The sequence below is a fragment of the Toxorhynchites rutilus genome, chromosome 1 (assembly GCF_029784135.1).
Source record: "Toxorhynchites rutilus septentrionalis strain SRP chromosome 1, ASM2978413v1, whole genome shotgun sequence".
Taxonomy (NCBI): Eukaryota; Metazoa; Arthropoda; class Insecta; order Diptera; family Culicidae; genus Toxorhynchites; species Toxorhynchites rutilus.
Genome location: NC_073744.1, coordinates 152787780 through 152931958, shown reverse-complemented (window position 1 = coordinate 152931958; position 144179 = coordinate 152787780). Strand labels below are relative to the sequence as shown.

Here is a 144179-nt window from a genome sequence, read left to right as displayed (position 1 = left end):
ATAGTGGTAGTAATCCGTGCTGCTTCAATAGTGGTAGTAAGCGCTCCTGTAGGCACTCCTTAAGGTAAACCTGCCCGTTTACCGTGCCGGTCATCACGAAGGGGGCGCTCCGCTTTCCGCAAGAGCAGATCGCTTGCCACACATTGTACTTTTTGGTAAACTTGGATAGTTTCTGCTTGCGAATCTCCTCCGGAACGCTGAATTTGTCCTCTGCGGAGAAGAACAACAGGCCCGGCAGCTGACGAAAGTCCGCTTTGACGTAGGTTTCGTCGTCCATTACCAGGCAATGCGGCTTCGTCAGCATTTCGGTGTACAGCTTCCGGGCTCGCGTCTTCCCCACCATGTTTTGCCTTTCGTCGCGGTTAGTAGCCTTCTGAACCTTGTATGTGCGCAGGCCCTCCCGCTGCTTGGTCCGCTGGACGAATGAACTTGACAAATTCAGCTTATTGGCGACATCCCGGACCGAACTTCTTGGATCACGTCTAAACTGCTTAACTACGCGCTTGTGATCTTTTTCACTGACAGAGCATCCATTTTTGCCGTTCTTCACCTTCCGGTCGATGGTTAGGTTCTCGAAGTATCGTTTTAGTACTCTGCTGACCGTGGATTGGATGATTCCCAGCATCTTACCGATGTCCCGATGTGACAACTCCGGATTTTCGAAATGAGTGCACAGGATTAATTCACGACGCTCTTTTTCGTTCGACGACATTTTTCCAAATTTAAGAAAAATTGACAGTGAAGCATGGCCAACATGATCTATACACTCTTATCTGATTATAAGCGAAAGCTGAAGATATAATTCCTAAAAATTAAATTTCTACAGCGATTTTTCCGTGATGCAATTTGATGTGACACACCCTTTAGTACTGCTGAAAAATTATGGAAAATGGAAAATTATCGACCCATTTCGATCTTGGGCTGATTGGCCAAGGTGCTAGAACGACTTTTGCACGACAATATGTATTCAGCAGTTCGGTCAATGATCTCGGATTCTCAACATGGATTCATGAAAAAGCGCTGGACTACCTCTAACTTGATGACCTTCACCAGCACAGTTGTTCGCAGCACTGAGAAGCGTCAGCAAGTAGACGCCGTGTACATAGACTTTTCGAATGCTTTCGATAAAGTACCTCACAATCTTGCCATTACAAAACTGAATCGCCTTGGTCTGCCTCCGTGGATTGTTCACTGGCTGAACTCGTACTTATCGTGTAGGAAGGCCTTCGTTAAGGTTCATGATGCCAAATCTGAGATCTTCGAAATACCATCAGGTGTTCCGCAAGGCAGTCACTTGTCTTCGTCTTCGTTTTATTCATCAACGACGTTTGTGACCACTTAAGCTCCTGTAAGTTGCTATACGCTGATGATCTTAAGTTATACCGTACGATCAACAGTATACACGAACTGCGACGAATAATCAAATAATCCTCCGGTTCTGCTTAGAACTTAGAATTTCTCTTTTGAATAAACTGATAATCATGTCACTTCAGTCGACAAAGAGATATTGAGGCTCAAAAGCTTGTGCCTCCAACCTAGCGCTCTCGTTTTCGAATTCCCTTCCCGAAATATTCATTCATCCATTAAGTCAGAATTGATTCAGATTCAACTTCAAACAAATTATCACTAAACCAACTATAGTCCTACGTCATCCTTGATGTTATATCACAGATATAACCCATTGTCTGTTTTTTCTTCGAAGATTCATTGAAATATACCAAAACAATAGACCACAATTTTTCCAAAACAAACCAAAACAATGCACTATTTTTTCTCTGTCTGGTGCTGTCGAACAGTGCTGCTAGAGATTATCTGTCAATGTGTTCATGAGAAATTATACTTCGTACCTTCATAAACATTTGGGTGGTTTGAAAGTAAAGTTGAACCACTGCCCTCAGAACAGTTTCGTGTAAAACGAGTAGGGTATATGTAAGTTTAAGAGTATTGAAGGATTTGAGAGCCACAGTTAAATTTCAATGTTTACAAATCCGATTACAGCATTGGAGATTCGAATGTTATTAAGAGTTTTATCTAGCATAATAATCAAAGCACCATCATCGGTTAATTGTCACAAGCGGAAAATCATACCTCTTCGAGATTAAAGAGATTAAATCTGACATTCGAAGCGAAGAGCTTCTTCGAGGTCCGAACGCTTATCTGCTGTTAAGTTGTGAGCAATTACACAACGTAACGAGGTTTCCGGCGATTTAATCTAACCGTAGTGGCCATTCGGTTAACTGAGACTGATTTACATTCAAATTTGAGATACGGATCGCATCAAAAATCACCGACATGACAAATCTTTAATCTCGTATCACAGATGTAAGATTCCGTCAACATAATCCCCAGAAAGGGTAAGAAACCATTTGTACCAGTCTTTGCTCTGATAGGCGGCCAAATTTCAGTCAGACCTTGGCAGTGGAGTGAGCAAAATTTGCGTGATTAATAAAATTACATATTAATGATGTGTTTGCTTTAACTTGGGATAACGTTCTGCCTGCTGCTGCTGCCGCTGCTAACCCAGTTTGACTACATCACAAACAAACCGCTCCCCACTATCTCCCCCCGTTGGAGAACGGATGTCAACGGTTTGACGTTTTCTTTATTAGGGCTGCTTACAACCCTTCCCCATTGTGTATCCCTGTAATATGTTGGTGCGAATTTCATCGCTCTCATTTCGCAAAGCAAAATCTCTTAAGCAGTCAGTGTTCGGTGCGGCAAGACGGTATGTTCCCTGAAAACACGCATTAAGTTTGTGTTTTATGAATGTATCATTCCCCTGCTCGGCAAACGATAGCGAAGCAAAAAGATAAACATTTCCAATGCTAATATCCGAACAACAGAAACGTCGCTCGGAGTGTTAAGTTTTACGGGGAAATTTTGGCTGAATTAATTACGTAAGGGTCTCGTATTTCGCAACGATTTTAAATATCGACGAATGGTAGTGTAGTTTCGAAATTTTTGCCAAAATACCACTATGAGGTCTCACGTGCATCATCAATCAAAACCCAGTATGGAATTTGTGTTATGCGGGCAAACGAACAAAACGTTGAGATTCTTGATGACGTCCCTTGCTGGCCTTGAAAAATTCTCCATCGTCTTGTACCCTTGAGTCTTCTTGTGCCTTTTTAAGGAAACCCAAAGGATATTGCGGGATGCGGCGAGCAGAGACACAAAAAGTCTAAACATATTTATGACGCTTCGCATATTTATGTTAATTTTAGCTTTGTGCAAACTTTTGCTACCACCCCTTATCTTGCTCGAATAAACTCTTGCTCTCTCGCACATACATGAACACACACATGTGCGTCAAGAAAGAAAGAAAGAAAGAAAGGATGATACCGAAGCGTGGAGTTTGAATTTTACGGTTTCTTCCGAGAGCTGTTTTTAATTAGAAATTATTATGCAAACAGTAATAAATGTTAATTAATATCAATAAAATTAACACAGCAGGGTATGCTGCAGCATATGGGTTTGCTTTGAGAATTTAGCGGAATCGACGGAGAAAGTCGTCTTTCTTTACGGTGACGAAGTGGATTATGATTATTTGTCAGAGGCAGTTCTTCGGATTGTAGAGTGAGCCGCCCGAGCGAACTTTAAGGAAGCATTTGATGTAAGTATTCAGAACCTTACCCAACGTCCACCAATTATCCGTCATGAAAGATTAAGAAAGTCCACATATTATCATCAGTAAATTTTAAAAACTGTTTGGGTCATCGAAACGCTGCCAAAAAGGATGCGTCGCAATTTTCAATACAAGATGTCACATTCATAGTAGATTTAACCTGTGGTTGTAAGCCCTATTGTTTCTTAATGTTTGGTATCATATATTTGTTTCGAAAAACATCTTCCAAATTTACAATTCAACAATTGAATATTATTTCTGGCGAATGACACATGTCATTGGCTTCTGTATTTACTATCAGTTAATTATTCACGAAGGTTTGAAGAATATATGTGGCATACAATGTTCAGCATGTATTCATTCTAACACCTTTCATGTTTGCTTCAATTACTTCTTGTGACTAAATAAGATCATGAGCTACCGTCGGGCCGTTGTTCATAATTCATAGAGTGCGCACGTATACAAATTAGTCCGATATCATCGACATCCAGCCGGTCCATATATTCCGGCGATTAGCATCCTTAAAACCTTGTCCTGTTGTTGCCGGCCGTCTGCGCTTATTATTGTTACCATTATCATACCCATCTCGGGCTGCAAATATAGTCTAATGAACGGTCCGACAATGGGTTGTGCCGATTAGAGCTGTGGTGGCTGCTGATATCCCCTCCTTCTCCCAAACGAGGACGGCATATCACTGTTTGATTTATTCCAATGGAAATCTTTCCCTGGAATAGCAGAAAACACAAAGTCCACACTACCCATGACAATCCTCTTCTGGAAGTATGCCGAAGATTCCAGCCCACCCCCCGAGCTACCTCTTCCTAACAAGGCTTAAGTTAAATGGCTTGAAAATTTCCGCACATATGCTTTGGGTGTAGAACTTTCTTGTGGCTACTACTGCTTCTCGATTGTTTGGCTAACCAACGCAAAGCTCTTTGGTCGACCCTTTGGCCAAGTAGGATGCCGTTGGAAAACTGGAGAGTGGAAAACGCGGGGGGGATCCCCTCGTGCCAGCTTACAACACACTTTCTCCGTTAACAAACTTTCCCCCAGAGAAAACACTCCGATGAAGCTTGTTTGTAGGAGCCTCCTTCCGTGTGGGCTATTGAAATTTATTATCCTAAAATTTGAGGGGCATCTTGCGGTAGTCTGAGCTATTTTCTTGTCTATCTTATGAGATGCAAGAAAACATTCTAAGGAGAGACAGAGAGAATTTTTGGGTGGAATATTACCTTTTACGCGGTAATTTATGGGTTGAGAAAAGATTTTTGGTTTCTGGTGAACCTGTATAGTTTTGATTGCATGCCCATGTCTATTGTGAATTACAGGTGATCAAAACTTTTCACTCTCGGATCTATCACCTAAAGTTTTCGTAAATATATATATAATAATACTCAAAGATCCTAGGCACAGAAATTAATATCTATATTATTTCCTTTTCAATTTTTGACAACGCTCGACCACATGTCGCGGTATTGGTTGGGAATAATTTGGAAAATAGTCATCCATCCTACAACCCAGACATGGTCTATTCTGAAAACCGCACGATCGATTGCAGCAATGATGAGCTGAACTTCCCAACGCTTCAGAGATTGTGTGATGAACATAGCCCGAAATCTTCAACGATGAAAAATGAATATCGACACTCCTCTCGGTCGCTTCGCTTCGATTAGCACTACTTCTTCATTCGTCAACATGCATTGAATTGACTAGAAATAAATTGACGAGTGTGTAAGAGCGAGGATGACTGATAAACTGATGAAGGCAGTTTGCAAAATAATAGCTTAAAAACGAAAAAAAACAGCATCTCTGATGTCGAAATATGTTATGTGAAAAATCCTCAGCTTTCCATAATAAATATACAAAATATAGCTCTATCTTTATCCGAGAAAACGATAAAAAGCTTACTCAATCAATAATTACAAAAACGAAAATCAAAATTCTTCGCAAAAGCAATATTTTTCAAAGAACACTAACTCATAAGTTTCAATTTGATATGTCGATCATATGAATAGGTCCAGTAGTTCAAAAGTTATGAATTTTTGTAGTGGAAAAAATGAAGAAAAATTGTTTTTTTTAACCATCGATTAACTTTGAAAAATCATAACTCAAAAACGAAAAAAGTAGCATATGTGATATCGAGATATGTTATGTAAAAAATCCCCAGCTTTCAAGAAAACATTTTAAAAAATATAGCGACCTCTAGTCCAAAGCAATGGAAACAGTAGAACAGTAGTCGATAATTACGAAAATAAAATCCATTTTTTTTTGCAAGTGCAATATTTTTTAATGAGACATTGGTTTCAACTGGATATGTTGGTCATCTAGATAGGTTCAGTGGTTCAAAAGTTATGAATTTTTGAAAAAAGGCATTTTTGGGAAAAAGTGGAAAAAATTGATTTTTCGGCCCCCCCTCAAAATGGAAATGTGCACCCTAATGAAAAAATAAAAAAAAAACGGGTCTAATGTTTTGTGATAGAGAACAAAATGACCACTTTTGACAAAAATCTGAGAACCACTACATCCGTTTGGCATGGAATGGCTGATATACAGAATGTAGCGCTGCAAATTGTTATTGAGTTTCTTAATTTCAATCTCATTATCAAAGAATTTATGTTATTAATTATTATTAAAAACTGATATTTGCTATTCTATACAAAATTCAAAGAAAAATCCACAGAAAATCTATGGATATTAAAAAGTCGAGTCACAAATTTACTCGAAAAATAATCTGTTATTTCTGCATACATGGCTGTTGGTGGATTGTGGTATACAGTCAATAGCGGTACTCTCTCGAATTGACGATTATTTTTTTTTATCGATCCACATATACTTCATCTACCATTCCACCCTGTTATGTGTCACACTGATATTCATTAATCATTTTCAGTTAGACAGTTGACCTTCCTGCCAGAAGCTTATTTTCTTTTTTTTTCGTTACAACCGTTTGACGGTTATGAGTACATATAACAAACGGCCCTTTTCAGAGCTACTATTTGGAGTACCAAAAGAGTTAATAATAACAGATTTCTGAACAACGAAAAGAATTACATTCAAAAAACAACTGCTCTGAACAATCACAGTCCTACGTCAAGCATCCGTCCGTGCCTAGGCTCATACCCTTCTACTTTTATTTTGCTACTGTCAGTCCCGGTGATCAACGCTCTTCTAACAAAAAACAGGAAGTGGGTTATATCTGTGGTATAACCGCAAGGGTGACGTAGGACTATCATTGATTTAGTGATCATTTGTTTGAAATTGCATCTGAATCGATTCTCAATAAATGGATGAATGATGAATTGCAAGATTGGTGAAAGTTGTTCTTGTAAATCTGTGAGCGAAGAGTATATGTATGAAATTATCATATATATTTAGAAAACTTCAATTGAACTCTTTCAAAGTTGTGAAGTGGTCATGACAAGAACCGGTTTGGTGTTATGTGGACCTGAAATGAGTGATTGCCGGAAGGTTTAATTGGCGAGCCCATGTGCGGATCTGAGAAGAAACAATTGGTAACAATAATGTCACTACAAGATCTATGTAAAATGTGTGTGTGTGTGGCGACTGTCCCGTTCGAAACATACTGAATGCGTTTCAGGTCAGGTCAGGTAATGAATCACTCGATCCCTCGCCGTCCAGCTCGTCCAGCAACGATGTTGTCCAGTCGGTGTCCTCACGAAAAATGAATGCGTTTCAGGTCAGGTCAGGTTTTGTGTTTTAGATACTTTAAACATTTTCGGTTCATTCGTCTCTAGCCTTGAGAAAGGCCCTTGGAAAACTTTACTTTTACTGCAATGCGTTTCACCACCAGAATATCGCTTAAGTATGCTTTTCGTCCGTGATTGCATTGAGAGAAGGTGTGGTTTACGATGGCAGTTTGGAAGACAAACTAGAGGCGAATGAACTCTCTGAGCTTGAAACTTTCAGCGACTGAGCAATAATCGATTGAAAATTATATGATGCGAAACATTTTCTGTTATACGCGCATTCAATATTGGATATGAAAATTTTCTATTGATGGGGAAGAATAATCTTCAGAAGCTTTTCCGCTAATTGTACTTAATTGAAAAATCACAAAAACAAATGTATTTGGTCGCAGTTTTATTGGGTTGGGGAAAAAGAAATGTCGTATCTCCGATCGAAATTTGACGCTTTATTTAACATACTTAAAATTATCCAATTTAAGTCAAATATGCGCCGTTTTGTTCGCAAACTTGTTGCCATTTAGAAGGCAACTTCATTATCCCCCCCCCCCTTATAAAACCCTTATTTGCAAAAAACTCAGACAGTCAGTTTTCGCAAGCCTCTTTTGAGGCCAACTTAGTATCACCAAGAGCGTTTTGCATAGAACGGAAGAGATGATAATCACTTGGAGCCAGGTCCGGACTATACGGTGGGTACAATAGGACATCCCATCCGAGCTTCCGTAGCTTCTGGCGGGTCATCAAAGATGTATGAGGCCGAGCGTTGTCCTGGTGGAAAACAACACCATTCCTATTGATCATTTCTGGCCGCTTCTGGTCAATCGCCTGCTTCAAACGGTCAAGCTGCTCACAGTAGAGAACCGAGTTGAGGGTCTGGCCATTGTTGAGCAGCTCATAGTGGATGATTCCCTTCCAATCCCAGCAAAACCTTCCTGACCATCAATCCGGGCTTGGCGATGGTTTGGGCCGGCTCACCGCGTCTCGACCACGACTTTTTTCGCCACTTTTCATCACCAGTCACCATCTTCTTCAAATATGGGTCTAGATCGTTCCGTTTCAGCAGTGCATCGCGGGCGTTGATTCGGTCTAAAAGATTTTTTTGCGTCAACTCGTGTGGCACCCATACATCCAGCTTTTTTTGGAATCCAATCTTCTGCAAATGGTTCCAAATGGTTTTATGGTCTATACCCACTTCCTGGCCAATCGAGCGTGTGCTCACATGCCGGTCTACTTGGATGATTTCAACGATTGTTTGTTTGTTATTTTGTTGAAACGTTGTTTGAAACGATTTTATAGTTTTCCACGACGATTGGCCTACCAGCACGGGATGTATCTTCGACAGCCACTACACCAGAATGAAATCGATCAAACCAACGCTGTGCTGTGCTAATCGTTACAGTATCGGGTCCATAAACTGTACGATTTTTTTCGGCCGCCTTCGTTGCGGTTTTACCTCGCTGGTAGTAAAAACGTAAACTATGGCGAATTTCTTGCTTGGTGGACTCCATCTTTGACGCGCTATAACTTGAGACTGAAAAGGACAATCACAACACTGTCGAAACGACACTTGTAGCACAGATTGTCGTCTTTAAATAGTCGTATAGTATGACCCGATGCGATTTGTTCAACACAAGATATGTTTAAGTGTTGCCATATATTGACAATATACGACATTTCTTTTTCCCTAACCCAATATATGGATAGAAAACATTAAAATAAACTCTTTCGCTTTAATTTTTCAATTCCCAGGGTAGTTGACAGAATATTTTTCAGCAACGAATACATCTTTCCGTATTCTTCTCGGGACTGGATAACAACCAAACGAAAAGAGTTGCGCGCGTGTATGTGTGTGTGTGGCGGCTGCTCCGATGCCACAAGCGAAACAAATTTTCGATGCTGGCACTGTCTTGGTCGTCTTTTCAGTGGGATCACTCGCCTCCTGAAGGATTCCCCTCTGGCATAAGGTGCGCAAACAGGCTCTTGGCGACACCATTCATTAATCGCTGTTCAAATATAACTGAGTGGATTTTCGAGCGGCGCTCGCTTATATACCGATTGGTGGTTTCAATAGCCTGTTTTGAAAGCAATTTTAAGCCTATTGAAACAAGTTTTTGGAGTAACAAGTATATAACGCGTAGACATTTTATCTTTCGAATGAAGTGTTTATCATACCATTTCGTTCAGTTGTTTAGGAGCTATTAACGCACAAAATCTCGGTCTTCGGTGTAACACTTTCGTTTTCGAAACAATAATTTTACACCCCGGTATAGAAATGAAAGATGTAGTCCTACGCCAAAATCCCAACACGAAAAGGTCTACCTACCAACAAATTATTTAAAAAACTTCGAAACATTTTAAATAATACCCGAAGGAATAAACGACAAATCGAATTTAAATTATTCCATAGTTCTTCGTCAACGATGCGGTCCTGTACTTAACACAACCCTTTGCATTTTTTTTTTCAAATTTTTGTTCTCAAATCCGAGGATGATGCTCGATGAGAAGATGCACCGCGTCGATTTTCATACCGGCAGGTGGAGAATGTTTTGGTATTATTGAACCACACGAACGCATTGTTGACAATATGTGTTGCAAATGTAGGAGATGTGCGGGTAAGACGAACAGTGCGGGTATGATGGACAGGTGATTGATTTGTATAGTGGCATTATGAATTTCAAATTTATATTAATGGGAACCCCTTCTACATGCTATTCTATAATATTTAAACCATCCTATGACAATGAATTCTTATCAAAAGTGCAATAGGGAAACAAAAACCGGAAATCAAACATGATTCCGCGTGTAGATGAGATTTTTGCGGCTTCGATATTAGGCATTTTGAGTGCTTTAATTGTTAAATTGAATTCACTGAAGGTTATATCTCAGTTTGTGAATTAACAGAGAAACGATATTAAGTATGTACGGAAAAGTACATCCATTTGCGAGAGGAAAATTTAAATTATTGAAATAATTATACTCTAGGGGTTGAAATGGACAGTCACATCCATAACCACATCCAATGTATGATGGAAAGTGAACGAAATAATATTCAACTCTTTTTTATATTGCTTTCCTGTTTGTTCTATTTCAGTTACTGAACACACAAACACTGAGAGTGAGCGAAATTATTCCTCTCACGAGTGATAAACTTCTACGCTTCCTACATCATTAACCTGTCCATATTCCCCCCACTACAGGTACATTATACCGGCATCGATAAAAATGTTCTACTTTTCGACTTGTTTTAATTTCAGTAAAAAACATGGAAAAACACATTTTTATAAAACATTTGGCCAATTATTTCGAAAACCAGTATATCTGTAAGAAATTGCTTTTAAGTTTTAGAACATGAGTTTCCAAAGATACAATTGAAGTTCTTCTTAACATGTCCGTCCTACCCCCACTTCCCCTAGATAATGTAGAGGAAAGCTGGGTATGAATGGAAACGTTATCGAAAGCTTCAGTCAGGTAAAAAACTAGTGGAATTTGACAGCGAAAAAGGGATCAAAAGTGGATTGCACCGGTATATAGGTCGCAAGTTTGAAAATAACAATAATAAATTAGGGTTTTCCCTGAAAATACACGTTATCGCTTTAATCACAATCAATCAAATTTTTTTAACAAAATAGACACACTTGAATTTGTTCCATTTCTAATTTATTTAGACTTTATCTGCTTCAGCATGTTTAGTTTTTTGTTAATTTAATATAGTTAGGAACTGAATCAGGATACAAACTCAATGTCTGCTATTGGAATTACTTTTCTATTCTTGCATCACTAATTTTCTAACTAGTGTACACTGCATAAAATAGTATCCCAGAGTGAATTAAAGTTCCGTTTCTATTTTTGTTTATTTTGGCATATCAACAGATCCCCAAAGTGCACACAAATTAATTCAATTCATTAAACTCATTTGGACAAACACCAATCAAACTATTTGCCTCATTTAACATTTGACAACAATCTAGAACACCATCAATAGTGCAACAAACTGACATAGCCACACTTCTAGGCCTGCACCTATGCCATCAACGATAAGCGGCGGAATTAGCTCTCACGCCAAATGTTTATGTTTCGCTATCACATCAATTAGTCAAACAATGTTCACCCGGAGGTGCCGTCCACTACTCCGCTCACAATTATCACCGTTTTATACAGTGTTCCAAATTTAAATATTAATCCATTACGGTCACGACACCAGCGGATGGCACGAGCAGAAACGATCAATGTTTCGGCAGCTGACATTTTTGGATGGTTTGTAGAATTGAATTCTTTTACACGGCGCACATGGGAAATTCTAAAAGTTTGAAATGTTTATAGCAATTTTTCTCTTCTTAAATGTTAGATCTAACACAATGGATTCAAATACATCCGTAAGCAACACTAATCAATTTATGAACTCGCCACACGATGCCGGCAAGCGTGCCAATTAATATAATTGATGTTTTTATTCACGGCCTTTGCATCGACGTGTATTCGTGGCGGGAAATCATGTTTGTTATTCGATTAACCCCAATTTGCTGCAACATCGAATGTGAATGCGATGTTTCACACACCCACCCGCACACACAAACACCCATCCGAATTTATTTGGAAAAAGGTACCGTGTTTCCTTGTTGGTCCTTTCTCCCTCACCTATTGTTTCCGCCTAATATAGCAGGTCATTTATGAAACACGATCGAGCCGACTGTCCACCCACCTGTCATCCCAAGCTCAAACCGCAGTCATAAAACAGCAGTTTATATTAGGATAAATTTTAATTAAAATTGACACATCTGTGAATTGTTCCCCAGTACCCGGATCACACGTCTATCCCGGGCACCGACGGAAGTGACAATAATTTATTGACAGGACTGTATCGGTCGCATTCCACGCTCGCCATCCTCGGAGAGCCGCTCCTGAATAGTTGTTTTGACCGTGCATCAGGTTTTGTTTTTAACATGGAACGTTTCTTTTGATTGATGGATGTGGATTGTTGTGGAGCTTTTATAGTTGATTTTTTATTTATTTTAATTGAGTTATAAGTCAGTGGCTCAAATTCTCAGTAGTAATAGGTGACTCTGGCAGGTGTACAATGTGCAATTTCATAGATGTTTACTATTCCACTACATCAGTTATTCAAATTTGAAATTCTATGTTCATTCTCGAACACTCCATTCCATTCCATAATGTTAACGCATGAATGCCTGGCTCGAAAACATGAGACTTTCTTCAAACTTTTCATTGCATGAAACGAGTCAAGTGTGCCTTTGGCTTAGGGAATTGAGTGTTCTCACGAGTGGAAATAGTTTTTTTCAATCAAGAATGATTTTTGAAAAGTGAGTATTCATTTGAACATAAACTTAGATGAAAGAAATTGTAGCGCGAACACGCTTTGATTGTATAGAGAAACTGACACGGGTCATGACCTGACCCTACCCAATTTTTAAACCTTTTTTGAAGCTTTGTAATATTATGTTGAAGGTGCGTGAATTTTGATGAAAACACAGCGAGAACCCATTCGACATTCAAAAATGTGTTCAGAATAAAAATATTGAAAAATATACCACATGTACACAAATAACCGATTTTAATCTTATATATTAAAAGTGCATATCGTATATTTTTCATTATTAAATTCTTTCACGCAGTCTTTCAGTGAGGATGCCGAACAAATCATGTTTTTTATGAAATAGCTAGCTGATTCGGCGTGCTTCGAACTACTTTAAATTCAACAAAATTTTGCAAATCCCGGATGAACTAAACGAACTGTCGTGTTTGAGAAGAAAAAATATGTTTGTGATATTTAGTTAGTTTTGATTAATTTTTTGTCTTTTAAACCCAATAACCAATAAATTTATAGTTTACATAATTATTTTGACGTAGAACTACGTCTTTCACTAAGGGTGCCAAATCAGAAAACAGGTCACGTTTTTATGAAATAAAGTTAACGTTAATAACTATTTTTGCCACGAACGGATTTTGGCGATTTACATACCAAACGAATCGGAAATTCCCTAAAATTTGTTTGATATGCTATACATTACAATCCCAAAGTCTGTATATGGTTTCAATTGATGAAAATTGGAAGCATTCTCATTTCCCCATACATTTGTTCTGTCCATTTGTGTGCTTTCCCGAACAGAGCTGTCAATAACGAGCAACTTATAGACGAGCAACGAAGGGGAAATCGAAAGATGTAAAGTCTCCGTGAACAGAGGAAAAGAAGAAGAACGAAGGGTAATATTTACCTAGAGTATAAACAGTGGGTTTCGCTGAGGAAAACTTTCATTCTTCGTGGGGAAATCGACTGAACAACATCGTTGCTGGGCGAGCTGAACGGCGAGGGATCGAATGCTTTTCTCAAGGCAATGGGGATGGAGGAGTAATATTGTGGATAAAGTAAAGTTTTCCAAGGGCCTTTTTGAAGGTTAGAGACGAATAAACTGAAGAAGTTTGAAGTCTCAAGGAAGGAAGGAAGGCAAACTTTCAGTATCGTTCTGTATTCAAAGCAATGAATATCGCTTGTTCTTCCTTGTTTTGCGTCATCACATGTCTTCGTTTCGGATTGAGCTGTGGACGCGACCAAATTACTCACTCACTGATGTCTCTGGCATTGCAATGATTGCATCAAACTGACGTCATTGCATTAAGGTTCTGAGCTACACAATTGTGTGGGGAATCATCAAGCTAGGCTATCGTCAGCTCACCTAGAAAATAAATGTTCTGGAATTTTAACAGTGACTTGGTTTCGCATCACGGTAGGAAAACTCTCTCCACAAAGAATGACAGCTAAGCTTATCTAGACTGGCAATATTAACAGAAAGGGCTTCTGAGGAGAAGAGCACAGAACGGAGATATGTATGTGTATATTTAGTTGCTTCAAGTCATCGATATATGGATATATGGACGTACGCATACAACGTGCGTGCTTCATAACCCGTACGTACAAAGAGTGCATCTTTGCTACGCTGAAACCCTATTTGTATCTGCTCCCGTGTGCATTGGACCTGTAACGAAGCAACAATCGCCTAATTTTTATGCTATGATTGACTACTGTTTTGTGTTGCAAATTATGCAGTCGTAATGATAAATATAAACAAGGAGGGGAGATAGCGGGAAGGAAATATTTACGCTTGGGTATTAGTAATGAATCTCTGCTAAGGCAAATATTCCGCCTTTTTCCAAGCAGTTAACATTGTTTGTTTTCTGTCATCAATGCATTGAACTGACGCTATGGTGAAGCAGGTGTGAAGGTTGTGCACCAAATAATTATTTGGGGGATACCAAGTGTACGTAAATGCTTTATGTAGGAGATGAGACGAGAACAATTAAGAAAATGTTTAAATAATAAAATATAAATGTGTAAACAACATAATATGTATAAAAAAATAAAATAATAAATCGACTATAAAATTCGTATGTTTCATCTGCCCTATATATCTGTGGTCTATGGTATAGATTTGACGCTATGTGCAAGCAAATTTTTGGACTAACCATAATCGCAAGCAAGTCGTGGGAACGATCCTTCACAAACATGGAGAGGTAAATAATATAAGAGCGAAACGAGAAAACTCTGCAAATTATCTCTGTTCGGACCAGCGTTGCCAAATGACTTTTACAATGATCATGATGCAAGAGAAGTGAAAATTAGAAAAGTCAGAAACATTGGCACCATTGGTCTGAAAGAAAATCAGACAATGCTAGTTCGACGGAACTTCAATCTCCCGAGTAAAGTGCAAAAGTACGGTCGCAAGTTGTCGGTTGTCGGACGAATGGTAAGATGGCAAAAAGGGGACACGACACTTTATATCTTTCATTTTTCCGTCTGGAGCAATGCCGATTGTTTCCCGACACGTGAACATGCGACATAAAGCTGACGTGAAGCATGAATTTTCGTGATCAATGCTACCAATTTGCAATGACTGTCCTTGGGCTTAATTGGTCAGCACCAAACAAGCGTCCCACAGAGAACGCACGTGGTAACACACAGATGCATCGATAAAAATGAAACGTCTCGAGATTGACCGTTTATGAGAGAACGTTTCACGAGTTCTCGGTTAAACCCGTCACCGAAGCTAGGAGATTACTGCATCAGAACGGAGCCAATGCGCACGAGAGCATTGGCAAATGGCAACTAGAAGTAGCAAAGGTATGCTATTCATACCTACAGTATATCGTGTGACATCCATTACCGAGGAATCACCCAACGCGCTCTGACAAGCCGAATCACTCTTTCGTTACGGTTGGTATGCCAATGAGGCGATGCTGAATGTGGGTTCCGTGTATGTGTATGTTCATCAAGTATATGCATACAAGGTGGGATATTACTGTGAGACATAATATACGTTATCGACAAGTTATTATTACAGCTTATGGTGCCACGCATCCCCCCTATTCCAAAAATATAGAAGAAGTGCAAAGTAAAACGTAAAATAACGAAATGATCATTTGGCTAACCTTTCATCGTTTTCAAATAGAATATTTCTCAAAAATTCTATTGCTATACCTATCGTTCGGTAATTCACTTTGAAAAAGAATGAGGTCATCCTGATCCGCTATTGTTAAGATCCGTCGTGAGCCGTTTTACCTGCTGTATGTAAAAAAAGCTGCCGCTAAAATCTTTCACGAACGATTTGGCTTGCTATCTGTTTTCAAAAGCGCGACTGACCTGAAACCAATCATCCCGATTCGCTATCGACAAAATTGCGCGCACTTATTCCGAGCCGCTGTCGATCGAATCCTGCGCAGTCATTTCGAGTCGCTTTCGACAGAATCCTACGCGGTCATCCCGAGCTGTTACCGACGAAATTTTACGCGGTCATTCCGAGCCGCTATCGACAAAATCTTTCGCGGTCATCTCGATTCGCTATCGACAAAATTCTACGCGGTTATCCCGAGCCGCTATAAACAAAACCATGCATGGTCGATTCGATCCGGTGTTGATTTACAAAAATGCAGTCACCTACGTCACCATTCCGGCCCGCTGCCGAATAAGAACAACAAATATATCCTATGAAGATCTGCTGATGGCAGTATGTTGTGGATAAATTTAATATGTTTTAATAAAATATTCCAAACACCTTTGGGGGTGTATAAGCTTATTTATGAGGTTCAACTAACAAAATATCAAATTCTGTTCTCCATACGGTCGTCCCGAGCCGCACTTGTTCTGCCCGGTCCGCATATAATTTTACTTCCATTTTTACACAGCACGGTCGTCTCGAGCCGTACTTTTTCTGCGCGGTCGTCCGTCGTGGAGTTATTTTTGCGACTGGAACGCGAAACTAAACCACACAGGGCTTTCCAGCAGAAGAATCATTTTCCTTGTAAGCCGGCGATGATGGCCGAGCTTGATTTTTCCCTACTGCTTTGCCTTGGCTCGGCACGATGTGTTGATTGCAATGCCAAATGCACAGCGAGTGAAGTATTCGCTCGCGTCGACAGCTCGAGGAGAAACCAAAATGACACAACACGAGAAGAATAAGCAGACACTTCATTGTTGTTCGACGCTCCTCAGCAGACAGTGTCCGCTTTCAACAAGATACAAGAGTTTAGAGCCCCTCTAATTCAATACCATACCATATTCATCCGGACAAACTCCTGTCACCAGTCTTCAGAAAACATGCGCTCGAGTTCAATTTTCATCAGCGCGCGCACAAAGAAAACTCGTGTACTCTCTTGATACGAAGCGCACCGAACTTAGAAACAAGTGAACCCAAAATCAGCACGGCGCTAAATGCAGATACCAAACATCCCTTCTCACTTGTGTGGTGCAAGCCTCATTCTATACACACGCACATATAACATTCTAGCGCCCGTTTTGTCTTCGCTCGTTCTAAGCTAAGCATAAAAACAACAGCGCGTCCCCATACGCACCGCCTCAAAAGAGAAAGCAAAGCAGACAAACAAGATTCGAGCGCGGTTTAAAATTGGGTATATACACCGGTGTAAGGATACGGTGCAGAAAGGATGTTCGAACATTAAAGCGAACGGTGTGCGTTGATTCGTCCGGGCGCAGGTGTGCGCAAGGAGTGAGAGTTCAACTGGGTGCAAAACAAAAAGTTGCACATCAGCACCGCGTTGCTTTCCGAAGACTGCCTGGCACTGATCCATGGGTAGATTTTTCCGGTCCAAACCGAATGGTAAAGCCTTGAAGGAAATTCAGATCGTGACAGATCTGACAAGATACACTTCCGAAACCGAAGTTTGTAAGATTCGAACGAACAAACTGCGAGTTGTCGTGTCTAACCGGAAACAAGCAAATAAGGTTGTTGATGATCAGCATTTCATCTTGGAATATCGCGTCTACATCCCGTCCATGACGTAGAAATTGGGGAAGGGTGATAACTGAAGCTGGATAACGTGCGAAACGATAAAAAGTAAAGGAGTTGTCAAGTTCAAGAAGCTCCGCTCGATGGAAGTCGGGGCACTTATTGGTTCTGTAATTACCGTGACCACGTTAATCACGTTGGTTATGTTAAATGTTCCGTTAACGTTATGCAGAGATTGAGCTTGGATAGACTTGCTCTCCGTGATTTACCAGAAGTAGCGAAATTGCACAAAGAACACATTGAATGTCGCTTGGGAGTCATTCACATTGTGCAAGTTTCGATTATTCGAGCATTATATAATCAATAGCGACGCCGTCCACGTTCTCGCGGTCACCAGGGAAAGGGAAGGAATGTTAGTATGATATTCGCTGCCAGAAGGGTCGCATCTATAGCGTCCTTTGCGATTATCATGGAAGGAAAATGTTAGTGAGAATGGGTCAGGATTCACTGCGGTGAGTGATGTGATAGGGATTCATCCTTTTCTTTCTTTGTAAAATAATTATGGAAAACAGCTATTACAACCATCCTCCTTAGGGGGTTTGGGCCCTTGGATTGATTATGTAAGTGAGATAAGCGGTGTAAAATGATCGTCCTAGTAGCCTGCTCACCAATTGCATACACCGCACAAAATGTGAGTTTAATTTGTAATATTACTTTAAATCGTTATTTCCATTGCAACCTTCTCATACGTACTTTGGCGGGTCTTCCCGCGCTGCCGAATGAGAATTACTTTCGGCGAGAAAAAAACAGTATAAATACCCTACAAATAACGGAATAAAGAGAGACTGCAAAAATCTATGCTGTAGTTTATTTGCAAAAGTTTTTTAATGATATGCTACTGCTTTCTACCCCACTGCACTGTACTGGAGGAAAACTATTTTATTTGCTATTTTCATCCTACCAGCAGTAGTTTTTCTTGGTTCAGTTAACATTTACCGAAAGTAAGAATTTATAGAGAGCTAAGTGGGGAAGGCGCGACGGCATTAAAAATGGAGGGAAAAAGAAACGCAACTCATGGCGAGATCAGCAACCGATGGTGGGAAGCTCCCGCGGCAGAACAGGAACCCGGTTAGGCGACGGTACAACTTTCCGCGCTGGAACCGGCCCGAGGATTCTGTGTGGGGCGAAGAAACGAAAGCCAAAAGCTGGCGGACGATTTGATGTGAGAGTATACTATGAAATGAGAAAAAAAAGCCAAAAGGCAAAAAGGAAAACTTTAGCTACAACTTCCTGCTAGTCCCGAGCGTGGTAACTCTCGGCCAATTAACGGAAGTGGATTTGAGCGCGACTTTTGACGAGTTTGCTGGCAGTTGCTGCCAATTATTTCGGTTCGGTTCGTTTAAAATTAGTTCCATGCCAGGGTGAAACTACACCCGGTGCTGCGTCAGATTTGTGCTCGGATTAGATGACACACGCTTGAGGAGGCTTTTGCACAAAAAAATAAATAAAAATAAAATAAAATCATTGCAAGTGATGATGAGCATAGGAAATCTGATAATTGCTCGAAGACACAGTTTGAAGTGTTCGCGTACTGTATTTAGCCAGAAAATAGATCTGATAGAACAGTGCTCGATTAAATAGCATCACACACTTCTTGGAGCTTCATCCGAAGTGTTGTTGAGTTTACTATATACTCCATTCTTCACTGCAGTCTCACGTCCAGAGTACAAAACTCTACGTCATTCTTATCCGAAGAACAAAGCAATACCCCGGACAATAGACCAACCACACCCCCCCCCCATCGAAGCACTTTTTTTTTAATCTCGGAATCATCATTTTAAAGCGATCAACCGCCCGAGCGATTGCTGCGCTCGTTCACATAATTTCCTTTGGTCCTTGACAGGAGTAATTTTTCTTCCCCATTGTATTCTGGTCGAAGGACGACGTCGGCTGCTGACGTTGTGGAATCGGGATCTGGAATCTCGGACCCGCTCCCTATTCCCCATGTATACACACACACTTAACCACGAACGAGCGGACCAATGAATGAAGCAGCTTTCAAATGTCAGTGAAATGCAGCAACAGTTTCAATAGCAACCAGAAGGAGAAAAGAAAAGAAAAACTCTATTCAGAGGACTCTCCGGAACTGTGGAAGCTGTCGTTTGGAATGGTTCTTTCGACCAAGATTATTATAAGTGCATTAACGTCGTGTGCAAAGCCGGATCGAATAGAAACAGGATAAAGCACGCTCTGTGTTCTATATTTACGAAATTTGTGTTTATGAAGCCCTAAATTTACTTACCGCAGCGTAAGCAGATTGAATGTATAGATTTTTTCTACTTATTGTCTACATTTGTTGCCTGTTGAGTGTGGTTTCGTCGTGAGGATTTTTTCGAGCTTTCTCGACATGTCTATAGATGAGGGTAACACGGGGTGATTTGGTCATATGGGGTAATTTGGACCACCCCTTTGTCTCAAAAATTACGGTTCAACTTGGATTGTTTATAATGCCATTTCCTTCTATTGTTGAATCTTATGTACCTAAAGTAAAACAACTTTGGTAAAACTTCACAAGTAGAGGGAACCGGTAGCATAAACACAGCAAGCACTTTGATCTTAAAAAAATGTGAGTTTTCCGATAGTGGTTTTAAGGTTTTTCCCGCTAATTTAACAAACTTTTCGTGTATTGTGCAGTAAAGTTCTGTTCGCCTACAGAAGAGGAACAATTTGATTTAGCGAAACTGTAAGTTTGATATCAATAAATGAAATTAATTGCATTTTAATTTTTGCATGTTGTGTGGGGTGACATGGACACGTTTCTGTGGGGTGAATTGGTCCTACAGGTTTGAGACTTTTCTTTGGTTTAATTGATTCCAGATACCGATGAATTACAAGAAGAGGATGGACAGACAACGTTGGAAGAAGGAGGAGCTTGAAAGAGCAACGCAGGCCATTGAGAACGGATTTTGTTTAGCCAAGCATCAAAAGTGTTTGAAAATGCTCGACCAACAGTGAAAAGATTCATGCAGAATTCGAGATGGTCTCAATCCAACTTTTCTGGTCTGGTATCTGGCCAAGACACCTGGTATCGATCCCAGATTGATTGTAACGTGATTGTAACTTTATTCCAATATACTTTATATAGACATAAGTATGTTTTTTTCGATGAAACACACACTGGACCAAATCACCCCACAGACGGTCCAAATCACCCCGCATAAAATTTTAATGTCCAAAAATCATCTCTTTTATTTTATGATATATTTGGTGGATTGAATCTTTTCATAATGATTAAACATTATTTATTGAGAGAAACCAAGTGTAACTCAGTATACAATGTGTCATTTTTTATTTAGACCGTATTGGTTTGGAAATACAGTGCGAGAAATTCCTATAAGCGCACATGTATATTTTGACTGTAAGATTAACTAGATATATATTTCCAATATATTTTCATGGGATTTAAATGACCTTCGAACATCAAGTTTATCTTGCCAAGAAAAGTCCCAATCCTATTCTCAACAGCTATTCAGAATGAGAAAAACGTGTATTCAAGGAAGAAATTCTTATAAGCGCACATCAGACTTTATTCTCAAAGAACGATTCATACATGAAAATGACAGCATTCAATATTTGGTTGGTTTACCATTTTTCAGAATAGTTTCATAGACACGGTTTGGCATTGACTCAATCAGATTATCCAACATTTCATGTGGAATTTTATTCCACTCGTCCCTTACACATCTCTCCAACTCACGAACTGTTGCAAATTGCCGTCCACCACTGTAGACTCGCCTTGCCAGGATTCCCCAGAGATTCTCGATGGGATTGAGATCCGGGCTACGAGCTGGCCAGTCCATAACCTGAATGTTTCTTTCGGAAAACCATGACAATGATTTCTTGCTTACGTGAATGGCAGCATTATCCTGCTGGAAGATGAAGTTGTCGTCCATAATGTCTTCTGTAAATGGCTCCAAAACACTGTCCAGTAGCTCTACATAGTTGTCGGAGTTCATCCTTGTCGAAATAGTGGCGATAGGAGTCTTCCCTTTTCTTGAAAACGCAGCCCACACCATGAGACTTCCACCACCAAAATTCCTGCTCAACTTCACTTCGGGATTTTTTCGTAGATCATGCCAATAATACGCGCAGCAGTCGGTACCATCAAGATTGAACTTTTTCTCGTCGGAAAAGATCACTTCATCCCACTCTGCCTTCCAATCCATGTGCTGTTTAGCGAAATCCAATCTTGCTTTAATGTGCCTTGGGGTGAGGTTTGCATTCTTTGCCTTCTTCGTGTAAACCAGATGTCCAGATCCTCGCAAAATTTGGGAAACACGTCGTTTGGATATGGGAAGGTCCAGTTCTTGCTTTATTTCCGAAGTATTAAATTTTTCAGTCTCCCCAAGCTGAATGATGCGGTTCCGATAGCGGTTTGAAATTTTGCAGTTACCTTTATTATTCCTTCTGATGCCATATTTTGGGCCCTTCTTGAAAAAAATCCGGACAACTGTTTCTCCTCTATCGATCCTCTTTGCTATCTCCCGGTTGCTTAAACCAATGTCCTTCAATTCGGTTATTAATCTCCGCTCAGTTTCGTCCAAGAACTTTCCTTTCGGCATCGTGCTTCAAATTCAATTGCGCTACTTCACTGCTTAGCTGATTGTGGTTAACTCGTTCTCACGTTACAACCTTACCAGGATGTGTTGAAAAATGGCCAAGATGTTTACACATTGGTGGGAAAATATTTAAAATGCCAGTTGCGCTTATGAGAATTTCGCATCATCATTTTAAAAATGTTTTAGTAAAAAATATGTTTGCACCAATGATGACTTAAACAACAAAGTTAGTACACATTTAGTCATTAAGAAATCACTACGTAAAACAGGAATGGTTTTATCTACTGTATATCAAGAAATTTCAGAAAACCCAGGTGCGCTTATAGGATTTTCCCCCACTGTATTAGGCGATTTGCTTAGGTGGTCCAAATTCCCCCCTTTTCCCCTAATCTGAAGCGTCTTCGGCTGGCATTTATCTAGAGACATTGGTAAGATGAAAGTATCTGTTAAAGTTAAGCGAATATTTCGGACAAAAGTTTTCGAAACAAATTCAAATATTATCTCAATTGTGATTACTATCGGATCGTCGCGAAACTGGAGAGCTTTTCCATCGAAGAGGAACCCGTCGACTTAAAAGGTGGGCATATCGACTTTAACACAATATATTACGGGCATTTTATCCTAGCAAGTTGAAAAAATCCACTGGTTCAACCTTCGCAAATCCTCTGCCTCCCGGAAGGCTTCCGGAGATAATTTTGCCGAAGTTTAGCGGGAGATTGGAGGACTCACGTGTTTTTCGCGATTCGTTTGAATCGGCGGTAGGTTCTCGCGACGAGATCAACGCGGCCGAGAAGATGCACTATTTGAAGTGTCTAGTGCAGTGAAAAGCATCCTCGATCCTATAAGAATCAGCGAGCAGAGATACAAGGACGCTAGACGAACGTTGCGTCTGCAGTTCGAGAACAAACGACAGTTGAACATAAAGGACGAACACGAAATTATTGCGACACATTCAACAGGGCATAACTTTTTTACCATTGGGTAAAAATCAACCAAATTTTGCACACTTTCTCATTGATGTGTATTGTCTACATGCTGTCAAACTCGAAGTCGTGTTTTTCAATTTAACGAAAATGGAGTTGAACCAACGCGAGTCGAGAGAACAAATTCTTTCCAAACACCTGGAATTTCCTGACCTGTCGCACCGGCAGTTGGGAAAAAGGTTGAACATTCACCATTCAACCGTCTCTAGAGTGTTGAAGCGGTTCCAGGAGTGGTTGACGTTGGACCACGGCAAAGGAGCTGGAAGAAAACAGGGACCGGAAAACAAAAAGACGGAGGGAAAGGTGAAGCGGATGATTAAAGCAAATCGCAACGTCTCAAGCCGTGATTTGGCTAAAAAGATCGGCATGTCGCAGAGCTACGTCCAGAATGCAAAGAAGAGAGCTGGACTACATACATACAAGGTACAGAACTTCCCAAACCGCGATGAGCGGCAACAATCGACGGCTAAAACTCGGGAACGGAAGCTCTACGAGAAGATGCTGACAAAATATGGCTGCTGTGTCATGGACGACGAAACGTATATAAACGCCGATTTTAAGCAAATTCCGGGGTTGGAGTTTTTCACCGGCAAAAACAAGTTCGATGTGAACGACAAATTTAAGAAGAAGAAAATGTCGGAGTTCGCCTCCAAATATCTCGTTTGGCAGGCCATCTGCTCTTTGCGGACTGAGGAGTGAGCCTTTCGTGACAAAGGGCACAGTAAATGGCGAGATCTACAAATCTGAATGCCTCGAGAAGCGCCTTTTGCCGTTCTTGCAGTAGCACGACGAAGCTCCGCTATTTTGGCCAGATTTGGCATCATGCCACTATTCTAAAAGTGTCCTGGAGTGGTATGAGGCCAATTCTGTCCATTTTGTTCCAAAGGACATGAACCCGTCAAGCTGTCCGAAGCTGCGCCCGGTGGAGCAGTACTGGGCAATAATGAAGCGGGAACTTCGGAAGAGCAAGAAGACAGTCAAAGACGAGAAGGACATATTAAGAAAATGGAAAAAAAACTGTGAAACTGGTACCGGATGACACTGTAAAGACTTTGATGGAGGGCATCAAGCGAAAATGCGTTCAACTTTACACTCAAGGCTCCATCGATTAATATTTCTTTTGATTTTTGAAGTAAATATATGTATAAAACTACCCTAAAATTTTGGTTTGATTCTAAACATTATAAGAAAATTGGCATGACATTTTCGGTGTCGCAATAATTTCGTGTTCGCACCTTAAGCCACATCAGAGCTCTTTTTCAACACCCCAGCAATATGCAAACAGTCTGGATTTGGTGGACCGTTTTGAACAATAATTTCCTGGCTTGGGAGAACCAACCAATAGTTGGAGTTCTCTTTTGGTTTACCTGTTGCCCGCCTTGATCTGGATACGCTACGAGAATGGGAGAATCACTGCGCTAAACTCGACGCCGATAATATCGTCACTGTTCTGGGAGGTACTGCCTACGATGTCGACCATACCAACGAGGAGTCAACAGCAATACCTTCGTAAATTTCACGCTCACGCACGCTTCAGAATCACGCTCGAGTGTTGCAAGCCATCTCTCCCATCGTCTCCCAGTCTGATTTACGCTTCAAGCCACCTCGCCCTCAGCCCCCACCTTTCAAGCTCGCTTCGTTTCCAGTAGCCGCATAATTCGAACCTCCAGTTCAGCAGCAGCCAACATCATCCAGTGCGCCAAGTGCGGTCATGCGCACTACCTGTATCAGTGTCCCGAGTTCCGAAAGATGAACATCGCCCAACGATCGGAGCTCGTGCGGCAAAAAACAGGCATGCACTCGAATTCTAACTACGTAGGGCTCACCTTAATATAATGGATCACCCCTCGGGATGTCAAGAAAGAGAATGGGAGGGGAAGGCTAAAAATAGAGTGTGAAAACAGTAATCAGAGGAAACGGATGGAAGACTGGACAAGTATAATCGGAGGTCAATCCACTACAATTGCCGACGAGGATAAATTGTAGTGGAATTCAACCGAGAGGTTGGAGTGAATCCGAGAGAAATCTAACGAGGAGGTTAAAGTGAATCCAGCAGAGGGCTTGCAGTGAATTCAACCAGGAGATTAGAGTAGAATGAAGTAAGTAAATTTAACAAGGTGGTGGAAGGAGGTTCATATCCGAAAGTTGGTAAATACAATCGGATGGTTGGTTAATACAACCGAGAGTTAAAAAGAAGCAAGTAAAAACACAATAGAGAGTTTTTTGACGTAGGACTACGTCTAACCGGAAGATATAGGGGGTGAAATGGAAATCTAGGCACTGAACAAGTAGGAAAAAATGCAAGATTTGGAACGCTTATAACTCGAGCATTTCACAATAGATCGCAAGGGTTTTTGCATCAATTGATAGGAAATATATCTACGCATCTATCATAACGAATAACATTTCATTTTTCTTGAGATAAATAATTGAATAATTGTGAAATATCAAGCATTGTCCAAATGCACTATGTGCCCATTTTTGATTGGTCCATTTTGTGCTCCTCAAATCGTACCGACCAAAACGGTCAACCAGAGCAGCAGCGAAATACAATGAAGCACGTTTGGAAAGGCAAAAGAAAAAATATGAACGAAACATTGGTCGCAGTCTCACACATGCGTAATTCTCGAGCCAGCCAGTCAGCTTAAAAATCCCCGCTCCGCTGCCGTAGCGATCATTCTTTGTGTGGACACCGACTGGACAACATCGTTGCTGGACGAGCTGGATGGCTAGGGATCGAGTGCCTTTCTCAAGGCAATGGGGGCGGAGGTGTAATGAAGGAGTTAGAGTAGAGTTTTAAGGGCCTTTCTCAAGGCTAGAGACGAATGAACTAAAAAGTTTAAAGTCTCTATAATACAAAACCACCACCACCACCACCGTAACGATCATTCTCATCTGAACCGTCCACACATCGTTTCGCATGACATCACATCAACAAACCAACACAAGCAGCCATGGTTGGATATGGCAAAGGAGGAAAAGTGAAGGGAAAGGCAAAATCCCGCCCGAACCGTGTTAGTCTGGAGTTCCACGCAAGGGTAGCTAGGCCGAGCGCGTTAGTACCAGTGAATCAGTCCACCTAGCCGGCGTTATATAGTTTCGGCCGCCGAAGTGGAAAAGCTGCTCGCGACGATAAGAAAACCCGCATTCAGAACAGACCACATTCGGTTCGGTGGACATCAAGACAACACAACAGGCAGTTGCAGCGGGTGGCGAGTGGCAAACGCAATCGCAAAACGGCATCAGGTAGCAGAAGAAAAAAGTTTGTTCTTTATACAATCTGCTTTGGTGGCAAAACCAGAACAAGGCGGCATCGAGGGCGTTCGAAATGGTTTTTTTCAAAACCACGAGTACTAAGTTTTCTAAATTGGAACCATTCCAAAAAACACGGCGCTTATCAGGGCCATTAAACCTTTCAAAAAAGAGTTTACGAAATACAGTTTAATGCTTTCTAAAACAATATCCAAAATAATAATAAAACACAAATTGATTTTTTCATAATTTGTTTGCCAGGATATGATGAGTATGTGAATTTGACAGTTGTTCTGAGCTTATTGATGGTTGGGGACTTTCCCGATTATTCAATTTTCACCAATTCTTAAATTGCTTCTAGATTGAAAGTACAGTAATTTATATTTAGCTCGACATTGAGCTAATTGGATGGATCTGTAATGCGACATTTTTGTAAACATAGAGTTCGGGGTCCAAATTATGACCCCACATTGAAAGTCGACACTGTACCACTGTCATCGGAAATGTTCAATTACAGGTTTCAATTGCCTCAAATACGACACTGAGTGTTTCTCCGGCACGTCGCATAAAATGTAATTTACTGAACAACATGTCACAAGCTGGATGGGAAGAAATTTTCCAACTGTGAAAGCTGTGTGGCAAACGCAAAAGCTAAACAGGAAGGTTTAACCGAACAAGATGGGAATATCGAGTGATTAAACAGTAAACTAATCCATTTTTCAGGTAGATAGGTAGGTATTCACGTAGGAGAAGAAAATAAAACAATATATTTAAAATATATATTTAACAAAAGCTGTCCCCTTTGTATAGTCCTACGTCACTCCGGTTATGTCCCCGACATAACCCACCCGTCTTTTTTTAATATTTTTTTCTTAAAGAACAATGAACTATCTGTATTGTGATGCTAAAACATGTTTTGTACCTTTGATCAATCCCGAGATATAGCGGGTTTTGTGATTCTGGATTCTAAATGAATCAAGCTTTAATAAACAGTACGAAGGGGAACATCATGAGAAAGGCTGGCTTCGCTTTCTAATTGAATTTATTCATCAATTTTACTGACACAGCAACACAATAATGTATTATAGGCTACGTTTGTGAGTCCTTTATTAAGCTTCGATATAACGTACAATTCGATATAACGTACAATTTTGAAAGTGAAATGTACGTTATATCGAAGTTACCCTGTAGTAATTTTCAACTCATTTGGCTGGTTCGTCACTTTTACTTCCGGTTTTTTGGAAGAATGTCGGGAGTGAGAATTGAACTCGTGACCTTTAGCGTGAGAGGCATGGATGTTACCACTACGCCAGATCGCCTCCTACAACTAAGTGGTAGTTTATAGAGGACTCAATTGCACCATGGATTCAACAGGTATGAGACGTGAAAGGTAAGTAAGGTAAGTATGTTTTACATATTTTTTATTTCTTTTCAGGTGTTACTATTCGATGCGGCCGAGCAGGAATCGATGGTGTTCTTGGACCGAGGAAAGGAAGAAAAGGAGGCTGGTTCGATTGTACTCACGCACGATGCCCGTCAACGGAATCAACCTCATCGGTTCCAGAGACGGTGAGCGGGGGTCAAGCTCATCCAGTCCTCTCCGTACTTTCCCCTCAAAAACGTCCGGTTGACGTGTGGAGCAACGATCACAATGGGGCTCGTTGACCACTGGCACTTCCTAGAGCTGTGCGTTCTCCGTCGGACCAAGGCGAGGAGGGTTGAACGTCGCACGACAGTTGCGGTTCCCAGGAACGCGTCGTTTACCACCCTTATTTACTCTCGCACGGAACTCTTGAAAGACAAACTACTTCCAAAGTATCTATTCCGTTTTTAATATACACTGCGTTATCTATGACGGTCCGGTAGCTAAGAAGGATTCGATCTCCTTCTACTTTCCTTTACGACTTCCCTTTTCTCGTTCCAATGCTCCTTTTCCTTTCATCTCTCTTCTCATAGTTCTTCTAACTTTCCTTTTCCTCTTTTTTTCTCATTCTCTGGGCCGGAAATTCGCTGACCAGTTGACGAGATTTAGTACAGCTTTTGGTAGTTTTACAGATGTTTTTTTTTAAAAGCATGCTACATCTTACAGGTAGGTATGGATAATAAAAGGGTAATTATTTGTATATTTTTATTAAACTTACAGATTCAATTCTCATTCCATTCAAACAATTCTTGACTTTGTTTTGTTTGTTTCGGTTTCGCTAGCGAACCGTAACAGCTTCCACGACACGCGATAAACATACAGTGAGATCAATATACTCTAAACTTCTTCTACCCAAATTTTCAAGAGAAAATACCTAATGGGTAACTTTTTACAGCATTTTTTTTTCGTGATGCAATTTTATGTGGAAACCCTTTAGAAAATAAGATACACTAATATAAATTACTTGCCAGTTTTTACACATCACACACACCGCGCGATTCCAAGGACTAACAGGGAAACACGCATTGTTTACAATACACAAACCAACACAAAACACCGGGCAAATAAAAACACAACAGAAACAAAACAGTAGTCAAACAGAATCAAAATAGAACGGAATTAATTGGAAAAAAGATTTCGGAAATTGTTTGGAGGTGTTTCGCGTTTATTGAAAAGTGATTGAAGATGGTGCCGCAATCGATTTATTAGTACTGTGACAAGCAGTACTTGGCCACTGTTTATTACTGATTAGGGGGTCAAATCGGAAAAAAGTAACATGCTTATGAAGAAAAAAACTTCAACATTAATAACTCTTCTTGTCATGAACAGATTTTGCGAATTTGCATACCGTTTGGTTTAAAAATTTCTCCAACATTTGTTTCTGATGTTATACAGTGATAGACATTCGTTTAGCCGCACTTGAAAAAAAACTTGAAACGCTTACAAAACAACTAGGAATGTTTTTTTTTTATCGGGATACTTATTTGCTGAAGTGATAGTATATTAAAGTCACTTTTATTGAAAGGACGTGCGTCACAATCACACACACACACAAGGCGGCATCGGTGGATATAAACATCCAAACGTCGTTTTTCCCGTGACATACGTTTAGCCGCAGGACATAAAAATCGAGTTTTCGCATAATCACCAAGCCTTTATCTGTGTTTTTTGAAAAAAATACTTAGGAATGTTCAATTTAAAGTCTGCTTCATTTAATATTGGAACAAATTCTTTTGCTCATTGTGGCGCTCCTAGTGGACGGATTTGGAAACTTTTTTCACCCACGTGTCGGGAAATTCATTACCTTTCACCATGTATTTATGTCATAACACCAAACGATAGCATTTTGTAAACAACCGCCATGGAAGCCGAACGGAGAGATAAAATTGTGCACAGTTTTCTTGAAAATCCATTGTTGTTGGCATCTAAGCTAGCTAAACAGCTTAAAATGCCCAGAAATACCGTATGGCGTGTTATCAAGCAGTACAAGGAAACATTGACGACGGCTCGGAAGCCGCATTCGAAGCGTCGGAGTGGAACTGTCGACCGGAAACTGCGTGGGAAAGTCATCAAGGCCGTCAAGAGGAATCCCAATCTTTCAGACCGCGATTTGGCCAATAAGTTCCAGGCCGCTCACAGTACGGTGCGACGAATTCGTCTCCGGGAAGGAATAAGGTCATTCCGAGCCAGCAAACAGCCAAATCGGACGCTGAAGCAGAACAATGTGGCCAGAATCCGTGCTCGAAAGCTGTACGACCAAATGCTGACCAAGTTCGACGGATGTATTCTGATGGACGATGAGACCTACGTGAAGGCGGACTTTGGGCAAATCCCAGGTCAAAAATTTTATTTGGCGACGGCTCGGGGGGATGTACCTGCAAAATTTAAGTTCGTGTTTGCGGATAAATTCGCCCGCAAGTACATGATTTGGCAGGGGATATGCAGTTGTGGACAGAAAACCAAAGTCTTTCTCACTGACAAGACAATGACATCAGAAGTTTACAAAAAAGAGTGCCTACAGAAACGGATTCTGCCGTTTATTCGTGCCCACGACCGTCCAGTAATGTTTTGGCCGGACCTCGCAAGCTGCCATTACAGCAAAACGGTTATGGAATGGTACGCAACGAACGGGGTCAGCGTAATACCGAAGGACCTCAACCCCCCAAACTGCCCCCAGTTCCGGCCGATAGAGAAATACTGGGCAATCACGAAGCGGAGGCTTAAGGCAACTTAAGGGAAAACTTGTTAGGAACATGACTCAAATGAAGAACTGGTGGAATCAAATAGCCAAAACGGTGGACGAAAAGGGTGTGCGCCGCCTAATGTGCCGTATTACGGGAAAAGTACGAGATTTTCTTCGAAACAGCAATGAATAATCTTTTTAATTTTTTTTTATGAAAGAGTAAAGAAAATGCTACATTTGTATGAAAAACAAATTATGAATTCGTTAATAAATGACTGAACTACACGCAATTGTTTGTGTTCCAATATTAAATGAAGCAGACTTTACAAGATAAATATTAGATGTGCAACGTAAGTAGTTGGTCAGATTAGTGATTTACGTAGAATTTAAAGGAATGGCGAAAGGTAAAGGAAAGAGGGGCGGAAAATAATAAAGATATTCAGTGAACAAAAGTTTTCTAATCGCTCGATCGTAACAAAAATTGGTCTATCTGAGAAAGTGGTACGGAATTTCTTTAAATAATGCCAGAAATATGGGATATAATGACCACCAAATGGCAACACCAAAGTTACTTTGCATCTTAAAGGTCGAATAAGACACGAAGCAACCAGGAAACGATGTCCTGCTCATATATTTAGACAGAATCGGTTGTTCCAGTAACGAAGAGATTGCGCGCATCTTGAATTAGACACCAAACATCATGTAGAAGAAACCTCAAGGGAAGTCGAAACTGACCGCCACCCATGAGCAGAACCATCTCATTTTCGCCCGGCAATACATGGAATGGAAACTAGAATGGAGAAATGTTGTATTTTCCGGCGAAAAAAGTTCAATTTGGATGGTCCGGACTGTTACAGTTGCTATTGGTACAATTTTAGTCAACGGCATGTCGTGAGAAATCGTCAAAGAAATTTCCTCCGACTTGCACTGTGATCACGCGTATTCTAGAGCTTGCCACTCAGAATGCGTTCAAGGCGTGTTATTTGGCATAGAAATCTCAACTAAGTACTAATAAAAATGACGCAAGTAATACTACGTTGAGACGGCGAAGTTCCTCTAGGAACGTTAGTGCCATTGAAGAAGAAGATGTCGTGAGATCGAAGCGAAACTTTGGGGGCGGAAGTTTGACAGTGTGGGGATCCGTTTCCTATTACAGCAAGCTTCTCATTTGTTTCATTTTCACCCGAATGAACTCCGAAAAGTATCTTCAATTACTGGAGGACGTTTTGATTGGCCATATTGAGAATAACGCTACCGAGGATGTCGTTTTTTCAGCAGGATTATTCATAGATCCACGTTTCCAAGTAATCGAAGGCATGGTTTACGGAGAAAGACATTCCGCTTCTTGAATGACCTGCTGGCAGTCGATTGCAATCCCATAATGAACCTATGGAGAATCTTGGCCGAGATGGTCTATGCAAACGGATGACAATTTGACAAAATTTTCAGTCTCAAGGCAGTAATTCAGGAATGTTGGGCTATAATCAATATGGCAACACTTTAAAAGCTGTCTGACTCGATGCCAAATCAAAGTGATCCGAAATGGAGGTGGACATACTAAATATTAGCTACCGATTGGACTCGAAATTTGCTGCACAAATTTTCTTTTATTGAAATTTTAGGATGCGGTTAAACGAATGTCCACCCTGATTCTACATATTTCAATTACTTAGAAAACAAAAAGTGAATTTATACTTTTTTTTAGAATGAATTCGATGAAAATAAACACTAACCGTCTTTTATGAGCAAAACTGTACAAAGAATTGACTTATTTTCAAAAATATTGTGGAAAAATAGGGTGCGGCTAAACGAATGTCTACCACTGTATATCAGGAGTGGCCAAACTTTTGGGTATTACGGGCAACTAATTGTCCGACTGCTAGGCTGCGGCCTAATAACATTGACTGTATCAAAAAGTCTTTAGAAAATGAATGTAGTACTAGACTATAAAACAAAGTTTTAACTCACCTGTACTTCACAGACAGTGGGTGTCTGTGTAATTTTTCTATTGCCTACTTTTAGTCGTTCTGGTATTTATTTGAAGAAAAAAAAAAAGATTTAACCCTTTGCGGTCGTCTGTCTGCTCTCAGCCACCATAGCAAGGAATCATACTAAATACTTTATTCAATGATGTAATTGTTTACATTTTTTTTAAAGAAATTTTAATGCCTAGTGAACTTTTTCACGAATGTATAAGAAGTTTCTATAAATAATAGGTAACGGTACTCGGTATGAGAAACACTCCAGAAAATATTGTTTTCTTCTACATCATTCAGTTTCAATGGAGATTTTATTCAAACTTCCTAAAACAGAGTTATTGATTCTTGGCCTGTGAGACCGTATGGAGGGTTAATAAAAGAAAAAAAAACATAAATCATACTAACAAATATTCAATGTTAAATTGCTCTATAAAAAAAATATTATCGGTTACTAAATAATTGATAAGAAATACTTTATTTTCTGTAGAGAGTTATCAATCAATATAAGGAAACTGTCATTTAAGAACATACAAAACATTTTTTTCCATGAAAATACACCCAGCATGATTATTATATTCTTCAATTAAATAGAGGTTTAAGAATTATCTATCGGAAACATTGGCCCCTATTATGTAAATTTAATCGAACGGTCAGTTCGGTTCCTATAACTATCACACCCATCAAATTTTCGTATTTCGTAAATCGATAGAATATTATCGAATCGAGTTTTTTCTCGAACGTCATGTGATGCGAATTGCATATTTTGAAACGCTGCTGAAATCTTTCCCAAAGAAAAATATCAGGAATACAACAGGCAAACCGAACAGCTCGAAAAATTATGCCAACAGCTTTCACCCGACTGTACCTATAACAGCGAAATAGAGCTAACGAGCAAAATTCTGTATAACTAGAATTACATAATAGGGACAATATTTAATTTTACATTTAATTTTCTTATTTCTCATTCATCGATATTGTTCTATTCATGATTATATTTGTAAGAAAAAATCTGTACAATTGATTCACATTACTTATTATAGTTTTAAAACAAAAATAACAATACACTGAATTCTTTTTTTACGTGATAGATGCGTGCGCGCAAGAAAAAATCGCGTAATTTCGAGCAAATCGCGTAAAAAAAGTCGCGTAAAATAAAATTACGTAAAAAAAAATCGCGTAAAAAAAGAATCCAGTGTACTTCATTGAAACATTCGCAAACAAACACAGTACTTCATTAAAGCATTCGCAGTCTTCAAAGGCGAAGTTTTCTCCAAAAATTTAGTTTTAATCGATTTTCGAAACCTTATGTTGTTTGTATCCAGTATTTTCAATTGGTTATTTAAAAACTTATATATCGTATTAAATGCTTGGGGAAAACATTGTTGAAATTGTTTCTAGTGACAATATTTTGCTTTATTACAAGTTAAAGTTGAACGAACTTGATGTATTAAAATGAAATAACTAACAACCTGAAACAAAATATTGAAACGAAAGCTTTGATGAAGAGCTATCTACTCTTACAACTAATATGTTTTATTAGATAACATAAACACCTTTTAAAATGATCACGGCAAAAGGTGGAGCGATATTTATCCATTGCGTTTGGAGGTGCCACTCTCCTAGACCAGCTGTCGGACGACCGGTAAACCGCGGACTACCGTTTGGTCGTCTCTGCTATACATGATTGTTTATCAGTCCCTAAATAGTGGAAAAAGTGTAAATAACCTCATTTTACCATACAATTGGATGTGCTTCCCTGTGCTTATTGCGTCGATCCACGAACAATGAGTTCTATGATCTTATGGCCAGATCTATATCGACACCTGGAAGCAGTAGAGAATGACGTCGTACCACGATGCGAGTATCAAGATCAATCCGCGCTTATAGCTATTGAATGTATACAAATGCAGTCAGTAGATATGGAATTTCCGAAATGACTGAGAGTATGTATCGCATCTTCGCCTTGTACGTGACAAAGAAACAACTATCCAGCCCAAGATGCACAATTATATGCTATATGATACCACAACAGCCAAACCTAGAACAACAACCATTGCCCTATCCAAACCGGCTTGCATCGGAGTCCCAGTTCGATACCCTCGTGCTCGATACCGCCGTCATCTGTAAACCAACTTCACAATTGGTGACACAGAATCTGGTCGAGCAGGTTACCATCCAGAGTCCGTCAATTGGCCGTCGTTCAAAAAATGACCCCTTTTCGGCAGCGCGCTCACTTTGTCCATCCAATCCAGTCCGTAATTGAGCGTCCCGTCGCGTGTTCGGATTTGCCGCCCGCAGATAGCGATAGCGTGGATTTTAAGAGTTCTTCTCATCTTTGGAAGTTGGAAAACAAAAAAAAACAACATCAGTATTATTAATGGTTCCATTTGGCGGAAAGCGCGAAAAAAGTGAGTGTTTTTTTGTTGTTGTGGCAAATTTATAAACTTTAAAACAGTTAAGCGACTCAAGCGAATCCATGATTTAACCGGCTGAAAAATTGGTGTCACGCGCAAAGAGTGTCCGACTAAGAAGAAGATAGTAGAAACAGGTGAGAGTTGGGTCAAAACAAATGGAGAAAATCGGTGTGGACACCGGGAATCGGTGGTTAAAACAAAGAAATTACTGTTGATGTGAACGAAAAAAAATGGGATGCTTGAGTATGTGGGCTGTTTGAAAACAATTTATTCCTTTCCAAATTCTTTTTTGTGCCAATCAAATTACATACTTTCATGTAAAAAAAAATCATAAGAAAAGGTCAGGATATCAGGATATATCAGAATATATATTAGGATGGGGTTTGGGAGAAAACACTAATACATAATCTTAAGATAGTCATAAGCAGTGTTGATACATTCAAATATGTACCAGAGGGGTTAAAAATCTTTCTCATCGGTACTTTTTATTCCAAAAATCTGTACCATTGAAAATATCCGTTGTAGAGAAAAGTCTATTTTCTTACCATGAAAACAATACCCATTTATTTACTACAAATACTACATTTGTATTTGCAAGTCATTCGGGTGTTTGTTGATGCTTATACATAGTTTTTCTGAATCTAAATTGCATACCATCATTTATAAAAATTTTCGTGTTGCTGTCACGATGTTTAATTAAATGTTTTGATCTCAAAGAAGTAAGAACATTTCCCACGAGGGAAAAATCTGTACCAATCTGTACTTTTTGACGAAAATCTGTACTCTGTACCGTACAGAATCTGTACCAAAAATAACGAAAAAATCTGTACCTTTCCATAATTCTGTACGTGTGGTAATACCGGTCATAGGCATAAGCGGATGTAAACAGAGCTGCCAACCTTCCAGTTTTTCCTTGATACTGTTAGTTTTGTTTTAAAAACATGCCAGCAAAACAACCAAAGGCAAGAAATCTCCAGCTTTTTCAAATTTCTACAATTTTATCCAGGTTTTTTATTTTTTCGACACATGATGTGTTCAACGCCCCTAAATTATACTCTCTTGTCTCCATACTTGTCTACACTAGAATTTGTTTGCCATAGTATGGCTTTGTGTGTAATCTATGCATATAAACCCATTCCTGAGGGAATCGAACAACTGTAGAAGGGTATTTACTTCTATCTTTGCTATATAGCAGGATTATATAATTCGTTAAGAAACAGTAAGTTTGCCGCGATTCTAATGGTTGAAACCCTAGAAAATATTACAATCGTCAGCCACTCGATGAATTTCAATGGAAAGTGTTGTCAAACGTATATAGGAACGTTATGAACCGCCCCGTATTTATTTCGGGTTTTCAAGTGTATAAAAACAGCGTAAGTTCCATGACGAATTATTTATTTACTTTCTTGTCTTATGTTCCTAGCATGGTGAATCGGATGATTTATTTCAAAGTGAAAGTCCGAAACTGTTTACATTGCATTCGAGTATTTCAAGATTTTTAAAGACCCTTTTGAATAACTTTTTTCAAGGCAGACTATATGAAAAATATAACCAATCTGAACAACGTACAGTTGTATCAGGAATGTTATGTCAGTTTGGACAATGTTTATGTAGGTGCCGCGACTGAAATGTTGATCATTGAATATTTGTCCATGTGTAAAATTCCAAACAACGCCGTAGCTTGATTGAAGACCGATTCGATAATTTTTTACATTGCACTCTGCAAACAAATTCTAAAACTTTGATCATCAACATGACGATCATTGATCCAACTAATGTCATAGAATGGAAGCACATGACAATTGTTCCCCCTCCACGAAGTCTTCCGGATGTTTGCGATCGAAATTATATTAAGGATATCGATAATGCATTTAGGGAGATCCAAAACCTGAATTTTACTGATATCGATAGAATTGGAATATTCTTAGGCCTAAACAGCTACTGTGTTATACATAAAAAAAAAAACAAATGTTTATCGATGGATAGGAATCTTAAGCCTAAATAATATACAACAATAGTTATCTTAACATAAAAATGTATACGACTAAATTCGGCTCTGTGAACTACGTCTTTCATTAAGGGTGTCAAATCAGAAAACAGGTCACGTTTTTATGAAATAAAGCACTGTCCATTTGAGTGCTTTCCCGAACAGAGCTATCAATAACGAGCAACTTATCGACGACCAACGGAGGGAAAATCGTAGGATTTGAAGTCTCCGTGAACAAAAGAAAAGTAGAAGAATGAAGGGGAATACTTGCCTAGAGTATAAACAGTGGATCTCGCTGAGGCAAACTTTTATTCGGCATCGGACTGTTGAGTAATCCAGTTCACTTTGCTTTCGCTGCGCTTCGATCTAATATTGGACCCCACCAGTGGTAATCCAACTTGGAAATCGTCGTTTGATTTTTTTGTTCGTTTTTCGCGTTATTCGTATCGTGTGTTCTTCTTTCCGCGTCATAAATTGGACGCTTCGCGTAGTGTGCGATGAGCAAGAAGAAGAGGAAGGCAGGCTCGAGCCCTGCAAAAAACGAACGCATTGCCAGGGGCAATAAAATTTCGAGGTAAGCGTCATCTAATGATGCACGCGATGTTGGTGCAGTGAAAAGCGCTCGCACTGAGCCGAGCCTTCGCGAGTGTGACACCGCATCGAATAACAGCGAAGAATGCGATTTCGGCGCGTCGGTCGAAAATGTAAACGCCATTACCCAGGCAGCAACTAAAATCAAGCTGCCCCCGCTGATTGTGAAGGTGATGACTCTTGACAAACTCATCAGCGAATTCGCATCGATGGGTGTTACAGCAGAGTACAAGCTGTGTGGCATAATTCAGTCTTTTCCAAGCAGTTAACATTGTTTATTTTCCGTCTTCATAAGGGCTTCGTTGGTGCCTTTGAGAATGCATCAATGCATTAAACTGACGTTATGGCGAAGCAGACGTTAAGGTTGTGCACCAAAAAATTATTTGGGAATACCAAGCATCTAGAATGTCTTACTGGAATGTTATAAGTTATTTGGGTTCGCGTGCCAGTCGCAAAACTGCCTTCAACTAGGATTGTATTTGCGCTAATATTGATCATAAGCATTGCTACTGTTTTCGAGGTTGTTATTAACAAAAAGAGTTTATTTCTCTTGTTTAGTCACCAAGAAAGTAAATGTTTTGGAATTTTGTATGTGATTAGGTTTTGCTTGCCAGTAGCAAAACTTCCTCCACTAAGGGTGACAGCTGCGCTTCTCTCGAGCATGAGAAAGTAATGCAACTCTTTTTGAGGCCAGTAATATTAACAGAAGCGTTTCTTTTGAGAATGGCGCAAAATGATGAGAAATGTTTATATTGCTAGTAGTTTCAAGCCACCAATGTATGGCTCTGTATGCATGCTACGGCAAGCGCTTGTTTGGCGCTTGGTTTACGCTTAGTTTGTACGAACGATATTTAGAGGTGCGATTTCTTTGAGGCAATACTAAATAACATGTAGCATGATATTTGATACTTGCAAGTGTCGTCATCGTGTTGTTTACATGCGGTGCCAAAGATATATTGATGTAGTTATGAGATATGGAATAATGGTGCTGGTGCAACATGTATATAATCGACTGTAGCCGAGTCTATGTCAATTTCGAAAAAGGCCACCGGAATAGCCTTCGAGGTAAATTTTCAATGCATTGACATGAAATAAATTGCGGCATACGATTGTTTTGCGAGGGCAAGAATGAATCATCAATCAATTATCGTCAACTGATTCTACAATGAAAAAATCATTTCAGAGATTATTCTATTAAGCAGTTGTTTCTAAAATTTCACAGCATTATAGAATAATATCCGAAGGTATAAACAAGCGACTTATATAAAATAACAGCGTAGTTCTACGTCAACAATGCGGTCGTATCTTGGACACAACCTCCTATAATTTTTTTATGTTCAAATTACCTGCATAATTTTCGGAACATATCATAACCCATGTTCATTTCTGAATGATCTCTAGGCCTTAAAGAGGAATACGGAAAGGAAAGAAGATGGCATGTCAATTGTGCCTACACTAACAGATTTCATTTTGCTTCGTATTTTAGTTATTTTTTCATGTTGTTTTGAATTAATCTTATTTATCACCAGGAGATTCGACAGAACTCATAATCTGATTTGTCGGATTTTTTTCTTCTTCTTTCGGGTAAACATTCCATTCGGGTAAATGTTACATTTTGGTAAATTTTGCATTCGGGTATTTGTTACATTCGGGTAAATGTTACGTTCAGGTATTTGTTGCATTCGGGTAAATGTCCAATCGGGTATGTGTTGCACTCGGATGAATGTTATTCGGGTATGTGTCACATTCGGATAGATGTGTTACATTCGGGTAAACGTGTTTCGGGTGAATGGGACACAACCGGATCCCATTCCTTGAGAACGACAGTGACGGCATTGACCTTGTTTTGATTGTTTGCCAAACCAGGAATTTTCTCGGGAGTCTCGACCTGTTTTATTTTAAGCCATGATGTAAACAAGTGAATTGATCGTAGTTCCAAATACTTAGTGTAAGAACACACTAGGCTGGTCTCCCGTGCGTATTTTGCTATGACAAACCGCCACTGGGGCTCGATAATGTTATGTGAATGAGGTAAAACACACCAAGCGGGTTGGCTGTTGCACAGTTCCAAATTCGCTGCGGTGGCTGGATGGAGACGATGAGCCGCCACGATTTTATGAGAATATTAGTGCATATTCGCGTTGCTCAGTAATTAATGCGCTTAGAAATGTATTATCAAATGAGACAACACCCAAACCACTCTGGGATCTGCAGAATCTCGAATATCACCAAAAAGCAAAAAAATGCAGAATTTTAGACGTTTGTGATCAACTTCTCTCTACCTCTCGCTCAGGCAAACATTCCCTCTTCCGTTTCCAACCGTTCTGTTTTCAGTTCCCCTCTAATCGACTTACTGTCCAAACAGTTGTACCTTGTGCCATAGATTCTGTCTTGAATCCATCTATAATAATATAATGATGAAAAACCGTAGAATGTATATTACATCAATCTCCCGCTGCGACTTGTCATTGCTAAAACCGCGGGAACCGTCTGGTGTGTTTCCACGCTTACTGTGGTTTTATACACTTTCATCGTAATTCAATTGAAATCTGAACGTTTTTACTAATAAAATAAAAAAGGCATTTTTTGTTTGTATGGATTCTTTTTACATAGGACAATGTCTTTGACTTCTATATAGGGAGGTAACTCTACGAAAAATGTAACGATTCATTAAGAGTTTTCAAACGCATATTACTCCAATTTTTTTTTTGCGACATATGTTGTGTTGTGATACTATTAGACAGGAAATTTATCCAGCAATTTTTTGCTTGAAACAGAAAAAAAATATATTTAAAAGAAACTAAACAATTTGACGATTGAAATGGGTATGTTCTTTCGATTGCACTAACCACTCGCTTTCCTCCCTGACGCAACGAGTAATTTTTATTTGCCTACATTCGGGCGTTAGTTCACAATGTTATTAGATGCGTATTATGAGTTATTCTCCATTTGCCGGTAAGAGGCATTGATCAGTTGATGTATTGTATGCGACGAACTTCGTCCCGCCCAAAATTTTTTTGATTTGAATACTTTCAAACATACACGTTTTCTTACTAAGTGAACGTTCGTGAGTTCAATCACTGAATTCTTCATTGATTGATTACCCTTTGACCCTTTACAATTTCCTTTTACTATAAATTGTCTAGTACTTCTACAAAAATTCGTCCTTATAATATAAAATTATTTTCAGACACAATTCTCGTTCAAGATTCTTCAAGTATTTGAAAATAACATGTTTCTCCATTGCATGGAATACATGTTCATACAGAGAATATCACAAAATAAAGACAGCTCAAATCGGACCATTCCTTTCTCGGGTTTAGGGCACACTAACACATTTGGCCTTCCATTTTTGTTTATATAGATAGAAGATATAGGAATGCGTTATTCCGTCTGAAAATCCTTTTCCTCTTTCGAACAAAAATCAATTTCGTTAGCGCCAACATCAATTGGACTAACAACGCTTAGCTAATTGTAGAACATACGGGGAATTCAATTTTCCGAATTTTCCGATTTTTCTCTCCGTTATATTGATCTACAGGAAGAGACAAATACAAAAAAATAAAGAAGGCTAAAATCGGACCATCCCTTCTTCGGGTTTTCCGTTTACCAACAGATTTTGCCTTACATTTTTATTTATATAGATATTTTTGTAGTCACAGATTTCTTTTGACTTAGGCTTATATTTATGCAGATCTTAACTATTTAGACTAGTGTTTAATAATGATAAATTAAGACTCCTTGTCTTCTTCTGCATAATTCAATAAACAGAAGAAAGGGTAGTAATGGCTTTAATGGTATTTTTGTTTACATTTTTGAACAGAATGTGGTTCCAGCTTCTACCACGTTATCTCATCTGACCCGTTTGAAGGATACAAGTATCATATACAAGTTCATATGTGTCAAGAGGGAAAAAATACAAATTTTGAACAATAAAAAACTCAATTCAAAACCAATTACTACACTCAAGCACAGTCCTATGTCAAGATCCCGTCCGTGCCTCTAGGCCTAGACCCATCAACTTTTCATGTTCAACATAATTCTCGTGTTCAGCATCAAAGAACAAAACCAGACGAGAATAACACTGTCAGTTTTAACGCAATTATATGAATTTAGCTGCGTAACTGGTGCTGCGCAGAGGAAGAATCTGAATTGATTGGCTTTGGTGTTTGAAGCAGGAGAAGGAAAACCCATATTCGTATGGATACGCATAGAATATGGTCTTAACATCCCGATTGAAATAATATTATCATCCCATGTTCTAGATACAAAAAACTGGTCAGAAAACTTTTTAGTGGTTCTCGAAGCAAACAAATTTTCTCTTCTATCCCAACCCACTAAATTACCATCCAATTTCAAGCTTTGCTATCTGCATCGAATCAACTTTTCGAAAGGTTACTGGCACTTCACGTTTCGTACGTACGTACGTATGTAAACACGAACAAAGATTTTCCAATCCAGCTTTTGCTTCCTCATGCTTACCTTGAAGTTGCGTCGAATTTAATTATATTTCATGTTTATTGGGCTCGTGGCATCTCGAAGCGACACAAACATGCGCGCGAAGTGTTCCGTTTTATCGCAGCAATCGATCAGTTTTCTATCGGTTTGAATGGGACACACTTAAGTGCATCTTAAGGTCCCCGGTTTGCTCGAACTGATGTTTACTTACTTTTTTCGTGTCCGAAAACGACGGCCAGCCGATCAGCCTCCGGCTTAAGTGTCCAAAACGAAGGGCTTCTCTTAATCAGTTTGGGAGGAAAAAGAGTGAACGAAAAAGATGCTTCATTGGTTAAAAGGCCAAGATAACAAAAACGAAGAAAGTGATATTTGTGTCGACGCTGTGTCATGAGATCTCGCCATTTCTCTTGCCAAAAATTAGACACTGTCCCATGGCTTAGTAGAACCTTGCAAGCGTGGTCATAACCAGATTTAAGCTGAATGATTTGTGTCATCAAACGGTCTCAGTCCCATACATCAAAGTGAGAGTATGACACACTGTTGCGGGAAAGGCGGGGATCGCGCGTGTTTGTTTGCGATCTCCTTCTTGAACTTGCGCGAGGTCGGCTTGTGGCAGTTGCAGTTCAACGCGCACCGTGAAACGTCCAAGTTCAAGGTGAATTCCATTGATCTGAAGAGACGGGACGGCATTATCGGTAGTTCTGATGCGACAAGTGCGATGAAACTTGAAATGAAAACAAAAAAAGAGAAAAAAGCAATAGCATTCGATCGATTTACTATCGATATGATAAATCAGCACTTTCGGTCGTCTATACGGAAGCATAGTGTGGAAATCGTTGATCGCAACTAGTTTTCGGCGAGTATTTATCGGTTGTGATGAGTAATTTTTTATGATTACCAGGTACGGTCTCAAGTGTGATAATTGAGCAAACGGTTATGGAAAGGAGAGTTTACTTATTTTTGGGTGCTTAGAACGTCGTGGTCCGTTGGCGTGTCAAGTTCTTTGAATGTTGCGATGGTTTTCTCGGAGTGTCGCAATCGATTGAATAAATCTGGAAAGTAGTGACCCATTTCCGACCCATGAAAATCGCGCGCGCGAGAAATTTGTTTGAATACATATTCGACAGCTGTTCGAACGAAGTGATAATACATTCAGCACAATACCGGCTCGTGAAGGTGTGTCATTTGAATGAAAGATGAAAGTGATAGTCTGGTGAGAAATGCATATATTATCGTAGAAACGTCCCCTTCTTACGGTGATGTTTGAAATGAAATGGAAAACGCGTGGTGTTGACTTTCGTTGTGAAGCTGGGAAGATAGGAAGCCGCGACCAGTGGGCTATTACCATATTGGAATAATAAATATTGAAAGAAAGGGCAGTCAAACAGAAGCGGTTGCATTTGAGGAATCGATTCGTTTTGTTACGGGTTCAGTGTTTATTAATTTATTCGTTCCGGTTTCATAATATGGTTTCCGTGGGGATTCCGACCATTATACCATTTAGTTTATAGTGTTTTGAATTAATTTGTGATTTGATTTCAAGTTCGCTTGGAAACAAATAATTTTATTCATTTTGTACGGTTTGACATTTTGCTGCGAATTTCACTCATTGGTGAATAATTTAACTATGTGATTCAATTAGATTTTTCGGAAAGTGTTTTAGTGGTTTATTTTATTGTTTCTCTTATCCCCAAACCGAGCTATTTGAAATTGTTATTTATAAAGAAAGTTATAATAATTGTGTTCCTAGTTCTGTTCATACTATTTTTAACTGTTTATGTGTCTTGTATGTGAACAAGGTTCGTTTGTAGTCAAATGATTGCTTGGTTATTAATCATTAGAACGTTATAAACAATGTTATCTAGATTGTGATATGAAGGGACACGAGAAAGGACTTTACACACACACACACACACAAAAATGTAGGTATCAACATTTATGTTTCCAATGTTCAACGAAATGATTGAATTATTTTAACGTCGTATCTGATTTGTTGTTGCTATTATCAAGAGCTAGGACCCATAAAACATTGGGCCGAAACTTAATGAAATGACACACATGTCATTTCTCCACGAAATTCCTTCTATCGGATTCCTAATTATGATTTGCTTTATTTATTACATTATTTTTTCATCTATTCTAGTTTTTTGAGTATTTTTGAATGGAGTGTAATCTATTACATTTTTTCAACTGATTTTTCAATTTTTCATTATATTCATCCAAAATTTCTACAACTCAGGCTCATTTTCAACATTTTTACAAAACGACGTGGCTTCGGTGAATTGCCGGGATTTCCCTTTTTTGCAGAGGTTTTATTCGTTTTCTTCCAAAACGTATCAAGCGTAGTGACAGGATGCACGTTTAGCCCGAAACAGAGTTGAACCGTTGTGAATTATTCTGAAGGAACTTCTTTGTTTATATTAATTCGAAGTGCGCAAATTGCATTAATTGCAGTACTGCAACTCATCTTGATAATCACCTAAAATGTGATTCGTTTCATGGAAAATAGGTTCCGAGTGCTCCTATTTTCTTCCGACATTCGATAGAACGATGTTTTCATGCTTTTGGCAATACATCATCATATTACCATATCAACATTTCAATAACATAACAATATAACAACATAACAACATAACAACATAACAACATAACAACATAACAACATAACAACATAACAACATAACAACATAACAACATAACAACATAACAACATAACAACATAACAACATAACAACATAACAACATAACAACATAACAACATAACAACATAACAACATAACAACATAACAACATAACAACATAACAACATAACAACATAACAACATAACAACATAACAACATAACAACATAACAACATAACAACATAACAACATAACAACATAACAACATAACAACATAACAACATAACAACATAACAACATAACAACATAACAACATAACAACATAACAACATAACAACATAACAACATAACAACATAACAACATAACAACATAACAACATAACAACATAACAACATAACAACATAACATAACAACATAACAACATAACAACATAACAACATAACAACATTTTTTGACGTAGGACTACGTCTAACCGGAAGATATAGGGGGTGAAATGGAAATCTAGGCACTGAACAAGTAGGAAAAAATGCAAGATTTGGAACGCTTATAACTCGAGCATTTCTCAATAGATCGCAAAGGTTTTTGCATCAATTGATAGGAAATATATCTACGCATCTATCATAACGAATAATATTTCATTTTTCTTGAGATAAATAATTGAATAATTGTGAAATATCAAGCATTGTCAAAATGCACTATGTGCCCATTTTTGATTGGTCCATTATGTGCTCCTCAAATCGTACCGACCAAAACGGGCAACCAGAGCAGCAGCGAAATAGAATGAAGCACGATTGGAAAGGAAAAAGAAAAAAAATGAACGAAACATTGGTCGCAGTCTCACACATGCGTAATTCTCGAGCCAGCCAGTCAGCTTAAAAATCCCCGCTCCGCTGCCGTAACGATCATTCTCATTCAAACCGTACACCACATCGGTTCGCATCACAACACATCAACAAACCAACCCAAGCAGCCATGTCTGGACATGGTAAAGGAGGAAAAGTGAAGGGAAAGGCAAAATCCCGCTCGAACCGTGTTGATCTAGAGTTCCCCGCAAGTGTAGCTAGGCCGAGCGCGTTAGTACCAGTGCACCAGTCCACCTAGCCGGCGTTATATAGTTTCGGCAGCCGAAGTGATCGAGTTAGCTGGTAAAGCTGCTCGCGACGATAAGAAAACCCGCATTCGGAACAGAACACATTCGGTTCGATGGACATCAAGACAACAGGCAGTTGCAGCGAGTGGCGAGTGGCAAACGCAATCGCAAAACGGCATCAGGTAGCAGAAGAAAATAGTTTGTTCTTTATACAAACTGCTTTGGTGGCAAATCTAGAACAAGGCGGCATCGAGGGCGTTCGGAATGGTTTTTTTCAAAACCACGAGTATTAAGTTTTCTAAATTGGAACCATTCCAATAAAACAAGGCGCTATTTAGGGCCATTCAACCTTCCAAAAAAGAGTTTAGGAAATACAGTTCAATGCTTTCTAAAACATATCCAAAATAATAATAAAACACAAATTGATTTTTTCATAATTTGTTTGCCAGGATATGATGAGTATGTGAATTTGGCAGTTGTTCTGAGCTTATTGATTTTCACCAATTCTTAAATTGCTTCTAGATTGAAAGTACAGTAATTTACACTTATCTCGACATTTAGCTAATTGGACGGATCTGTAATGCGACATATTTAGTTGGACATTTTTGTAAACATAGAGTTCGGGGTCCAAATTATGACCCCACATTGAAAGTTGACACTGTATCACTGTCATCGCAAATGTTCAATTACAGGTTAAAATTACCTCCAATCCGATACTGAGTGGTGGTAATGCGACGTGCCATTGAATGTAATTTACTGTAAAATATGTCACAAACTGGATGGGAAGAAATTTTCCAACTGTGAAAGCTGTGGCGAGTGGCAAATGCAATCGCTAAAGAAAAAGGTTTAGCCGAACAAGATGGGGATATCGAGTGATAACAAAACAATAAACTCTTTAGATTGAAGATAATTTTGTGATCCTGAAAAGGACCCTTTTTAGCCTGCATGTGAATCCAACGAGCGAACAAATCGTAATGAATGTATTTTTTTGCCATCGCTCCCTTTTAACGCTCATTCGTTCGTCTCGTTGGACTCGCCCCTCTGGCTGAGTCTGCCGATTTGTCTCTATCCTGTGAGTGTGTACCGCTAGAGTATAAAACACGCGGACCCCAAAAAAATATCTTATTTTCTTTCAAACCGTAAACCCGTGTGGTTGTACGTCATCGGCATCGTGGACGTAACAAAGGAGGACAAGTTAAGGGAAAGGCAAAGTCTCACTCGGACCGTGCAGGTCTCCAGTTCCCTGTTGGTCGCATTCACTGATTGCTCCGCAAGGGTAACTAGGGCGAACGGATTGGTGCCGGAGCACCAGTATACCTAACAGCGATTACAGAGTTTCGGCCGTCGGAGTGCTCGAGTTGGCTTGCAAAGCTGCTCACGCGAATCAGAAAACCCGCATCAAGAACAGAGCAGCTTAGTTTCAGTGAGTGGCAAAGTGTTTCTCCGGCACGTCGCATTAAATGTAATTTACTGAACAACATGTCACAAGCTGGATGGGAAGAAATTTTCCAACTGTGAAAGCTGTGGCGAGTGGCAAACGCAATAGCTAAACAGGAAGGTTTAACCGAACAAGATGGGAATATCGAGTGATAACAAAAACACAACACCAAAGGTTCTTTTCAGAACCATCAACATATTCATAAAGAGTAAACAGTAAACTAATCCATTTTTCAGGTAGATAGGTAGGTATTCACGTAGGCGAAGAAAATAAAACAATATATTTAAAATATATATTTAACAAAAGCTGTCCCCTTTGTATAGTCCTACGTCACTCCGGTTATGTCCCCGACATTACCCACCCATCTTTTTTTTTTTATTAGGCTCATTAGCATTTTAACTGTAACAGAGCCGGATTTTAATCGTGTACATGTACATATGTTTATATTTCTATAAATTGTAAATTTCACAGTAGTTAGTAGTAGCCATTTAGGCGTTAAGTTTTCTGTTTCATTACATTATGGTAAATTACACAGTAGTAGCCATTTAGGCGTAAGGGTATTCTTTCTGTTCTTCCATTGTTCAGCAGACCGGACAGCAGAGACAGTTGATATTGATCATTGTTGGGTTATTTATAGAACAGCAGTCCGATGTGTCTTGCAGTGTCTTGTAGTGTTTGAAAAACGAATTAGTTTATTTTGATTATATTTTGAAATGAAAAGGAAAATCGAAAAAAATGTTTTCGATGCCAAATGACTTAAAAATACTATGTTTCAGAAAGTCGATTTTCGGCCAAAATTGTTTTTTCGGCGTTTTACATGGTCGGTGCTTTAAATTCGATGATGATTTTTTTCCATACATCCCTTGCCACCCTGATGTACACTCAACCAAAAAATTAGTGGAACAGAGTGCGGAGTTAATTTTTTTAGCAGAGCTTGTGGGCATGTTCGGACTTATTTGTGTAATCATGATGATGTTTTGAATTATATTGGTCCTAACCTTTCTCTTTCTCGAATCATATACATCAAATATCATCAGCGTCAACCAACGAAAGATACATTTACATAGTAAATTAACTCTCGAATCAGAACTAATCTATATCTATACAAATAAAAATAATTTGGTGCCCTCACGTCAGGTTCATATGCTAAACAAATTATGAAAACCATTCGGAAAGTTGGTAAATTGGAAAGTCATTTTATAGCAAGTTTTGTATATCTACATAAATAAGAATGATTTGGTGATCGTTCGGCAACAAAGCAACGGATTCAACAGTCAGTATCAGGATTGATGTATCTTAGTCAGCATCAGGTTATATGTCAAAAAAGAAATCATATACCGCGAATATTGATCGCGTACATCAGAATCAGAAGAAAGTGATAGATTAACTTCTCCAATCCTGAATCGATGAAAACGTTTTCATTCACTTAATCCGATGAGAGGAATCTCTGTAGTCCAAGGGCTGTACACTCACCTTACTAAGTGCACGATGGTGAGTTCAAAGTTCAGGACCTTCAATTGACAATTTTTGTGTTTAATCATACGATAAAATATTTAGTTTCGCATAGAATAAAATACAACCCGGTTGACATTCTGTTCAAAAACATGTATTTGTAGAAAATGTGCATCATTTTCTCAACATTTGAACGAGATAAAAAAAACAATCAAACAATCCGAAACCTTGATTGTCACTCGAAAGATAGACTGAAATTTTTTTATGTAGTTTCTACTAATTGAACTTAAAATTACCTATAGCAATCGGCCCTTTTCAGGGCTACTATTTGGAGTTTCAAGAGGGTTAAATTAACAGATTTCATTTAAAATTTCCAAAAAATATACTGTCCTGAATAGTCACAGTCTTACGTCCGTGCCCCAGGCTCAGACCCTTCTACTCTTTTTATAATTAAGACTAACAATTTAATAATGACTAAATCCAACATTAGATTGATTGGACAGCATTAGGATTTAGGACTAGGTTGGAGCAACTATCCAATTTATTGTAATCAATTTCTTTTTTATCACATTTGTTTATTTATTTAGGCTCATCAGCATTTTAGCTATAACAGAGATGGATTTTACTCGTATACATGTTATACGTTTTATCGTATCTATACATTATACATTACACCGTAGCCATTTAGGCGTAAGAGCATTCCTTCTGTTCTTCCATTGTTCAGTTAGACCATCGAACCGCGGAGACAGTTGATATGATCATTGTAATGTTATTAATAGCACAGAAACCCGATGTTTCTTGCAGAGCAGAGCAATTGTATGGATGAATCGATCTCAATTCAACCGTGGATCGATCTCCATCGCTGATCATTGTGGCGTGGACGTAGTTATTCCATAACAATACAATACAATACAATACAATTGAGAGCTCTGAGTTTTGAACTCATGATCGATCGATTAGTAAGCGAACGCGCAACCAATGTGGCTACGAAGAACCCCATTGTGATCAATGGTAATCTTTTTTATTCGTTCTACCCTATAAAGCACTACGCTATGTATTGTTTTATCTTTTGTTTTCTGTCGAACACCGACTGGATCGATAGCATGTTTATCATCTAAATGAACAATAGAAACAATTTAACGTTTCTATGATGGACTAAATAAGCACTAGTAATACTTACTGAAAGCAGCAGCTGTATCATTGTTTCGCCGTTTTGGTATTAGTATATTAGTGTATTTCTAGTGAATTAACACGTTTGCACATAGATCCTTCCTATTTTAACATGTACCAATCGGCCATGATTGTTTTAGCATTACACTTAGTACAGATATATTTCAGTTTGAAAGAAAAATTATAATTGAAAAAACTTTGATCGATCGGCTAAAAAAACGGCTGAACGTATCAACATGAAACGTCCACATGTGTTTTGGAGATACACTAGCCTAAAAATTCTCCTGTTAAAATTAGAACTTACTACAATATTTGCAAAACAACTGATGATTTTTTTAAAACACTAGATAAACTTTGTTTTTAGCACTTTGTTTAAATCAATGCGCCATATTGAAATGATTTTTTTTCCGTCAAAGCAATAAATTAAGTTTGTACACAATCTATTGGAGTTTTCTAAACTGCCTTTCGATTCACGGTGCAATCACTATTTATTGAATTATTCATCATCAAAGACGAAGAGGTTAGGTAAGTTGGGTTTACTTTTGAATTGGTTGGTAAAATACTGTGTTAGAGTACTTAAACTAAAAAAAACAGAAATAAATCGTTTTTTTTATTGACGTGGGACTACGTCTAACCGGAGATGAAACCTAAACACAGAACAAGCAGGAAAAAATGAAAGATTCCGAATGCTTATAACTCGAACATTTCTTAATAGATCGGAAAGATGTTTGCATCAATTAATAGGAAATATATCTACGCGTCTATCACAATAGATAAAATGTTATTTTCCATGAGATGAACAGTTGAATAACTGCAAAATGTCAAGCGTTATCTAAACGCCCTAACTGCCAAGTTTTGATTGGGCCGATTTACGGTTTCCCCAACACAGATTTCAAACTCAATGTACTTGTATCAATAACAATTCCACAGTCCGCTAGCAACTAGTTGCCGGTGGTGGCCATCATCATTAGCAACGAGATATTTCCGCCGAATGAAAAGTGGAGGAAGGGAGTGAGAAGGTCCCACGTCTATCCGGTTATGTCCACGACATTACCCACCCGTCTTTTTTTTCGATATTGTTGTCAACTAAACTAACGTGTGCACAAAATATAAAACATTCTAATACTTGAAAGATTGAGCTTCAAAATGATGTAGGGTAACTCGGGGTGATTTGGACCACGCTCCACTTGGCTTTTTTATAATGTCATTTTTTTTTACTGGTGAACCGTATGCATCTAATGTCAACAAAATTTGGTCAAATTTGACAGGTTGGGAGAAACAGTAACATGAACAAAGCAGGCATTTGATTGTAAGAAAATGTGAATTTTTAGATCGTGGTTTCAAGTTTTTTTCCGCTGATTAAACAAACTTTTCGTGTAATGTGCTGAAAAGTTCTGTTCGCCTTCAGAAGAGGAACAATTTGATGCAGCAAAACTGGAGGTTTGATAACAATAAATGAAATTTATTGCATTTTAATTTTTGCATGTTGTGTGGGGTTGGTTACATGTACACGTTTCTGTGGGGTGAATTGGTCCTACAGGTTTGAAGCTTTTCTTTGGTCCAATTGATTTCAGATGTCGCGGAATACAAAAAAAAGTTGGACAGCCAACGTTGGAAGAAGAAGGAGCTTTGAAAGAGCAACACAGGCCATCAAGGACGTATTTTCTTTGACCAAGCATTGAAAGTGTTTGAAAATGTTCGAAAAACGGTGAAAAGATTCAAGCAGAATTCGAAATGATCTCAATGCAATTTTTCTGGTCTGGAATCTGGCCAAAACACCTGGTACCGATCTCAGAACACTGTTACTGATATTATCCTGTATTACTTTACATGAACATAAGTATGTTTTTTTCGATGAAACACATCCTGGACCACATCACCCCGCATCAAATTTTAATGTCCAAAAATCATCTTTTTTTATTTTATGATAAATATAGTGAATTGAAGCTTCATATAATGATTAAACGTTATTGATTGAGAGAAAACAAGTGTAGCCAAGTGTACAATGTGGATTTTTTTTTATTCAGACCGTATTGGTTTGGAAATATTAGGCGATTTGCTTAGGGGGTCCAAATTCCCCCCATTTCCCCTATATATCATCTGTATGTGTTGATTTTTCACCAAGTTACAGTATGTAAAAAATCACTTGAATTTTCGACTTCGACTGAATCAATTCTTAATGAATGAATGGATATTTTCAAAGTTTGATGTTCTTCTTGCAGGTGTGTGAGTAGATGACCATAAGTATTGAATTATAATTGATACAGGGAAATACATAAAATAAAACGATTTTGAACTGGTTGGTAGTCCCAAAAGAATCTAAGTGTTGGCGTAGCTTTGTATAAACAATCGTAGATGGTTGATACATGATTCATTCTTGGTCTCGTGAGTTCAGTATATGAGATTCCTTCCTCGCCAATCAACTCAAAGCTTTTCTTAACGTTGGATTAGCCACTTAACCCTTTTCAGCGCAACCCTTTCCACAGCTAACGCTTTATAATGAACTCTGTCGCAATCCAGCGGTCCACAAGAATATCAAGAATGAGAATCGATTCCATATTCTAGAAATACCCAGCGCAAAATATACCTACACTTATTCGAATAGACGATCGATTGAACCATTCGTGAACATTTAATATTGGCTATCTTGCAAACATCAAACAAGACGGTTTCTTCGATATTGTGAAATATTCTCTACCCCAACCCGTGATGATACATTTCGTATTGTACGCATCATCTATCCTCAGTGGCACAGTTCGCAGTCTTGATAGGATAGTCGCTTTATCAAAAATTATTGTCGATGCGTCATTTTGACGGACTACGTCTTCCATTTCTATACCGGGGTGTAAAATCAAAGTTTCGAAAACGAAAGCGTTACGCCGGAGACCGAGATTTTGAGTGTTAATAGCTCCTAAACAACTGAACGAAATGGTATGATAAACATTTCATTCGAAAGATAAAATGTCTACGCGTTCTATACTTGTTACTTTCTGATCCAAAAACTTGTTTCAATAGTCTTAAATTTGCTTTCAAAATAGGCTATTGAAATCACCAATCGGTATATAAATGAGCGCCGCTCGGAAATCCACTCAGTTCTAATTGAACAGCGATTGGAGCATGTTGTCGCTGTTGTGGTGAAGCTCTTCATTTATCATGAAAGCGCGGATGAACAGTGTCACCAAGAGCCTGTTTGTGCACCTTAGGCCAGAAAGGAATCCATCAGGAGGAGAGTGATGCTACAAACGGTTCCCCGGGAAGATCTCGAAGCAGCCGCTACACACACACATACACGCACGGAATTCTTTCCGTTTGGATCGAGAAAGATCCGGAAAATAATCTGCCAGTTCCTCTAGGAATTTAAAAATACATTCATGTGAAAGAGTTCCTCTGGGAATTTAAAATTACATTCATATGAAAGAGTTTATTTTAATGTTTTCTATCCATGTAACACTGTGACCAAATACATTAGGTTTTGTGATTTTTCAATCAATCGCAATCAACAGGATAGCTTCTGAAGATTATTCTTCCCCATCAGTAGGATATTTCCGTATCCAATATTGGATGCATAAAACCTTGTGCCTCCAACGTAACGCTCTCGTTTTCGAAGTTCTCCAAATATTCATTCATTCATAATGAATTCAGATTCAACTTCATACAAATCAACGATAGTCCTACGTCACCCTTGCGGTTATACCATAGATATAACCCACTTCCTGTTTTTTTTTCTACAGGTTCTTTTCCGACCGGTAGCAAAATAGAAACGGGATTGGTCAGAGAGAGCAATGTTTCAGCGAGCACCAGTTTATATACAGATTTGTGTGATTTCAATTGCCTATTTTCAAGGCAATTGTAAATCTATTAAAACAAGTTTTCGAGTTCTTCGTTAAAGGCTCCGCTCAGTCCGGCGACAGGGAAGAAACGGGATAAAAGCTTAGTTGAGCTAGCAAGACCATCATTCAGTTAGTTCGTAATCACAACTAAATGAATTTCAGAGCAGGCACAGAGCCTGTTTTCAAAACAATTTATGCCATTAAAGCAGGTTTTCGGGTAAATAAATAACAAGCATATAACATTTTATCTTTCGAATAAAGTGGTTTTCATACCACTCTATTTAGCAGGCAAAGAGATATTAACGTTCAAAACCTTGCACATCAGCGTAAGGCTCTCGTTTTCGAAACTTTGAACCTACACCCCAAGACGTAGCCCTACGTCAAAATCGTTCGGTATCTACAACCGAGATGCAAAATGTGAGGTGGGAAGATTCTTAAATCTATGAGTTCACATATTTTGCTTATGTTTGTTACTTTTCTTATAATAGTCCACTACATAGGAATAGTATTGATATTTAAAGTGAAAATAATCAGATGAAATGAACGAACTAGTTTTTTTCTTCAATCAATGGTAGCGTTCAAAATCATAAGGGCTCAACTGACATTTTAGCAGAAACTGAAATTTCAGTATTAATGAGGTGTTCTAAACTTAATTTTAACTCAATTTTACTTCTCGATACGTCAACCAAAAACGTAAATGAACGAAGTCAGAGTTTCAGAATCGTTTGTTCATTTCATTTCATACATTTGACAGTGCGTGGGAAAAAGGTTGCAAGTTTTTTTTAGTGTAAAATGCACTTGAAAAATAAATTTGATTGACTCCATATGACCTAGATTAAGACGAAAAGATTTCCGCTTGCGTCCTCGTTTAAGACGAATGAAGTGTTCAGCATTGCGAAAAAAGTAATTAAACTTCCATGAAGTTAAAATCCAAACATAGTGGACATTAGAGTTCTAATTCTGATATAGAAAGATGAAACATTTTAGTTCGTGACATGTTCTGTTTATTTTTTAAATGATGAATGTAATGCAAAAAATATTTTTTGGAAATATGTAATTTTTTTTCTTTATATCCTCTTTCAACGTTATTCGTTGACACATTCAATTTTGTACCATTTGAGCAACTGACTGTTATGCCTGGTATGTGAACTTCCTATTCTCGTGGCTACTAATACAATCAAAGTTTAAAACAACCAAAACTCGTGAATCTTCCCACCGTCTATTCTTCATCTCGATCTCCAACAACAATTAGTTACGCTACAATATACTTCGAAAAACGGAGTTTGTAGTGGTATGTGGACGCAGTAAAAGGATATATTCCTTATGGTGTTAATTTTATCACTCTACACCATACTCATGCACTTCGATCGGTCATGCATAGTGCTATTTCCAGCCGGGTGCTATGATTGATGCTAGGATCGTTAGCAAATTCTCAAGCAGAACTGTCAGTGGGATACCCAATTCATATGAAAACAAAGGGAAAATGTCAGTGGGATACTCGATATGTTGGCTCCTGTCAGTTCAATAGGGGTTCTCTAAAGACGTCACCCGGCTGGCTATTTCACTACTCTGCTGGGCGCCCTATGATATGCAATTGCACAGCGAGACAGCGTGGGGTTCTTGTATGACGATGATTGGAACAGTACAGCTTTCGATATGACGATAATTGGTACATAGATGTGAAATTGTACCAGTTATGGAAATACAAAAATACATGTTGTGTTCGATAAAATCATGTAAAATCACAACATGTGGAATCACAACATAAAGAAATTTGTATTTCATGCGTCTACATTGTTTGCGTCGAAACGGTTGCTTTTCTGTATGAAAATCTTATTATTTTAATTACATTACATTCTTAGCAAAATGCTTAGAGGCAAGCGTTAATGGGACACACTATTTTCAAACTATATGTTTCAATAAAAAAGAAATATTTCTATCATGGAACTAATGATATAAAATCATATTAGGGATATTAAAAATAAGACATATTTTCTAAAATAATAAAAAACTCACTCATATAACCATAATTGTTTTTTTATCCCATCTGTTTATTTTTATTTTCATTATTAGGCTCATCTAGCAATTCAGCTGTAACAGAACCAAATTTATCGTGTGCATTTTTCTCATGTAGTATATTACACAGTAGCCATTTAGGCGTAAGAGTATTCCTATTCTATCGATACACAACACATGCTGCATCCTTCTTTCGGTTCTCTTCATCTGAGACATCCAATGGCCACTCAGTTTTACGAATCTGATTAGTAGCTAATGCTTCTGAATCGGTTTTAACCAACAAAAATCACACAAAAATGATGTAGAGAATATCATTGGAAACAACTCCGATAGAAGATGATTCTTAATACTTTTAAACCATGTTACAATTTGTCAAACTTGCTCAATAGGATGATGTCATTAGCATGTTGAGCCCCGGTCGAACTGAGACTTCCCGTCTGGCCCAGGTCGGTTCCTGCGTGAGCTTTTCTAAAATCATTTTATAACTTGGTTATGATACGTTATGGATATAACATTTTTTGTTACCAATAATATCAACCGATACGAATCAGTAATCAATCTATCTATAGTAAACTATCTGTTTTCTCATTTATATTTCAGAAACCAATTTAATTGCAGTGGCACAAAAGAATCAGCCAATCTCGAATAACTGGATACAAATATAAGAAAATTCCAACATCCATCCCACTTGTCCAAGATAAACATACCAACGATACCAAGTGGAAACAACACTTCTCGAAAGTACAAATAAAAACTGGGGAAAAACCATGTCCCGAACTCTTGGTAGTGAATCCAGAGCAAATCTCCGACACCGGTAAGTGTTCAAAATCTCGTTATTCAAATGTTTTCTCTCGTCAAGCTTCCCCCATACCAAACACCGTTCCCTTGGGGCGATTGTGAGTGGTCAGGACTCTCACATAAATCATGCTTGTGCCACCACCTCCCCACTGGGAGAACTACTACTACTCCTTCTTCTTTCCCCCCACAGAGGGACTACCGATGCTTTTGTTAGTAAACTGGCTACACCTAATCTGTGAGAGTGTTTTTTTCGTTCTTATTTCATTTTATGTTTTTTTTTGCTTCTTTCGCCCAGGAATTGCACATTTTTCATCTGCGCCAGAATCACACATGTTTCCCGTCGTCCGACGCTGTCCACGGTGGCGATGGCCCTGCTGGTTTGGGCCATGGCGCTGCTGATGTCCGAGGCGGGGAATGCAAATGCAACGCCCGCCGACGGTGGCTTGACACGGGTTAGCATAGCGGTAAGTTACGTTAAGAAGGTTTCCATGGTTGAAGCTTCTTGGGTTATTTGCGTGTGATCGATTTTCATGGCAGAGCATGACAGTACATAATGACAATAATTGGATATGTTCTCGAAATATTCTCGGTAAGGGTTTCCGTCGGCTACAACCCCTCCCGTTGCGTTCCAAGTATCTTTTCTTGGAGATTTTACTCCCAAATCAGATATCAGGAGCCTTTGGCTCGAATACCAGTCGCAGGTGCAACAAAGTGAAAAGAACATCAAGCGTGTTGCAGTTTACCATTGTAATGCCATTCCAGGCTTCTTCACCTCGTCCCGGAGATAGTTACTGATGTTCTGTGTCATTCCAGCGCTCCGTGAAGACAGGCAAATTGAGTTTTGATGTCAAAGATGCACACACATTCCGTGTGTGTGTTTGCAGTATGGCGTCGTGTAGAAGAAGGTGCACAGTTAAAGGATGCATACAATCACAGCTGCAACAGCTTGTTTGCTGAATTTTGGAATGAAATTCTTTTGTTCGGAAGTTTACGTTCCAGTGGTACAATACATTGTGAGGTGGAAATTGAAGAATCGCCATTCTTGAGATACACTTTCTAGTGTTGAGTTGGATTTTGTTTTCAACGGAACAGATGACGGGCAGGAATATTCATTCAGTGTTATGGAACGTGCCTGTAATTTGATATTGTTTTACGAGGACAGCATATATGGATCTCAATGTTGGTCTTTAATGTCAATCATCGTTAATCTTCAAATTGCTAATATTATTTAAGAAAGCAACAAACAGCGTCTAATTTGCTCCCCACAAAGTGTGAAACATTGTAATGACGGCCGGTAGCTGTTTTCCACCTAATCCAAACTTCCCCCCCTCTGAATCCTCCGAGGACTGTCATTGTCGCCTCCATCACCCCATCGGTTATAAATCAGATTATAAAAGATTGTCTTATTATGTGAAATATATTGCAATTTATTTTCATTCGTGGGATGTGGAACGCTGTCATCTTCTTGGCACGCCACCAGCTCTAGGGTAAGATTGTTGACTATGGGTGATTGAAAATTTCGAAGTATTCGAATTATTGCTGATCGAGGTTATTACCAAGATACTGGAATGATAGTCATTATAGTGGCTACAATTTTACTAACTCTGTAATCCCTCAGTCTATTAGGGTGCACTATTGAGTCCTCGCTCTTTTTGATGAATGTGAAACTTGTGGGAAAATGGTTACAAACGAATAATTGAGAATATTTCCCATAAAATGGTTCCCAATCGTTCTCTTGGGTAGCTTGGGTAGACTGCACACTTCGTAGTTGCTCTCCATGGTTGACTTGAAGCAACGAAATTGCACAAAGAACACATTGAATGACGCTTGGGAGTAACAAACCGCTCACATTGTACAAGTTTCGGTGATCTGAGCATTAAATAGTCAATAATGACGCCGGCCACCTCCTTACAGTCACCACGGGGAGGGAAGGAACGTTAGTTAGTATGATATGCGCGGCCAGTAGGGTCGTCTCTATAGCGTGGCTCCCTTGCGATTAGCATGGAAGGGATAGTTTTCAACCGTGGGAAACCTGATGAGGAAATCGATATTAAGGTGCCAATGTGAATATGTGCAAATGTGCAAACGCATGAGAGAAAATCTACCTTGAAATTTCAAAAAATTACCCCATACAAAATGTTAAGCACCTCGGAGAAACACCCTATGCACCCTATTCAGCTTAATGTCTTGAAATAGCATGAAATGACGAGATCTACAGTCAGCTCGAATTTTTTTTTTTCACAAAAATCGACACTCTGGAACGACCGGTAATTTTTGATCCTAAATTTTCGAGATCACAGTAAATCTCGACGTTCCGAGCAATTATAAGACATAAAAATGAAAATTTTGCATCAAAATTTTGTTTCGAAAATACCATTTTCATGAAAGAATGAAAGAATAAAGGAATAAAAGAATAAAAGAATAAAAGAATAAAAGAATAAAAGAATAAAAGAATAAAAGAATAAAAGAATAAAAGAATAAAAGAATAAAAGAATAAAAGAATAAAAGAATAAAAGAATAAAAGAATAAAAGAATAAAAGAATAAAAGAATAAAAGAATAAAAGAATAAAAGAATAAAAGAATAAAATAATAAAAGAATAAAAGAATAAAAGAATAAAAGAATAAAAGAATAAAAGAATAAAAGAATAAAAGAATAAAAGAATAAAAGAATAAAAGAATAAAAGAATAAAAGAATAAAAGAATAAAAGAATAAAAGAATAAAAGAATAAAAGAATAAAAGAATAAAAGAATAAAAGAATAAAAGAATAAAAGAATAAAAGAATAAAAGAATAAAAGAATAAAAGAATAAAAGAATAAAAGAATAAAAGAATAAAAGAATAAAAGAATAAAAGAATAAAAGAATAAAAGAATAAAAGAATAAAAGAATAAAAGAATAAAAGAATAAAAGAATAAAAGAATAAAAGAATAAAAGAATAAAAGAATAAAAGAATAAAAGAATAAAAGAATAAAAGAATAAAAGAATAAAAGAATAAAAGAATAAAAGAATAAAAGAATAAAAGAATAAAAGAATAAAAGAATAAAAGAGAATAAAAGAATAAAAGAATAAAAGAATAAAAGAATAAAAGAATAAAAGAATAAAAGAATAAAAGAATAAAAGAATAAAAGAATAAAAGAATAAAAGAATAAAAGAATAAAAGAATAAAAGAATAAAAGAATAAAAGAATAAAAGAATAAAAGAATAAAAGAATAAAAGAATAAAAGAATAAAAGAATAAAAGAATAAAAGAATAAAAGAATAAAAGAATAAAAGAATAAAAGAATAAAAGAATAAAAGAATAAAAGAATAAAAGAATAAAAGAATAAAAGAATAAAAGAATAAAAGAATAAAAGAATAAAAGAATAAAAGAATAAAAGAATAAAAGAATAAAAGAATAAAAGAATAAAAGAATAAAAGAATAAAAGAATAAAAGAATAAAAGAATAAAAGAATAAAAGAATAAAAGAATAAAAGAATAAAAGAATAAAAGAATAAAAGAATAAAATAATAAAAGAATAAAAGAATAAAAGAATAAAAGAATAAAAGAATAAAAGAATAAAATGTTCCACAAAACGGCAACAGAATGTGTGCGTGTGATGTAAAAATACAAAACTACATCACTGTGTGTGCTGTATCGATGGATGATAGCAATTCTCCAGTGGGAACTTGTCTCTGGACTTTTGTATTTGCAAGTTTACATCGGGAAACATAGTTCTGCAAAGAACTGTTAATTTAACTCCTTCTGCTTGCTAAATGGTGGATTAATACGTGCTGTGGCAGGAGCGAGGAACGCGCGCTATATACTTTCGTTCAGGTTGAGACAGGAACGTTGAAACTTGTTGGCTCCTGCTGCTGTCATCCGAGTGGTGGCATTTATGAGCCATAAAGAACCGTGAGTGAAACGTACGCTCGTTCTGACGAACCGCATCAAATGAGTCTATACTTTGTAGCGACTAGAACTTAAATGGTTTCTTAGCAATCAATACACTGTGGCACCTTATATATTTAATGGGTTCCAATGTTTCTTTTATGGGCGAAAAATCGCGTCTTTTCCTAAATTTTTGTGTTCATCTATCAACAAATCTTAACCTAGCTTAGCATTCTACCCAGCGATTCTCTGCACACCTATTACTGTTCACACCTATTACTGTGCTTCACAACAGAAAGATTGAAATTCCATACCTCATAGCGGCCATCTTGAATTCTGTAAATCTGACATACGCAGTCATTTGTCTTCCATCAGGCTTGTCACTTAACAGTTCGGCTGGAAAGTTTATAAGGTAACACAGAAAAACTATTTTTTCGCAAAATTCAATTTTATTATTCAACATAATTGCCTTCGAGAGCGATACAGCGATTTTAGCGATCTTGCAACTTTTCGATACCATTTTTAAAGTACTCTTTCGGTTTTTCCTCAAAATAGGTCTCAGTTACGGTAATCACTTCATCATCGGTCTTGAATTTCTTGCCAGCGAGCATTCTCTTCAGGTCTGTGAAAAGAAAAGCGACTGCAGGGGACCAGATCTGGAGAATACGGTGGATGCGGAAGCAACTCGAAGCCAGATTCATGTAATTTTGCCATCTTTTTCTTTGATTTTTGATTTTTTTTTCAATCGACCGGTTGCTGTCAAATTTTGACACGTATCCATTGAAAGATGGTGCTTTGTGATAGTCATGTAGATTTTTGCAAGAGAAGCCATCTAAACGTCAACCTTATGAACTTTTCAGCAGAACTGTTAATCATTAATGAATTCATGCTCCCACAAGGTTTAGGGAGGCGATCGGATTTCGTCGAAATATAATTTTTAGGATGAAACGAATTTCCGACTGTCAAACAAGCAACGACATTGCCTAATGGCGTGTTTCCATCTGGTATATCTATAGCTATAGATAGATTTATTCACGAGGAAATAGATGTAAAAAGTTGAGGATATATTTGATACACTTATTCGAGGTATATATTCGGGTTGGGGAATAAGTTCGTAGTGTAGCTTTTATTTAAACAAAAAACAATAATTATATCAATAAGATAATCAATTATATATTCGCCACAGTTCATTTTTTCGCCAATTCACGATTGGATTGACGGCCTTTCTCGTTCAAAAATGATTTGAGACATTCTTCATCGAATTTAGAAGAGGAGTGTCATCGACGTCATAGTCGCCATTTTTGAACTTTGCAAACCATTTCCGTACGGTAGACCCTCTTCATACACGTTGCAAATGTCCTGGGAGACGGTTGGTTTTGCGAACTTTTATCACTGATAGCTTACATGTGATGCGTGAGATGTGTCAAAGTAAAAAATTAAAAACTTAGACTGCAATTTCGTCATAGAAAGACTTTTACTCGAGCATTGTTCATGTTTGAAGGCCGCCTAGATGGTGTAATTTGAGTCTTTCTATTCCGAAGAGCTGGCAATGATTGATGCAGTGGCAATGAGGTCATGGAAGACAATATCATACAGGCAATTGATGAGATACCAGCCGAAATCATCGAAAAAGCAATCCTTTTGAGTAGACAACCTTAAAGGAAGTCCATGCCGGTGACTCCTATGGTCGAATGGCTATAGTCACAATTTTAATCGACGCTTCGGTGTCGGTTTTAGTCAAAAAAGTTCGTCATATGTACACTAGGGTGTCAATGAATGTATGGGAAAAAATCGACCCTAAAATTTCAAAAAGTTACCCTATACAAAATGTTCACCACTCGCAGGGTGAGGGTGTTCACATGGGCTCGCAGCAAACAATCTTTGTGATTGTGGCGATGGCTACCACGACATCGAGCATGTTGTCTGGTCGTGTATCCGGTTCCATGCTGCTCGCTCTCAGCTCTCTAGAGCACTGAGAGCAAAAGGCAGACAATCGGATATCCCCGTCCGGGATATCTTAGGTAGCCGTGATCCTGATCTTCTGCTTCATCTATACCTGTTCCTCAGAAACGCCGATGTCAACGTTTAATGATGTTTCCTTCGTTGTGTCCCCGTTTCATATCCCTCCTATCCGATCGATAAACTTTTACTTAGTCGCGGCAATACATACACACACTCTTTACAGACACACGGGCCAAAGGTTGTGCAGTCCACTGATCATTCAACAAGAGCCAAAGGTTGTACCGCTCATGACAACTCTACACGAACTGATGATTGCGCCGGCTAGTGACCATTCTATCCTGGATTCCTCGAGTCGAGAAAGACGCACCACGCTAGATATGAGGTACAGACTAGGGGGGCGTTGCTGATTAATGGTCAGCTGCATCCCATTAGGAAGTATCCCGTGTCGGGCACACGTACAGAGCATTGGAGACAGCAACATCCCAATTACGAAAACACTCGTAATACTAACCTCGAGCCAACCGCGAGTAATCGGTTACATATTACTAAAATAGATAATAAGAAAAATTGTCAAAGTATTGAACTCCCGGCCCCGTGAGGCTAACGCCATATGAGCCTTTATAAAAATATATATTTTGGAAAAAAAAAGTTCACCACCTCGAAAAAACACCCTATGCCAAATATCTGCTCAATCGGACTTAAGGGAGAGTGGCGTAAAGCGTTCAAAGTTTGAGTTTTTTGAAAATCGAAAAATCACCCAAGGGGAGAGTAAAGGAAATCGGGGTTTTCGAAAAAAAATTTTTTATGACAAATGTCTTAAAATTGCATGAAACGTCGAGATCTAGTGTCATCTCGAAAAAATATGTTTGTCAGAAATCGACACTCTGGGACAAAGTTTTTTTTCGGCATGCGAAACTAAAAGTATGGTTTAGGGTGCCAATAAAAATAGTTATCTCGATTTTTCATTTGGAAATTGCTACGAAATGTTGATTTGCACGATAACATACCCTATGCAAAATACTAGCTTTTTCGGACTTCATTTACTGGTTTCGCAGACGTACAAATTTGAGTTTTTTTGAAAACCGCAAAATCACCGGAAATCGAGGTTTATAAAAAAAATTGCATGACATGTTGAAATTTACAGTTATCTAAAAATTTTTTTTTTAAATCGATTTTTCAGACGGAAAATCGACCAAGTGCCAAAAACATTTTTTTGGACAAAATTTTTTTCGAGATAACTGTAAATCTCGACGAGTAATGCAATTTTAAAACATTTGGCAGCAAAAAATATTTTTAAACCTCGATTTTCGCTGATTTTTTTGTTTTTCAAAAAAAAATCAAATTTTAACGTGTGATACCAGTAGATGAAGTCCGAATGAGCTAATATTTTGCAAAGGATATATTATCGTGCAAATCAATATTTCGTAGCAAGTTCCAAATGAAAAATCGAGATAACTATTTTTATTGGCACCCTAAACCATACTTTTAGTTTCGCATGCCGAAAAAATACTTTGTCCCAGAGTGTCGATTTTTTACAAACATTTTTTTTCGAGATGACACTAGATCTCGACGTTTCAAGCAATTTTAAGACATTTAGCATCAACAAAAATTTTTCGAAAACCTAGATTTCCTTTACTCCTCCCTTGGGTGATTATTCGATTTTCAAAAAACTTAAACTTTGACCGCTTTGTGCCACTCTGCCTTAAGTCCGATTGAGCAGATATTTGGCATAGGGTGGTTTTTCGAGGTGGTGAACATTTTTAATAAGCTAACTTTTTGAAATTAGGGATGACCATTTTCATTGGCACTCTAATGTACACTGATACTTGTATTGCTGCCTATAATGCAAATCAAGGTGGTTCAAATGACATATTAGGCTGTCAAAAAAGTCCTGCGGTAATTTTTTTGCATTTTCATTTGTTCATAAAATTAGTTACAATCACCTGTTTTAAGTCAAATATGCGCCGTTTTGTTCGATGACTTGTTCCCAACGAGATGCCAACTTCATTATACCCCTGTTATAGAAGCTCGCTTCCTTATTGGCAAAAAACTCGGATAGCCAATTTTCACAGGCCTCTTTTGTGGCTAACTTCTGACTACCTAGCTCGTTCGCCATGGACAAAAACAGGTGGTAGTCACTTGGTGCAAGGTCCGGACTATACGGCGGATGCAAAAGAACCTCCCATCCGAGCTCCTGGAGCTTCTGGCGCGTCACCAAAGAAGTGTGTGGCCTGGCGTTGTCCTGATGGAAGACAATGCGGCCTATGTTTATCAAAGATGGCCTCTTCTTCATGAGTGCTACCTTCAAGCGGTCCAGTTGTTGCCAGTACAGGTCCGAATTGAGCGTTTGGCCATAGGGAAGCAGCTCATAATAGATTATTCCTTGACAATCCCACCAAACACACAGCAGAACCTTCCTGGCCGTTAATGAGGGCTTGGCCACCGTCTGAGCCGCTTCAGCGGGCTTCGACCACGACCGTTTGAGCTTCACGTTGTCGTAAGTGACCCACTTTTCATCGCCAGTCACCATCCGCTTCAGAAACGGGTCGATTTTGTTGCGATTCAGCAGCGATTCACATGCGTCGATACGGTCAAAGATGTTTTTTTTTGCGTCAACGTGTGTGGCACCCATACATCGAGCTTCTTTGTGAATCCAAGCTTCTTCAAATGGTTAATAACGGTTTGATGACTTATCCCCAGCTCTTGGCTGATGCTACGGCTGCTACTATGCCGGTCTTTCTCGGCTAATTCAGCGATTTTGTCGCAATTTTCGACGACAGGCCTTCCGGAGCGTGGCGCATCTTCGACGACCTCTACACCAGAACGAAAACATTGAAACCATCGTTGTGCGGTGGAAATGGAAACTGTATCGGGTCCATAAACTGCACAAATTTTATTGGCAGCTTGAGATGCATTTTTGCCTTTGTCATAGTAGTACTGTAAAATATGTCGGATTTTCTCTTTATTTTGCTCCATATTTGCGACACTATAACTCACGAACGACTTAACCAAACAAAACACTGTCAAGGACTATATTATAATACCTTTCCAACCAGCTATAGTATGACTCGATACAATGAATACAACTAGAACTACGCGCTTACAACGACACCTCGCGGAAATACCGCAGGACTTTTTTGACAGCCTAATAGTTATCTCAATGAAGTTCTACTTAGACAATGACGCAAGTAATGCTAAATTGAGAAGGTGAGGTTTTCACTGGAACGTGAGTGCTATCTAAACAGTAGTAGAATAAAATCATTATTGCAAGATTCTGTGTCATTGCTGGGGATAAAATTATGCAGCAAGAATGCGACCCGTTTTACCCGTGTTCGTACTTGCATTAGATCATGTAAAACCTCGATTGCGCATACCAGTTCGTGGCACGTGTGGTATTGCATGCGTGAAATCATCTGGTCATTGTGGAATTTCTCAGCAACTCAAAAGTACCGATGCTTGCTCGAGAACAATGTGTTGTGTAGCCTTTGGTGATATTTTATCTGCTTTTATTTATTCATGTATCAATCCGTTGATACTGGGATGTTCGGAAAGTTTGAACCGATAATGACCAGATTGGTTCGAGATACTGGTCAAGAAAAATCCTTGGTGCAAGACACGTGAATTAGCAGATTGACTACAGATATCTAAAACCAGCTTGGTTCCGAGAATCGCTTTAATTGATCGCATCTCCATCTGCAACATGCTTTTACCGTTTTGAAGAAGTTCTTTAGTATGAACTTTAACCGAGAAACCGAGCAACCGGTCGATGAATTCGACGAAATAAGGGCAACGGTCCTGGCCCAAAACATCTAGTAAGATAGGCAATAAGATGTAAGATGGCAAAATGATTTTTTAAACCGGTAAGAACTTTTTGGACAACTTAATACATACGGACAAGTATGTCCGTGGGGTTTCAATGGGTCCAACAGTATGTACTAAAAAATAATAATCGTTTTTTTTTAATATTCCTATATATTGTTATTCTGTTATTCATGAGATTTTGATAGAACAACAGTGGAAGATGTACATATCTATCTTCACAATCTTGACAGCCATCACTAAGTGTGGTGGTGTTTAGTTAACTCTTCAAAAAGTAAATAATCGAAACTCCGCTTGTTGTAATTAATGTTTTCAAACCAAACAAAATTCTAAATTCAAAATACGAGAAATTCCTCCGCCTCAAGTGCAAAACTATGCTTTTGCTGTCATGTAGAAACATTCAACATACTTCGTGTTAGCAACTCTACCTTAACCCACCGCCGTCAGTCTCAGCCAGCTCCAGCTTCAACGGGTATCTTTAAGCACCGGAAGCCAGGCAGTATGAAACCATAAACGAGTCGTCTTTCACCGAGGAGCCCCCGGAGTGTGGGAAGTGCCGTCAGCCAACAGGTGTGTTTGGAGTGAGGCCCGTGGAACACGGTGGCGTGGGCGGGGTGGGGGTTCTGTACTAGACCACGTCGCCCCATACATCCAAAAAGAACGGGAAAATATTGTGTCCATTGTCGGTTCAATATATCATTTAACGGAAGCTTGACGGGTGGGACGTCCGGACGGCGATGGCGATCTCATAAATTCCTTCTATTCTTCCTCTCGGTGCGAAATTTTTCATCCTCGTCGTCTGCGGACAATGAATGAGAATGGGTGAGAAGTTTGAAGATAGTTAGCAACTTGATCCGTTTGTTATTGCAAAGCCGGATTTAATGAGATTTTTTAGGTATGTTGATCTGTTTCTATCTTTTTTCTATCTTTAACAGAAATACATCGACGGCGATAAGATACACTTGGAATTCAAGCACGCGAAAACGACCGGACAGCGTGATAGGAACCGTCTGGAGAAGCATATTCCGACTAAAGTTCTACGCCAGGATGGCTTCTACGAGTATTTTCGTGAGTATAATTCATATGATTGAATCATGTACCTATCAATCAATCAAATCATCTCAAGGTGCTTGAACTCGCACAAATCTAGTTCTGTTTTCGGGTGGTGATTCTTAAATTGAAATATAAGTACAGGTTTCATGAGTTGAGTGAACTTGAGTAGCAGTTCAAACGCGTGGAGAGTGCGCAACGATGTTTTCGACGCAAAGACATAATCAATCGAAGTGTTAATGAGGCGTCTTCACATCAATTATATTTTGGCGTGTGAAGAATCTGGCTGTTGAGGATAATAGGCAAGAACATAATTGTAAATATAGTAATTTAGTAATTATTTTGAATTGTGTATTGTGAAGCTTTGTGTCCGATGTATCCTATCACTGTTCCCAACAGAGAGAGGAAAAAAATTATTTGGCTACAGTTGAAACACACTTATTCTCATTTCATCATCGACGAATTTCATGCTAACTCGACTGGCCGATGGCAGCACTATTCCAGATAGCAGTGAAACGTAGTGGGTGTAAAGACATGGGTCATTTAAGCAACTTTGCATACTTGAAATATTCGAAAAATAATTAGACTACTTTTTGGAAAAATCCAATTTTTTATTCTTAATTTTTTACAAAAATTTCTAACATAAAAACTATGATAGCTACAAAATTCATGTCAAAGGATGAAATGCAGGAAATTGTTTCACAAAAAATACCAAACATTTTTTGGAAAAAAAATTCGCTGAAAAAAGTTATTCTTAAAATTAAAATACATTTTTCTCAAAAACTTTTTTTTTTAAATTCCCAAAAATATATGTATGAATAGCCCTTAAAATTTCCAACAAGTCGTCCATACATCGGAAGATGGACACTTTTACAGGGAAAAAGTTTTTCTAACAACAACTTTTTCAGGTTTTTTTTTGAAAAATACAACTTATCTTAATTTTGTTTAAAGTCAAGATAGCGATATAATGTATTCGACAAAGTTTTTGATCTTGTTAAAGTAAAAACTTTTGTCGAAGACATCAACTTTCCATCTTTTATAATTTTTGGAATATAAGTCATTTTTGTATGAAGACTCCTGAAAAAACTAGAAGTGGGTTATATCATTGATATAACCGCAAGGTGGACGTAGGACTAACGTTGACTTGGCAATCAACAAGTAACAAGCATATAAATCTTAGACGTTTCATCTTTCGAATAAAGTGATTATCATACCACTTCGTTTAGCCGGAAAAAAAAATTATTAACGTTCGAAGGGGGAATCGCATCTCCTCGGAAATACCCAGCGCAAATAGTACACACTCCCCAAGCCCCGACAATAGGAATCATCGTTGATCCGGAGCAGGATTATTAACGCTTGAGAAGGAATGGATTCCTCCTCGGAATTACATAACGAAAATAAGACCCCCTTCCCAACAATTCCAACTTCCCAATAACGACGATCGATTGCAGCATTCGTAAACAAATAATTTTCTAACGCTGCTTTTATAAATGTGATTTCTTCGATATGTAACATAATATCCACTTAGATCATATCCACTACACCATATCATGCCATATAAAATCCATAGTCAATCCGAGTACACTAGTACTCGCTGCTTGCATCTAATTTTCTATTGCAATTTCCCCTGGCTCCATGGTTTTGGAATCTGTGTTAGGAAATATTCCGATTTCCAGAAACGCATGCGAGTACGAAAGTGCCCGCAGCTTGAATCTGTTTTGCAATGTTGATTTCCCCCAGGCTACATGGTTTCGAAGTCTGTGTTAGGGAAACATTCAGTTTCCAGATACGCAAGCGAGTACAAAAGTACCCGCAGCTTGAATCTGTTTTGCAATGTTGATTTCCCCTGGCTCCATGGTTTTGAAGTCTGTGTTAGGGAAACATCCATCCATTCCAGCGATCGTACCTCAATCGTTGCGCAATTATAACTGAGTGGATTTCCGAGCGGCACTCGCTTATATACCGTTTGCTTTGATTTCAATAGCCTGTTTTGAAAGTAATTTTAGGGCTATTGAAACAAATTTTTGGATCAAAAAGTAACAAGCATATAACGCGTAGTCATTTTATCTGTCGAATGAAGTGTTTATCATACTATTTCGTTCAGTTGTTCAAGAGCTATTAACGCTCAAAATCTCGTTCTCCGGCGTAACGCTTTCGTTTTCGAAAGTTTGAACTTACACCCCAGTATAGAAATGAAAGACGTAGTCCTACGTCAAAAATAATGTTTTGCTCGTAACATTTGTGTGTGTAAATTCTCACGTTTGATATGTCCTTGACATGTTTCTAAATAGAGAAAAGTTAGCATATCATGCAAATTGCGATAATTTATACATAAAAATGTAACGAATAGAACATTAATAGCATTTTTTCAAAGAAAAACATGAAAAAGTTGTTGTTCGAAAATCTTTTTCCATGTAAATGAGCCCACGTCTGATGTATGGAAAACTTGTTTCAAATTTTAAGGGCTATGTATATCAATTTTTTCAGAATTTTAAAAGCATATTTTTTCGAGAAAAATGAATTTTAATTTTCAAATTTTTTTTACATTGAATTTTTTTTGACCAAAAAATTCTTTGATAATTTTTAATGAAAACCTAAGTAATTTCCTACATTTAATTCTCTGACCAACTTTTTGTAAATCTTATAGTTTTTAAATTAAAATTTTTCGAAAAAAAAGTTGAAAAAACTCAAAGCCTTAAAAGAAACCTACAAAAAATCTATCAGGCCCACAACATTCTATATATACATCTTGGTAGATTTTATGATTGGAATGGGAGCCCACATTTGTCCACTCGGTGTGCGAGAAGTCAAACTTCATTGTTCTCATTTCAGTTTGGTACAACATTTTGGTCAAAGAAGGAAATGTAGGAAATTATTTTGGTTTTCATTGAAAATTACCAAAAAAATTTTTGGAAAAAAATTTAATTGAAAAAAAATTTTGAAAATTAAAATTCATTTTTCTCGATAACATAAGCTTTTAAAATTCTGAAAAAAATAGATATAAATAGCCCTCAAAATTTCCAACAAGTCGTCCACACATTGGAAGATGGGCACTTTTACAGGGGCAAAGTTTTTCGAACAACTTTTTCATGTTTTTCTTTGAAAAAATACTATCAATATTCAACTCGTTACATTTTTTTGCATAAATTATCGCATTTTAATTGCTCTGCTAACTTTTCTCTATTTAGAAACATGTCAAGAATTTTTTTTTTTTTTTTTTTTTTTTTTTTTTTTTTTTATATCTGTATTATAGTGATTTTCAACTCATTTGGTTGGTTCGTCACTTTTACTTCCATTTTTGGAAGAATGTCGGGAGTGAGAATTGAACTCGTGACCTTTAGCGTGAGAGGCATGGATGTTACCACTACGCCAGATCGCCTCCACATGTCAAGAACATGTCAAACGTGATAATTTACACACAAAAATGTTACGAGCAAAACATATATATATTTATATTTTTTTTTGTGAAATATTAAGAAAAAAAATTGCCTTTATCCAAGAAATAGTCTGATTCTTTTTCGAATATTTCAAGTATGCAAAGTTATTTCAATGACCCATGTCTTTACACCTACAACGTTTCACTGTTATCTGAGATGGTGCTGCCAACTCCTAAGACGAGTTGGAATGAAATTCGTTCATTGTTTTATCCTAATTTCTCAAAGTATTTCCTAATAAGAGATAGATGATTTAGAACTGAAAAAGAACACAGTAAAAAGGGGTGAGGTAGCTTTATTTGATTTTAAAGAGTGTGTGTTTGTGTGTTTGATTTCAAATTAAACTGTGTTTTTCACATAACAGTTTCAGTTTCAAGAATAAGTATAACTAAGCTAAGCTTTTAATGGATACCAGTTTCCTAGTCAACCGAGAAAAACTTCCGAGCAATTCTTATTTTATTTTTTCATAAAATTATGATCTACGCCTATCATAATAAAAAAAAAATCCGTAACGGAACAGTTCCTCACTGATCGAACCCTCCGAGCGGAAGGAAACCCATATCTTCATTCCACGTTCCACAATTTCTGACACGAACAAAAATATAGGCTCATGATGGAAAATTTCGCTTCCGTATGCTACGTGAGAAGCATTAAAAACTACCGTGAAGGAAAAAGCATCGCGCACACACAAACACGTTACGTTCAACATGTGTGCTGCGAAGATATTTCGCCGACCAAACGAGGTAAAAATAATCCGCGACCACTTAATCATCCCGGAGGCGCGTGGGTGGGGCGCTTGGTGGGCAATATTTGTGATTTATTAAATTCAAATGAGCAACGAATGTAATAAAAATAAATTAGAGCACGTGCCAGAAGGATAAGCAGGGGGATGTAACGCAACGCAACGCAACGTTGCAACGCACCGGGGGAAACTCCGATCTATCTTCGAACGAGTCGCGAGTCGTGTGGTGGAGTATGTTCCAACAACCTGGTTCGCATTACGTGAGCGGAAGATGCAAACGGATCGGAGATGATTTGTGAACCATACGGAAAATTGGCAGCCGTTCGCGGTGTGCTGTTCCCGGAAATGGGATCGATCAGGATCGTTTGTTTTTGGAGAATTTTATTGTGGTTTCTTCTTGAACCATTATTTGAGCTGTAAAATGTGAAATGTATATTCCAGAAATAGTGAGAAAACATGATAAGATGCAAACATGTTTATTGAAATTTATTTAAAAATTTATATTTCCTAGTATATTGTTTCCAGTAATCAAACAATCATTATTATATGTATTAGGTGTACCGGTAAGTTTTTTCGGTTTTACAACAGTATATATTTTTCAGTATATGTCAAAAAGTTGAAGCGTAAACAACATAGTTTTTTCCATATCGAATTTCGTACCAACGAGAATGTTTCTGCGGGGAGTGTTACTTCATTACTTCAATATGAAGAAAAAAGCTGCGGAAAGTAATCACATTTTGGTGGAAGTTTATGGTGACCATGCTCCAACTGAGCGAACGTGTCAGACGTGGTTTGCACGGTTTGAAAGTGGTAATTTTGACTTGGAAGACGAAGAACGTTTCGGACCACCAAAAAAGTTTGAAGATGAAGAATTGGAGGCTTTACTCGAACAAAATCCGTCACAAACGAAATAAGAATTTGCGGCCACAATACGAGCAAAGACACTGTTGATTCGATAGCCTTGAGAGCGGAGGTTCTGGTCGGATGGTGCACCGTTTCACTGGGGGAAACGTGCCTCTGGACACTTGAACTTAAAGTTCTCAGCGGAAACACTTTCGGGAATCAGTTCCGGAAGGAACTAACTGGGCAAATGACAAAAAACACACGTTTTGCTTCACTTCTCTCTTTCGTTGTTTGCTGCTTTGCGGTTGGAAAAATACTCATGTGATCCTTGCTGCTAGACTGCTATACCTGGTGACCGGAGAATCACCAAAAGGAGGTGGGGTGAAACTTGCGAACCAATGTTTCTCTCTCTTCAGGGACTGAACAGACACGATAAAGTGATTTTGCAGCACGGCAATGCTCGGCCGCATGGAAGGTCCTATCCCACCCGCCGTATTCTCCAGACATTGCTCCGTCCGATTACTGCCTTTTTCGATGGATGCAACATGGCATGGTCGACCAACAGTTCTCCAATTTTGATGAAGTCAAAAATTGGATCGATTCGTGGTTAGCCGACAAATCGACGGTTATTTCCGCAAAAGAATCCGTGAATTTCCAGAAAGATGGGAAAAAGTTGAGACTAGCGATGGACAATACTTTGAATATAAAATTTGTAACAATTTTTGCAGAATAAAGCATTAATAAAACGAATAAAACGAAGCAACTCACCGGTACTTCTATCAATTATCATTTTTTTTTTCTAAATTATAAAACCTTGGACTCAAACTATTATCTGTAAGGGGTTTGTTCCATCTGGGAAATCGTTTGAAGCACTTGATGGCCAGCATCCGCCGAATTTGACTCGAATAACAAAATTTCGAAAATTGTGCCCTTCTACTCAACAATGCGCCGAGTCACAAATCAGTCAATTTTTGGCTCGGATTTGCAGCTGTGTCCTAAATCATGTGTTGTTTTCACCTAAACTACTGGACGTCAAATTTTTCCATTTTTCCAAATGGAAAAATTTCAAGGACATTTTTGGTGACATTCGAAGCATTGAAAGCCCTTTCCATTTTTTTTATTAATTCACTTATTTTGACAGGCTCAGTTATAAAGGTTTTAAAGAACCAAACTCTAAACCATGTTTTTCAAAACTAATTATTTTAATAATTTTACTTAATTATATGATGAATGGGATACGAAACCGATTACTCGCGGTCATATTGAGACATATTTTCTCGAGGAAGAGGAGGGGATACTTCAAACTTCAAACTTTTTTTAAGTATTTTGGTGTAACCTAGATTCCTAACTGGCCTAACTGTTGTCAACATGTTTTTTTGTTTGCTCGTTGTTTAACTTAAACATATTTTCGGCGCCTGCGAGATGTAATTGATTTCGCACCGAAAGCGATCATGACGTTCTAGTTCGCATGCTTGTATATCGAGAAGTGCTAACCGTAGCAAAGTTCTCATTTATGTCATGATTCGCAGCATGTTATAACAAATGAATGCCGCTGGAGGAAATTATTTCTGTATGATCACATTTGACTAAACGAAAGTGATGGACTCGCACCAGGGCCCAGGCATCTCTGTCACAATCAATACAGATAGAGCGTAGAAAACATCAAGGCGGGTCTATGTTAATAGGTGAGCTTGTTTGGTCACTAAGAGCGGTATATGAAAACAACATGGAAAAAAGCGGAAGGGGGATTGTTTGCCCAATGCGCGAAAGAGAGAGGTCGATCACGATCAATTTCTGTGTTCTTTGGTTGATACCAGTCCGTTATTCGAAGATAAACGTTTTGCGTAAAAAAGGTTGAAAGGTTCACGACGTAAAGTAGTGTATTATATAGAGTACCCAAAGCGTGCACAGGCCTATTGACGAATTTCATCCAAACTTCTCAAAGACATGGGTCGTTTAAGCAACTTTGCATACTTGAATTTTCAAAAAAGAATAAGAATACTTTTTGGAAAGGGCCATTTTTTTATTTTTTACAAAAAAAAATAACTTAGGAGCTATGATACCTAAAAAACTCTGGTCAAAGTTTGAAATGTAGGAAATTATTCAAATTTTCATTAAAAAAGGCCAATTAAAAAAAATCGCTAAAAACATATTTCAAAAATTAAAATTCATTTTTCTCAGAAAGGTTTTTTTAAATTCTCAACATTATATGAATAGCCCTTACAATTTCCAAGAAGTCGTTCATACATTGTAAGATGGGCACTTTTACTGAAAAAAAGTTTTTCTAAGAACTACTTTTTCATGTTTTCTTTGAAAAAATTACAACTAATCCTAATTTCAAGTCAAGATAGCGATATAGTGCATTCAACAAAATTTTACACTTTTGTTGATTTTACACGTCAACCTGATATCTTTCATAGTTCCTAGAATATAAAGCATTTTTGAAAGAAGACTGATGAAAAAAATATGTTCTACTCGTGACATTTTTGTGTGTAAATTCTGGCATTTGACATGTTCTTGACATGTTTCTAAATAGAAAAAAGTTTTCAGAACATGTAAATCACGATAATTTATACGTAAAAATGTTACGAGTCAAACATTAACCCTCTAAGACCCAAATTTTTTATTTGTCTGAAAAACCTATTCCACTTTTATCTCGAATTTCCGACTTTCCACATAAAATACTCCTAGCAGAAAGCTATCAGCATAAAACCAATGTGTATGTGTGATTGATGAAAATATTCTAAGGACGTTCTAGTGGGGGTGAACATTGAAAATAATGTCTGAATAATTTGAAAAGGAAATCCGCGAAGCCCGTCTAAAGGCGGGATTGGGTTGTAGAGGGTTAATAGTAATTTTTCGAAAAAAAACATGAAAAAGTTGTTGCTAGGAAAACTTTTTCTCTGCAAAGGTGCCCATCTTCCGATGTATAGGTGACTTGTTCGAAATTGTAAGTGGAACTTATATAAATATTTCCAGAATTTTCAAAATATTTTTTTTCTTTGAAATTTTTTTTTTTAATTTGTTAAATATTTTTTAAAGAAAGAAATAATATATTCCTATATTTCATTCCTAAACCAACATTTTGTAGATCTCGTACTTATTAAATTAAGATTTTCCGAAAAAGAGTGAAAAAACTGAACATTTCAAAAGTTTTTAACACAAAATCTATTAGGCCTACATAATTTTAGTCCACGAATGAAATGTAGGAAATTATTTATGTTTATGTAACTTTTTTTTTTAATTGGAAATATGTCGAGAATATGTCAAACGCGAGAATTTACACATAAAAATGTTACGAGTAAAACATAATTTTTCCATGAGTCTCACTATAAAAATGGCTTATATTCTAGAAACTAAAAAAGATTGAAAGTTGACGTCTTTGATGAAAGTTCATATTTTAATAAGAGCTAAAACTTTGTTGAACACATTATATCGCTATCGTGACTCTGAACCAAATTAGGATTAGTTGTATTTTTTTCAAAGAAAACATGAAGAAGTTGTTGTTAGAAAAACTTTTTCCCTGTAAAAGTGCCCACCTTTCAACGTATGGACGACTTGTTGGAATTTGTAAGGGCTATTCATATATTTTTTTGAGAGTTTCTCTGCTATCTAGATGGTGCTGCCAACGGTCAATCGAGTTGGCATGAAATTCGTCAATATAAGTTCATTACGCGGATTGCGCAACTTACGCGGCACGTATCAACTGCGTAAAAGCGGCTTCAATGTATATATTTTGGGGAAAATAGTCTTTTCTTGAAGATAAATTGCGGTGGTTATCGGGTTTGAATAGAACGGAAGGAACTATTTTATCTTAAATTTTATCTAAAAATAAGAGAAAACGATAGGTATAAGTTTTAAGAGGGTATTATAGTGTAGATACACGAATTTCGGACGTTTTCCGAGCTCCGTAAAAATAAAACAAAGAATATTTTTGATGTCCATTATATCATTATTTGTTCATCTATCTTTTAACAATAAAATAAAAACAGAGCGGAGAAAAAAAAATTATAACTAGAATTGATAAAAGCTGATGGAATGAGAGGGTTCAAAAAAAATGTGCCATGGCGTACACGATTCCAGCCTTTCTGGTTATATGAAACAAAAAAAATCGAAAAGATTTTGAATCAGTAAAGATGCTGCTATCGCAAGGTTTTTAAGTCTGACGTATTCATTAGGGTGTCATGCAAATTGGGTCTTAAAATGTTATGGTTTAGCGTGCTTTCAGTGAAAACGCTACCGAAAACATGTTAGATTAACTATGGTCCGAGTGAAGTATCTCGGCATGTTTGGGCTTTATTCAAAAAGCGAATTCGGTTAGAATCGTCCTTCAAAGATGAATCGAAATGAAGTCAATGTTTTAGCTCCCTCTACAATCACCTTGACCCAATAGATTAGATAAGGAGGAGAACTTTACCCCAGCAGTCCAATAGGCTTCAAGTTGAAGAAATTGAAGCACAGCATAATTACAGCGAAACTCTATCATTAGAATTAATTTGGCATTGTTTCATATCAGAAAATATTATACTATTTGAAGAAATGAATTTACATTCTGTCAAATACATATAGGAAATTTGTGTTTTGAAGACAATGCTTCATTTATCATCTAGATTAATATTATCGCATGCAAAGTTGGCCCCTTCGAAACACTTTTTAGAGCTATATGCATAAATCGCCTTCAGTTCTCACAGCGAATTCGTTTTTGTGTCTTCAATGCCGTTAAAACGGGTCCCACGAAGCGGTAATTTGAGTTTTGGAAACTTGAAGAAGTCATACCTATGCCTCGTCGCCAGTAATTATGCATTGGATGAACGTGGAATCAGAATTTGATCGTTCAAGCATGTCTTCAGTCACTTGATTGCGATGAAATTTACTGATATTCAGGCTTATAACTGATATTCAGATCACCGACAGTAAAAACTAAAAATTTAAAAATGTTCAACGGCAAGATTCAAAACTACAAATTTCCGGTAAGGTACACTGGGGCAGTCCGTGAAATCATAACAAACATTTTTGCGCGCAGACTCAATCGGTCCACTGAATTTTCCAAAAATATCGCCAGAATCGCACGTTAGGTAATCAAACAGGGATAATCAAGTGTAGTGGTTTTGAAAACTAAACTGAAAAATCTTTTTCCGTATAGCTCTGAGCATTGAAACTCACCCCATTTTTTTTCAACTCTGGGGTAAGTTGAAACCAGTAAAAATCGACTATTTTTGAAACATTGCTGTGATTGCTGTATGAATGAATGATGATAAATAAAAAAAAGGTCATTCATATTTCGTTCCTCAGTATGTTCTACATAATTTATGAAAACACAGACATGATAAAAGTAAAATTATTTTTCAATTTTACTTTTTAATTTTTCAACAAGGGGTCGTTTCAATATTACGTAATGTATTTTTTTTTACTATTTAGACTCCCTCTTCTCTACATAACATAACATGTAACATGTATTGGTCATTTGCAGAAAAATGTTCAGATTTAGTTGGATTTATTTCTAAACAAGTTTTCACAAGCCATCTCCTCCTTTCTTTTTGGGTGCGTTACGTAATATTTGGATGTTTGAATGATCCCATAAACCTTATTAGTGGCTCTACTCTGAGTGGCTCTGAAAGCGTCTAAAATAGTATTCTTGATGTTATTGTTTCGGACATTAATTCCTAGTATGTGGTGTTCATTTTGCGTATATCAGACTACTCTTTCACATCTCACGTGTACCAAAACCCCTTTTTTGCAATTGTTTATGTGTAATTCCTTCAATTTAGTGTATCATGAATCAGTTCGAGAAGCAAAACCGTACAATAAACTCATGATAGTTCGCGTTTGAAGATAACTTTAAGATAACTTTCATTTTTTAAGATAACTTTCAAGTTGAACTTCGAAAAAATCGTTTTAACTTACCCCGGTGTACCTTTTATATTTGACAGAATGTAATGTTCTATTGATTACTTACATATGTTTGATCAATCATTTATTTATCATTGTCATACGGACAATTTTTCGATACAGTGTATTAGAAAAGTTCAGATAAAAATATTTCTCGCGTAACTTTTGAAAAGGTCCTAAGTAACCGATGTAAACAAATTGAGGTTATGGATGCACACTATTAGATCTCAATCATTGAATGCATTGTGAAAACAATCGTTCAAGTATCTATCCTTTTCACCTTTTTATCATCGATACAAAAAATGTCCAATGTACAGATTCGAATTTTAAGCACCCGAATGTTAAATCGGACGCCACTTTCCTTTGATGCTCGATACTTTCGAACTGACAATTCAATCAAAACAACGCAAAGTCGTACTTCGGTCATTTTGAGTTTTTGTTATTCGAGTGTTGATATCGTTTTAAGTGCAATTCAACGAGTGATGTAAATAATGATCTGCCTTTAGCACGAAGTGTAAGTATTTAGATCGCTGTTTAGTAGATGTTTTCAAATTCTCATCGTGCAACGTAGTTTGTCCGGTGTACAAAGCGGTCAGTCAAAACGTCCAATGTAACATTTTCAACTCGGAGGTTTCGATTTCAAACTAAAATCACATAACAACAGTTATGATAGGTTTTTCACAGTTATTATTGACTGCTAATGGTAAAAGAAGTGATAAAGATCGATTCCTTTTGAACCAATTCACGGAACAATATTCCAGTCTTCAACTTCATGTTTCTCGAGTTGACGTGAATGTTACATAGGACCTTTTGAACAGTCACACGAGATTTCAACAATCAAAACAACAGACCGGCCACGCTTTCTCGATGCGTTCATTGTTCTGCTGGGCGGACCTAATCCTTACACGGCAAAAGCATGTTCCAATCCGTCTGACATATTAAAATCTAAATTGCAGCCGTCCGCTTCATGCGAATGATGTTCTGAAGGGGGAATGGGGCGATTATTAATCCCTCTTTCCGGTATGTTGCACTGCCATCGAATACTATCCGGTCACCAGGACCGGACGGGAAGAGCGACACGAGAGATTCGCTTTGTTTGGTCAATTTTTCGGGACAATTAAATTCAATTACGCCAACTGTCCGCTGTTTGGCCGAGACAAACAAGGCATGCAGCCATACGAACACACGGGCCACCCGCCCGCGCCTCGTGTGTGGAAACAAATTGCAATCATGTCTCGCCTGGATCAATGTCGATACCGGTCTGGGTCTGGGTTCGTGCCATGCGGTTGAACTATCATCATTCTGGCGCCGTGGATTTCTGCTTCTGTCGGATAGTTATACAACCAGGCTAAGTGGAAATGTAGCTCTTCGTTTCAAATAAACTGCTACTCGTCACTTTTCATGAGTTTGTCATCTGCCAAAGCGTCTGGAACTGTCATATCATTAAGGCAAACCGCCCTTAACGAAAATTGCTGTCCGTATTCTTTTTTTTTTTGCTGCTGCTGCTGCTACTGTTAGTGCATCTCGTGTCTGCACGGAGCACGGAGAAACCTCGAGAAAATAAGATATTCATTTCATTTCTCGTCAAACATCCCCCATCTCATTGGACATGGACTGACGGTTTGCGGTCTCGAGAAACAACTTGTTCGCAAAGTCACTACCGCTCTCCTTCTCCTCCTCCCTTTCGGCCACATCTTCGGAAGCTCATTCACGACGCGGTTGGGTGGAAAAATTTAACAAGAACTAGTTCTTTTCGCTGGATCCTTGTTCCATCCATCCATCCATCCCGCCAGCAACATCCGAGGATGCTTTCCCCGGGAATCGCCAGAGGCATTCGCAATTCAGCTGACAACTGGTAGCAAAATGGAAAAAGTGGTTTTACACGGCTGCAGCAGCTATGCTACTGTCCAATGAGTTACAGAAGGCAAGAAAAAAAAAGTTGTACTATCGCCACCACATTCCCGCCCTCCCTTAAGTTTGACAGCGACCTTGGGCGTGACTTTGAATTTTTAATAGTACCAGAGTTCGCAGTTTTTCACGATGGCTGATTCCATTTAACAATATCTCGTTAAATCAGTATCTCTCGATGCATTCCAGGCAGGGATTACTGCGGGACCGAAAACATCGTCGTTTGTCATTCTGTTCCTGTGTAATTGCTTTCGCTCTAATTACTCATTGAGTATGGATGGCTTCTTCCGGAAGATGGTCACACTCCAGCTCAGTGTTCCAAATTATCTCATCGTTGTCAACCAGAAATTGATCATCCAAACATGCAATTCCTTCACAGTTTATTTTCTTCAATGTAAACCAACTTGATAATAACTCGTGATAGTGATAAAAGCGAGACTCGCAACAGCGTGTCTCTGGATACCGCAAGCATACGAAACCGCTCCAGCACATCTACCAAATCTACGTGTCTGGAGCGGTAATGGAAACCAATTGCTGAATGGGGAAGCTCCTGGGTCAACGCGGGACGAGCGCACAAGCTGCAGCGGAGTTCGTGCGCTGGAGTCAAGTGGAAAAGTTTAGTTAAATTGCACTTCGCTCGGTAGATTATGAATAATGAGCGGGAGTTTGTTCCGAGTAGATTGGATAATTTATACGAATTAACAGGAGCAAATTGAACATCTCGGCAGTCTTCGCACAACTTGTTGCTCATGACGAGGGTGGAAGCCGGTTATTATGTGTAATAATTGTTCTTTAATATCTTTGTTCGGGAATAAAATCAAAACACCGATACTTTCAAGCGTAATGCTAGAAATTTAATGTTTATCAAAACCGAGCAAAATGATCGGTAGTATCATTCGTTCACATGAATGTATTCTGAAAGTGATCGGTTTGGTAGAAATCTTTATGTATAAAAGAAGGTTTTTCCCACGTACATATAACTCACCATCACGAGAGAACGGCTGATCAAATCTGAGTCATCTATATATTTTTTGAGCTTGTCTTCACCCAAATTAGGTTGATAGAATACTTTGGAGGATATTTGAGATACATAGGAAAATTCTAAAAAATGACTATGCATCAATTTTACAGATCTGAACTGTATGTTATGTAAATCTCTTGAAATGTATTCGTTATGTTCACCAATCAAAATATTCTCTTGAAAGAAATTATATGGCAGAACAATGTTTGCCGGGTCAGCTTGAAAGTATATAAAAACTGTCGGTAGTTCTAGTGTTACTACAATGTTTGGTAAGGTTATCATATTAACTCACAAATTCGGTACGCCTTTCGATCGTTCTTCTTCCTCGAATAAATGAATCGTAGGTTTGAGAAACCCCAATTTGACGCAATTGCGAGAAAACGACAAAAACGGTTTTTTTCAAATTTTTGACCTGGTCGTCCAGCTTTTTTTTTGCTTAAAACATGAACAGTGAGTATAGTAAAGAAAGTCAACAAACTGACGATTAAAATAGGTATGTTATTTCGATATTTATATCCACTCGGTTCACCCACAACGCAACGAGTAATCTTTTTGTCTATAATTCGGCGTTAGCTCACAATGTGAGTCGATGCGTATTATGAATTATCCTCGATTGGCCGATAATAAGCATTTTTTTATCTGTATTATAGTGATTTTCAACTCATTTGGCAGGCTCGTCACTTTTACTTCCATTTTTGGAAGAATGTCGGGAGTAAGAATTGAACTCGTGACCTTTAGCGTGAGAGGCATGGATGTTACCACTACGCCAGATCGCCTCCACGATAATAGGCATTTATTAGTTGGCAGAATCAATGAAAAAAAAAATCTTGGGGAAGATCTTGGATGGTTTCACTCTAATATTTGACGAGAGCCTGGCTCAAAAGTTTAAACGTCGATAGAGATTTCATTAGATTGATGTTCAGGATGTCGTACAATCAATTCGTGCTCAATCCGAGATTTATCGTGTAGGTCTTGCTACTAACAATGTTATTGTGGTCCAGGATATCATGATATCGAGCATGCTGTTTGGTAGTGTAAAAAATGTAAAGTAAGTAATGTAAAAGAATTTATCTGGCTGGTCCAGACCCATCTACTTTTTATTGTATATTTTTATTGAAACCCCCTTCAAATTTAACAAAGTTGATCAAAATTTCCTTTAAAAAGATTTATGTTATGCAAATAATGTCTCTGTAGAAATGTTTCGAACCACTTATGGTTTGCAGTAATCGATATCTTTTTTCCAACAGAAATAGTCGACGGTGACTGATTTCAAAGTATTTCATAAATCTTTAAAATCTTATTTGAAATTGCATCAACTGGAACCATATTTTAAGTTTAGTCTTCGATCCAAATCACTAGTGCTTTTTTCATATTTTCCAGTGTAACATCTCTTACATATGAAGCCATACAAATGAAACACAAATTTCTGCATTACTCGAGAATTAATCAAGCAAACGAAACCAAATTTGGCATGTGAAGGTTTAAGTGTACAATAAATGTTTTTACGATGGTTAGACAATCCACCACCCTCTCTAAGGGGGGGCTGCCATACAAATGAATCACATATTTCTGCAATACTCGAGAATTAATCAAGCGAATGAAACCAAATTAGGCATATAGAGGTTTTAGGGTGCAATAAATATTTCTATGGTAGTTAGACACTCCACCACCCTCTCTAAGGGGGAGCTGCCATACAAATGAAACACAAATTTCTGCAATACTCGAGAATAAATCAAGCGAATGAAACCAAATTAGGCATATAGAGGTTTTAGGGTGCAATAAATGTTTCTATGGTAGTTAGACACTCCACCACCCTCTCTAAGGGGGAGCTGCCATACAAATGAAACACACATTTCTGCAATACTCGAGAATAAATCAAGCGAATGAAACCAAATTAGGCATATAGAGGTTTTAGGGTGCAATAAATGTTTCTATGGTAGTTAGACACTCCACCACCCTCTCTAAGGGGGAGCTGCCATACAAATGACACACAAATTTCAGCATTACTCGAGAATTAATCAAGTATACGAAACCAAATTTGGCATGTGAAAGTTTAAGGGTGCAATAAATTCTTTTGCGGGTGTTAAATACTTCTCCCCCCTCTCTAAGAGGGGGTTGCCATACAATTGAAACATAAATTTCTGCATTACTCGAGAATTAATCAAGCAAACGAAACCAAATTTGGCATGTGAAGGTTTAAGTGTACAATAAATGTTTTTACGATGGTTAGATACTTCTCCCCCTCTCTTAGAGGAATTATCTTACTTATATAATGCATATATTTATATTTTCGGTGAATTCACATTCACCTGAAGTAGAACTGCATCCCACTAAAGTAATTTCTCACCAATGAGAAATTCACCAGCGTTTACATATGCCTGAATTTATTCTATTCATAGTGGTTATAAATACTTCGAAGAAGTGTATCATATACAGGGTGGCGAATAAGTCACGCAACGCTCTGTGAAGGAAAAAAATAACGATCGCGCTGCAACTATCGAGCGTGTTGGTTCCTCAGCTGTTCAGTTGTCGACTTTGTATCGTTTTTTATTCGAGAATAAATATTTTGTATCGTGAGAATTTTTTTTATACGAATTTTTTGTTTGTGTAAATCGGTTGCGTAACTTATGCGCCACCCTGTACATTCTCACCCGTTTACATCTATTGTCGCGTGAATAACTACAGTTATAGATCTTCCTAATGTAAACGTGCCATTGGGTATTCCCATCATTTGTCTGTTGCGTCTACACTACAGATGTTCAACTTGTCGGTACGTTTTTATTTCAGTATCAAATGGAGGATATTTTTAATAACAGTATTTCGCCCAGTAAGAACCTGCAGTGCAGTTTTGGCGATGTGCCCATTGCTCCCTATTGATCTGCATCATACTCCGCTACTATTCTTATCACCAACTCTAATATATTGTGAGGACCGTGCTGACTGTGAATCATCTGACCTTGCTCAACAGCCGCTGCAAAGTTTTGCCACTTTATTTGCAATTGGCTTAATGACAACACTCTGAGATGAAAACCTGATATCTTTCCAGCTTGGAACTCTCCTCTCCTGCGGCTTTTGGAGACGCGTCCACATTACGCCAATCGGTCTTGGCCGCCCGGTAAAGCCGAATAAATGTGGACGTACCGTCCGGGCTTGCCGATGTGCCGAAAACCGACTCGAATCAAACCGAATCCAACCCGAAACAAATGGGTCCGGTTCGAGAAAGTCGAACCAAAACAAAACGAAGTAAATTAGCGTTGACGACATTGTGCTTCGTGTGTTCGTGACGGCTTCGTGCACCCGATGGGGCGTCCACATTACATAACGAACCGAATATGCCGCCTGGTACTGGCCGATCGGCATCATTCGGCATAATGTGGACGCGCCTTGAGACTACTTCGTCATCGAACCACTGAAACTAAACGCAACATTCATCGTACTTGCAGCGCCTATAGAAAACTCAATTCGGCTCTCTACGAATCGCATGTCTTGCGTGTTCGGACCAACTTGCGCCGAAATCCTTTTGGAACTTTGTGAACTCCGAACGTAAATCATCGACTATTCCAACGTGCGTGTTTCTGGGCAATTTGGAGTCAACATCGGTGCTTGAATCATGAAACCTTTTTTCTCACCGCTTCAGTTCCGTTTTTTTCAATGCAACTGCATTCGGAATACAAATGCACGAATGCAAATGGAAAACGAGTGTAAATACGGATGAAATTGCAAAAGCTGCTAGCAATCTATATACCATTGAATGGGTGGTTAAATGCTTGTTTGAAGAGCCGTGGGTAGACCTACGTTTCATTTTGTACTTTATGAGAAACAAGCATTTGAAAAACATTTGAAAATAGAGCATTTTTTTAGTTTATCAGATGAACATAGGTTCAAACATTTTTCTACTTGGGTTTCTCTGAGCAAACAATGAAGGTCAACAACCCACAAAATTTGGTGGAGATCGGTCCACAAATAGAGGAGTATCAACTGCCTCAAGAAGTTGTTGTTACGTCACGAAAAGTATACGATCCATTCCGGTGTGACGTAACAACATTTTGGCTCACTACAAACACTTTTATTGCGTTTTCATGAATAAAGCACACAACATTTAACGATGTTATATTAAAATTAAAAAAAATTCCAACAAGAATCATCAGATGGAGAATATTTTATAGTTAGATTGGCTTGTTGTCAGTCAAATACTTTTGTGACGTAGCAACACCTGACTTTTTACTATTTCGGACTGTAGAACATTAATGATTAATTTAATTTAATTAGTTACAGTTCCGTTTCAAAACATACACATGATCTTTCTCCCATGTTTCATCAACAATATATGAACGTAGATTCCATAGTATGAGATATAATCTTGGTAGTATATCGCAACTTCCGGTTTGCTGTTAAAAATGTTTTTTTTTTTTTATTAATCCGATTATTTTTACAGGCTCAGTTACATAAGTTTAATGGAGCCAAACTCTTAACTATATTTCAACTAGCATATATCAACATGTTGTTTCCTTAATTCTATGGTTAATGAAATAGGAAACCGATTACTCGCGGTCGACTCGAGTTTAGAAGGGTGACACATTTTCATTAGGAAAAGGATGGGATGTAAGGAGATGTGTGTTTACACTCGCACTCACATTCACATTCACATTCACATTCACATTCACATTCTCATTCACACTGACACTTCACACTCAATTCTTAAAACTATCCTTACATTTAATATGTGTTTACAATTTAACTTATTCTAATGTTAGTAGGAAGGGAACCGATAGCTCGCGAAGGACGAAAAGGAGGGGAAAAGGATGTATGAACAATCACACTCGAAGATCGATAGCTTTAAGGAAAACATATATTTGGGACATGTAATCAAGGTCTAACCGAGCCAACACATCTCTCACCGGCACATTGGACTGCTTTCCTCCAGCCCGAAGGGAGTTTTCTAAATTCGATCTGGCGACAAGATACAACTCGCACGACCAAACAACGTGTTCGATGTCGTGGTAACCATGGCCACAACCGCAGAGATTGCTGTCGGCAAGATTAAAACGAAAAAGCAGCGCGTCTAACGAACAGTGATTGGACATGAGTGAGGGAGGAGGTGCGAATAAAGTCCCGACTCAAGTCCAGACTTTTGAACCACGGATTGAGGCTAACCTTAGGGATAATTGAGTGGAGCCACCGGCCCAATTCATCTTCGTTCCATTTGCGTTGCCAGTTAACGATGGTATTTTTACGAACTAAAGAATAAAATTCATTGAAGGCGATTTGACGCTGATAAATTTCGCCTTCAATTGCACCTACCTTTGCTAATGAGTCAGCCGTCTCATTACCCGGAATTGAGCAATGTGAAGGGACCCAGACAAAGGTAATGACATAACAGCGTCTGGATAAAGCACTCAAAATTTCTCGTTAAAAATGTTAAAAATATGGAAAACCCATATGATATGGACTTACCAGCGGAAGTCGAACATCGTATTACGATGCCATTTTGGAATCGACGATGGTGACTTCCGGTTCGTTAAAAACGGATACAAAAGACCGGGAACGGCATGAAATACCACAATACGATCGTGAATGGTAATGTTGGCATACATCCATGGGTGCGCGAAGAGGAATAAAAAAAGTTTAATGTTTGATAGTGAGAGATAGGATTTGAATGAGGAGGAGATAATGTTTGAGTGGGAAGAACTTAGCCTTAGAGCGACGTGTGTGGAGTTATACAAAGGAAGTGCACATACAAATGCACACGTAAACATCAACGATCAACGATCAAAGGCAACGTCAAAGTCATCTCCAACACGCAAACATAAACGCTCTTGCACAGTTGCATACAAAAAGTTTATCAAAAGTTTCTGATAGCAAAGTTAAATACGTTCCCCCTGTAGTGAGGGCCACTCGATGAACCAGGATTGTGCTAGCCATTGATGGTAAGCGCCAGAGTGAACGTGTTAAACAATCACGAAATAAAAACTGAGGGTTGGTTTAGGACAACCCCGACTTTTCCCAAATAAAGACATACCGTGTATTACAGGTAACAGGGAGATTCAATTCATATAGCTTATTTTGATGAACATACCATAAACAGTTAGAATTGCCTTGTTTCGCAATGTATCACAATCTAAAAGAACATAGGGGTAGTGGGGGAAAATTGGTCATGGGGGGCAAAGTGGTCACCTGCTTGTTTGGTAGTATAACTATTGACTGTAGATGCCGTATTGATAGTCACCTTATGTTTGAAGAATTTAATGAGTTTTGAGTCACCCTGTACTTCAGTAGAGCTGTCGCATGTCAAAATAGAAATAAATACAAAAATTACTCTCTCGATAGCCATTCGGCCGTAGTTCTGTGCGCATGGTATCTAAGCAATTTCTCGTGAAATTTAGTTTATTCAATCTGATATGTTGGACAAATCATCATCGTTCATCAGTTTGAACGACTGTTCACATATTCTAGGAGAGGTGAACAGATATTTTGTTTGGGGGCAAAGTGGTCATAGGTGAATCACAACCTACAATGTTCTGTTTATACCTTATCACATTCTGCTCTTGAAGAAGATCTTTTTGTGGCTTTGGCCCTGGATAAATATGCCACTCCAACTAATACAAACCTCATTATGCGAAACGTTATGTTTTTCTCACTACGCTTTTGTATGCAAGAGAAAATTTAAATTGGGGCTCTAGGTGAATAGGCCAAGCTTATTTCATGAATTTACCTAGTATAACAAATATGATTTGAACAAATTTGGACGAAAAAAAGGATAAATCTATCCCATTTAGCTTGATATGGGCGGGTGACCACTTTACCTCGATGTAAAACAAAAGTTCGATTTTTCACCTTTTCTTCTGATGATGAAAAGTGTACTATTTTGAATTTTTATAGTAAAAGCCGTTTGCTATCTTGAAGAACAATGAGTTGAACTATAATAATCTTCTAGAAACGGGAATTAAATCGGTATGTGGGCGCTGGAAATGGGCATATTCCTTAGGGTGACCACTATGCCCCCACTTCCCCTAGAACTCAATTTGCACACAGGTCGAATATATTTCTTCTCTGTTTTTGAAGGAATGAAAACGTAAAATGGCGCTAAAACGCTAGAATGAAGAGAGCCAGAAAAAAGTCACCATATTATCAAATTGTCAGCGTTATGACACCTTTCATTTGACACTATTGAAAAATCAGTAGGAAGCACCGTTCCTGAGAAACAAATGAGGGTAGGTTCAGGATCACCGGTTGCGTTAGGACCACCTTCCCCTATAGGATGGACTTTTGGAAGGGGAAGGGGAAATCTCAGAGGAAAGTAAGAAGTATTCAGAGTAATAAAAAAAACACAAAAAATAGTATATCGCTTGCGACAATACGGTGAAATTCTCATTTAATACGACTTATTGTTTTTGTGGCGTTACAACGCTTCGTGGAGACTGCTTATTCGCACAGAGCGCGTTGTCACGTCACAAAATGCATGCCGTCAAAATGCATGTTCTTGCGAGTTTTTTGTAAAACTGAGTATACAGGAATCTACGTTCATCTTTCATTGACAAATCATAGAACAAAGAACAAAGTTTGTATGTTTTGAAACAGAACTGAAAGTACACCATTAATGTTCAAAAGTCGGAACCCGCAAAAAGACAGGTGTTGTTACGTCACAAAAGTATTGGGCTGGCAACAAGCGAATTCAACTGCAAAATATTCTCCAAGTGAAGATTCTTGTAGGAAATTATCTTAATTTCACTTTAAAATCGTTTACCATTTGAAAAATCGTGTGATTAATACATGAAAACGAGAAAAAAATCTGTTTTTAGTGAGTCAAACCGTTGTAACGTCACGTTGGAATGGGTCATATCTCCGTCGCAACACGGTTTTATGCCAGAGCGCTCTGTCTCATCGGATTTGTTGGAATTTACATCAACCTGTATTGCACATTTGGAATACAGAATCCAAGTGGATGATATTTATATAGATCTGAAAGCAACCTTAGATCTTATCGATCATGGTATTCTACTACGGAAAATGTCTCAATTTCAATTTCAATCAAATTTCTGGTGATCTAGTGAAATGGCTCAAATCACATCTGTTCAACTGAACTTTCCGCGTTAAGCTGGGATCTTGCATCTGTGCGCCATGCATCGCCACGTCGGGCCTTCTTTGGGGCTGCAATTTAGGACCATTGTTGCTCATAATCTTCTTCAACGACCTGACGCTCATCCTTCTGAGTGGTTGTGTGCTCATATATGCCGATTACCTAAAAATTTACATCGTCGTAAAGAACATCGAAGATTGTCTTCAAGAAATGTTGGATCTTTTCGCTTGAACAAACTTTCAGTCAGTATATCTAAAAGCGTAGTAATGACTTTTCATCGTCGTGATCACTTCTCATGGACAATACGAGCCTGTTACGAGTATGATCCATAGGTTTTTTTTCAGTTGAGGAGCTTTTTGAGTTTGGTGAACCTGCTGATCGCTGCCAGCGACTTATTACTGGTTTTAGGCTCAAATAGTATTAATTCCTCTAGTTCATTATGATTTATCTGACATACAGGGTGGGCCATTTAAAGTGGAAGCATCTGGCAACCCCATAACTTTTGACAGAGATGTCAGATTAACAAATGTCATACCGCGTTGGAAGCGTCATTTCAGTACAATTTTAACCATGGAACAATACACACCTAGACAACGCGCTGAAATTGTTCAGCTGTACATTCAAAATAACTTCTCAATTGTGTTAACTAAACGTGCGTGGAAAAATAAAAATAAAGTTAAAACATCGCCTGAAGACAACACTATACGTCGATTATATGCCAAATTTATATCGTCTGGTAGTGTTGGTAATGCCAGTCATCTGTCCAGACAACGACCAAGACGTTTCGACGAGAATATTGATGCCGTTCGAGCCAGTGTTGCAGATACTCCATCGACATCAGGTCGCCATCGTTCGCAAGAGTTAGGCATCGCTCGAACCACTCTCCGACGCATAATTCGTGTTGATTTGAAAATGTTTCCCTATAAAATTCAAATGGCTCAACAACTTAACCTATCTGACTTACCACGTCAACTTGATTTTGCGAAATGGACCATCGAAATGGCCAAAAATGAACGTGGCTTTTGGCAAAAAATCATAATGTCTGATGAGGCGCATTTCAACTTGAATGGAGGAGTGAATAAACAAAATTGTCGGTTTTATGCTACTGAAAACCCTCAATTCATCGAAACGCAACCTCTTTACGACCAAAAAGTTACTGTGTGGTGTGGAATTTATGCCGATAAAGTCATCGGCCCGTACTTCTTTGAAAACGAAAATGGAGCAACGGTAACCGTGAATGGGGAGCGTTATCGGACAATGATAACCGATTTTTTATTGCCATTTGTTCGTGAAAATGAATTGGACAATTACTGGTTCCAACAGGACGGCGCTACATGCCATACAGCGGCTGCCACGACCAAATTATTGCGCGAAATGTTCCCCGGAAGATTAATATCGAAAAACGGCGATTATGACTGGCCACCGAGATCACCTGATTTGACGCCTCCTGACTTTTGACGTAGGATTACGTCTTCCGGGAACATATCGGGGTACAAATTGCAACTCGAAAATCGAGCACATCGTGAAAATTGTCCAATTTCAAACGCATATTGCTCAGTCATTTCATGATGGATTGATGAAATTTTTGCGTCATTCGGTTTCGGCACTCCATAACTCCATAATAATATTGAAGAAAATAATATGTATCATGAAACTAACTATCGAACAATTGAAAAATATCAATCCCTATCCTAACGGAAATACCCACTTCCGATTGGTCGAAATTGACGACACATGCGGCAAGTCCCTAACAGAGACATCTAAACCAAGCGGCCTGGGGGAAATCGGCATTGCAAATACATGAAAGTAGGGGGAAGTCTGTTCCTACCGAAAAGTATTCCCTAACAGAGTCATCTAAACCAAGCTGCCTGATGGAAATCGGCATTGCAAATACATAGAAGTAAGGGGAGTCTTTGTTCCCACCGAAATGTGTTCCCTAACAGAGACATCTAAACCAAGCGGCCTGGGGGAAATCGGCATTGCAAATACCGTTTTGTCTCATATTCCGAAAAGTCTCAAATTCCGAACACTTCATTTTTAAATGTAGATTTACTACACTTTAATGTTATAAATAATTGAATAATGAAAGCCCTGATATTCTTTGAGGTATAAGCTACATTTTAACATAATTTACAGGCATTGATATAGCCTATAATTTAAAATATTAAACATTTGCAAAAAAGTGACAGTCAAACCAAAGATAAAATGCTTGCGTTAGCAAATTGCGTAAAAACAAGCATCGTTAATTTTTCAGTTTTTGTAGTTCTTTCAATTTTTTTGTGTGATTTTTTTTTCATGTTAAGTGCTATAAAAGGTGAGAATATACAATAAATGGATGAAAATAATGATTTGTTATGCATAAATATTCATTAAAATTAGTATTGAAGTAGTGTTCGGAATTTGAATCAAGTTTCTTTCCATGATTCAAATTCCGAACACTTCATTTTAAATGTAAATTTACTGAGCTTAAATGTTATAAATAGTTGAATAATGAGAGCTTTGAAATTCTTTGGGTTTTATGCTACATTTTCAAATCATTTACAGGTATCGATACAGCCTATAATTTATAATATTAAGAATTTGCAAAAAAGTAGCAGTCAAAACCAATGATAACATGTTTGCGTTAGCAAATTCCGTAAAAGATAAGCATCGTTATTTTTTCAGTTTTTGCAGTTTTTTCAACTATTTTGTTTATTGTTTTCATATTAAGTGCTAGAAAAGGTAAGGGACTATAATAAATGGATGAAGAAAATTATATTTTGTGCAGAAATATTCATGTAATATAAATATATAAATATTCATATTCAGTATTGAAGTAGTGTTCGGAATTTTAATCATACATAGAAACTTGATTCAAATTCCGAACACTTCATTTTAAATGTAAATTTACTAAACTTTAATGTTATAAATAATTGCATAATGAAAACCCTAACATTCATTGGTTTATAGGCTTAATTTTAAAATTTATTTAGAGGTATCGATACTGCCTATAATTTATAATACTAAACATTTACAAATAAAGTGACTATCGAAAACCAGTGATAAAATGTTTGCATTAGCAAATTCAGTACAAAACATGCATGGTGAATTTTTAAACTTTTGTAGTTGAAACTATTTTGTTTGCTAGTTTATATGTTCGCTCGGTAAGAATCTCGTTACGAATCTGCTATAAATTGTTAAAAAAATCTTTTATACAGGAATCTGTTTAAAATTAGCGTGAAAGTAGTGTTCGTAATTTGTATCGAGTTTCGACGCATGAATCGAATTCCGAAAGAAAATATTCGAACACACTATTTTCCGGCAAATACAGCGATAGTTCACAAATTGGGGTACAAGGACAATCCAATTCTGGAGCTATATAAAAATATAAAAAGACCATTTGTTGACAAATGTTTGCGAGCTCTTTCCTTGCAAAACGCAGGTCGCAGGTGCAAACCAACGAGAGTAAAATTGATTTTCTTAGCCAGGTTTTCAACTAAAACCACAATAACAAAACCGGGGTCCTGAAGTGACAGGTCGAACTTGATTATATACTGATTCGATTATACAACCCTGCCAACCCGATATAGTGGTTCTCCGATTTCCGTGAAAAGTGGTAGTTTTGTTCTTCATCGCAAAATATCAGACCCGTATTTTTTATTTTTTTGTTAGGGTGACCATTTCCATTTTAGGGTGGTCCAAAAATTATTTTTGACGTAGGACTACGTCTAACCGGAAGATATAGGGGGTGAAATGGAAATCTAGGCACTGAACAAGTAGGAAAAAATGCAAGATTTGGAACGCTTATAACTCGAGCATTTCTCAATAGATCGCAAAGGTTTTTGCATCAATTGATAGGAAATATATCTATGCATCTATCATAACGAATAACATTTAATTTTTCATGAGATAAATAATTGAATAATTGTGAAATATCAAGCATTGTCAAAATGCCCTATGTGCCCATTTTTGATTGGTCCATTTTGTGCTCCTCAAATCGTACCGACCAAAACGGGCAACCAGAGCAGCTGCGAAATAGAATGAAGCACGATTGGAGAGGAAAAAGAAAAAAATGAACGAAACATTGGTCGCAGTCTCACACATGCGTAATTCCCGAGCCAGCCAGTCAGCTTAAAAATCCCCGCTCCGCTGCCGTAACGATCATTCTCATTCAAACCATACACCACATCGGTTCGCATCACAACTGGACATAGTAAAGGAGGAGAAGTGAAGGGGAAGGCAAAATCCCGCTCGAACCGTGTTGATCTGGAGTTCCCCGCAAGGGTAGCTAGGCCGAGCGCGTTAGTACCAGTGCACCAGTCCACCTAACCGCCGTTATATAGTTTCGGCCGCCGAAGTGATCGAGTTAGCTGGCAAAGCTGCTCGCGACGATAAGAAAACCCGCATTCGGAACAGAACACATTCGGTTCGGTGGACATCAAGACAACAGGCAGTTGCAGCGAGTGGCAAACGCAATCGCAAAATGGCATCAGGTAGCAGAAGAAAAAAGTTTGTTCTTCATACAAACTGCTTTGGTGGCAAATCCAGAACAAGGCGGCATCGATTTAGTTGGACATTTTTGTAAACATAGGGATCCAAATTATGACCCCACATTTAAAGGCGACACTGTACCACTGTCATCGCAAATGTTCAATTACAGGTTAAAATCGCCTTCAATGCGACACTGAGTTGCGCTTCGGCACGTCGCATTGAATGTAATTTACTGTACAAAGCTGGATGGGAAGAAATTTTCCAACTGTAAAGCTGTGGCGAGTGGCAACAAATCGCTAAACAGGAAGGTTTAGCCGAACAAGATGGGGATATCGAGTGATAACAAAACAATAAACTCTTTAGATTGAAGATAATTTTGTGATCCTGAAAAGGACCCTTTTTAGCCTGCATGTGAATCCAACGAGCGAACAAATCGTAATGAATGTATTTTTTTGCCATCGCTCCCTTTTAACGCTCATTCGTTCGTCTCGTTGGACTCGCCCCTCTGGCTGAGTCTGCCGATTTGTCTCTATCCTGTGAGTGTGTACCGCTAGAGTATAAAACACGCGGGCCCCAAAAAAATATCTTATTTTCTTTCAAACCGTAAACCCGTGTGGTTGTACGGCATCGGCATCGTGGACGTAACAAAGGAGGACAAGTTAAGGGAAAGGCAAAGTCTCACTCGAACCGTGCAGGTCTCCAGTTCCCTGTTGGTCGCATTCACTGATTGCTCCGCAAGGGTAACTAGGCCGAACGGATTGGTGCCGGAGCACCAGTATACCTAACAGCGATTATAGAGTTTCGGCCGTCGGAGTGCTCGAGTTGGCTTGCAAAGCTGCTCACGACAATCAGAAAACCCGCATCAAGAACAGAGCAGCTTCGGTTCGGCGCTCATCAAGGCAACAATTAGTTTCAGTGAGTGGCAAAGTGTTTCTCCGGCACGTCGCATTAAATGTAATTTACTGAACAACATGTCACAAGCTGGATGGGAAGAAATTTTCCAACTGTGAAAGCTGTGGCGAGTGGCAAACGCAATAGCTAAACAGGAAGGTTTAACCGAACAAGATGGGAATATCGAGTGATAACAAAAACACAACACCAAAGGTTCTTTTCAGAACCATCAACATATTCATAAAGAGTAAACAGTAAACTAATCCATTTTTCAGGTAGATAGGTAGGTATTCACGTAGAAGAAGAAAATAAAACAATATATTTAAAATATATATTTAACAAAAGCTGTCCCCTTTGTATAGTCCTACGTCACTCCGGTTATGTTCCCGACATTACCCACCCGTCTTTTTTTCCGAAAATGACTTTTTTTAAAAAATACTATAACTTTTGAACTACTGGACCAATTCAGTTGATCGACATATCAAATTAAACCAGCTAGCTGGTCTTTTTTGAGAAAATACTGCATCTACAAGTTTGAAAAATTTGAATTTTATTTTCATAATATATATTTGTTTTTTATAGTTTTCATGGTCTCGAGACCAAGGGCGCTATATTTTTTCCTGAAAGATGAAAGCTTTTTCCTTGTTTACATAACATGTCCAAAAATCAGAAATGTGTTTTTTTTATTTTGAATTATAATTTTTCAAAGTTAATCGATCATGTGTCCCTTTTTGCCAAAAATGACGTTTTTCAAAAATGCATAACTTTTGAACTACGTAACAGATTTGGATAATCGACATATTAAATTGAAGTCAATGAGCTAGTCTTCTTTGAATTTGCAAAAAAATGAATCCTATTCGCATAGATCTAGTCGCATAGGAATATCGAACGAAGACTAAATCTTGTTAACTTTGAAAAATAATAACTCAAAAACAATAAAAAAACACACCTCTGATTTTTGAATATGTTATGTAAAAATACTAAGCTTTCAAGAAAAAATATAAAAATGTAGAGGGCCCTTGGTCCCGAAACTATGTAAACTAGAAAACGAACACAATCGATAATTACAAAAACAAAATCCAATGTTCTTGCGAAATAAAAACATAAAATATTTTTTCCACAAAAGATTAACTTATTCGCTTTGATTTGATATATCGATCATCTGAATCGGTCCAGTAGCTCAAAAGTTATGAATTTTTTAAACAAATGCATTTTGGCTGTTCGGAATTTGAGACAAAAGTGTTCAGAACATGAATCAGTGACATAAATGGTGTTCGGAATTTGAGACAAATGTGATTAATGTAATTTTTAGTTTTTCACCATGAAAATATTTTTGTGAAGTCAAATGAAAAAGAAGGCTCTATTATATCCAAAAATCAAATTGATTTCGCGAAAAAGTACCATTTTGAGTAATGAGACACTGTTAAATGGCCATCAAAGCTTAAGTGTTCGGAATTCGAGACTAAACGGTACATGAAAGTAGAGGGAGCTTTTGCTTCCACCGAAATGTGTTCCCTAACAGAGACATCTAAACCAAGCTGCCTGGAGGAAATCGACATTGCAAAGGAGGCGATCTGGCGTAGTGGTATCATCCATGCCTCTCACGCTAAAGGTCACGAGTTCAATTCTCACTCCAAATGAGTTGAAAGTCACTATTTTATTTTATTTTATTTTATTTATATATACATTCATCGGACTTAACATGGTCTACATGAAAGAAAAACTACAAATATACATGTGGGCAACAAACACTACGTTGAAACATAAACAATTAAGAGATTCATCATTTTTAAGCCGCTTAAATTATCTAGTTGAGCTAAGCAGCTGGAGCACTTTCAGTTTGAAGACAGATGAGGACTCATTGAAATCAAATAAATGGTAAAACTCATTAAATGCTGAACACATGGATTGAAACGGTGAATTTTTTGTGAAATCCGAACGGTTCCGCGGCATACGCAGAAATCCGCTGCGCTGGCGAAGATTACGGGGTAACACGTTTGCTTGCAACGATTCCAGTAATATTGGGCTGTCCACTTCAGATGTAAGAATTTTAGCTGCCAAAACAGCTTTTGCAAGTTTTCTCCTTTTCTCGAGAGTAGTCAGTCCAAGTAACTGACAGCGAGCTTCGTAAGGCGGTAGATTCTGCGGATTATTCCAAGGTAACTCTCTAAGGGCGTACCGAATGAATTTACGTTGAATGGCTTCTATTCGATTCGTCCAGTTGCTGTGGTACGGTGACCACACGATTGAAGCATTTTCCAAATGAGAACGAACGTGCGCGCAATATAAAGAGCGAAGGCAATGCGGATTATCAAACTCTCTCGCCGTCTTAAACATAAATCCAAGTTGTCTATTCGCTTTGTCGATAACGGCAGACTGGTGGTTTCGAAATGTCAATCTGGAATCAATCAGGACGCCTAAATCCTTGACGCACTCCACACGCTCAAGCTTTTGATCATTGATACGATAGTCAAAATAGAAGACATCACGGCTTAGTTTTCGATGGAATGAAATAACGATACATTTCTCAATGCTAATAGTCATTCTGTTCTTTTTACATCAGTCGTAGAATTTGTTCAGCAGTGATTGTAGAACGTAGTGATCTCCAAACTTTCCACAACGATGTATATTTTCGGGTCATCGGCATATACCAGTTTGCACCTTCCATCAAGCGGTACAGTGACATCGTTAAAAAATAGTACAAATAGCAAGGGACCGAGATTGCTGCCCTGGGGAACTCCAGTTTCATTCACGAAAACATTCGACAACGAAGAACCTACTTTGACTTGCAGTATTCTATCGTTGAGGTACGATTCCAACCAGCGGCAGAGGCTACTAGAAAATCCGAGTTTAGCAAACTTCTTCAAGGTCAATCTGTCGTGGTCAATCCTATCAAAAGCTGATTTCAGATCAGTGTAAATAGCATCAACTTGGTTACCGGATCCAGTATTGTCAATGCAAAACGTGATGAACTCCATCAGATTTGTATGAACAGACCTGCCTTGTACGAACCCATGTTGTTCTTGAGCAATATAACTCCTGCAGCTGAAGCGAATTACTTCACTCACAATTATTTCCAGCAGCTTAGAGCCAGCGCACAGCGAAGTGATGCCTCTGTAGTTACGTACAGACCGCTTTTCACCTTTTTTGAAAACTGGAAACATGTATGATTTTTTCCATTCTGCAGGAAATTTTGCTTGTTCCATTAAAAGTCTGAAGATCTTCAGGAGTGGCGTTGATAGTGGTTGAATGCATCGTTTCAGAACAATTGCTGGTAGACCGTCGGGTCCAGGAGTATACGAAGACTTAAGCTTGTGCGCCGCTCTAAAAAGCATTTCTTCGGATACAAAGAAGCAGTCAACATCGACAAGATCAGCAGGAACAGTATCGAGATATTCATTGGATGGATTTTCCGGACCAGCTTTGCCAAAAGCTGACGCAAAATGCTGCACAAACAATTTACATTTTGTTTCGTTCGTCGAGGCTGTAGAGGTTCCGAGTGACATAGTCAGGGGTAACCAATCTTCCTTGTGCTTTGATTTTACAAACGACCAAAACATCCTTGGATTGCGACGCAATTGCTCCTGGATTCTACCACACATAACCAGCATATCTTTGGCGATTGTATGCACGGTAAGCAGAGCATGCTTCCTTGAATTGAGTCTTCGAATACATACACCGTTTCGATGAACATCTCCGAAGCGCCGTCGAGCGTTTGGTTTTTAAGTTTCGAAGCCTGTCGTTCGACCATGGTGGCTTAGGTGATGGTTTGAATCGGGGAGTATGGCTCATGAGCAAGTTGTTCACGATGAGGCCAAACTGATTAATCGACTCATCAACATCTGTACAGCTAAGAACAGCAGACCAGTCAGTCAATTCCAAACCTTCAGTCAATCCAGTGAAGTTTATCCGTCTGTAGTTCAGTGACCCGGGGTCGACAACATCTTCGTATTTCAAGTGCTCAATGTTTTCAAGTGTAAATATAAGGGCTGGATGATGGCTGTCCAACGGTACAAGTGGGTCGACAGTTGTGGTTACTGAACAAGCCGTTCTATCACTGACAAAAATCAGGTCCAACTGACGCTGGTTATAGTTTCGAATCGTACTGCATTGGATCAGATTACTATACTACAGATAAAAAAAAAAACATTGCAAATACATAAAAGTAGGTAGAGCTATTGTTCCTACTGAAATGTGTTCCCTAACAGAGACATTAAAACCAAATCATTATCAAAGAGTTTAACGATTTAATTTTTCAAACATATCCAAAATCAACAGATAGCCTAACGGAATCCTACGTCAACTGTGCGGTCGTGTCTCGGACACAACCCTCCTGTGACTTTTTTCAGTTGAGGAGCTTTTTGAGTTTGGAGAACCTGCTGATCGCTGCCAGCGACTTATTACTGGTTTTAGGCTCAAATAGTATTAATTCCTCTAGTTCATTAAGATTTATCTGACATAGAATGTATCTTATACTCACAATGAGTTGCATGAATTTGCACTACTCAAACCCTGCCCACTGCAAAGCTATTTTGTGAACTTTTGGGTACCTCTTCGTGAACAACCGACGCATGAGATTGAACGACCAAACAATAATTGAACTTTTCCCCCGCTCTGAAGTTTGTTCTTCATCAGTTTATTACATTTCCCCTACTTTCCCCTACTGGTCAAGCTTTTGTTCGATTCCATCGATATAGTTAGTCTATTTCGCGGAGAAAATCCAGCTTTCAACAAATATATAATATAGGAGCAAAAAAATCCGATTGTACCTACTCATTAATTTACAAGTGCCGCTGTTCAGCGCTCCATTCTATGAATTCACCGGCCAGAGGGAGAGAAAAGGCCGCTCCAATTTCAATGAAAACTTCAAGAGCCTTCCTCCGGAGTTTATGAATGCCTCCGATGAAAAACAACCCGCGGGATAGATTCGCTCCCCCATTCCCCCGCTGGCTAGTCCAGTGAGATAGACCCTCTGGACCCCGCATGGAACAATATGTGCGGGGTAGCAGATAATCGAAATGGTGCGATAGGTTATGGCTGCAGCGCGCAAATCCCCGACCGAACACTCGGCCAGAAATTTTGCGCCATTATTTTCTTGCGATTTTTTTCTCTCTGTATTTCAAACCAAGCTTCGGGTGGAAGCAATCAATAGTGTTCAGCGAATAAAAAAAAAGCTATTGGTTTCCGGGCCGGGCAAAACGGTCTGACCAGGCGTTCGACCAGTTGGGCCTTCCGAATTGTGGCAGTCGATGCGAGAGGGGAGGTGGTGGCTGGGGGAGAATGACGCAAATATCAAATGCAGTCTATGAAAATGAAAAGAGGAAAAAAGAGGAGTAAAAATGACTCAACTGGGGTGGTTGATATTGATGAATGATTAGGAATAGCTGGTGGACCTCGAAAACAAAATTGTTGCACTTTCAGGAAAATGTACAATTTTGTTCAGAGGAATCCAATTATTTGTATAAACATTTTTTATTGGACCGAGTTTTTAAGACATTATCGAATATTGAAGTCGAAAAAATTAATTTCCTTCGAAGTAAATTGTCTGAACAAAGCGTGACATTCAAAAATGTTTTTGGAAATTTAGTTGAAATCCTACCTAAAATTGCAATTTGAAGTTATAACATTCATGTTTCGACTTCGGACTACTTTTTTAAAGAAATGTTTTATAAAAAAACATGTCACGTTTTTTTTAAATAGTTACAACATCATTACTTAGCTCTGTTTGCTGCAAACGAATTTTGATGATTTTGATGGGCCAACCATTGTCTTCTTTTGGCGTTTTCGTGTAAGAGTGAACTTTTCCTGTTAAAGGATATCATCAAAATTAAAATTAATTTAAATTTAAACTTCATTGGTTACGGTCTTGGTTGGTAAACGACTGGACTAAGCGTACCATCAGTACTTCTCGTACCTTCAGACATAAAATAGACCCGGTTCGTGGTTTTTAACTTCTTGTCCAGTAACTCGTATTCCTACCTCCCCGTGGTGCCGGCTGGGGTACGATTCATTTAGTTTGTTTACAGTGTCATGAGGAATAAGTTTTTTTTCGCTCGTCGGTTTTTGATATGGATAATCCTATTGGTCAAAGATATTGCGTGAAATTTTGTGTTGCAAACAAAATTTCTTATTGAAACGTTGAAGATGTTGCAGAGCTTTGACGGAAACACGGCTTATGAATGGTAAGGTATTAAAGGTGGCATTAAAGGTATTCTGAAGCCCAAGGAAATTTGGTCTGCGTCGCTGATCAGGATTATAAATCTAAATTTTATCAAACAGATTATTCCTGATTGGTACCTATCTCGTTATAGCTTTCAGTCTACTCCTTCATCAATAAGCTGTAGATAAGTTTGAAGTGTAGTATAAAGAAGGGGTATACCACAATATTTCAAAATAATGGATGCAGTGGTTCACACACAACAGGGGAAAAAATTCAAAGACGACCGAGAAGAGATGAACAATTTTACTGATGAAAACATCGTCAAAATAAAGGAATGGTGCTCGAAAATCATCATTTTATTTTGCGAGAGCTAGCCTCTGAATTAAATATCTCTCACGAAACCGTTCGTCATATTTCGGTTAATGTTTTGGGCATGAGAAAAATTGCAGCACGACTAGTGCCAAAGGGGCCCAATTTTCTTCAAAAATTTCATCGCAATCAAGTGGTTGAAGACATGCTTGAACGATCAAATTCCGATTCCAAGTTCATCCAATGCATAATTACTGCCGATATGGACCCATGTGACTTTTTCCTATTTCCGAATCTCCAATTACCGCTTCGTGGGACTTTGATTCCCGGTACACATTTGATAGAATGTATCAGGGATGGAAAAAATCTGCTTGAAATCCTTAATTTCTATTGCAGTTCCACTCTTTTTATTTAGTATGTGCTTCACAATCAACCGGTATCTCAGTTAGCCTTTTGGCCGTATTGGGACCAACTGTAACGTCATTTTCGCTGTACCACTGTTTGGTGGAATTTTAGTAGTGGCAGCTTGTCAGAATAGATAATCCACCTAATGCAGCAATCCAGAAAAGGCAGTAGTCTCTTCCGTGAATTTAGGGAATTACATTACAATGTTAACGTTAAGAATTATTTTCGCTGCGAACGGGTTTTGATGATTTGCATACCAATCGAATCGGAAATTCACTAAGATTTGTTTGATATTCTATACATTGATTTCCTAATCCGTAAACGGTGTGACACAAAATGGAACGATTTACATTTTCCCATACATTCGTTTTATGCTTATCTATCGTACCGTCTATAACGATCAACTAATACATTTGCTTCGCATGGCTTCCTGATTGAGGATAAATAATAATCTATTCAGGATTCGAAATCGCGCTCCAGTAGAGGCGAATGAACGAAATGAACTTCAAAGCCTTTTCAACACAAACAAGTCAAGTCATCACAGTCTCAATCAAGCTAGCAAATAGACAACGTTCTTTCTTAATGCTGATATCAGCGTTTTTCTACACACAAAGGAAAAATGGAAAATACCACAACACGATGATTTTCATGCCGTCTGGTGAAGAGTGCTTCTGTATTTTAGAATCATACGTGCACATTGTTGATGTTTTTATGCGTTGCCAAAAGTCGATTGAAGTATTTTCTATGCGGTTTGATGGTGTGATTATTCTACTTTTACCCGCTGTGGGGAGTGGGAGAGAAGTGTTAAAACTGTAATAGATCTCCGTTTTTGTAGTGGTACATGTGCTCGTTAGATATGAGAAATTCTCGTAATCAATTTGTTATTAGCTGACGCTTCACATCTCCGCTTCCTAATAAATTTCGCCCACTTAGGATATTGACGATTGATTGACGGGTGGTCTTCACCGAAATGATTATTCTGCGTAGTTGTTATTTTTCCATACATTCATTTGTTTGATGGTTGCCTTCACATGAATTAGAAAGCAGTATAATTTTGTTCGGTGGAAGCGCCGCGTCGATTTTCGTGCCGTCGGGTAAAGAGTGCTTCTGTATTTCTACATCAGACGCACACCATTTTGTTTTTATGCGTTTCTGATGGTAGATTGAAGTTGTTATGAAATTTAGAATAATGATGATGATGGGACAAAATGTAATTGCCAGGGAATGTGCGTCATGGCGAAAAAAATCACGATACTTTCCGAATACTATGTGCAATATGTTCATTGGCATAGGGACGAAAACCTCGACATATGACCAGCTTGTGTATTGTTCCCACACAAGCAACAATGAATCATGAATCTACCATTTTCAGTTGCCTCCATAAAATAGCTCTTTTCAGGGCCACCAAAACTTCCTACTTACTATATAGGCTGAAAAGTCCCGAATTTTTTCCACAGATGGCGCCACTGAAAATCAAACAAGATTCATTTCAAGAAGTTCTTCTGTTACTAGCTTATGTGTAAAGTTTCATGACATTTCGTTTATTTTTTCATAATCTACATTTGTTTAAGCGTCACCTGAGCATTCGTATAGAAAATGGAAGGTATAAGAGGAATATCGTATTGTGATCAAACATTGTTTTTTGATGGGAAAAACTATTGAACAATCAATGCAGTGGTTGACGAAATGTTATTCATCTTCTGCTCCCACGAGAACAACGGTTTAACGGTGCTTTAGTGATTTCAAAACGGGCCGTACAAGTACCGCAGACGCATCTCTGGAAAGCCAAAAGGGGCCACGAATCCAGAAATCGTATAACGAGTGCATCGACTCATTTTGAACGATCGTACTGTGAAGTAGCTGAGGCCGTAGATATTTCAAAAGAACGAGTGAGATGTATTTTGCACAACATTTTGGACATGAAAAAGCTATCCGCGCGATGGGTACCGCGTTTGCTGATCGTCGACTAAAACCAGCGGCGCGTTGATGACTCAACAGCCGGTTTGGCGTTGTTGAAGCGTAATTCAGTGGACTTCTTTAGACGTTTTGTGACAATGGATGAAATGTGGATCCATTACCATACTCCTGAGTCCAATAGGTAGTTTGCAGAGTGGCACTGAGGCATATTTCGAAGACTTAGACGTTTCGTACTCCAGAAAGGGAATCGGAATCTTGGAAACTCGCTATAGCAAGTGTATTGCCCACGAAGGAAACTATGTTGAGGAATAAATACAGCTTTGCCCAAAAAACGATTGTTCTCATTAAAAATCTCGGGACAGCTCATGTAGTATCTTGAAACTTCCGATGCATTCTAAACTAATATCCGAAGAAATGAAAAGCGAATTGATTTTCATTTATTCTTTAGGGAGAAGACTTTTGTGAATTCAGGATTCATTGGTCCGATCGATCCTTCTATTTTCGCGAATTCGTGCATTGTTTGCTGATTAAAAGTAGCGTTAGTATTCTCCAGAGATATGAGCTGTGTTCTTGGGTGATACCTAAAGGTGAAAATAGGTTCTGCAGCAGTTGCTGGCACCGACGCTGCCACCATATAACCGTTTCAGTTCGGATTTTCTGTTGCCGGTCTGCCAAATATGTTGCACAACATAATTTGTGGATTATTTCTTTGAGAAATGTGTTTTCGAGAGCGTTGGAGATTTATTTTGCTAAGCGATAATGTAAGATTTTTTGAATATTCATCAAGTTCAATGATTCAGAGTTGCTGCGCTTCACGCTGGGAACATAGTGCCTTTGTTAGAAACTTCGATCCTGGGCAATCTGCAATTCTCGCCTTGACCCGTGACCAGGTAAAAATTGGCTCTACTCCTATCCTCTCGTTTGTGATCCAGTCGTCTGACCACCAGGCCCGAATTGTATACCTCAGGCATCGGTTCACGATGACCTCAAGCTTCCGCGCGTTTCCTGCTGATACGCTCCACGTCTCACACGCCTAAACTAGCACTGATTTTATGTTGGAATTAAATATCCGGATTTTTGTGTGGTGACTGATCTGATTTGACTTGCCCAACTACTGTAAATCTGGAATGCGTGACCGTGTTGATATCCAAAGCTTTCGTTTTGCTGACATTAATTGTCAGGCTAGCCGCGGAAGAGTATAAGGACAGGTCTTCAAGCTTACTCTGAATATCAGAGCGCCGCCTCCATACTAGTGCAATGTTAGCAGTAAAAGGAAAGTCGTTGAGGTGTTCCATCCTAATAGACTACCAAAGATGCCCACGGTAAGATTTACTGTCGATAGTGCCCACCATGAACTCGTCGATGACGATGAGGAATAGTAGTGGTGAAAGTAAATAGCCTTGCCTAACACCCGCCGTGACTTGGATTGGGTCAGACAAGGCCCCGTTGTAGCAATGCGAGGATTTTTCCGATAAGAAGACGGTGGTAGTAAGCGATGTCGGCACTAGGTTTATTCCCGCACGTCTAAACATTCGATTGATGCAGATGTGGCCGATTTGGTTCTCTGAGTAACCGTCAATTAAGACCCACGTGACTCTGTGTGCTGATCGATGGGGGTAGAGCGTGTCCCCGATCACCATGTCGTTGTTGCCACAAAACTTTGCAAGCAGGTCACCGTTTTCGTTCATCTTGCCTGGACCGTGGCGTGTCATGACGCGCTCGTAGTCCGTGTTGTCGGAACCTATCTTCTCGTTGAAGTCGCCCTTCAGGATCTTGATGTCACCTTTCGGAATCTTGTCCACGACGGTAGCTGTAGAAGCTATCCCTCTCCTGTGGCTCGGCAGCGTTGGTTGGCGCGTAACTATGGATTATTGTAAGATTTCTCACCCGTGTTCTGAATCTAGCTACGATCACCCTGCTCTGCTTATAGGCTCCCACTTGAAGAGTACCACGTGGTCCCACACGCTGAGCAGGAAGCCAACTCCACTGTGGTTAGGAGCTTTGTCACCACGTATGTCAGAGTACAGTAGTATCTGTCGCGAGGGTAGCCGGTGTTCTCCAAAGTTCGGCCAACGGACTTCACTTAGTCCCAGGATCTCCTGCTTCATGCACTTCGCCTCACTAGCCAGTTGGGCCAGTTTATCCAGCTGCGCCAGGGTCAAAACATTCCATGTTCGAATTTGTGTCCGATGTTTCATGCTAAAAGTCGTTGCCGATATAGCCCGTATTCTTGGGTTTCCGTAATGGATTGTTGATTTCGGGTGCAGTGGGTCATTAGCCCAAGGACTCTATCCTCCGCGATGGATGTGCCATCATAGCTATAGCTTCGGTGGAAAAATATTTCCTATTCACCCACTGGATGCCTGACATATGCTGCGAACAGATGCTCGGAGTTTGATGTAGTCAAATTAGCGCAACGCAGCCTGCACCGCGGGAAGATGAACTACCTTACAAGTCATTCAGTGTCTGTGCCTCGTGAAAGTAGGTGGGATAATAACGGTAGATTCCTATATCAACATCCTCCGGGAAAATCTGAAGATTTCACAGATGCGGACGGGCTTTGAAGAGAAGTTCGTATTTTAGCGAACAACAACCCGAAGCATTGGTTCGACAACTCGCAAGCAGATCGGACAAGTTTTTAATCGATCCAACAAAGGTGTTTTTTTCACATCGAATAATAGTGTTCTTTTTCACCGGTTGCGCTTGCGAGTGGAGCGAAGTTTAAAGTGGTGCGCGCTGAGGATCCAAATCAGACACATTCATCACACACGCCACACAGCCGCGGCAAGTAGAAATTTATTTTTCTTTTGTTTCCCTATCATTCCTTCTACCTTCTGTGCACGATTTACACCATTGTTCAACTTTGTGTTAACCAAATCGGCAAACGTTGGCATTAGGGGTGATCATTATTTCTTATATACCGTTGAACTTTTATTGGATTTTTTTTTTCATTTTATCATTTTATTTAACATAAAATAAATTGAATTTAATATTCGCATCATAACCTTATAAAAAATATTTTTTTCACTTATTTATTTATTTTGATTATCATTATATTCTGTTCATATCGAACAGTTGACCGATTTTTTTTTATATGGCTGAGGGCGGGAAGGATCCCCCATCGACGCCATTGAATATTTCCGATACCGATCCTCCTCCTGAAGAGCAGGAAGATGAAGCAGAAATTGAGGAAGAAACTTCTGTATATGAAGTTGGAAGTTCCGAAGATGAGGACATTGAAGAAAAACAGGATTTTCGTCCAAAAGAATACCCTAGAGGCTCCAAAGGCCCATTCATTGTATACTTTAGACGAAAATCTAAACCTCTCAATGTCATTCGTATCTCGAAGGAACTTACTCAGAAGTTTTCCGAAGTTACCGAGATTACACGGATGGGGCCAGACAAACTACGAGTTGTCGTCTCAAGCAGGACCCAAGCGAACGAAATCACGCGCTGCGACCTCTTTGCGATTGAGTATCGCGTATACGTGCCCTGTTGCAACGTCGAAATAGACGGCGTAATAACCGAAAAGGGTTTGACTCGAAAAGAGATTATCGATGGTGTCGGTTGCTTCAAGAACTCTTCACTAAAAACTGTGAAGATTCTTGCATGCGATCGACTGAAATCTGTGTCACAAAAAATGACAAAAGGGTTCTCAATCGGACAAACTCTTTTCGTGTGACTTTTGAGGGTTCCGCCCTTCCAAACTACGTTGCAATAGGTGCACTTCGTTTACCTGTTCGGTTGTTTGTACCCCGGGTAATGAAATGCAAGAAATGTATGCAACTCGGTCACACGGCCGCCTATTGTTGCAACAAAAAACGTTGCGCAGATTGTGGAGAGAGCCATGATGAGAATCCTTGCGCGAAAGAGCACAAGTGTCTTCATTGCGGCGGGACTCCTCATGATTTTGAAAGAAAAATGTGGTTTTTTAGCAGCGTTCATTTCCCTCGATGCCTGATTCAGTGCAAGAGGTCAAGGATTTGACCACTGTAATACAGTGGAATTGCAGAAGCATCATCCCTAAACTAGATCAATTTAAATTTTTAGTTCATAGCTCTAACTGTGATGTATTTTCCCTCTGTGAAACATGGCTTTCTTCAGCCGACGAGCTGAATTTCCACGATTTCAACATTATTCGCCTCGATCGAAATGACTCGTTTGGTGGCGTACTATTGGGGATCAAAAAATGTCACTCCTTCTATAGAGTCACTCTCCCATCGATGACAGGCATTGAAGTTGTCGCTTGCCAGACACAAATCAATGGCAAAGACTTCTGCATTGCCTCGATATATATTCCTCCAAGAACCATGGTCGGCCGCCATCAGTTTTTTGATATCATCGCGGCATTGCCGAAGCCGCGGCTAATCTTAGGTGACCTCAACTCCCATGGAACAGCATGGGGGTCACACTATGATGACAGCCGTGCCACGTTGATTTATGATCTGTGCGACAACTTCAACATGACAGTTTTAAATACAGGGGAAGCAACTAGGATAGCCAACCCTCCTGCACGGGCAAGTATGCTAGACATATCACTTTGCTCTTCTTCATTATCCCTGGATTGCACGTGGAAGGTAATACAAGATCCCCACGGTAGTGATCACCTGCCAATAATTTTATCGATCGCCAATGAATCAGGTTCTCGTGAGTCAGTTGATATTGCGTATGACCTCACGAAAAATATTGACTGGAGAAAATTTGCAGAAATAATATCTGAATCACTTGTTTCAATGCAAGAACTTCCTCCACTCGAAGAGTATAACTTTATACCGAGTTTGATTTACGAAAGCGCACTTCAAGGTCAAAAGAAACGTGTTCCTGCTACCATTTTCCGACGTCGTCCTCCATCACTTTGGTGGGACAAGGAGTGTTCAAAGGTCTACCTTGAAAAATCATCCGCTTTCAAAAAATTCAGGAAAACTGGATTAGTGGAATGGTTTCGAAAGTACCAAGCTCTAGAAGCCAAACTAAAAGGTCTGATTAAAGCAAAAAAAGCGTGGATATTGGCGGAAGTTCGTCAATGGTTTGTCAAGGGAGACAGCTATCAGCACTCTTTGGAATACGGCTAGGAGAATGCGTGGCTGGAACCATACAAATGAAAGTGAGGAATACTCTGACCGTTGGATTTTCAAATTTGCAAGAAAGGTTTGTCCCGATTCCGTTCCTGCACAAAACGTCGCACGCGACATTCCGCTCCAAGGCGATTATGAGAATTTTTCGATGGTAGAATTCTCAATTGCCCTCCTCTCATGTAACAATTCAGCTCCGGGGTCGGACAAGATTAAATTCAACTTATTGAAGAATCTTCCCGACTTGGCAAAACAGCGTTTGCTGAACTTGTTCAACAAGTTTCTGGAGCTGAATATAGTCCCGCATGACTGGAGACAAGTGAGAGTGATAGCCATACGAAAACCCAACAAGCCGGCTTGCGATCACAATTCGTATAGGCCGATTGCAATGTTATCCTGTATTCGTAAATTGTTAGAGAAAATGATTCTACTTCGTTTGGACAAGTGGGTTGAAACGAACAATTTGCTTTCAAATACGCAGTTTGGCTTCCGCCGAGGTAAAGGGACGAACGATTGTCTCGCGCTGTTATCTTCTGAAATCCAAATCGCATTTGCTCGCAAAGAACAAATGGCTTCCGTTTTTCTCGATATCATAGGGGCATTTGATTCAGTTTCCATGGAAATTCTCTCAGAAAAACTTCATAATCGAGGACTTTCGCCAATTCTGAATAATTTTCTGTACAATTTACTCTCAGAAAAGCACATGTTTTTCAATCATGTCATCTTGAAATCTTCTCGATACAGTTTTATGGGCCTGCCACAAGGCTCCTGCCTAAGCCCCCTCTTGTACAGTTTTTACGTCAATGATATAGATGATTGTCTAACTAGAGACTGCACGCTGAGACAACTTGCAGACGATGGAGTTATTTCCATCACGGGTACTAATTCCGCCGTTCTGCAAAATTCCTTGCAAGATACCCTGAACAACCTGTTCACGTGGGCTCTCAAGCTGGGTATCGAATTCTCTACGGAGAAAACCGAAATGGTCGTTTTTTCTAGGAAGCACGAACCCGCCCAATTCCAGCTTCACCTATCCGGCAAAGCGATCAGGCACTCGATGTTTTTCAAATACCTTGGAGTATATTTTGACTCTAAATGTACCTGGGGAATACACATTGCGTATTTGAAACAGAAATGCCAGCAAAGAATCAATTTTCTCCAAACAATAACCGGAACATGGTGGGGCGCCCATCCAGGAGACCTCATTCAGTTGTACAAAACAACGATATTATCAGTGTTAGAATATGGCAGTTTTTGCTTCCGATCAGCTGCCAGGATTCATATTCTCAAGCTGGAGAGAATACAATATCGTTGCTTGCGTATAGCCATGGGGTGTTTGCATTCGACACATACGATGAGTCTCGAAGTTTTGGCAGGAGTACCCCCGCTTACTCTTCGGTTCACAGAATTATCTTACAGATTTCTCATCCGTTGCAAGATCATGAATCCATTGGTGATTGATAACTTCGAAAATCTACTCCAACTGATTCCTCAGTCAAGTTTTATGTCTTTATACCATGAGTACCTTCCCAACGACGTGCACCCTTCACCAGGCATCTCCAACGAAATTTGCTTCCCATACTTTTGCAATTCCTCTGTCATTTTTGATCTGTCCATGCGACAAAAAATCCATGGAATCCCAGATCATCTACGCTTCGATTATATTCCGGAGATTTTTTCGGCAGAATATGGGAAAGTTAGATCTGATAAAATGTTCTTTACTGACGGTTCATGCATAAACGGGTCCACTGGCTTCGGCATCTTCAATGAAAATTCCAGTGCCTCTTTCAAACTCAAAGATCCTTGTTCCGTGTATGTCGCTGAACTGGGTGAAATATACTACGCTTTAGGGATCATTGAAACATTGCCCATCGACCATTATTTTTTTTTTCAGACAGTCTCAGCTCAATAGAGGCAATCCGCTCAATGAAAGTTGATAAACGCTCATCTTATTTCCTAACAAGAATAAGACATCTATTGAGTGTTTTGGTCGAAAAATTATTCAAGATTACCTTAGCATGGGTTCCCTCTCATTGCTCGATTCCGGGGAATGAGAAAGCGGACTCGCTAGCTAAGGTGGGCGCTTCAGAAGGCACACTTTTTGAAAGGCAAATTGCTTATAATGAATTTTTCCACATTCCTCGTCAGTATACGCTCGTAAGTTGGCAGCGCATGTGGAGTGGTGATGAGTTCGGTCGTTGGTTACACACGATTATCCCTAAGGTCTCGACGAGTGCATGGTTCAAGGGATTAAATGTAGGTCGTGATTTCATTCGCGTGATATCTCGGCTTATGTCCAATCACTACAACCTAAACGCGCATCTCTATCGCATTGGGCTCGCAACAAACAATCTTTGTGATTGTGGCGATGGCTACCACGACATCGAGCATATTGTCTGGTCGTGTATCCGGTTCCATGCTGCTCGCTCTCAGCTCTCTAAAGCACTGAGAGCAAAAGGCAGACAATCGGATATCCCCGTCCGGGATATCTTAGGTAGCCGTGATCCTGATCTTCTGCTTCATCTATACCTGTTCCTCAGAAACCCCGATGTCAACGTTTAATGATGTTTCCTTCGTTGTGTCCCTGTTTCGTATCCCTCCTATCCGATCTATAAACTTTTACTTAGTCGCGGCAATACATACACACACTCTTTACAGATACACGGGCCAAAGGTTGTGCAGTCCACTGATGATTCAACAAAAGCCAAAGGTTGTACCGCTCATGACAACTCTACACGAGCTGATGATTGCGCCGGCTAGTGACCATTCTATCCTGGATTCCTCGAGAAGACGCACCACGCTAGATATGGGGTGCAGACTAGGGGGGCGTTGCTGATTAATGGTCAGCTGCATCCCAATAGGAAGTATCCCGTGTCGGGCACAGGTACAGATCATTGAAGACAGCAACATCACAATTACGAAAACACTTGTAATACTAACCTCGAGCCCACCGCGAGTAATCGGTTACATATTACTAACATAGTTATAAGGCAAACATTGTCGAAATATTGAACTCCCGGCCCCGTCAGGTTGACGCCATATGAGCCTTAATAAAAATATATATTTTGGATAAAAAAAAACCCGAAGCATATTACCAAGAAGACAAGGTCTTCCTTTCAGTTTTATCTAGTCCTCCACAAAGTCCTGACAGTCCTATCGGGAATTACAAGAACGTCATCTTGGACCTTGATTCTTTCTGCTGTATCTCGACGACGTCAACCTGATTCTATAATTTGAGCAACTGTCTCATGCGGATAACCTCAACCTTTTCATGTTTGTTAAAAAGTCACAGGAGGGTTGTGTCCGAGACACGACCGCACAGTTGACGTAGGATTCCGTTAGGCTATCTGTTGATTTTGGATATGTTTGAAAAATCGTTAAATCGTTAAACTCTTTGATAATGATTTGGTTTTAATGTCTCTGTTAGGGAACAATTTCGGTAGGAACAAAAGCTCTACCTACTTCCATGTATTTGCAATGTTTTTTTTTATCTGTAGTATAGTAACTTTCAACTCATTTGGCTGGTTCGTCACTTTTACTTCCATTTTTGGAAGAATGTCGAAAGTGAGAATTGAACTCGTGACCTTTAGCGTGAGAGGCATGGATGTTACCACTACGCCAGATCGCCTCCTTTGCAATGTCGATTTCCTCCAGGCAGCTTGGTTTAGATGTCTCTGTTAGGGAACACATTTCGGTGGAAGCAAAAGCTCCCTCTACTTTCATGTATCGTTTAGTCTCGAATTTCGAACACTTAAGCTTTGATGGCCATTTAACAGTGTCTCATTACTCAAAATGGTACTTTTTCGCGAAATCAATTTGAATTTTGGATATAATAGAGCCTTCTTTTTCATTTGACTTCACAAAAATATTTTCATGGTGAAAAACTAAAAATTACATTAATCACATTTGTCTCAAATTCCGAACACCATTTATGTCACTGATTCATGTTCCGAACACTTTTGTCTCAAATTCCGAACAGCCAAAATGCATTTGTTTAAAAAATTCATAACTTTTGAGCTACTGGACCGATTCAGATGATCGATATATCAAATCAAAGCGAATAAGTTAATCTTTTGTGGAAAAAATATTTTATGTTTTTATTTCGCAAGAACATTGGATTTTGTTTTTGTAATTATCGATTGTGTTCGTTTTCTAGTTTACATAGTTTCGGGACCAAGGGCGCTCTACATTTTTATATTTTTTCTTGAAAGCTTAGTATTTTTACATAACATATTCAAAAATCAGAGGTGTGTTTTTTTATTGTTTTTGAGTTATTATTTTTCAAAGTTAACATGATTTAGTCTTCGTTCGATATTCTTATGCGACTAGATCTATGCGAATAGGATACATTTTTTTGCAATTAAAATATTATTTCAAAGAAGACTAGCTCATTGACTTCAATTTAATATGTCGATTATCCAAATCTGTTACGTAGTTCAAAAGTTATGCATTTTTGAAAAACGTCATTTTTGGAAAAAAGGGACACATGATCGATTAACTTTGAAAAATTATAATTCAAAATAAAAAAAACACATTTCTGATTTTTGGACATGTTATGTAAACAAGAAAAAAGCTTTCATCTTTCAGGAAAAAATATAGCGCCCTTGGTCTCGAGACCATGAAAACTATAAAAAACAAATATATATTATGAAAATAAAATTCATATTTTTCAAACTTGTAGATGCAGTATTTTCTCAAAAAAGACCAGCTAGCTGATTTAATTTGATATGTCGATCAACTAAATCGGTCCAGTAGTTCAAAAGTTATAGTTTTTTTATAGTTTTTTTTTAAAAGTCATTTTCGGAAAAAAAAAATTTAATAAACCACCCTAAAATGGAAATGGTCACCCTAACAAAAAAATAAAAAATACGGGTCTGATATTTTGCGATGAAGAACAAAACTACCACCTTTCACGGAAATCGGAGAACCACTATATCGGGTTGGCAGGGCTGTATAATCGAATCAGTATATAATCAAGTTCGACCTGTCACTTCAGGACCCCGGTTTTGTTATTGTGGTTTTAGTTGAAAACCTGGCTAAGAAAATCAATTTTACTCTCGTTGGTTTGCACCTGCGACCTGCGTTTTGCAAGGAAAGAGCTCGCAAACATTTGTCAACAAATGGTCTTTTTATATTTTTATATAGCTCCAGAATTGGATTGTCCTTGTACCCCAATTTGTGAACTATCGCTGTATTTGCCGGAAAATAGTGTGTTCGAATATTTTCTTTCGGAATTCGATTCATGCGTCGAAACTCGATACAAATTACGAACACTACTTTCACGCTAATTTTAATACAGATTCCTGTATAAAAGATTTTTTTAACAATTTATAGCAGATTCGTAACGAGATTCTTACCGAGCGAACATATAAACTAGCAAACAAAATAGTTTCAACTACAAAAGTTTAAAAATTCACCATGCATGTTTTGTACTGAATTTGCTAATGCAAACATTTTATCACTGGTTTTCGATAGTCACTTTTTTTGTAAATGTTTAGTATTATAAATTATAGGCAGTATCGATACCTGTAAATAAATTTTAAAATGAAGCCTATAAACCAATGAATGTTAGGGTTTTCATTATGCAATTATTTATAACATTAAAGTTTAGTAAATTTACATTTAAAATGAAGTGTTCGGAATTTGAATCAAGTTTCTATGTATGATTCAAATTCCGAACACTACTTCAATACTGAATATGAATATTTATATATTTAAGTTAAAGAAGTTAGGCCTTTGGGAAGGTTTTTAAAAAATTATAAACGAACTACCTCACTTGAACATCGAATTATGACTGCCTTTATTCCTTACTAATTAGCCTGAGCTGAGTTCCCTAACGCGGCGTACGGTTATGCTGATTCTCCAGTTTGGTTCCGGTGAGCTCGATCGTGGTGGACTTCGACCTGGCCAAAGCGCTGAGCCTTAGGATTGTGTATCGAACGATAGGTCGATGTTTCGATGGGTCGTTGGTATCGATGATGTTGACGGTGCAAATATTCAGGTCGATGCGCCGTCAATGATGATGCGCTGTTTGTTCATGTGTCGCCCGGAGAACTGATGCGTTAGCTCTATTGGAAGTGGGTCACCGCTGTTGTTCGGTGGTTAGTTGATCTGTTCGTGTAGTACATGGGGATGTGGGTGTTAACTACTCTCTCCCTAATGAAGATTCGTCTCGAATCTTAAGTTGTTTTCTTCGGAGGTACAATTCGATGAGGCTGCTAGAATTGAAACCGCTGTTGTTGATTGTTGCATAGATGAACTTCTGCGAGTATCGTTGAAGTTGTTTGTGCTGGGTTTTCTAGTGATTTGTCTTGTTGGGTTTGATCTGAGGAGAGGGAAGATGTCATGCTTTTTGTGTTAGCATAGGGTTTTACCTCTGTTGATACATTTCGTGGTGTGGTGTATACTCCAATATGTTTCTTCAGGCTCATGATTGCCAATCCTATGATCATGGCTGCGAGTGGAATCAGGAATCCAATCGTAGTATGTTGCAGTGTTATGTGGTCTCTTTGCAGTTTATGGATGTGGTCTCGGTTTTCAATTCTAAGCAGGTTTACTTGTTGCAGATCAGGTTGGTTGAAGATTACTGTTGGCTGAAAGTTCACTCCAATTGTTGAAATAGTTCTGATCTCGTGATGATTAATTGTCCTCTTGTCGTCGTATTTGCTTCCATTGATTGAAACAGAGCAGTTTGGATATTTGATCAGTAGAGTTCCCGTTATCTGTCTCGATTTGATGTTGCAATTTGAATCCAGAAGAACGGATTTATCAGCGTTTCTCACGATCAGCGTGTGGTCGTCGATAGGCTTAATGTCCATTCCGATGCGATGTTCCTCGTAGGGGCAAGATGCGTTGATTCCTCTTAATGCGTTGTCGATACAACCGTCGCCTGTTAAATTCGTGAGCTCCTGTCTTTGGCAAATTCTATAATTTTCAACAATTGTACATTCGTTATTTATTCCTAGTGTCAGTGTTTTACTCAGAACAGCTGAGTTGTAGGGTGTCGATATAATTCTGTTTTTTCTTGGTAATGTTTCAAATCTAATATATTGGAACTTTTCTGACATAAATATTGGGATCTTGATCACAAATATTATTTTTGTACTTTCATGATGTGTTTCTATACTAAGAAATTCATAAATTTGGTCAATATTGTTAATGTGAATATTTTGTTCTTCTAACTTTTCTAGTACAAACTCTGTTTCATTATTGTTTAATATTGCCCTAGATAAAATCCCTATTTTCGATAGTTGTACAATTTCAAAAATGTCTCTTAGTTGGTTGTTTAGTAGATCTAGATTGAAAAATAGATCGTGAACTATTCCTTTTAAATGATTTTCATATTCTGTGTTTACGTTATTGGCAATTCTCGATATTCTTCTTAAAACCTCAATTTGGTTTTCATTTACGTGGCTAATTAAATTGTTAATTTTAGCTTCGAATTCCTGATTGATTCTGATTTGTCGGTTGTTGTTGTCAATAAGTGTGTTGGTTTTGGTTTTTGAATTTTCTATCGTTTGTCGGATTAATTGTAAATCGTCGTCGTCTAAATTGCCGGTCAATGATTTGATAAACGTTCCTAATGGGTTTAAGAGTCCTCGTTTCTGTCGGTGTATGGGTTTCAACTGTTTGTAATTGTCGGAAATTTGTTTCATCCTAATGTCCAATGTTTTAAGGTATGGTTTCGTGAAATTTTGTCGTTCGAACTGGTGTAACGTATACTGGAGGTTGGTGAAACTACTTTCGAACTTTTCCAAATCCACGATGTGGAGATGGAAATGTTGAGATGTGATAATCTTCGCTTCTCTCTCGCTAAATGCTATTATTCCATCATGTCGTGAGAGGTCTGTTATCGTCACTTCTGCTGTAACATCAAGGGCTAATCTGGAATAGAGAAATATGTGAGTACTACTTTGGGTTTCGAGACGTCATTTTCTTTGACGTCTTATTTTTGTTTTATGTATCGTTCTTCCATTCTGATCTTGGAAGGTTTTTGTGTTATCTCTTGCGATTTGATATCGTTTATACTTATCCTTTGTTTTACTTTTGACCCCTTGGCGCGCGACGTATACAGTTTCGTCCACTTCCAGTGATGGGTCAGCTTCCTTGTTTTTGTTGTGGTGCTGTAAATCTTGTTTTTGTTTTTTAATGAGAGCTAATGTTGCTTCATTGTATATTTCATTCCTTTTCCTAACAATTTCTTCAATGTTACTCGGTCTCACCTCTCCCTCTTTTATTCCAAAGAATACTTCTTTGGGTCGCATCTTGGTTGAAGAGTGAATAGTGTCGTTATAAAGTGCTACAGTGACTCTAAACAACTCTTTCTTACTTAATCCCTCATGTTTCGATCTACAACAGCGAAACATTTCTGCAATTGTTGAGTGAAATCGTTCAACGATTCCATTCACTTCGCTTTTATTAGATGGTGTGAAATATGTTTCAATTCCTAGTTCTTCTAACATGCCTCTTACTTCAACAGACTTTAGTGCTGGTTCATTGTCACTGACCAAAAGTCTGGGTATCCCATATGTTGAGAAGAATTTTGTCAGTCCTGAACGGACGTCAGGAATCGATCTCGATTTAATTGGAAAAAGCATTCCGAACTTCGATAATTTGTCTACCACGGATATGAACGTGTTTGGTTGACATATGAATATATCAACATGAACTATGTCTAGCGGCTTTTTAGGTATTGGAGTTTGGGCTAGGTTCAATTTATAAGGATGTCGCTCATATTTAGCAGTTTTACACGTATTGCACAATGTGACGTGTGTTCTAACTTTCCTTTTCATGTTCGGGAAGTAGAATTTCTGGCTGATAGCCATCAGATTTTCTTCGATGCCTCTGTGAGCTCTTGTATGTGTTGTATTTATGACTTCATTCTGTTCTTCTTCAGTTTTTAAGTCAATTAAGAACTTTTGTGAAATAACTACTTTAAACGTTTTGACGCGAGAAAAATAGTTTTTATACACAATTTGAAGGGTGTTGATGAGATTTTCTGGGCAGTAAATGCAATTTACTCTTTTAGGATCCATGAATTCTTTGAATATTCTTAGTAATATTGGTACACCAAAATTCACTTTTGTAAACGTGTGTCTTAGGACTTTGGGAAAAACTTGTTCTCCGGTGGTCTCACTCTCAGTTCCATCTATTTTCAAAATGATCTGATTGGAAAAAGTGTTTACCGGTTTTTCGGTACATGCGATAAATTCCGAGTCATCGGTGTCTGCCGAATGTTGCGTAGCAGCGTCTGATGAAGAATCATTTTGTTCTTCATTCAGATTTAAATTTTGGGGAATTCTAGAGAGGCCATCGGCAACGACATTTTGTTTTCCGGCACGATATCTTATATCGTAGGAATAGTCCATTAAAGCAATCATCCATCTGGCAATTTTACTTGATGGATCTTTCAAGTTCACGGCGCAAGTAAGCGGCTTGTGATCTGTGTATAAAATGAATTTATTTCCGAAAAGGTACGGTCGGAAATATTTGGTTGCCCAATAAATAGCTAGTAACTCCTTCTCAATAGTGGAGTACTTTTCTTCGGTTTGACTGAGTGTTCTCGATGCAAAAGCAACAGGTTTATCTCTTCCGATTGGACCTTGTGAGAGAACAGCTCCTATTGCGTATTTGGATGCATCTGTTGTCAATATGAAGGTTTTTTCGAAATCTGGGTGTATTAGAATAGCGCTGCTAGAAAGTATCTGTTTGCACTTGTTGAATGCTTTTAGAAATTCTGGAGTATGTTCTACTTTCTCATTTTTCCGAAGACATTGTGTTAGCGGTTTCGTTATCCGGCTGAAATCCTTTATGAATTTTCTATAGTATCCCAGTGTTCCTAAGAAGGATTTAATGTCCTTCTCGGTTTTGGGAATTGGCCAATTTTGGATAACTTCAATTTTTTCTGGGTTTGGTTTTACACCTTCTTCATTCACCACGTGACCGAGGAAGGAGACCTCTTTCTTCAAAAATTCACTTTTGTCGAGCTGTATTTTTAAGTTGGCTTTTTTAAGAGCAGCGAAAATTTTATTTAAGTTGTTGCAGTGTTCTTGTAAACTGCTGCTGAATACAATGATATCGTCCATATACACTAGGCAGATAAATCCGGCTAGGCCTACCAGCACAGCATTCATTGTTCTCTGAAATGTTGCCGGGGCGTTTTTCAGCCCGAATGGCATTCTTAGATATTCGTAGTGGCCGTTCTCAGTTGAAAATGCAGTTTTTTGAATATCGTCTTTTTCCATCAGAATTTGGTGGAATCCCGAAGCTAAATCTAGGGTTGTAAAATATTTACTTCTCCCTAATTTATCTAGGATATCCGTGATATTCGGTATGGGGAATTTATCATCCACAGTTTTAGCATTGAGCTTTCTGTAATCAACGACGATTCTCCATTTTTGAATACCTGCAGCATCCGCTTTCTTCGGAACGACCCAAATGGGTGAATTCCATGGTGACGTAGAAGGACGAATTATGTTTTCATCAAGCATTTTCTGAATTTGTTTGCCGACTTCCTCTTTATGGCAATGAGGATACCTATAGCTTTTCTGATACACAGGTATCTCATCATGGGTCAAAATTTTATGTTTCACAACATTAGTAGCTGTAAGGGGTTCGTTGTCGAGGTGAAAAATATCTTGATTTTCCTCAATGACATTGATCAAACTATTTTTCTCTTCTCTGTTTAAATGATCCAGACGAAGTTGGTCCATAAGTTTTCTGAATCTGTCAGGACGAGCTTCCAAAAAATTGAATTCGTTTTGCTCAACCAAGCATTCAAAGTTATTAAGAGTGATCTCAAGTGGATAATCTAATGAAAGTGTTTGATTCTCAGTTGAACTGTTCTTGAGACTGACAATGGCTTTATGACCTACTGCTTGGTATAAACCAGCACATATGAAAAGGTTTGTATTGATTTCGAGATCATCTTCTAGTAAAAAATCACCTGATTGCTCGGAAACTGGTATCTCTATATTATGAATGGTTTCTCTTGAAATTTCCTTTGAGAAAGGTTCTGGATGTTTTCTGAGCATCTGAAGTTTTGTTCCTAATATGGTTATGGAATTGTCATCTGTTTCAATCTTCGCTTTAAGTTCCTGAAGCGTTTCATACCCAATAAGGCCGTGGAAAAAATTATGAAAATCAAAAATATGAAATTTGAACGATTTATCAGTTAAGTCGGGAAATGGATTGAAGTCGACATATCGTTCAATTTTGTGAGTGCCTGAGATGTTGGAGACAACAGTTGGTGTAGGCAGCGCAAAGGATTTTTTCACAAATCGGGGGCATAAATAATTTTTGTTAGCTCCCGTATCTATCAATAATTTCAATCCAAACCCTTGACGTGTGGGAATTTCCATGTAAGGGATGAAATTTTTTGAGTTTACCTGGGGAAATGGGATGTGCTTTCCAGTTGAAAATTTAGGTTATCGACTGCTTCGCTAGAAGTTTCTTGTTCGTAGGTCTCATTGGAAGTTTCTTGCTCATTTTCTAAATGTATTTCTGAATGGTCTTCTTCGTATGAATAATTATCCATTGGCGTTGGGTAGTAATCGTGGTGATAACTTGCCAAGGGATAACATTGATACTCGTATTGATACTCTTGAGCGTTTTGTTGAGTTTGTTCAATATTTCTTAATTCCGTTATCCGTGCTGGTCTCGGTGGGACAGCAGGAAAGAATTGGCTTCTTGCATTATAATTATGCGGTGGTCTATTAACGTAATTTACATATTTAGAGCGAATGGATTTATCAGCATTCATTGGACTCGGTAATGCTTTCCGAAGTTGTCCATTGTTGGTATTATTGCCCTGAGGTGGAGCTGGAAAACGAGGCGTAAAGTTTGGTCTGGTTGGAATACTTTCATGCTGATATGATTGATATGGTTGACGGGGAATAAATGGTCGATGATTAAACATCGGTTGACGAGTTTGTAATTGAGGATAAAAATGTATTGGTTTGGGTAAACGTGGTGTTAAAGTCGGTTTACTTAAGCCCGTACGACTTTGATAGTTACGTTCTTCTACCGCAGCATCAAATGCTTGTTTTATATTTCTGGGTTGACGTGCACGCACGTTCCCTCCAATCGGCTCTTTCAGCCCTGCTAGGAAAACCTGTAGAGCATTTTCCTTATGCGTCGAGTTTCTATCATTTTTAATATTCTCTTCTCTTGGAGAAATATTAGTATTATTAATTAGTAAGGATAGAAGATTTTGTACTTGTCCAAAAAATTGTTCAACTGATCCGTTTTGCTGAAGTTGAAACAGCTCGCGGGTAAGTGTGACTGAGTCACGTTTATCATTATAATAAGCGATGAGATTTGCTTTAATCTCATCCCAGTTGAGAGAAGTTCCATAAGTTTCTAGGACTTGGTCCGCTTCATTAATTATTTTGCTTCTTATAGCTTGAAGCCAAATTTGCTCGAAAGGTGTATTTTTAATAGGTTCCATGAATGGCATAAAATGTTCGACGGACCTAATGAAACTATGCAACTTAACGGGATTGCCGTCGAATGGTTGCAGTTCTCTCACCGCTTGGGGTGTTTGGAGAGATTTCGTAATCTTTTCAGCCTGTTCGAATATTCTGTTTGTTTCTTCAATTCGATTCATGTTCTGTCTAGGGGGTAGTAAAGGATTCGGTTGAGGTGGAGGAGGAGGTATTGGGTTAGGAGAATTGTTCATTTCCGTGTTCATTTCTCGATTTCTTAAATTATAGGGATGGAAACGGTCCATCAAATCCTATATCTCGGGGGTGAAGAAATTTGATTAGTTTTTCTTTAGAATTTTCTTAAATCTAAACGCGATATTTTATATGGCGATTGTTTCTTACAATCTAAACGCGGCTGGCTACACACGGCGCAGATCTTAAATCTAAACGCGATATTTTATATGGCGATTGTTTCTTACAATCTAAACGCGGCTGGCTACACACGGCGCAGATATTCTCTCTGCTGTGTAGACACTGTGCTTTCGACCGGGGGAAATCTTATTGTACCGATCGCATCTACCACAGATATTCACTCTGCTATGCGATCAGTCTCCTACGCGGTGTGAGATTAGCACTTCACCGTTGGATGGTCTGATAAGAACTTTCCGCACTAGTGGAACTACAGATATGCTCTCTGTTTGTTACACACTAGTTACTCGCTACGCGAGGTGGTCTACTTGCACATACGTTTAATTTCTTTTGATAATGATATTATTAATATTTATGCAGATATCAATTCTGCCACATTGGGTGTTTTAACTTTAGTTATATAGAAGGTATAAGATAATAATTGTGGAGAATTACTTACATGGAGAATAAAACTAATATTCGCAGAGTGGTTCTTCCCGATAGCACCTTCATTGATTGATCTGATAAATTTCTTCTTTGAAACAAACATTAGTAATGTTCAAGTCTTTTTCGAAGCACACGTATTGTCTTTTGTATTTGGGCCTCTTTTTCTCGTTATTCAGTTAAACTTCACTTTGCACTAGATTATTTCTATTTTCTGTTAATCCGATATTGTTCTGCACTTAATCAATTCGATCACTATTTCATATCTATTTCGAAACACTTGAGCGGTAATCGCATCCTACCGACTGCGCCAGTTAAAGAAGTTAGGCCTTTGGGAAGGTTTTTAAAAAATTATAAACGAACTACCTCACTTGAACATCGAATTATGACTGCCTTTATTCCTTACTAATTAGCCTGAGCTGAGTTCCCTAACGCGGCGTACGGTTATGCTGATTCTCCAGTTTGGTTCCGGTGAGCTCGATCGTGGTGGACTTCGACCTGGCCAAAGCGCTGAGCCTTAGGATTGTGTATCGAACGATAGGTCGATGTTTCGATGGGTCGTTGGTGTCGATGATGTTGACGGTGCAAATATTCAGGTCGATGCGCCGTCAATGATGATGCGCTGTTTGTTCATGTGTCGCCCGGAGAACTGATGCGTTAGCTCTATTGGAAGTGGGTCACCGCTGTTGTTCGGTGGTTAGTTGATCTGTTCGTGTAGTACATGGGGATGTGGGTGTTAACTTTTATATTACATGAATATTTCTGCACAAAATATAATTTTCTTCATCCATTTATTATAGTCCCTTACCTTTTCTAGCACTTAATATGAAAACAACAAACTAAATAGTTGAAAAAACTGCAAAAACTGAAAAATTAACGATGCTTATCTTTTACGGAATTTGCTAACGCAAACATGTTATCATTGGTTTTGACTGCTACTTTTTTGCAAATTCTTAATATTATAAATTATAGGCTGTATCGATACCTGTAAATGATGTGAAAATGTAGCATAAAACCCAAAGAATTTCAAAGCTCTCATTATTCAACTATTTATAACATTTAAGCTCAGTAAATTTACATTTAAAATGAAGTGTTCGGAATTTGAATCATGGAAAGCAACTTGATTCAAATTCCGAACACTACTTCAATACTAATTTTAATGAATATTTCTGCGTAACAAATCCTTATTTTCATTCATTTATTGTATATTCTCACCTTTTATAGCACTTAACATGAAAAAAAAATCAAACAAAAAAATTGAAAGAACTACAAAAACTGAAAAATTAACGATGCTTGTTTTTACGCAATTTGCTAACGCAAGCATTTTATCTTTGGTTTGACTGTCACTTTTTTGCAAATGTTTAATATTTTAAATTATAGGCTATATCAATGCCTGTAAATTATGTTAAAATGTAGCTTATACCTCAAAGAATATCAGGGCTTTCATTATTCAATTATTTATAACATTAAAGTGTAGTGAATCTACATTTAAAAATGAAGTGTTCGGAATTTGAGACTTTTCGGAATATGAGACAAAACAGTATTTGCAATGCCGATTTCCCCCAGGCCGCTTGGTTTAGATGTCTCTGTTAGGGACTCGCCGCATGTGTCGTCAATTTCGACCAATCGGAAGTGGGTATTTCCGTTAGGATAGGGATTGATATTTTTCAATTGTTCGATAGTTAGTTTCATGATACATATTATTTTCTTCAATATAGAAAATTGTTATGGAGTGCCGAAATCGACTGACGCAAAAGTTTCATCAATCCATCATGAAATGACTGAGCAATAAGCGTTTGAAATTGGACAATTTTCACGATGTGCTCGATTTTCGAGTTGCAATTTGTACCCCGATATGTTCCCGAAAGACGTAATCCTACGTCAAAACTACGAAGATGCCACAACTTTTGCTCGTGGGTGTATAGCCAATCGTATGGCGCTTAATGCTCCGAAGTGCTCTATTCAACTGCGATCAACGGTAGAATTGTAATACTAGCCTTTTTGATAAGTGCTGGATAGATGGATGGACTACGAACGAAAAAAATCTTCTGGATTCTAAGCCAACATACCACCAACGAACATTTAGTGACTTCTCTTCGATCATCGGGCGATCGCACAATAAAGAAGAAATATGTTGTCATATGGACGTTGTTCCGTAGATGGCCAGCTAACTGTCATGAATCTGGTTATATTAAAGGTATATACTAAAAAATAAAGAGTATATACCTTCTTAAGGTGAAAGAACGATAAGTGTTGTGTCTGGTACTGAGCCGTGTCTTTGTGAGCTCTCATCATCTGGTTACAATTGCTATTTTCCACCCAGCAACCATACCATAATTCATGTTAGACTAAGGTACAGCGAATGTAGCCCACCTGGATCAACTTACCAAACGGTTAATTAATGAAATCATTGCTTTGCGATGTTCGCTGGTCAATAAATGGTCATTCAATACTGCGCATAACAGTGCCGGCGTAAATTGCAGCAATTCTTGCGACTTCATCATCGACATCCACCGCGAATAGCTAATTGAAAATTGAGTAGCGTGATAATAACCTTATTTTGATCGTTCAAAATTAATAACCATTAGTTCGCCCCCACAATGGCGTAAATAAAACACGGCTCCGCGTGATTGATGTTTGGTCTGTAATTCACATATATTTCAGTTCGTTTTATTTTTCCCGACGGCTTCCAATCAACAGAGGACCACTCTCACCGAAACCTCTCAACAACTATATTTGTTTGACCATTTTCCAGCTATAAATCATGAGTTTAATTTACACTCTATTTACATATCGTATTGCACCGTCGAATGCTAGATATACGAGTTGCCAGCCAGCCACCGACAGACGGCACCCGGGCAGAGCCTGACCGTACGAATACAACTGGGTCTGGATGCATTCACCTCGCCCCTCGGGTTCCCCCGTTTTCGGCCCGATTCAATATCATTTCGATTCTTGTCCATCGCCCAGCCTCCCCACTCATCATCACCCACAACGCCCCCGCTGACTACTGAATGAATGGGAGCATAGTTTAGAGCAGACAGTGGCTCTTGGCCAGTTCACATTTGAACAATATTTGCTTGAATGGGGATATTAATCCTCTTTCGCTTGTCCGTCTGAGCCACACATACACACACTCACATGCATGTATCGATACTCGTTCGCTACATTCACCTTTGCCGCCGCCTCTCTTCCGGTTCGAGGAAGAGGTGGGACGTCCTGTTTGTTGTATAACAGGATTAATCTTGTTCTTTTTTCTCGCCTCACTTTCAGCGTCTGCCTCCCAAGCGCTGGAACAGGATGAATTGCTGGCTAATCGAGTAGGAATTGTGGTGGGAGCGCTCGGAAATACATTCACGCAGCTGTTCTTCGGTACAAACGATCTGCGCTCCGAAGTTACATTCTGGTGTGCCAATCCGTGAGTGTTGGTCGGAAACACAATTCCCGGTTGTTACGTTGTTGAAGTTTGATATTTTGTTTCTTTCCAGATATCACACAGAATACCAGAAAGTGGTCCTCAACGATGCGGACGTTCACCAGAAGCTGGAGGTTTCGAAGCCAATTATGTTCCTCACCCATGGCTGGACGGATGGCGTCAACAGAACGTGGGTTAAGGACATTGTGGGGGATTATGTTAAGTACATCGGGGGCAATATCTGCGCTGTCGACTGGAGCCGTCTTGCGCTGGTCGAGTACAATTTGGCGGCGAGAAATACTCCCAAGGTTGGCCGGTATCTGGCCAAATTTGTCAAATTTCTTCTCCGGCAGGGCTTCACGATCGATCAGGTAACGCTGGTAGGTCACAGTATGGGAGCGCATATTTCCGGCATCGCCGGAGCTGCCCTCAATGGCACCGTTCCCATGATTGTGGGTTTGGATCCTGCGGGACCGTCGTTTACTAAACCGTTTCTGGTGGCCGCTGAGAAACGACTGGACAAGGGTGATGCTATGTTCGTACAGGCGATCCATACCGACAAGAACATCATCGGCACTTCGACGAACGTGGGCCATCAGGATTTTTATACGAACACCGGCGGGAGTCCGCAGCCGGGCTGTGAATTTCCGCTGGTCAACAACGATACGACGAAATCCTACCGTGAGTAAAGTTGGCTTTTGTTAAGGTGAAATTTATTGCTTTGCTTTCTTTGTTTTTTGCTGAAAATGGAGTATTTATTGTTAGTTCATAATTCGAAGTATTTTTCGGCGTTTTCCATTACTCATTCTTCCCTGGAAAGGAAATCATGCGATACATTGACAAGAATTTCGAATAGTTTATTTAATAATGCTTTACGTGCGTTTACGAACGTAAAATGATCGTACTTTCCGTATTTCTTAATATATGTTGTATAGATTTCTTAGAATAAAAATCGTTATTCTTCTCAGAGCTTATTTCACTCTTTTTGTTGAAATACATTTTAAAAGAAACTATTCTCTATGAAATAAGGAAAATTTATTGAGAATATTCGATATCTGATATTTTTGCATTGTCTTGCTGTGCTATCGTTTCATTCGTGTATTTTATTTATTTTTTTCACCTTTATGAATTTAATTGCCGTTGTATACAATAATGTGGACTTAAGGTGCTGCCCCATTGCGTATGAAATTTATGATATAGTTCTCTATAACATAGACGTGATAGTCATAGTTCTATGAGATTTCGAAAGCAGTTTTTGGAAAGTTTGAGCTATGACATAATAGAGGCTATGTAGTAGAAAACTATCGTTCAGTAACGGGTGTTAAATAAAAAATGAGAATTTTTTCAATACCTTTCAGTAACTCAAATAAAGAGCGTAAAATTTTTTTTCTCCAAGAAAATTGCTCTTTGGGCTCCCTAGAAACAGTAGGCGTGTTTGGTTTTGCTAGTTTGAATTTAGCCAAAGCAAAGATGGCGTCGAAACAGCACGTGCTCCGCGAACGCATTGTACGGTTCTACGAAACGCATTTCCAGCAAGGAAAAAAGTTCACGGTGGCACATTTTAAGGAAGAAAATGTACCTGTCAGTACGGTATATCGTATCCTGGGTTCCCTGAACGTAGAGCGGAAGGCCGAAAGTGGTCGTCCGGTGACGATAATGACGAAGCAGAGGAAGACATCGTTAAAGAAGCTGTTTGACAACAAGGACGCAACCAGCCTGCGTGACGCCGGTCGGAAATATGGCTGCTCCCACGTATTGATCCATCGGACCCTCAAGATGGAAGGAATCGTCTGCAGGAAGAAGACGAGGTCGCCGGAGTACACGGAGGAGCAGATTGAGACGGTTAAATCACAGTGTCGGTGGATGACCAAAAAATACCGCGGGACGTCTTTCGTTCTGGACGACGAAAGCTATTTTCCGCTGTCCAAAACGCATATTCCAGGAAATGATAATTACTACTCCAGCGACAAGTCATCCACACCGCCTGAAGTGAAATACAAGTTCAAGCACAAGTTTGAAAAAAAGGTTATGTTGTACATCGTCATTTCCGACCGGGGCATTTCAAAGCCTTGGTTTAAGCCGAGCGGTCTGGCTATCAACCAACAAATCTATCGAGAAGAGTGCCTCGATAAAATCCTGCTGCCGTTCCTGAACGAGCATCACGCGGATGGGAAGTACGTCTTCTGGCCGGACAAGGCGTCTTCCCATTACGCCAAGAAGACGCTGGCGTATCTTGAGGAGAAAAAGATACCGTTCGTGCCGAAAGATCGTAACCTAACAAACTTGCCCCAGTGCCACCCAATAGAGGATTTCTTTGGCTTACTCAGTGCCCTAGTGTATAAAATCAATTGGAGGGCCAAGGACGCGAAGCAACTGACTACAAGAATCCGAAATTGTATCCGGAAAATGGACGTAAGTGCCGTACAACGTTCTTGTGAGAGCATCGCGACAAAGTTGCGTCGAACAGCAGACCACGGCCCTTACTCAAACATTCACTGACATTTTTTTGAAGAAAATACATTATGTTATTAATAAAAAATACTGCTATCGATAAAAAAAAATTTTTTTTATATGTGTTTGAAAAAATTCTCATTTTTTATTTAACACCCGTTACTATGACCAAGAGTTTTTTGGTGTACACACGAGTAATTTTTGTTTTTCTTTATTGTTTGGTTGACAGCCATAAATAAATCAACCTATATTTGTGAGTGTCATCATAGAAATACTTTTATCAGAACATAAACATGGACATAAATCCTAAACAGAAGAAGAAAAAAATCGCGACAGTTCTGACGTACATACTTCTCAAAAGACAAACTAGGAAAACCCGCAGATTTTTATTTGGTTTTGATCCACATAGTGTGATGACTCTCGGAATAGCAGATTGAACTTCTGTACCTGTAGTTGGAGTGGGATGTTGATTCCCCTTTGATTCCGACGAGTCTTCCACGTCCTCCTCATTCTGATAATCATTGTTTTTGGGTGTATCATTCTGAAACAGAAACAAGCATTTTAGGTTCTTTTTTTAATTTGGAAGTATCATTGATTCAGGGGAGTTTTGAAAACTTTTGAACGGTCTGGATAAGTAATAATGTGCTATTGGTAACATCAATGATTGCTATTTCCGCACTAAAACAGTTTAAACAAAAAAACTTCGATTCTGTCCTAGTAATGGTTTAAAGATAAAAAAGAGAGCAAAAAATCTTGCTGACAACTGACGAGCCACGTTAGTCACATCCTACTGACAAAAATGTTGGTCAAATGGTGACTGACGAAATACGATGCAACAATTTGCCTGTTACTGAGCTTCGTCAATACGTTTCGACCGACCAAGTAGGCGGTAAAATTGTCAGCATCGAATTGATGATTGTCGGAGCAATTCATTCTCATCGAGCAAAGGTTCGATTTTCGTTCCAGTTGTTGTTCCCGGTATTTACTGAAGTAAATACTATGTCGAACACACGATAACGATTCAGGTAGCCCAACGTAAACAAATGCACCCTGGGAAACGTGTAAACTTCCATTACATCAAGTGATATAGTATTTCCCGTCTTGAGGATGATGTGGTACTGACTTGCAACATGCTTTGGTCGTCAACACACTCTGACAAACTATTTAGTATCGAAGAGTGAGGAATTTGTTTTGTCGGTTTATATTTTGTTGCACGTCGTTTGGTGGTAATGTTGCAATGGTCGTCATAGTAGCCCAAATATATGCAGTGACAATGACAAATCCACCTCGTGATTTCATTCGCGTGATATCTCGGCTTATGTCCAATCACTACAACCTAAACGCGCATCTCTATCGCATTGGGCTCGCAGCAAACAATCTTTGTGATTGTGGCGATGGCTACCACGACATCGAGCATGTTGTCTGGTCGTGTATCCGGTTCCATGCTGCTCGCTCTCAGCTCTCTAGAGCACTGAGAGCACAAGGCAGACAATCGGATATCCCCGTCCGGGATATCTTAGGTAGCCGGGATCCTGATCTTCTGCTTCATCTATACCTGTTCCTCAGAAACGCCGATGTCAACGTTTAATGATGTTTCCTTCGTTGTGTCCCCGTTTCATATCCCTCCTATCCGATCGATAAACTTTTACTTAGTCGCGGCAATACATACACACACAGATTTACAGATGCACGGGCCGAAGGTTGTGCAGTCCACTGATCATTCAACAAGAGCCAAAGGTTGTACCGCTCATGACAACTCTACACGAGCTGATGATTGCGCCGGCTAGTGACCATTCTATCCTGGATTCCTCGAGTCGAGAAAGACGCACCACGCTAGATATGGGGTACAGACTAGGGGGGCGTTGCTGATTAATGGTCGGCTGCATCCCAATAGGAAGTATCCCGTGTCGGGCACACGTACAGAGCATCGAAGACTGAAACATACCAATTATGAGAACACTTGTAATACTAACCTCGAGCCAACCGCGAGTAATCGGTTACATATTACTAACATAGTTGTAAGACAAAAATTGTCAAAATATTGGACTCCCGGCCCCGTCAGGCTAACGCCACATGTGCCTTAATAAAATATATATTTTGGAAAAAAAAAAAGACAAATTGCAGCTCTGGCTACGACATCATATTGATCGACTGATAACAAATAAACAAATAAACAATGTACAAATAAACGAGTTAACATTTAAAAAAATCAAATTGATAACTCATTTTTCCAACAGGCTGAGCGCTCAATTGGATATCTGTTGAGCACAAAAGAGCCAAATTCTCTCGATCCCGATTTTCCTCGGACGAGAAACTGTAATGCAGAATAATATATCCATTTGGATATATACAACTCGCAACTCGATATATACAGCACCGCTCTTTCCACCTTTGCGTGTTTTAGTACACTCTCCTAAAATCAGTTAAGGTCATTGAACATTAAAAAAACGAAATCAATTTTATATTTTTTAATAATGATTTTATCTGAAAACTGCGCCTTTGAACCCTTGATGGTTTTTCTGGTCTCTTCGTAAGTCCCCAGCTCGGTAGCTATGACATCTCGGGCTTTTTTGTGTCCCTTTGCGCAAACGGTCGGGGTTTGTAGGATCCCAAAGAACCAATCGGAACTTCTGCTCCCGATCCATCACAAAAACGCGCAAAATTAATAATATGATGCCAGAACCAAAAAAAAAACAGCAGTGCCGCCAAAGAGCGAAAGATTGAACTGTCAGATAGCTATGACATAGAAACTATGAGCTGTTCCGTCATGACGTCATGATTCCCTCTGACTTAACACCAACCAAATTGAAGCACATTTAGCTAGTTTTTTTTGTAAAAATATAACTCTTGCGAAAATTTTGTTTTCGTTATTGTACAGTATTGTACAGTAGATTCCGTTCATTATGACTCTGCTTATTATGACGTTTTTGTCAATTCCCACTGTATTTCTTTTTTTTTTACATGGCCTTGGGATAGAGGGCGCATTATTTTTTTATATTTTTTTGAAAGCTGATTATTTTTTACATAACACATCTGAACATCAAAGAGATGTTATTTTTTTTTTGTTTTTAAGCAATGATTTTTCAAAGTTAACCGATGATTAAAAAAATCATATTTGTACCCAATTTTCCAAAAATGCCGTTTTTCAGAAAATCATAACTTTTGAATTACTGTATCCAGGGATGCCAAGTGTTTTTCAGTTAAGTCTGGAGAGCGCTCGTATAAACGATGTTTAATTATTGTTAATACTTGATAAATATGGGACAGTATATTTATCATACATTGAAACATTATATTTAGAAAAATGGGAAAAATATCTATAATATAACCACAAGGTTGACGTGGGACTACAGTTGTCTTAGTAAGCATTTGTATTGTATTGATTAAATTATCGATTGAGTGAAACAATTTTCGAATTCAATTGAATTCAAAATATTTGCTTCAAAATTTGCGGCAAAAGTTTGAACAGTTGCCATGTAAGATAAATTCATGCATTGTAATAGATTATGTTCTTCGTTACAAGTAAATTTGATGACCGTCCTTTTACGTTTGATATGATGCCTTGGACAACCAAAATATGTGAACGGAAGAATTGTCAAACGGTCATTGTTTTTCACATTCCCCCCTGAAGGAAATGCAATATTCTCATGTTTACGTAGTTCTCGAACCGCGAAAGTTCATTCACCTCTAGTATCTGAAATGACGATTTTCCCAGGCTTCTCAGTTTAGAAGTACGTTTTAGGGGAACATATTCCGGTCTTCACAAAAGACAAACGAGTACAAGAGTACTCGCAGCTTTCATATATTTGCAATGCGGATTCTCCCAGGCATCTTTGTCTTGAAATCCATCTTAGAGAAACACATTTCGGTGGGAACAAAAATACTCTCGCATGTTTTGGCAAAGCGGATTCCCACAGGTACATTGATTTTGAATTCTCTGTTGGGGAAGCCGTAAATCAGACCGATCAAAACTTGGCAGCTAGATCGTTTAGATATCGCTTGACAGTTTTTGTTTTTGTACTATAATTTATTTATTCATTTTCGTCAAATATATGTAGACTACTTACTTATATATTAATGTTACAATGTTTTCTTAAGTAAATATTATTCCTACGGTACATGTTTCAGCTGTTTTTTTTATTCATCAGTGTGTCAATTGATTCGCAGTGCTGATTGTATATACGCATCATGCGATTGATAGGAGCGTTGTTTGCATAATTCGTTCTGGATGTTCTGGTTAGAAACAAATTGCGTGTTCTTAGTTGATGCTCAGGTACATAGAAATTTAATTTTCCTAGTAATTCAGCTGATTGTACTCGTTGCGAAATTAGATCATTAACAAAAGAAACCATTGCAAATTTACGGCGTTCCTTTAGTGCTTGGATGTTTATGAGCATGCAGCGTGCTTCATATGAAGGAAGTGGAAATGAGGTCCAGTTCAACTTACGGAGTGCAAATAAGAGAAACTGTTTCTGGACTGACTCCCGGAGTGACTTTTACTGGACTTGAGAGAGAATTTTGAAAATGAACAATTCGTTCACGATTTTTTAGATAAGAGTCCTTGTTCCAGTTTAAGAGTCCTTGTTCCATTCCAATTTTCTGCAATTTGAAGAGTATAATGGAATGTCGATGCGGTCAAATGCTTTACTGAAGTCAGTGTAAAGAGCTTCTACGTGTTTGCCATTATCCAGTGCATTCAAAATAAAAGTCACAAATGCCAACAGATTAGTTGCAGTTGAGCGGCCTTTGAAGAAGCCATGTTGCATGCACGTTATTTTATTCATTACTTGTTGGAATACTTTTTCATTCACTATTACTTCGAATAGTTTAGGAATCCAAGAGATAATGGCAATTCCACGATAATTACGTACGTCAGATTTAGCGCCTGATTTGAAGATAGGTACAAAAAAAGATTGTTTCCATTTTTCTGGGAATATTCCAGTTTGTAGTGACATATTGAAAATGCAATATAAGGGAAGAGTGAGTTCCTCAGCCAGATTCTTCAGAAATACAGGTGCTATTCCGTCAGGTCCTGGTCCTTTCGTTCTATCTAATTTCTTTAATACATAGCATATTTGTTGTTGTGAAAGATAGTTTACCGATATGTCATTTGGATATTCCGGTAAAAATGAAAAGTAGTCCCGATCGCGATTTTCTTCGGAAAATGTGGTATATAAGTTAATACTTCCTTACGGAGTTCGGTTTAAAAAAATACTTTTGGCACCAATGTGCGTTTATTTACTTTCACTTAATAACTAAACATGGAATCTTAGGATTCCTCTATATATAATCTTTCTGTGCCCTGATTCTGAATGTGCCTTATCGCTAAATTCTGCGAAGTGGGAAATAATTGTTTATTCTGATCTTGGATCGTGGGATTGTTTATAATCTTCGAATTCCGGATCGTATGATGTGTGATGGCTGAGTGGTCCGATGTCTGGCGTTTGTTGATAATAAGTTATCGCTTCGCGGGTGGTCCGTTGCTGGCCGGACTGGTGACTTAACTTATACTTCCTGAAAGACATTTGACATTACAAACCCTACATCTTCATCAAGATGCATCTGTTGTATTTTTGTTTGCTCTTTCTGTTTTCCTCAGTTGTGCTACTGGGATAGTTTTCTCTATTCTCAGGAAGACACCAAAACCTTTTTTCTACCCACACTGTCCGCATGCCACATATGCACGACCAGTCTTCAGAATGCAACGCGGCGCTGATGTGTAACAGTAACAAATTTTTTGTACTCAGTTGAGCTCTCACTCCTTGTATACACATGCACTCTGGCGAATGAGCACGCTCCGAAACACAGATCAAATTTGTTGTTGTCAGCGCCGAGTTTTGCACTGTGTTTTGCGCCATATTTTGCATCGTATTTCTATACCTGTTTTACATCGCGCTCAAATCTGTTTGCTTTCTCTGTTGAGTTATTTTTCTTCACACAAGCATATACGGTTGGTATGGAGGCGCGTTGTTGTTTTTATGCTTTGATTAGAACGAGCGAACAAAACGGACGCTAGAATTTGATGTGTATGTGTGTATAAATTGAGACACGCATCACACAAGTGAGAAGCGATTTTAAGTATCTGAATTCTGCGCTGTGTTCATTCGGTGCTCTCGTGTTTATGAATTTGGTACACTTCGAACCAAGAGAGAATATATAATATGTTTGTTATGAATGCGCGCTGAGGAAAATTAAATTCGAGTGCAACGCTGCGTATGTTTTCTGAAGACTGTGCATAACTGAAATGGTTTGGTTGATTCTTTTTATATTTCAGTTATGAGTTATCGGATTTAGATTCCAGGAGTTGGTTGTGGATTCATGATAAATTTAAAGGTTTTCATTTTGTATTAAGGATGCAGATTAATTTTGAATTTTAGATCAAACTCGTTTTGATTTCGTTTTGATTTTGACAGGTAAACTTTTTTTGTGTGCGGGGGATAGGGACTGCACAAAGAATCACATAAAAATCGTAGAAAACTTCACCAGTAGCTTTAAAAAATCGTTTCCGGCACACAATTTGAAAAAAACTTTCTTGTGCGGTAGATAGGGTCCGCATAAAAAAAGTTTTCTTAATGAAATATCTCAAATCCGTTCACCGTTCGATTTCCTTTTGTTTCCCTGCTTTGCGATGGGACAGTTTGTCTTTTCGGTTGGGCGTAACTGTGTTGTGCTTTTGGTTGCATGTCGAAACTTGTTTCTAACAGCAACAAGTCATACGTAACTTAAAGCATTTGATGGAAGGATGAAGTGATTTGAGAATTGAATAATTTAGACGCAAATATACTTTTTTCGCACTGATATGTAAGCAAAACATCGGAAAAATTAGATGAACGATAACTTCGTCAAATATTTTTTCATAAACCGCACAAGAATAGAAAATCGCATAAAAAAGACCGCACAAAAAAAGGTTTTCCTGTGTATGTGATTTTAACGAAGAAAATTCGATTTGCATTTACTAGTTGCGTGAAAACACACTAAATCGGACTAACCAACATCATTTACCCTTCTACACCCCATGAAAGATCAAATCTTCTTCACAATGTTTCGCCAAATGGTCCCTGGTTGCAGTTCCGCAACCCCTGGCGACACCAACTCTTCTCAAGTCTTGCTACATCTGGTCCAACCAACTCGCTCTGCTGTTCTGTTCGACAATCTTGCAACATTTCTCGACCATTGCACTCGTCATGTCTTTATGGATGCTGGATTCGCCCCGTAGAGTTGTGCCTTCTAGGTCATCGATAGCGTGAACAAAAAAAAATCCCTAATAAAAAACCATTTTTGCCTGATAACTGTTGCGTCAAATGTGACAGCTTTTTAAACCTTGATTTGTGAACCACATTTTTTAGAATTTTAGCATTTATCATTTGGTTCAAACAAAGTAAACACACTGTAGTCTTTTCAATATCTTATTTTTACATTTTTATGGTCCAAGATTGACAGTGTTGTTGTTGACATGTCAAGAAACGTGAACAAACTAGCCGTGTGCATTGAATTAAAAGAAAATCCTTTCAATAATTAATGTGTCCTCCTTTGGTTGATGTAGATCCAGTTCTACCCAGGCACGCTCCAATGCTTCAAAATAGTCATTTTGCCACCATTTCTTTATTTATTTAGGCTCATTAGCTGTACATGTTATATGTTTATCGAAACGAATCGTAAATTACACAGTACACATTTAGGCGTAAGAGTATTACTTCTGTTCCATTGTTCAGTTAAACCGGTCAGCGGAAACAGTTGAAATGATCATGATTGTGTTATTTATAGCACACCCGGCCGATGGTTTTTGCGAAGCAGAAAAGTTTCAAACAGGGATTGTATGGACGGAGGCCAGCACTTCGATCGTGAGTCGATCTTCATCACTGATGATTGTTGCATGGACGTAGTTATTTTATATATTTTTTTTATATAACACACATATCGTCAATTGAGAGTCCTGAGTTTTGAATCTACGATCGATCCCTTTGTAAGCGAACGCGCAACCAATGTAGGTACAAAAACCCCTCACATGCAACTTCAAACAAATGATTACTAAGCCAACGGTAGTCTTTCCTCGTGGTTATATCCCAGATGGATATAACCCACCTTTAGTTTTATCTTATCAGTGCAAGACAGACAATTCGTTTGTAACTATTTTATGTATAACGATTGGAGACGATTTTTAGTTCAGGTAACATTGTTGCGTTAATTATTCTGGAACATAAATAAGCCACTCTTGACAGCTTCAGTGTAATTAGTTTAATAAGTTCGATGTCATAAATCCAATACATATTTCCACGCTCCTATCTCTCTTTCCAGTCCAGTTCATCTGCAGCCACTTCAAGGCGGTCGAGTACTTCCGGGCCTCGCTTAACCCCCAGAACATCTTCGAGGGTACGAATTGCGGATCCTATTATTACTATCGGCGAGGTGAATGCTCCAACAATACGCGATCTGACTTTGGACTTTACAACACGTAAGAATTGTTGTATCCTCTCGCACGAAGAGGCGATTGAACTTACCGTCTTGTCTATCCTTCTTTTCCAGCAAAACGGCTCTTGGAGCGCTCTTCGTCTCGATAGACAAAACTGTGTATCCGTACGCTAAGTCGATATCTCGAAATACATGAAGGTTCTTGTGTATGCTGGACTCATATGTGTTAATGTGTGTGTGTGAAAAGCGTAGAGAAAATTCCTCCACAAGACGCTCAAGCCGCCACCATTAGACGGAGGCGTTAGAGAGTATGAGCTGGCGATGATTTATTAATGGGGAAAATTACTTCCTGTTTTGGGGCCGTCTCTGGGCTCCCCCCCCCTGGGAGGGGAATTCTGTTCTTCGATTCTGTTCCTAGGCCGGGCCGGTTTTTCCTGCTGCCCTCCATTAGCCCGGCAGGGCGTAAATTGGAACGGAAGTGTGTTATCACGGTCTATTATCATGTTTGGCTGATGTAAGTGGGGGCGATGTTTACGATGTCTGCGGACCGAGAGAGTGCCGAAAGGAGGCTCTACTTGAGGGAGTGACTTGTGAAGTGTCCATAATTAATACCGGCTTTGGGGTTTGGGAAATTAATGTGCTCCGGCGTTAAGGCGGGATATGATTCGGTCTTTTGGCTCTTTAACCGGTTTGCTTGCGTTGATTTTGCGGATTGACAATTATCGCATAAAGTCGCATGTGTGTGGAGCAGATTTTCACTTATTTCATCGGGGTTTGCCACCGCTTTAACTTCGCCTCAGGGTTCAGTGCTAGTGCAATGCTAGAAAGCCACGACGGGAGCGATAAATCTTGTGCGAACTATAAATAATAACCAGTTTATAAACGGGAGCTCTCCCTCCCGGTGGGTTTTGATTTTTCACCAAAGGTAAGCTATTATTCCAACACCGAGGAAAGTTTCGAGGTAAGAAGTAGAGGCAGGGAAAGAATATAGTATTTTGCATAACAATTTAATATTTCACTACAGCAGCCAAGCAGCGGTGCTGTAGTGGCGGCACTGGATTCAGTCGAACGTGTCGATTACGGTCCTGGCTGGATCTGCATTCGGTTCCTTCATGGGCATGAGCTTTTCGATTTCCAGCCACCAACCAAAAATAGTTGTTGTTTGGTGGGAATCCTATAAATAATACACCTTTTGGCATCCGAACTGATTGTAAGGGGGATTCCTTTGTGCGAGTGGCGGGAAGATGCTTCCGGTAGAGGCGACATCTGAAACAGTTCCGCTGTGTAATTGGGTATGGTATATCGATTTTCGAGTCGCCTTGCTTTTTTTGTAACTGGTTGGAGGCAACCTTTTTTCGTTAGCACAAATCGAATTAATCCATCGCACGGAGTCAAACGCTAAACAAACTCCCGCCATTCAGAGATTATCATCGCCAGCATTACAGTGTTCATTTCCCAATCTCGGCATGTAGCACTCGTTCGCAATGTGCATTGCGATTCAAATGATCCTACAGTCCACCATCACCATAATCCGGCTACAATCGCCGCCTCGTTCGACTCGATGGAGTGCGAACAACACTCGTTTCATTGCCCATTTGTCAATTCCATTGATAAACCCTAATTTGCTGCACATTAAATGAAAATTGACGCTTTAGTTTGATTAGTCCCCCTGGGCGTTAATAATTTATTTATACGAGTCGGAAGCGTGGGCGTGGGAGGGATATCGCATGCACATTCTGCATCACTCGTCATTTACCACCACCCACTTCGTGTGCCAATGGAAGGTGGAAGCACATCGATACAAGCTCTGTGTACCTATCATCTCTGATAGGATGCATAACCAATTGATTGGTTTAACATTGAAGCAGACAGACTGTGCAGAGTTTGTGTATCAATCGATGGGAGATGCATCGGTGGGATGGATGGGAGCTCTGGTTGTCTAGCCGTTTATTTGACACAGTACGTCTGCGACAGCGTGAATTCGTAAACCAAGTTTTCTCTTCCAAAGCGTTTTATCTTACACGATGGATTTGCCATGTGTGTACACACTGATGATGCTAGGACTTCATACTTTTATACAAATCATGATTTTGAGTTCATGATATTATTTAAAGAAGATCAATAATAAAGACTAAAAAATACTCCAATGAGATGGCACATGACCGATCTAGTACGAGGTCTGATGTCGGAGAGAAAAATCCGGCACTTCTTTCACTGAGATTCGGCGGAACTTTCCGAAGAACTCTACAAATGACTCCTCACTGGAAGAACTCCATGAAGTACTCCGAGAAAACAAAAGTAGACCTATAGGGGGTAAACTTGGATACTGATGAAAAACCTACCGGTGTCACTAGGCTCCACTGCGACAGCATTTCTCCTTCCGTTCGGTGCTCAGAGTTGCATAGTAACGTTTAATCATACGACTCAGCGTTGACTGCACGATTCCGAGTTTTTTCCGATGTCCCGATGAGAGAGTTGAGGATTGTCCAGGTACTTGTCGCACAATCAATTCGCGATGTTGTTTTTCGGGTGACGCATTTTTTCCAATTTTCAAAAAACTTAAAGCGATAAAAATGATGATGATGGTCCCGCCTCCTTCCCCTACAGAGGTTTGAGCAAGACGAGTTATCTAAAAGATATTATTTTGTTTTCTCAGCATTGAAATCAACTTAGCAAAAATAAAAACGAACTGATTTTATTTACAGATATAAGTTCAAAAAATTACAATGTCAAAAGACAAGCCAATACGCAATCTTGTCTGCTACAGAACCGATACGTTCCCGACAAGGCCTTTGCAGCCAAATGGTCCACCAAGGCACAAGTCCAACCGCCAGCCTTGTTTTGGATTGACTTTAAATATCCCCATCCAGAGTAATCGAGGAATTTTTCTGTACGAACAATTTCTAGACCGGCTCTTACAAAACTTTTGATTTCTTATCCTTTATATATGTACAACGAGCGCGACGCTCAAACTTTTGTAGACTACTTTTATTTTTTTTTTCAACTACTACAACATGAAAATAAAAATAGTTCATCATCACCAAGATCATGACAGACATAATAGAGACGAATACAAATTAAAAAACAAAAAATATAACATAAAAGAAAAATTGTTCAAAATTGTCTAAACAATATAATCCGTTTAAAACAAAACTTCGTCAGGTCACACATTGAGAATAATAAAAACAAAAAAAAAATAAAAAAAACTGTTCACTTTAAGATATCCGTTCGTATAAAACTTCGTCAATCAACATCGTTATCAAAATAAAAAAAAAATTGGCTGTTAGGAAAATACAGCTTTAACGTGTGAAATACAGTTTCTCTTAAATTCATTTACACAGATATTTTGGGTTTTTTGCATCTGACGTTTGTTACGAATTACCGAATTTGTACCAGTTCCTCTACACTCTAAACTACTTCTATCCAAATTTTCACGAGAAAATACCCAGTGGGTAATTTTCTACAGCGTTTTTTCCGTGATGCAATTTTATGTGGGACACTCCTTAGGTATATTCTGAAAGCGAGAAGCTGTGCCAAAATGCAGTAGCTAAGAATATCAAAGGATCTGAATCTGAAGTGAAAATTTTCATTCAAATATTAACAATTTGAAACTGCCTTCGGGCTTGTTAACTCGATAAAGATTAATATTCCTCCCTAAATGAATATTGCTATCAGATGTCGACACTATAACCAAGCGTACACTGAGAGAAATAATTAGTAAATATAACGAATTTTTTAGTAAACGCTACCAATCTATAGTCTACTAACTAACCTCTGGAAGGGACGCGGGTTTGTGGACAATATGTACCAAAAGTTTGTACATTCTACTAATGTTTGCATTATACGGATTTCGCGTCAACTCGACCAGATGTTGGCATGACCCTCTCAAAATTGAATGAAACTTTCTGGCCGTGAAGACCTCACCTAATTAAGCAACTTGACATACTTAGTTTTCCGAAAATTTATCTAGCCTAACATATTGAACGAGCTAAATATTTTGACCATTTTTTATAACATTTTTTACTCGAAAATGGTAAGACCCACAAAAATGTGATCTATGAAGAGTTTCAAGAAAATAATTGAATTTTTAGATAAAAATACTGAAAAAATATTTTTTGAAATTCTACAATAATAATAGATTTCAAAAACTAGAAGTCAATTTTCTCAAGATAGTCATCTCAGATGTTGATGAAATGGTGGATAAATTGTAGATAAATATGTGCCCTAGAATACTTCCATACATCGCAACTTGTGCATATTTAAGGCAAAAAAGTTTTTCTAACACAAACTTTTTCAATATTTTATTGAAATTAAGTTCATTACTTTTTTCAGTACAGAAAGCCAACCCAAAACAAAAAAATAAAAAAATAAAAACAAGAATGTTAAATGAGTGCTTAAAAGCCTTTATTCCAAATCAAATGTAAAAAAAACTTGTGAGATTTTTTGACATTAAAATCATTTTTATTCATCAGATCTTATACCATGTACATGTGAACTTATATTCTAAGAGATCCAATCATCATATCTTTCCTATTTTTTTCTTTTTATCTAACATTTTGAAGATTTCGGGATCATCTACTGAATTTGAAAACCTTTAAGATGCGATTTTATTTTCATTCACAGGAATAAAGCAATGAAACTTTTGTGTTCCCGATATTGTTTTCGCGTAAGCATCAGAAATTCAATTTCGTGATACATTTGTCATTTTGTTTAACTGCCCAATCATTAACCTCTAGTGCTGTTTGGATTGTGTTTCCGTAATCTTGGGCAAGACTTGCTCTCGTTGCCATTCGTTTTAGAGTCACTCCTTTTGCATCACAGGGTCCTTTCCCGTGGGAGATGGCAAAGAAATGCCATTCTGCTTCTAGTCCGCAAACTTTCTTGAAATTACACAGACTGGCGAAATTCTTTTTGTTTTTGTAGTGTGCTGCAGATGGAGCGGACATGAATGTCATTTTAGTATAATCGATTATTTTCCTGACAAATTCTATCAATTTTGCTATAAACAACTGCACAGCCACAGTGCCGCGTGTTAAAACTTCTGAAATAACTATGAAGCTTTCGTTTTCTAGTTTACCATCTTTTTTTGTAGTATATGTCAGTTGCTTGCGAGTTTTTCCAGTGATAATCCTGTGTCGCATTTTGAATTATGGATGAATAATTCTCTGAAAAATCACAAATTACTATTATTTCTCCTGGCGTCAAATATTATTTTTTATTTCACAAAAAAAAACAGATTGCTGTTTTTAAATGAAGTCATGCTCTATGAGTTTGTCTACTTTATCTACGAAATACGGCACAAATTCATCGACTGGTTTTTAAATCGTTTCCAAATCACAACGGTCTGTGGTCAGCCATTGTTGAGAAACGATTTCTTCTTTTCCGCTTTCCTCTAATAGAAGAGTTATTTCTTCATGAATTGATGTTTTGGAAACACAATCCTTACAAGCACGAAGATGGCAATCTGTCGTCCGTTTTGGAACACTACATAGCATTTTCTCATGACTACTGTATGCGGAAGCGTTCCCAAACTGTTATCCATTAATTTCACATTTTCATGAATGGTACATACCCAAACATTGTGGGTTCCTGTACTATCAAGTAATATACAGTGCTTTGGTCTTAACTGGGCCAACTTACGCTTACACTTGGGGTTGTTGATACCAGCACTGCATTTGTAATCCTTGCAAATCCTGGAGATCACGGCTTGACTCATGTTGCTAAACAATGTCACACTTTTCTTTGTTTAATTCTGATGATTACGCAGAAACAAAATAATGCTATTTCTCTTCCGCTACTTTACATTCGCTGCCGGTCACGACTGGTAATTTTCAAACAAATGCAGAGCCATTTTATTCATCTTTCAGGTATCTATACAATTCATTTCTCATTATCATATCTACAGTGACTCTTAACACATTAAGGACCGAACGTTTTAGGGCAAACTTGAACGCTTCTTTAGTTAAAATTCCACGAATGAGATCGTTTCCTTCGATGTTGACGAGTTTCGTGGCAAACCTTCAAGTGTAGAAAACACGGGTTATTTCGTGATCCATCCATAACAGACGGAACGCGAAACACGATAAAACTCGTGAGCGGTCCGCAATGTGTTAATAGATATCTAAATCTACAACAACTATCCGATACCTGACCGGCCGATCAATAGATTTTTGGCAGATGGCAATTGTTTGAGAGCTGTTGTTGCTCTCTGAATTGAAACATATTGTATTTGACTACAAAAACAAGCTGAAAACTGTACTTTAGCATCCAAGGGTCACCATCAATCCATTTATAGCTGTTATTGATTTTTTCTGTAACTGTACACAAAAAAAAAAAAAAAAAAAAAAAATCGAGAAAAAATCTTGAAAAAGTTTTTGTTATGAAAACTTTTTTCCCTCAAATATGTGCAATTTGCGATGTATGGAAGAGTTGTAGCGCGCATATTTATCAACAATTTTTCTACCATTCCATCAAAATCTGAGACGACCATTTTGAGAAAATCGACTTTTAGTTTTTAGAATCAATTTTTTTAGTGTAGGATTTCTAAAAATATTTTTTCTATTTTTTTTTCTAAAAATTTAATTATTTTTCTAAAACTCTTCCATAGGTCACTTTTTTGTAGAAAGAGATGAACCAGCCTACGGCTGAAAGTCTCTATAATTAATCAAAAAATTTTGTCAAAAATATTTGGCTCTTTCCATATGCTAGTCTAGATAAATTTTCGGAAAACTAAATATGCCAAGTTGCTTAATTAGGTAAGGTCTTCACTTCCAGAAAGTTTCATTAGGTTCTGAGAGGGTCATGCCAATCCCATAGACGAGTTGGCGCGAAATCCGTCATTGCTAAATGTATTTGGTAGTTTTCGACCGAGGATTTATCTAAGTGTAGTCACTAGTGGTTGAACCAATGTCGAACAGTAGAGGGACGAACGCACCCATACCACGAACTTCGACATTTGATTTGTATGTATGGTGCTAGTTCTATTCGAGAATTCCTTCATGCATTTGTCTGAAATGTGCTGTGTATGACCGGAACCGTTCCGCTATGCATACGCATACCCATTTAAAACACACACAATAATATTTATCTTGCATGAAAATCCCCAAAGAAATATTCCACAAATTATACGTCTAGCACCTTTCGCAGAACGACATCAGAAAATCCGAAATCGATTGTGTTGACGTCAACTATAGCAATTGCAGTGGAACGAATTTGCATCATCAGTTTTCAACCGAAGAATACAACTCTCTCTGCTGGAAAATTACGGATATTACTTTAGAATCTATAGAATTGTTGCATTGAATCAACACCTTAGTGAATGGTTCGGTGGCTTCCAAAAATCGAGGGGGCGAAGGGGGTCGAAACAGGAGTTTGTTAAGACCAAAGAGAGAAGACTGCCAGACTGGATTCGTCGATCATTGTATTGACTTCATTCGAATCGCACGATACGCTGCTGACAGCCTTGGATTTGTTACATTTGTTACAATCTCATTACATTCCATCCTTTTTCTAACGAAAATGTGTCATCCTTCTAAACTCGAGTCGACCGCGAGTAATCGATTTCCTATTTTATTAACCGTATAATTAAGGAAACATGTTAATATATTCTAGTGAAAATATAGTTAAGAGTTTGGCTCCTTTAAACTTATGTAACTGAGCCTGTAAAAATAAACGATTTAATAGAAAAAGGGAATTCCAAAAACTGATTTTATTGCCGTAGGGTAGCAATTCCATTTACTGTTCTCATCCCTTCGTTATTCTACACACAACGTGGGAGGGAAAATTGACATTGCTCTTTTGAGCAGTGACAGGTTTGGTGGCCCTGAAAAGCGCCAATGGATTTACTTTGGTTCTCGCGAGAACTAGCTAGCCTTGTGTCGAAATTTGTATATTTATTACCAATGTACGCAATGCAATTCTTCTTCTAGACTTCATGCAGTCTTCAGAATGCAACGCGGTGCTGAGGTTCAACAAGCTGTCTGCACTCAATTGAACCTTTACTCCTTTTATACGCATGCGCTCTGGCGAATGGAAACCGCAGATGAAATGTTTGCTTTAAGGTGCGAACATCGTCGTGTTCATAAGTTGAGAACGATTCCTCTACTGTCATACAATAAGCGAGCACAAAACCAGCTGCTAAGAAAACTCCGATCCCCCATTTCCCACGGTACCATGTTCCTAGCGGTCGAGCTGTTCGTGAATGTAATAAAGAACTTCTCGTTGTTCAAAACGATGGTGACAGCCTCCTTAAAGTACTTATGACGCAGTTTTCGCACTTCCCCGGGATTTTCTGTAGCTGCTTCTCCGTGTACTTCGGTCTAGATGCTCGCTTGTAACTTTTCACGCCCTCCACCTTCAGGATTGTGATCACCGTGCTCTGCGACATGTCGAACATCCTGGAGTTGGT

The 144179-nt window shown here is 38.6% G+C and overlaps 1 protein-coding gene across 8 annotated transcripts; it reads left to right on the top strand.

The window, feature by feature from the left end:
• Positions 1 to 34766: 34766 nt before the first annotated feature.
• On the top strand, positions 34767 to 135988 carry LOC129763075 (phospholipase A1 3-like). Of its 8 annotated transcripts, none has more exons than XM_055761830.1 (9): positions 42579 to 42872; positions 43771 to 43893; positions 56190 to 56403; positions 56683 to 56851; positions 66968 to 67100; positions 124771 to 124915; positions 124986 to 125593; positions 135659 to 135815; positions 135887 to 135988. In XM_055761830.1, exons 3-9 carry the CDS (start codon positions 56357 to 56359, stop codon positions 135966 to 135968), a joined length of 1341 nt encoding a protein of 446 aa, XP_055617805.1. In that variant the 5' UTR covers positions 42579 to 42872; positions 43771 to 43893; positions 56190 to 56356; the 3' UTR covers positions 135969 to 135988. The 8 variants fall into 8 exon arrangements, with proteins under 8 accessions (XP_055617803.1, XP_055617806.1, XP_055617805.1 ...); XM_055761825.1 differs by having other exon boundaries at positions 42579 to 43184; XM_055761826.1 differs by having other exon boundaries at positions 42579 to 43184; positions 43722 to 43893.
• The last annotated feature ends 8191 nt before the right edge of the window (positions 135989 to 144179 follow it).

Bases quoted from the DNA above. Each gene is read 5' to 3' on its own strand.
- LOC129763075 (XM_055761828.1), top strand. From the start codon at position 56,357: ATGTCCCGAACTCTTGGTAGTGAATCCAGAGCAAATCTCCGACACCG. The intron at 124,916-124,985 runs GTGAGTGTTGGT...GTTTCTTTCCAG, and splicing joins ACATTCTGGTGTGCCAATCC to ATATCACACAGAATACCAGA. The intron at 125,594-135,658 runs GTGAGTAAAGTT...CTCTCTTTCCAG, and splicing joins CGATACGACGAAATCCTACC to TCCAGTTCATCTGCAGCCAC.